Raw genomic sequence first — 144179 nt, 5'->3', positions numbered from 1 at the left:
TGCTTGCAGCAGTTTGATATCCTGTCGAGGGCATTTGACAATGCCATGAAGGTCTTCTTTACAGACAAGGCATGGCAGTTTTGGCTTAGAAATGGAAAGGCTTTCTGATGTCTTGGATGTCTTGAGAGTAAGATCCTTAGCTTGAGCATTAGTACTTAGAGACTTTGCTTTTTTAGAGAATTTATCATCTGATCTGGAACTAAACAAGAAGGGAGATGAAATGGGATTACAGGCTATACGAGCCTCCTTTTGCACAAAGCTTGGATATTCTCCAGATTTATCAAGTTCTTCCACAACAATTCTGCTCCATTTGCGCGCAATCCAATCAGGCAACTTCTTTAACAGCTTATGATTTTCTTCACTGTCATTTTAAATAGTCAATCCTTTAACATGAGACATAGCCTCTGCACAGCTTTTTAAGAAGTCAGAAAAGTCTCTAAGTGCAAGAGAGTCATTTGGACCTATCTTAGGCCATTTCATCAGCTTATCTCGAAAGGCTTTTTGGACAACAAAAGGATTGCCATACCTGTCCTTCAGGACAGACCATGCACCTTCATAAGCATCTTCAGAGCTCCGGTAGAAGAATCCATCTACAGCCTTATGTGCCTCACCAGCAAGGTAGCTTTTCAGATACAGCATTTTCTCACTAGCAGGAATAGGTTTACGGTCAATCAAAGTTGTGAATGACATCTTAAAGTCCACAAACTTCAATGGATCACCAGCAAACGTGGTAGGCTCAGGACCTGGAAGGCGGTTTAAGGTAAGTGAGCTTACAATTGCTTCGGCAAAGATGGCTGCTGTAGCTGTTGAGCCCTGGGAAGTGTCATGGCCTTGGGAGGTGGCTGCTGTATCTAGCTGTCTGTTTAAATTCATGGCAGGAGCCATTCTGCCAACAAGGACTGGATTGTCACACTCGCCAACAGCATCACCTTCAATCTGATTGTATGTTCAAACACGAGCTGCAGCCACTTTAACATCCATTTCTGCTTGCATCAGTTTTAGCCTTGTTTTTTTCTTCCTCTAATTTCATGTCAACGTCTGCTTGCTTTTGTTTTAATTCTACCATCATTTGTGACTCATGAAGTTTCCATTCACTTTCCAGTTTGCTAAGCTTGACTTGCTGAGCTTGTATCTCCTGCATAGACTTTGCTTGCTCCAATTTGGCTGCGAGTTCTGCTTTTGCATCTGTTCGCTTACTTGAGGTTTTAGAAATGGCTGACAAGTTATCCAAATCGTCAGCAAGAAGACTCTCTGTGTTTGTGCCGCCAAAGACAGATTCATATTCATCACGATTCAAATCCCAGAATTTCCCTGGTTGGGATCAATAAAGTATATCTATCTATCTATCTATTTGCACTCTTTCCTTCTCAGTTTCAGGTTTAAAGGACTTTTGATATAGACCTGCTTCCAGCCGTCTTGTCACAAGGTCACAGATTTCCGTAGTCAGTGTGTTACAAGAATCAGTTTTCTGTACATCAGCAGTGTTAAGAAAATTTCGTCGGAGTGGTTCATAATTTTGATTTACATGATCATATCGTCTTTGAATTTGCTTGTTTATATTATCCAAATCCTCCCTCCGACAGAATTTCTTAAGTTTTGTCCTGGCTTCTTTAGCTATCTTCTTCCAGGATTCATAAGCTTTCATAAATGTCTTCAAGTGCCTTTTAGCTTCCTCTTCACGCATTTGTCTGCCCTTTTCTGTGAGCTGCCGCTCACGAGAGCCAGAGACTGTTTCTTGCACATCCGTAGGGCTTTCATTCTCTCTATCTGGTGAAGATTCTTCTACAGGACTAAGGCCCAAGTCTTTCTCTGTGGAGTCTCCCTTTCCTACTGGCATTGTTTAATAGAATCAATTACTTGATTGTATTTGACTGAATGTGAAATATAAAATAGCTGTAATTTAAGAGTACTGTATGCTATAATAGGCTACACTCAAACACTGAACACTGAACCCCTAAAGTATGATAGGGTAAAATATTTTAAATTGACATATCAAAAACGGACTTTGCAGAACCATATAAAATTTAGTTTGATTGTTTAACCTTCAAATAAAACCTTTACCATATGCAACAATTTCAGGTTAAACCTTTCAGTATTTGAAACATTGCAATAACCATTCAATTTTATGTAGGCTATAACCCCATCAGCATTTACAGTTTTTCTCGATTGCTAAGACACATTTCTTGAAAGTTGCTCTCCTTTTCTCCAACCTGTGAACACAAAACCCAATTTTCAAGCTACATTCACAAAACCTCAGACTCCTCTTGCAAAACCAAACTTTCACCTCAAAACAGTTCAATCTGTGCTCAAAACTGAACTATGTTGTCAAATTGTGCCCCGAGTCAATCAAAATTAAAAACACTACTGAGCAGTCACTAAACACTACATAGAAAAATAGAAAACAACGCTCAGGACATGAAGCTGTAGAAATAAATGTTTATTGTTCACTCTAGGCTAAATGCATGCTGCAAAACAAAAAACCTGTGCATTTAGCACTTGTACATAGTAAAAAAAAAAAAAAAAAGTACAAAACACAGAAATCTTGTGCATTTAACACTTGTATACAGTAAGCCTACGTAAAAATAAAGTACAAAAATATACATGGAATACTAGGCCTACAAACAGTTAGCCTAACCCTCCATTACAATACTACAGTACATTGGCACAGTGATGTACTGAAACATATATTTACTTACAGTATACTGTGGTACAGTATATAGTATAGTCATACAGTAATTGCTGTCAACATTTACATACTATAATGTCAAAACAGGTAATTACCTGTTCTCTTCTCTACATCTTTGGATTATAGTGGACACAGTGAGTCTACTGATGTTTGGTTGTACCCTTTGTCCGGCCTCCCTCATGCTCATACCATGGACAAGCACATGGTCAATCACAGTAGCTCTGATTTCATCAGATATTACTGTTCTTTGTCTTCACTGACCACCTCGACCACCTCGACCTCCTCGACCTCCTCGACCTCCTCTCACACAAACTCCTCCTCTCAGATTTCTATCCATTGTAGGGCCTCACACAGCAGTGCTCTCTGAACTGGCTTATATATGTTCCCTCACATCATGAGCCACAGGTGTGATCAATTTTGAGTTGTTGTGTTCAACCAGTGACACCAGTGCTTTACTTGTGTTTGACTTTTGCCACCAGTGCTCACCATTATGCAACACAGGAGCATCACAATGAAAATGTGTTGGTAAGTTGTGTCTAAACAGGTGAAACGTGCTTATGGTTTTGCCAAAAGAGTGACTGATTCAATCAGTGGGTTCAGGCAATGGAGCATTTGGTTCAGACAATAGGGTTTAGTGTTTTAGCAATTGAGAAAAACTGTAAACACAAGTTTCAAACACAAACATTTAATCATTTTCACATGGCAAACTCAACGTCCACTGGATGTTCATTTTTTAATTCAAGCCGAGCTCTCCAAAGAAAACAAATGTCATGCTGGATCACAGGAAGATGATGCACAAGATACCAACATTTTTTCTATTTGACATGATGTGTGTGTGGCTTTTTTTTTTCTCTATGAAACACCAGAGGGCTGGTCATCGTCCTCAGTCAGAGAGAGAGAGAGAGAGAGAGAGAGAGAGAGAGAGAGAGAGAGATAGAGAGACAGAGAGAGGGAGAGAGGGAGAGAGAGATAGAGAGATAGAGAGAGAGAGAGAGACAGAGAGAGGGAGAGAGGGAGAGAGAGAGAGAGAGTGACAGACAGAAAGAGAGAGGGGAAGAGAGGGAGAGAGAGAGAGTTATGTGGATATCTCTTATTGGTGCTGAGCAGCTTTGGCTGAAAGGGGAGTGAAAACTCTGACAGATTTTTTATTTCTATTTTTGATGGTATGTCTGTGTTTTTTCCCCACACCTCAGTTCCAGTAAGTTTCCAGTGGCTTGTCATGATTTCATTTTCCTGTTTTGTGTGTGTGTGTGTGTGTGTGTGTAAGTGTGTGTGCAGCTTGTCTTGCCGGGACTTTTCCCCTCTGTGTTGCTGTGTTAGTTCATTCACAGCTGCTGTGTGTTTTTCAGCCATGACTCCGACACTGGGACTCCTCTTGTTCTTCCTCGGGCTGTTTGGAGGCTCGTCGGCGGTGCAGGGTGAGTGTCCCGCTGGCTTTCTCACTTTAAACAAGCGCTTTATGTTCTTGGCACAATCATTGACAATCATTGACTGTGTTCAAAAAGGGAAACCAGCGTTTGTATTGTTTGAGGAAATTGTCTTCCTTTCATGTTGATAGAACCCTACTGACTCTTTTTTATCGTGCTTTTATCGAAGCCATACTATCATTCTGCCTGCTGTGCTGGTATGGCAATCTGTCTCTTAAAAATAAGAACTCCCTCAGTCAGATAGTAAGGTGGTCCAGTAGGCTGACTGGTGAGCCACAGCTTTACCCTGAATCCCTCTACACTAGGCAGCTACAGAGGAAGGCTGCTTCCATTCTGCTAGATGGCTCCCACTCTCTGCACAATGAATTTCAGCCCCTTCCATCAGGGCGCAGATATAAACTGCCAGCCTGTAAGACAAAGAGATATAGAGAGAGTTTTGTCCCCTCAGCAATTAGAATTTAATATGTAGTTTTTCATTTTTATTATTTTGGTGTATCAAATTTTTGGAGGTATTTAATTTTTTAGATATTTATTTTTGGGTGTATTCATTTTATTTTATTTTATTTTATTTTATTATGTAACATTGGCCTCATATAACATGTTTTTGCCAAGTTTGAGTTTCTTTTGGCTGAACTGTAAAATGTAAAACAGCTCCATGCTGCCATCTTGTGTTCACTTGGTGTAACTGCAGCTGTGTGTCTGCTGGCTGTTGACATCTTGAAAAACCGCCTTAATTTCTTAAAAATATATATATATAGTTTTCAAAAAATGCCTACGTTTGATTTTTATAAACTATTTGTTACATTACAACATAAAAAAAGTACTATGCTTATTTAACATAACTGATGTGGTAAAAAAAAAAAATCATATTGAGATTCATTGTATAAATATTGCCATTGCAATATGACTCACGATTTTAGTATCACTTTTGAATTGTAAATGATCATTTTCACTGATAAAGCTATGAAGATGATAATGTGCGATGGTGTCTGCAGCACCATAAAACTTTATTTGTAATGTTTTGTCACGTATTGTAGCTGTATCTAAAACCACAGCTCCTGCGATCTGGATGCTGCACTCAGTCCATATTGTGATTTTGATGATGTATCAGTTAGTAGTTCAGCCCTAAACTGAAATCCTTCTTTGATTTGCTGTTGAAGTTGTGATGAGAAACTTGCTGAGGTCATATCAGATCCAGCAGCGGCAAAATTCAAATCAATGATGGTGATGTGCAAAAACTGAAAGACTGCTCTGTTTTCAGTTTCAAATTTCAAAGAGAATTAATGTCAAGCACAGCTTTTCAATCTGCACACACACATGCATCAATATCACCAAATATCTTCATCTATATGATCTCTGTGTTGCTGCACAATTGTTGCTGAAAATTTACCATAAAACCATCTAAAACATTTTACAGAACAGTATTTCAGGTTGTGCATCTTTTGGACCTGAATCCATCATATGCATTGGTTCACATTCTGTTGATGGACTGATCAGCTGAAAGATGATGATGATGATGCTCTGCTCTGTGTGCTGCTGCAGAGAACTGTAAGGACTATGGGCTGGAGTTTGAGAGGGTTTTCTCCGTTCCTGGCGAGGCCGCCATGCTAAACACCACCTTGGTGGCTATGGACGTCTTCAGCTTCACCACCGAGCCCTACAACGTGACCTGGTACGACCCACGGACGGGCCAGGAGCTCAGCAACCAGACGGGACGGGTGGTGGTGTGGGGCGAGACGCTCTGGCTGCTCAGTGTGCAGCTGGAGGATGCTGGGAAATATGAGAGCATTGTGAGGTAAGGTGGCGGGAGTGTACTGTGTGTGTGTTTGTGTGTGTGTAGGAAGAGTTTAGATCCTGCTGCGTGAAGAAGTGCACCAAGCTTGAAATGAATTGCAGCTTTGTGAACCAGGCCTGTTTGTATCCATTCATTTGGATTTGCCTGCACTGTTGATAGCAAATAAAGTGCAAAATCTCCATCTTATCAAGTCATTTAGTCTCATATTCATGTAAAAATCTTGTTCATCTTAGTATGAGTGAAAAAAAAAATCTTCTAGTGGGAGGAGAGAGGAGATAATCCCACTTATTTCCAGTGCAATTTCACTTGTTTCATGAATTGTTTCTGGGATTAAATGCTGTGTGTGTGCTCTCTTTACTTGAATTGAGTTTCAGCTTCAGATGGTAAGGATTAGAGTTGAAATAATAAATCGACTGCCTTTTCTTTTTATTTTGGGCAGGACTCCCTCCCGGTGCTACAGACAGCAGACCCACCTGGTGGTGGAGAAGCCACCGGCGGGACAGTGCGGGCGGCCGAGACAAGCTGGACAGTCGCTGTCCATCTCATTGAACGGCTTTCTGAGCTGTCCTCTGAAGGATTACATCAGAAAACTGAAAGACTATAATGCCAGTTATTCCATGAAGTGGTACAAGGTGAGGGATCACCAAAAATCAAGAGGAATGTGCTCGCCAAATTTCATAGCACTAACACCAAATACATTTTGGAGTGCAGTGTTGAACAGACCTAAGGACAATACGTTGAGTCATCCTGAAGTTTTCCTCCAGCTTGTACCACGACAGAAACCTGGATCTCCATTTGAACTTTGATCCTATGTTCACTTGCAGGGCTGTGAGCTCATTGAGGACAGAAGAGGAAGGTTCACCTACATGAGCATGGCGCAGCTGAAGGTTGAGAAAGTGGAGCTTCAGGACAGTGGCAACTACACGTGCACGCTCACCTTTGACCTGGGCGGGGTCACGGCCTCCGTCTCAGAGACCATCAGTACAACGATCAAAGGTCAGAACGCAGTCCCTCGCCTGAATGTAGTTCAAGATGGGCTGAGCCTTCTGGCATGGTTAGATTCAGAAGAAGACACTGAAAAAATACACGTATGAGTATGTTTACCCAGTAGCGGTTTTAAATATGCCCGGGGCGGCATATTTTCATGTCACGTGGGGGGCGGCATGAGCGCAAAAAAAAAAAAAAAAATCATCCTCGCTGCAAAGCAGTTTTCTATTACCGTATTCATCTGAATATAAGACAATATTTTTTCCACTGAAAATGCCCTGAAAAAACGCCCTCGTCTAATATTGGGATCTAAGCAAATACACATGTATTGTGCTTGCATATAAACCAGTGGGTAGGCTCGCCTGATGCCGCAATTACCGGCGAATGGCCGCATTGCGCAGTCAATAATCAACCATGTTGTCTGTGTCATTGTCCGTTGTGCTGCTGCAGCCGCGTATGAACAAAAGTTGATTTATAATGAGAGGATGGCAGTATGTGCGCCGCTCACCTGTCAGATCCGGCAGACCTGACTGGGTGGGCGCGGCACCTGTAAACATCAAGCTGGTGCCGCGGCCGGCCCGCCTGATGCTGACCGGTGGCTTTTTTTTATGCAAACAAGATTTTGTCCATATAAAAAGTATTTTTCCAAAAAAGGTATTTGTGCAGGTGTTGGCGCCCCTGCTCTGGGAGGGGCGCGTCTAGCCGCCAGAGGGGCACCGGTAGCGGCCGTTATCGCTTGGAAGTTCTTGCTAGAACGGAAGGGCGCAAGGCAGTAATTTCGCCCAGGGCGGCAACATGCGCAGAACCGCCACTGTGTTTACCTAAAGGTGTAGGATTGAATACAGGAAATAATTTGGTGAAGCAAGACGGCAAAGCTGCCAGCAAAACCTGCCGTGAACGTGCCGTCGCTGACTTCCAAGGGTTGTACCATCAAAGTAGAAAACAGTTTGCTTCAACCCGGGCATCATTAGATTCAGCAGAAAATGTTGAATAGTTTGATGTATAAAATATCTGTATTTGTGTAAAAATATAGAGTCATTTAAAATAAGATTTTGCTGGAAAAGCCTTTGTTGACATGGCAGAGGTGCTGATATGATGCTTGTCACAAGAAAAGTAGAGGAGCAATTGCTTCGACCCTGGTATCACTAGATTCAGCAGAAGATTCCAGAAAAAACAGATGTATACACCTGTACATCATTTGTGTATTTCTTCAAAAATGTGCAAATGAACACAAAATGTTTGTAGAGCAAGATGTTCGGCCCTCACAACCAATCATGAAAACTTCATTAAGTAGAGAGTTATTGGGAACTATTTCCTGCCAACGTGTTGTGGCGTTCTTTGGCAGGATATAGTCTCCCAAAGCCTCTTTGTCCCTCAGGGCTGTGGATTATGTCATGTATGCATGTCCTTGTTTTTGGAAAAAGCTGTGCTGTTAAGTTTTCCGCATGCAAATTTTCGATGGCTTAAGCTCCACAAAATTTTTAATTAATTTTATCTAACAGCTGCGCAAATCTTTTTTTAATTTTAATCTAACATCTGAAGTGTCTTTTAGTCTTTGGTATATCTTTTATGGTTTCTGCTGTGCTTGGTATTGCAGCCTGCCTGTTGTTGTAAGTGGGATTCTGTTCTCAGTTGACTCATCTGTCTAAAAATGGTTGAATACAAATAATAAAACAAAATAATGCCCATCCAGCCACACTGTATAGGGCTGAAGGGTTTGGAAACCCCACCAAATCACACAAAAACTGTGGTGACATGTTATAATTAGAATGATATGAGTAAAACCTGTGTTATTATCTTAACCACAATGTGTTGCCTTTCATGTGTTTTTCAGAGAACTACTACATGCGTCCCATAGTGCACAAGCCGGAAAATATAATCATCAAGGTCGAGAAAGGTGAGTCTCGTCTTTAACATTATTTGTAAAAATGTGGTATTTTGGCTTTATTGTTGGGGTGGTGAACTCTTCACTTGGGGCTGATGGGACTTTTTTTTCAAGTGTCATTGAGCAAGATAGTTTGAAAAAAGAAATTTCATTATTTAGTTTTTGATCTTCTTGTCTTTTCTTGGACTTTTTTAGTTTTATAAGTAAGAAATGCAAGGAGTCTGATTTGTAGGATGTACAAAACATTCAAAGTGTATGCAGTGTAAACAGCTTTGGTAGTAACACACCTGCACATCTGGCAAAAATGGATGGTAATCAAATGTTACGTGGTTTAAATATCCTGTAAGTTTTATGACACATGGTGAGAAGGATAATTTGGGTGGGAGAAGCAAAACTGGATGTTAGTATTTATATTAGAAATGCATTTTAGCACCAGGTGTAAATGTCACCCAACTGCATCTCTACATCTTTTCTTCTCTTTATTAGTTTATTTGTCAGGGACAGTGCCTCAGTTGTGCAATAACAAGATACAGATCTGTTGTGTGTAAGATTTCTAGTCTAGACTAATTTGTAACCCCCGTCCCTGCTGAGGCTTTTCCACTTAAAAATGGTCATAACATCATCCTTGTCATCATCATCATCATCATCATCACCAGAAGTGCATTAGTTAAACTGAGCAAACCCTAAAGTGCATCTACACACTGTCCAAACAGGAGGAGCATGAGTTTGTATGCTGCTTTATTTATTGTTTATTTGTGTGTGTGTGTGTGTGTGTGTGCGTGTGTGTGTGCGTGTGTGTGTGTGTGTGTGTGTGTGTGTGTGTGTGTAGGCTCCAGATTCAATCAGTCATGCCTGGTGTTTGTGCCGTGCGTGGGGGCGCCATTGATTTCTATCTCTTGGGTGGACAAAAACGATTTCATCGACAGTGAACCTGAAAACCGAGTTTACACTGTGGACGGAAGGTGAGCACCGCCGCCCCCTTGTGGTCTGATTCTAGATTTACTGTATGAAGCCCCATACCTGTCAACATTATGCTGTGGGAAGAAAGAGAGAAAAAGACACTAAATTGTGAGTGTGCACCAAAATATTTTTATTGGAGCTTCTTGCAGAGATTCATTGTTTACCACTACAGCGGCGCAGAGTGATCACGTACGCTGATGACACTTTCTTGTGTAATGATTTTGTCATAGGCAGTAAGATTCATTCGGTGTGATCATCGTACCATCAACATACATCAAACTTGATGTCAGGTTTATTAGATCTTTGTTGCACAGTGTGGCTTGAGGGGGCACTGGACTAATCCAGCTGATTATATCTGAAATAAATGACAAACCATCCTGCTGGACAATAATATTACTACTAACTACTAATAAATTTGATAAAAAACAATAATACTACAAGTAAACTGTTTCTCTTGCTCTTCAGATCGTGGAGACAGGAGAGTCCCAGCAGAGGTTTGTGGAAAGAGGTTCTGCTGGTATTTTCTGAGGTGCGGGAAGAGGATTTCTACAAAAACTACACTTGTATGGTGTTCTCGGCGCGAGGCATCCCCCAAGGCTTTTTCACTCTCCTGCCTGCAGGTACAAACAAAGAGGGCGGGTTTACAAAAAGTTTTCTCACCGCTTTGTACTGACCCCACGCAAACATCATAGCAAAGACATTAGCATCCCAAATCAATAAACAACACAAATATGAAAAACGTGTTGTCCTTGTAATAAAAATAACTGTAAAGAGAAAAAATAGAGTAGCTCGTGTTTTTCATTCAAAATCGACAGATATGACAGGTCTCTTGTTAGACATTGTGCCAGAACCGGGCTAAACATATTATTTCTCTTACCAGTAAAAGTACATGAAGCTTATTTGTTTGACAAAAATATTTGAAATATATATGATTTTGTTTAACTCTTAATATGATGTGTTTAACTCAGAATTCCTTTTTGTGAATCTTCTTAACCACTCTGGATGCTGAACACATGCTAAACTCTGCACTGCCAGGAACATACTTTCTAATCAAAGTAAGAACTCTTACTGTGAAAGGAGAACCATAGGTAGAGACACAACTGTAAACCGTGTGGGTATGTTTGATTTTTATCCCAACAGATCCACAAATTGCACTTCCCATTGGCTTAGTGCTGGGCAGCGCGACTGTTCTGTTTATCACCAGCATTTTCCTCTGCTACCTGTTCAAGGTGGACATTGTGCTGTGCTTCAGGAGAACATTTCCTGTCTTGTACACAAACACAGGTACACAGCTGACAAGTAATCAGTGAAGTTCTATTTACTGTGCGCAGATTGCAATGTAATAATAATATCCTGCACACATACAAACGCACCGCTGCAAACTCTCTCAGTGAGAAAAACCCTACAGTGATGAGTTTACCGTGCATAGCTCAGCACACACAGTCTCTCAGCTATACACATACACAAATACGCCTATATAGAAAGCATGCACACAAACACACACACACACACACACTCAGTGGCTCATCACATCTTATCTGACCACATATGTGAGAGCAAATAGAGGAAGCAATCCAACCACACGGCTGCCTGCTCAACATCCGCGTTTCTTAGGAAGCAGGTTTACACTTTCCATCATGTTTATCAGCTAATTACAGCTTAAACTCCCCCTGCAGTCATTTATTAAGCCCCTAAAATAACCTCTGTTCATCAGTATTAACTAGAGCTCTGTTCACGCAACCAGGAATCGATCATGGCAAAAAATCTAACCATGAAAAAAGTTATTTTTATCAGCAAATCTTTCTTTCCCAATAATATTGTTGATGCACTGTAATAAATTACCAGCATTTCACAATAACAGTATTATTTTACAGTAACTTGTTGTAATTAAGTTCCCCTGTAATATCCCAATGAATACCTGTAAAAACTACAGTATCCTTGGATTTTACAGCATTTAACTGTTATTTTACAGTAAAATCCTGCAATCAAAACACTCCTGATATATCACAACAAGGTCTGTAATATCACAGCAACACTGTACAAAAATGCAAGGATTTCACAGCATTCAACAGTATTATTACAGTATAATTTTGTATTCAAATATTCCCTGGTAAGTCACATGACATAACCAAACTCAGCACTGAACCTGAAGAGGCCATTTCCCTCTTCTCTTCTGGGCTGAATGGAGAAGGTGAGCTGCATGCAGAACGTCTGTTTGCAGTACACCCATGCTATTTTAATTGATATTAGCACTAATAGATAAATAGCTAACGTTGCTAGCTGTAGCATTTGCCCATGTGGTCTGATATAGGCTCGCTACCCTAGCTAACTAACATTAGCGTGTGCTATTTACCACAGCCGATCTTATTATTTAAATTTGAATACCTAAATACTGTACACTATGCTTTTACTGAACTGTTGAGTGTGCATATGATAAGATTGTGTACATGTGTCATTAACTTTATTTGCTGTTTTCCTGTGAGTGTGTAAGATTATGAAGGATGATGACTCAACTTGATAAATGCTGCCTGCAATCAGGGCCGGGTCTACGCAGGGGCAAGAGGGGGCCTGGCCCCCTCAAATAAATGTTGTGCCCCCTCAAACTAAATCCCCCAAAATATATTCAGTTAGACATGGTAAAAGGTGCTGGAGCACAATGCCCCCTCGACATTTGTGGCCGCCCCCTCATACATGCCTGGCTAGACCCGGCCCTGCCTGCAATACATAAGTCTATTTAAAACTGAAACTGTCTTTGCTTATTAACAGGTGCTTCTTGGGCATCAATCCCGAAAGAGGCTCAAAGACCAGGAAGCGAACAACTATGAACCCTCATATGAGCACCTTTTGAGGAAACTAACTGACTTTGAGTGGGCATCAGAGTTTTTTTTTTTTTTTTTTTTTTTTTTTTTTTTTGCTGCAGGAGTTGTCAGGCTCAGTTTTGAGTTGTTCTTTTTGTACTTTTTTTGAAGACAACTTTGCACTACAAGATTTTTGTACAACGCTGTTACGTGTGGATTATAGAATGTTTGAGAGTGAGAGGAGCGCCTGACCCCTTCACCACATCCCTTCATCGCTCTCTCCCTTCCTCTCTTACCTTGCCATATAGGCCTCATTCCCATCCTCTTACTGTTATTGGGACACAGCTGGGTAGTTGAATGGCAAGTTTCTGCACAGTTTCTCTTCATTTTAAGATGCTTTGAAAAGTTTGACTAGGACTAGGAAGTTGAATTTCTTGAATTCTTGAATTTCTTGGCATTTATGTTGAATAACCCTTTATTTGTAAATAAATATGCCATTGGGCTAACATTGACTTTACCTCAGAGTTGTGTGTTGGTGTGTTAATTGTACAATGATTGTAAATTCACAGTAAATGGAAACTTCATCTGCATTACTTTCACAGTAAATTATTGGGCAATTTTTGCATGATTTCCACAGTATACATAGTAAATTCACAGTAAATTACTGTCAACTTGTGCATTACTTTCACAGTACACACTGCAAAAGTACAGGGCCTTGTTGTAATGATGTACAGCAAAAGGTTGTAATTCCCCAGTAATGTACTGTAATATCACAGTAATTGCTTTGTCATTGAAGCTGTGAAGTTACAGTACACAGTTGTGCTTTTACGACAATACATTGTAATATCACAGATGTGAAATTACAGTAAATTGCTGAGTACATTTCACAGTATATTGCTGTAATCCTTACTGTGAACGTCATGCAAAACTTATCCAATAATTTATTGTGAATTCACAGCAAAAAAATTTTGCAGTGCACTTTCTGACAAAAGCCAAAGTATTTTTATTATTATGTCACTTTTCAGTGTGGTGATGTCTTGCCTCTTCACTTTCTGTTGCATCTGTGCAGGGACGGATCTGGAGAAACACTCATGAGGGTGGCATGGAAATTTTACAGGATAGCATGAAGTTAGACAAACAGATAGATGGCCAGATAAGTGATAACACCACAAAGTGTTTGAATCCAGAGCCTCCAGCTTGACTTGTTTGTGATTCTTCTCATTTCTTCAGAGCTGAAAAGTCACAGTGATTTTCTTCTGGTTGTATCAGTGGTTTTCTTTCTATCTCTGCCGAAGTGGAGACAGAAAAAAGAGAGGAGCAGGCCTGGGCCACCCTGGTAGATCCGCCCCTGTGTCTGTGCTCTAATGAGTCTATAGTTACTTTTCTAGAAACTTCAGTCTTGGTTTTTATGTCCCTTATGGGCCTCTGTAAGTCAGCAGCTGTGTGGAGTTTGCAGTTCTCATGTCTGTCAGCAGAGGGCGCTAAAGGCCATGGGTCACTGAGTCTCCCTTTAATGTCTGCTGTTATGTGTTTGTAGATACGTTATGAAGATAGAACATTTCAGTGCACCATGGAGGATTTATCACAAGAATCAAACCCTCAACCCTGCCGTTCCGCTGCCTTGCTCTGCACACCAAGTCACTCAGTGGGTCTGTCTCAATTGAAGGGCTAGATGACTACTAGGTCGCAGCCTACGGTGCCCACGTAGGAGGCGTCCGACATGGGTGCCGATATCAAGTTTACCGGAACTAAAAGTTCAGTGAATTGGGACGGTGTAGCCTGCAGAGGATTCCTACGTCATTATTATCGAGGCTTCCCGAGGCGCATTCGAGTGATGCAGCGTAAAATGCCGAAGTAGGTTTGGGAGGTGTGTCAGTGAACACCTGTGCATGAAACAAAACGATAAGCAGCTTCAACGCTCTCAAGATGGACAACACTGATTCTGTAGTTTGATGTATTTTATTTTATTTTGTCTTTGTGAAGATGCAGAAAATTAAGATAATTGTTACACCTCACAAATTGCAACAGACTATCCCAATTAAAGTAATTGTACACATGGCTACATTGTAACGTACCTGATGCGCTGATGGTTGCTATGGAAACATCATGCAAAATGCCTATCTAACTCATCTAACTAAACTTGCATTTACAGGCGAATCTATGGTGGTGATTATAGGCACGAAAACTTATCCAAACGCCATGATATAAACATTAAGACGGTCTAAAACATGCTTAATAATTCCAGCAATGGTGGCTGATCCAGAAATTCAGCTGGACCACAAGGTACCCTGGGAAGTAGGCTGTGATGTCGGCCGCGAAGCATTGTGGAGGTGTATCCTACAAATTAGTCAAAAATAGGCTGGATCTGTGTCCCTGCAGGATCCCAGTCCGGCGGCGGCCGGCTCCACCTACAGGGGCGGAGTCATGCCGCTGGTCATCCCCAGTGGCCTGTACACGCAACAAAAAAAATTAAGAGAGTTCTTTGTGGACTGAACTGGTTTGGAAAAGAACCTTTTTTTTTTTTTTTTTTTTTTTTACACATGGCTCTTTACTGATTGTGGCTGTTTTAGTCTGTCCCTCTGTTGCCAGGGTAACCAGGGTGCAGGATGGCTGCCAGGTGGAGCTGAGGCTGGTTGTCATAGCGATAAGAGAGGAGGACACGGAGACGGAGCTGAAGTGTGTCAGTCAGAACCGAGCCGGGCGCCGGGAGAGCGTCACACGGCTGCGGCTGGAGGGTGAGCACCGTGTGTGTGTGTGTGTGTGTGTGTCTGTGTGTGTGCAGAGACAGACACTCCATCATGTAACTGAGACAAACACAGACTTGTAAAGCTGATCATGCATTATTTTAGTATTTTGAAAGTCAGATCCTGGGGCATTTTTCACATATTTTGGGGTGAATTTTGTGTGGTATTTTCCATGTATTTTAATTATAAAATGTATTTAAATATATTTAACAAATATATTTCAATATTTATTTGAATATAAATACTTTCATAAGAGAAATGCTAAATTTAACTACTTTTTAAAAAAAAAATTCTGCCATTTTCTAAACATTTTTTTGGTGGGATTTTTTTTAGTTAATTTTCTTGCATATTTGCACTGATTTCTGGCTCAATTTTGCAACATATCTTCCTGTTCTGTCTGCTAATTATCTGTTATTTTTCTTGTAAAAATAAATATATATATATTTTAATTAATTTTAAAAAATCTGTTTTTTCTGCAAATTTTCTGTATTTTTTAAACTAATATTCAAATAATTTTTTTTATAATTTGTTAACTTTGTTTTTTTTTTTTTCCATTTTTTTAGAGAAATCAGATTTGAAGGTTTTAAAAAGATGTTAAACTGTCGTCGGCAGGATGAGAGAGTCTCTGAAACAGAACAGGGGTTTGGTTTCAGGCCGGCCGGGCGTCACGGGGCGTCTGTCTGCAGCCTGGTGGGACGTCCCGCTGTGCAGTAAACTGACCCGTCTCTCTCTCCCTGTCTCTCTCCCTGTCTGTTGTCAGACTCCAGCTTCACGTGGCTGGTGGTGGGCCTGGTGGCCGTCTCCTGCGTCCTGGCCGTGCTCTCCATCTTCCTGTGGTCGCTCCTCAGACCCAGAGCCAAGCCGGACTACATGCTGGCCCGGCAGAGCAGCAGCTGCTGAGCACACACACTCCTCCGCAGCGTACACCCAACGCCAACAACAAACACTGAGTTTTCTCTCTGTAATAATATGTATTTTTGTTCGAGTTTTTCTTTTTGTGAAATGTGAACATGTGAAGCGGCTCTGTGTGCAGTGACGAATCAGACGAAACAAAGTGAGCAGGGAACCTGATTGGCTGAAGTTTGGAGCTCCGCAGTCAGACGAGAGCGAGGCTCTGCAGGCTGGCAGATACATGGATGTTGGTGTGTTTCTGTGTTTTAGTCTCTGCACATCACCCGTCTGTCCTGCATGACGACTCCAGATCATTATTAGTTTTCATGAATGTTTTTCTGTTGGAATAAACTGAACTCACTGATTTTAACCGTCCAACATCTGCAAGAGGAGCCAGTTCTCCAGAATTTTTGTCTCGGGGACAGTGAGTGAAAATGTACAAATAGTTCAGGGAAATGCACACAATCCACCAGATGTAGGTTGTATATAGAGATAAATGTAGATCTATATGTATATTTTTTTCCCCAATGCAATAAATTTTCTCAGGGGTAAAAGCATTTTGTCAAATTTTTTTCAGTTCTTTGAAAAAAGTTTGGAGATCAGCTCAGCTGCATTATATCACTAATCGATGGTATTTATGTACTAAAGCCGTCAGATAAACAGCACACTCACACTCAAGGTCGAGGTCAAGATCGAGGTCATCATCGTTTGTTGTCCAACCAGCAGAAAAACACACACCAATACACACAGTTCACACACACAACAAACACAGAGCTGCAAAATATTATTCAAAAGGCCAACAGCAGCAGAGACAAACAAGCCTTTAAATCTAGTGGCTCTGCTTCTGGACAGAAGAAATGAAAAACCCTGCAGAAGAGCATCACGTTCAAAACAAACGTCTAAAGCTTCTTTTTAACCCTCAAAGACACAAACTAAATGCGCACTGCACCAGAACACATGCACTTCTCTCCAGGAACTGGATATCATGGGGTTTCCAATGATTTCTGCTGTATGTTTTACTAATAACAGAGCCTCAAATCTTTAAAACAGATTTATTTGACACTTTAAAACTTTTTAAAACAAGTTTACAGTTCTAAAAAAAGACAACACAAACTCCACCAACAGTTAACTACTTGAACGTTTTACTTCATCTTTAATTATCCCAGTCTCATAAAAAAAAAAAAAAATCATGTTTGTGTGTTCAGGATGTCAGATTATTTCATATTAACATAGGATTATTTCATGAAACTGATTAGATAAATAAACCTGTGACGTCTCTTTGCACCAAAACCTCAGAGAGTCTTACTTTCTTGCTGTTATGCCCAGTCGAGGGGTGCTGAGACACAACATGAATAAGGTCTCATCTTTCCCAAGTCCCAAGTAGCCAGGAGGACAGCTTCTCAAAGGCCCGGTCTGGAATGTCTTGCCGACCGGTACCGGGCTGCGCTTCCAGAGCCTGGCCGTCATGGCTCTGCGGGAGGCCAGCGAGGCTTACCTGGTTGGCCTCTTCGAGGACACCAACCTGTGCGGACCAGGGGTTGGGGAGTTCAGGTGTCAGCGGAGGACGCATGGAGAAAAATCATTAAAACTCAACATATCTCTATTGTTTGACATCGGATGAAGACATGCCTCCGGTTTGGAGATGTGTATAACTCTCTGAAGTGTGTTGTTTTATTTTCTGGAGGTATTTATTCATCCGGTGTCAAACAACTGAGATGTGTTGAATTGTAATGAGTTTCTTCATACACCCTCCATTGACTCCAATACAGCTGGCTCCAAAGTGAGATTCAGTGATTCAGTGACCTCTCCATCGTTTTCCTCTCCTTGGGTCCTGCAGGGGAATGTGCACACATGAGGATGATGAGGCGACCACGCAGGGACGCATTGCCACAGGGGCGCCATGGTTTTGTTGGCATGGCATGCGCCCGGTGTTGTGTCTCGGCGTGATTGTCCCTCTGCAGGCGTATTACATGTTTTTCGTTTTCCTTGCATTAGGTGCAGTGGATTAATAGGGGAGACTGGGGTAAGATGAGCCATTTTTCATATTTAGGATCACTACATCAAGGCAATCATAGTTTTGTCGCTAACTAATATATCTGCATATATTTCAGGATGTTGTGCATCTCTTCAAACAAACAGAATGAGTGTAAACATAACTGTTTCCATAATATAGCATTTCCAAAAAAAGTGGTCTCGTGGCACAACTTACCCCGTGTATGGGGTAAGTTGAGCATAGGAGTGGGGTAAGTTGAGCCGTATCCCTACTCACCCCCCACCTTCCTCCCCACCTCCATCCCACCCCTCCCTCACCTTCTCCCTCCCTAAATAACAGTCACTTCTTCACATTCATGTGTATTTTTTTTTATTAAACACAATTCAGCAGGTACAATAAACAGCTGTTTTAACATGCCTTAAAATGCGCTTCGGAAGAGAAAATTAACAGCTGTGTTTTTGGAAAGAAAACACTAGAACACTAGTTTCTTGGTGTTCTTGCTGACAGTAAGGTCAGTTATGAGCATATGAACGTAACACATTTGGTGGCAACGGCCACACTGGCCGTGGCCCCATGCCCCCATGCCCACCGGGGGCATGGGGGCATGGGGGAGGGTTAATATTTATTTAATATTTTAGACATATAGGCTACAGCCAAAATACACTTACCCCATACACTTAATAAGTAATTGATATTTATTATTTTATTTATTATTTAATATTTAAGACATTTAGGCTACAGCCAAAATACACTTATTAAGTGTATGGGCCTCCGGCTCAACTTACCCCTGGCCAAATGGCTCAACTTACCCCAGAGCTACCATTTTGACTTTTTTAGGCCCCACAGCTAAAATGGTGCACTTTTATGCTAGGTTTATAACCTCATGTTGTAGCTCATAGATACCACAACTGATGTATAAAACAAATTTAAAATTATCTATTTTGGTCTTAACACAATTCTCATGAAACTGATGATAGACTAAATTCACTTTTAAGAGTAAAAAATGTTTTTTTGGAAATAAATGTCTAACCACTTTACCCATGTGGTTCTTACCTTCACAGACTCCATGAAATGATGCCTTCCTCCTAAACATTTGGTCACATGATCAATATTTTTTATCGTTTCCTAGCAACAGGGGTTGGCTCAACTTACCCTTTGGCTCAACTTACCCCAGTCTCCCCTACATGTTTTACTTTCTCCCCCTGTCCACACCCTAAGTGACAGCCACAATCAAGTCATTTTCAAAAGAAAATGACTTTGAAATATGGTAAAATTAATTGACATTTATTCCACCCCTCCTCAGCAGGGGGTGCTGCAGCACCCTCAGCACCACCCTTCCCGCGCCCTTGGTCACAGCACACTTGCTAAATCAAAGATAGGGCAAAAGAACAGAGCACACACTCCAACAAAAAAAGTGAACACGACAACAGTCGTAACAGTGTCAGATTACAGAAAAATCCTAAAAACAATAAAATGAAAAAAAAAAAAAAACAAATCTTCATGATTTACGCCACAGACTCTGCAAACTCACAGCTGAATATTATAGGAATATTATAGGAATACTATAGGGGTGGTTGTTTTCGATTTGGCCAGCAGAGGGCGCCACAGGCCGGTGTGTTAAGCAGAATGTGCTGAGAGCAGCTCCACTCAACAAACTGGAGTGACTTTGTCAGCTGTGAAGGTGTTTTGGGCGGTGAGAGGGTGAGGGAGTGAGGGAGTGAGTCATGTGATCAGCAGATCCCGGCCGCTCTCCTCCTCCCAGCTGTTGCTCAACACGTTGGGACACTCGGCCGCCTTTCAACAGATCCCTGCCAGGGAAGTTGCAACACGTCCTGCCGACTCCACACAAGAGGAAGTCCCAGCTGAGAAGAGCCTGTCTGCTCTATGAAAACCAGCAGGCTGATAGATCAATCAATAAATCAATCACAGAATCAATAAATGACAGGATGTTGTTCTGTAAGCTGGAAGAGTTCACACTGAGCTTTTATTTTAGTAACTAAGAGCCCAAACACCAGCCGTCACTCACTCACAGTGTGTGTTAGTGTGTGTTAGTGTGTGTTAGAGTGTGTTAGTGTGTGTTAGAGTGTGTTAGTGTGTGTTAGAGGGTCTCACAGTGTGTGTTAGTGTGTGTTAGAGGGTCTCACAGTGTGTGTTAGTGTGTGTTAGAGGGTCTCACAGTGTGTGTTAGTGTGTGTTAGTGTGTGTTAGAGGGTCTCACAGTGTGTGTTGGTGTGTGTTAGAGGGTCTCACAGTGTGTGTTAGTGTGTGTTAGAGTGTGTTAGAGGGTCTCACAGTGTGTGTTAGTGTGTGTTAGAGGGTCTCACAGTGTGTGTTAGTGTGTGTTAGTGTGTGTTAGAGGGTCTCACAGTGTGTGTTAGTGTGTGTTAGAGGGTCTCACAGTGTGTGTTAGTGTGTGTTAGAGTGTGTTAGAGGGTCTCACAGTGTGTGTTAGTGTGTGTTAGAGGGTCTCACAGTGTGTGTTAGAAGGTCTCACAGTGTGTGTTAGTGTGTGTTAGAGTGTGTTAGAAGGTCTCACAGTGTGTGTTAGTGTGTGTTAGAGGGTCTCACAGTGTGTGTTGGTGTGTGTTAGAGGGTCTCACAGTGTGTGTTAGAGTGTGTTAGAGGGTCTCACAGTGTGTGTTAGTGTGTGTTTGTGTGTGTTAGTGTGTGTTAGAGGGTCTCACAGTGTGTGTTAGTGTGTGTGAGTGTGTGTTAGTGTGTGTTAGAGGGTCTCACAGTGTGTGTTGGTGTGTGTTAGAGGGTCTCACAGTGTGTGTTAGTGTGTGTTAGAGGGTCTCACAGTGTGTGTTAGTGTGTGTTAGAGGGTCTCACAGTGTGTGTTAGTGTGTGTTAGAGTGTGTTAGAAGGTCTCACAGTGTGTGTTAGTGTGTGTTAGAGGGTCTCACAGTGTGTGTTAGAGTGTGTTAGAGGGTCTCACAGTGTGTGTTGGTGTGTGTTAGAGGGTCTCACAGTGTGTGTTAGTGTGTGTTAAAGGGTCTCACAGTGTGTGTTGGTGTGTGTTGGTGTGTGTTAGAGGGTCTCACAGTGTGTGTTAGTGTGTGTTAAAGGGTCTCACAGTGTGTGTTGGTGTGTGTTGGTGTGTGTTAGAGGGTCTCACAGTGTGTGTTGGTGTGTGTTAGAGTGTGTTAGTGTGTGTTAGAGGGTCTCACAGTGTGTGTTAGTGTGTGTTAGAGGGTCTCACAGTGTGTGTTAGTGTGTGTTAGTGTGTGTTAGAGGGTCTCACAGTGTGTGTTAGTGTGTGTTAGAGGGTCTCACAGTGTGTGTTAGTGTGTGTTAGAGGGTCTCACAGTGTGTGTTAGTGTGTGTTAGTGTGTGTTAGAGGGTCTCACAGTGTGTGTTGGTGTGTGTTAGAGGGTCTCACAGTGTGTGTTAGTGTGTGTTAGTGTGTGTTAGAGTGTGTTAGAGGGTCTCACAGTGTGTGTTAGAGGGTCTCACAGTGTGTGTTAGTGTGTGTTAGAGGGTCTCACAGTGTGTGTTAGTGTGTGTTAGAGGGTCTCACAGTGTGTGTTGGTGTGTGTTAGAGGGTCTCACAGTGTGTGTTAGTGTGTGTTAGTGTGTGTTAGAGTGTGTTAGAGGGTCTCACAGTGTGTGTTAGTGTGTGTTAGTGTGTGTTAGAGGGTCTCACAGTGTGTGTTAGTGTGTGTTAGTGTGTGTTAGAGTGTGTTAGAGGGTCTCACAGTGTGTGTTAGAGGGTCTCACAGTGTGTGTTAGTGTGTGTTAGAGAGTCTCACAGTGTGTGTTAGTGTGTGTTAGAGGGTCTCACAGTGTGTGTTGGTGTGTGTTAGAGGGTCTCACAGTGTGTGTTAGTGTGTGTTAGAGTGTGTTAGAGGGTCTCACAGTGTGTGTTGGTGTGTGTTAGAGGGTCTCACAGTGTGTGTTGGTGTGTGTTAGAGTGTGTTAGAGGGTCTCACAGTGTGTGTTGGTGTGTGTTAGAGGGTCTCACAGTGTGTGTTGGTGTGTGTTAGAGTGTGTTAGAGGGTCTCACAGTGTGTGTTGGTGTGTGTTAGAGGGTCTCACAGTGTGTGTTGGTGTGTGTTAGAGGGTCTCACAGTGTGTGTTGGTGTGTGTTAGTGTGTGTTAGAGGGTCTCACAGTGTGTGTTGGTGTGTGTTAGAGGGTCTCACAGTGTGTGTTAGTGTGTGTTAGAGGGTCTCACAGTGTGTGTTAGTGTGTGTTAGAAGGTCTCACAGTGTGTGTTGGTGTGTGTTTGTGTGTGTTAGTGTGTGTTAGAGGGTCTCACAGTGTGTGTTAGTGTGTGTGAGTGTGTGTTAGTGTGTGTTAGAGGGTCTCACAGTGTGTGTTGGTGTGTGTTAGAGGGTCTCACAGTGTGTTGGTGTGTGTTAGAGGGTCTCACAGTGTGTGTTAGTGTGTGTTAGAGGGTCTCACAGTGTGTGTTAGTGTGTGTTAGAGGGTCTCACAGTGTGTGTTAGTGTGTGTTAGAAGGTCTCACAGTGTGTGTTGGTGTGTGTTAGTGTGTGTTAGAGGGTCTCACAGTGTGTGTTAGTGTGTGTGGGAGGGTCTCACAGTGTGTGTTAGTGTGTGTTAGAGTGTGTTGGTGTGTGTTAGTGTGTGTTAGTGTGTGTTGGTGTGTGTTAGTGTGTGTTCTCTGACCTCTGGGCCCAAACATCTCAAACCCGGTTGCTTTTTATTTCCAAGCTCCTTCTTTCCATCTGTCTGGACCGTTCTTTAACTTTGAAATTTGAACTTTTTTTTTGAACTTTTAAAATCGTCACAGAGAGGCAGAGAGGTGACTCCCTGTGTAAAGTTATTACAAACATTAGCAATGTGCGGGCAAACAAAACACATTTTCTTCCCACCATGTGCCTGTTTTTTTCCATGCTGGCTTGTATCCCTGACCTCTGACACACACTCACACACGCTCACACACACTCACACTCACACACACTCCCAGTTTTAGAGCCAGGCCTGCAGCTTACAATCTAATGTCCCCCTACAGAGTGAATCACTGGACCTCAAGGTGATTATGTGAAGCTTTTTTTTTTCCCAAACAGGAGAAAGTCCCAATATTTTCACTATTTCCTCTAAAGGTGAAGGTCCAACATTAGGAATGAATGAATGAATGAATGAATGGAGGAATAAATGAATGAATACTTAATTGAATATGTAAATGAGGTTAGATTTGAACTTGTAGGCTGTGGTTGAAATACATTTAGCTGATTTGAGAATATGAAAAATAGATAATACAATGATCCGGTCAGTGTTGTAGTTATAACACAGGAACTGGACCGCTCTCTATGAGCTACAGTGTGAGTGTAAGGTGATTTGCAATAGAAATAATGGAAATAATCACAATTCCTCATTCATTATCCTCGCATCGATCCTCTTCTTCTACATTGTCCTCATCATTTCTGTGGTTTGATTGGGGAGCAGCATCATAACAAACCTAGAAGTTACAACAGTTACTTGCCCACTGGTTTGTCATCGCCGTGCGGCTGAACTTTCCTCAAACCCACAGGATTTAATTTTAAATCCCAGCTGAGATCTTGAGGTTTCCAGAGATCCCAAACGTGAGCTGCTGAATTCCACGGAAATGTGTCTAAAATGATGCACGAGACATGGAGATCTTCCTCATAAACACTCCAAAAGACTCTATTTTAATATCCACATGTTTATTTTGACCAGCATGTTTTCTGATGCATCATGTCCTCCCTAAACCACAACACACCCTGAGAAAACCTCTGGTTAATTGTATTTTCTTTGCACAATTTATTTATTCATGTAGTTGTCCGGTAAGATTCTTTGGCAATAAGCTCTTCATTTAAAACAGGCAGTAAGTTTTCCTAATAATGTCATCATGGTTTCAGTGGGGAGTTTTAGTGTCTCTCCACTCTCATTAGATTCAGATTCTGTCAAAACCTGAAGGCGTTACATTTTTTGCCATCAAAATAGTCATAATTTATGTTCCAGTGATTAGCCTAGTCGATATAAATATACTGGTGAAAACAAAAATAAACCACCGCACACTGAAATAACTTTACTGTAACTTTAATGTAATGCTGTGCAATGATGTCATGTTGCAACACCGTGATGGTGAGTCATGTGACTGATATGTGTTTATCACACCTGTGAGCTGAGTGAACCTGAGGAAGGAAAGCTCCCAGTGAGGTGGCAGTAAAGCAACGCCTGACTGCAAACCCCGTCCACAAATCCATCAGGATCAGGCTTTCAAACACACATAAATGCATTTGCTTGGATGAAACTGTGGTTTCTATATGGTCACCGGTGGGAAATCTTTCCACACAGGAAGCGATGAATCAAACTTACAGGGAACACCCAAAAGTGTCTGAAAAAACAACAAAGAGCTGGGCTGCTGTCACCTCACAGGGTTTCTGGGTCATGAGGCCAGAAACCTGAGACATGAGAAACACGACGCATCGCAATATACAGTATATTATCAATTATTATTATTATGATTTTCATTGTCATGATATATTGGAATTTTTTCTTTTTTCTTTTTTCTCTTTTGTTTTTTTAATTTATATTTTTACTTTATTTATTTATTTATTTATTTATTTTCATTATATTATCTATACCAGTGGTTCTCAACCTTTTTGGGGTCATGGACCCCCTGCATATTTTTGATCGACCCTGAGGACCCCCCCACCTGATCTGGGGGGTTAGGGGTGCAATTTGTTAGAAACAGCAGAAACTGCATTTTAAATTGCATTATGGCATTTAATTAGCTACGCTTTGAGGCAAATAAGAGCTTTCAGTTGTAACTTCCAGAACAAAACAACTTATGCAGTACTTGTGCAGTGTTTCCAGTTTTCTTTTCCCACAAACACTTTCCTGCAGATGTTTCACAATAAAAGCATTATTAAGAAATGAATGGTGTATGCCCACTGAAACGCTGGGGAGCTCATAATTTGAAAAGGATGCAGATCATGTTAAGTTTGTATTAACAGCGTCATGCAGTTACTTTAACAATGCAAATGGGAGCGAGATCTCTTATTAAATTACAATGAATTAGGGCCTGCTCACATTAGGGCTGTTTGCTCTGTGTCGTGCTAAAGCAAAAATGCCCCCCTCCCCAGTCCCCGCCTGGCCTGCTCTCACATTAGGCTACCTAAAGCCCGCGCCCAAGTGCGATTACCCCCGGTCGCACGTCATCACGTTGAAATACGACTAGAGGCATGTTCCGACATCATCGTAAATCAGTATAGTTCAGATACATTCATCATGTCTTCCTTTTAACTAAAAGACGTTTTTGTTCTTTTTAATCAGACATGGGATGTTTATTTACCTTGACAGTTTCGGAGGTAACGTCCTCCTTCTTCAGAAAGGTCCAACTGACAGCCGGAGCGGCACCTGGCAGATCCGGCAGACCTGACCTGACTGGGTGCCGCGGCCGGCGCGGTGCCGGCCAGCAACAGGTCTGCCGGATCTGACAAGTGTACTGCGCACACAGACTGCCCTACTTTCATGATAAACCGACTTTATACGCTGTTGCAGCAGCACAACAGACAATGACACAGACAATATGGTTGATTATTGATTGCGCAATGCGTCCATTCACCGGTAACCACGCTGTGCGCATTAAACAATTTTGCAGAGGCAGGAGGAAAGTTGCATGATTTACGTCGTATCCACATTCGCGTGCTGCGTGCATGACGGTGCATGTGCTCGTGTATGCGCCCGTACTGTGACCCCTTCCAACCATGCCAGAGTGGCGAAGGTGTACTGTACTTCAAGCACAGAACGGAGCGATCACACTTGTCTAATCCGGATTTTAGGGGCAAACGTGCCTGGGCGCTCCTTGTGAAACAGATGGAATTAGAGAAAAAAAGTCCTGTTACCCTCAATTTGGTTTCACACAGAGCTCACGGTTCTCTAGGAGGAAGAGATGAAACACTTCTGAGAGATATTTTCTGATTTTCTTCCTCCTGATTTTTGACAAATCAGCAAAGCTCCTCCGACACTGAATGCATCATCATGCATCATCACTTCAAATTTAAGTTAGATAAAGGTCTCAGTCACATTTTAGTAAAATAATCTTATTTCTATAAATGTCATAAAATCTTTTTAAAAAGATATTTTATTTTCACGGACCCCTTGCAATTACACCACGGACCACTAGGGGTCCGCGGACCCCCGGTTGAGAAACACTGATCTATACCATATTGGACATAATAATACCATACCCTCTGTCTTTTCATCCACACACACACGCAAACACACACACACACACACACACACACACACCTATATACATACCATTGCAACTTTACGTTGTTGTCCGTTGTGGTTTGTACTGTATGTCCACCATCTGTACTTTATGTTCACTTGGTGTAATATATTTGTCCTCTATGTCACCTTGCCTATGTCATCTTGTCTGTTGTCACTTAATTTCACCAATAAAAAAAAGAAAAAAAGAAACACTACTCACAAAAGCAAAAAATCAACAAAAAAATCAACATAAACTTTCCTCAACCACAAAACCACAAAAACATAAAAAACAGTGATGGAGAAAGTGCTTAAATGCTTTACTTAAGTTAAAAGTGTCAGTATCATTATAGAAAAACCATTAAAAGTTAATTTCCTTCATTCGTTCCTGTTCCCTCAGTGAAAGCACAGCAGTATTTTATTCTCAGTGAAGTGTGGTTGAGTGTGAAAAAGTAAAAGTAGAGCATTTTCTCTCAGAGTTGAATGATTGATGCCCTGAACTGTACAAAGTGTTTTAGTGTTGCAGCTGCTCCACATCCTGTTGCAGCTCATCTGATGTTCTGCATGGAAAAGCTTCTTCTTGCACACAAACTCCAGCCGTCAGATGAATGTAGGGCGAGGAAGAAGTGCAGGATTTCCCTCTAAGATGCAGAAAGTCTCACTGCATGGAAATGAGTAATACGTGAACTTCAGCTCCACATTGCAGTGTGCGGTCAGAGCTGACCGAGGAGCTCGTGTGCGCTGAGTTGAGTTTCCAGGAGCTGAGGTGTGAAAACCTTCAGTTGAAATGTTCTCAAAACAGCATGAGAACGAGCTTCCTGTGGCTGAGTGGCTTTTGTGTTCGGCACGCCGAGCCTCTGCTGCTCAGCTCAGCGGCCGCTCACGTTTTCCACCGTGAGTTCTACGTGAGTGCAGGCTGCAGGTGCTCCCGTCCCCCCCAGACACCCGCTCAAAAAGATCATGAGAAATTATGAAGCCCGGGGAGCTGGGGTAATACTCTGAGAAAAAAAATAAGATTAAAGTCGTAAATTTACGAGAAAAAACTCGTAAATTTATGAGAACAAAATTCTGAGATGATTAAGTCACAAATTTACGGAAAAAAAAAACCCTCAGAAGAATCATCGCTTCACTTTGCAGGGTTAGATCAACCACACACTGCAGGCGTGTAGCTCCTTGTAAATCCGATAGTTTCCCCCCAGCGAGGGGCAAACATGAGCAGGAAGATCAGATTTATTCCAACCAGAGAGAAACGAGCAGATTAACAGTTTACATGATTATTGGACGCTGATATTTACAGCAGCCCTCTGAGCCCGATCGAGCCGGTCTCTTCAGACTGAGGAGTTTACATGAGGCATTTTTATTCTGATTATTAGTGGAATTTTAACAAAATTAAAAATAGTGCCTTTTTCCATTGAGACTGATTGTATAACCTCGCCTGCAAACATAAGTCATGTCTTGGATTTGTTTCACCCATGATTCAGTTTTCACAATAGCCAGGTGAGCTGCAGGTTCAGACTAACATGGAACTGAATGACACTTTCGTTGTCCATTTAAGGTGCTTAAGGTATTTAATTTTAATACCGAGCTTTAATAGCAACATGTTTAAGTGACGGGAATCCCTGGATGGGTTGAATTATATCTGGGTGGTGCTTAATATCTTGGGCGCTGTGGAAAACACTGGGCTGCTTCCCGCTCTGTTTGTTGTTGTGGTGAGTCGCTGGAGGCTGGAGGCTCTGCATCATCAAATGACACTTTCATTTCCTACACCAATTTATACTGGTATTATTGTTATACCGACATGATTTGGCACATGGTGACAGATTTCCATGCGCTCTGGATGCGTCCCGCCTTAAGACAGCGGACTGTGATGGAGAAAAGAGGCTGTCTGTTAGTTTAAAGTAAAAAAAAAAAAAAAAAAAAACCTTCCTCTTCCCACGCTTCCTTTGCTTTGGTGTGTTAACAGGACATTGTTTTTGCCTCGGTGCTGCGTGCTCATTGGCTGAGCAGCGTGGCCGGCGCTGTGCAGGGGTCAGGGGTCAGGCCTCCTCCCCTCACCGGGCTCTGTAAACACCCTCATCCTGCCTCAGTGTCTGCTAGCTGCTGCTGCTGCTCTCCTCAGGTGGGTCCCTCCTCTCTCTGCTTGCACTGATTTCACAACCAACATGTGAATAATCTAAATAATCTGTCAGATAATCTAATCACGCTATCTGTAATACGGGCTGACGCCGGCTTCAAGGAATGTGCCGTTGACTGTCAGGGTGTTGTTTTTTTTTTTCCCTCTTTAGAGAAGCGTGCTGTCATGCTCACCACAAACGGACACACTTCCTGTTGCAGTGTATTGTTTTCCCTGCGAGGCATTGATTTCACACTTTGGAGATGCTCCATGTGCAGTAAACTGTGACTGGTTTTAAAAGTATGTATGTTGCAACGTTGCTGCCACTCAGATCAGAAAAGAAAGATCAGGAGAGAAAGAGATGAGAGCTTGAAGAAACGTGGTGCTCATATAACATTATTAAAACGTCTTACTGGTGTGTTTTTACCTCTTGACTGCTGGGTTTCCCTTAAAATTCCCCTTATGTAGCTACAAAGTAAGAAAATTCTCATGCATATTGTGTCTCTGCTGGTTGCAGCGCTTTATTTAAGCTACATCATGCTTATATTTTTATGTAATATACCAAACATATATCACTTGGTGGCTTCTTTAATCTAAATTTGGATTTGAGAAATGAGTTTTTCAGGGCTGTTACGGATATTTTAGCTGATATTTTGTGCCAACATCCACTCGCCTTAACCTCTTGAACTCTTGGACTTTAATTTGCTCAAAGCCAGAATGTCGTTGTTTTATGGCTGCAGAATCACATCAAACAGGAAAGATTTACATGTCTTGTGCATTCTTTTAGTTTAAGGCGTGAATAATAATAATTAAGTGCATTTAAAAAAATGAAAGACAAGGTGCACAGAGATGCAGAGCTGAATATTTCATAAGACACAAAAGGTTTACATAAAACAGCCTCTGTTCCTGTGATGTAATCCGTTTGTAACACATCAAACTGCAGACTTTTGGCTCTCTTTCTGGTGGCTCTTCCAACATGGTACCATGTCCACATGTCTGCTGCACAGCCCGTTACAGTATTTCTTTTCAGCTCAGACTTTTGTTGCACTTTGACTGAGCAAAACCAGCAAACCGAGGAAGTTAGTTTTCTGTCTGTCTGAAGAAGAGAGAGATTTATTTAGGTATGACTATGAAACTGCTGCAGATGGAGACTTGGTTATAAATCCTGCTGAGATTTTTGCAAGGTTGAAAAAAAAAAACAGTGAAACTTAAATTTGAAGTGATGATGCATGATGATGCATTCAGTGTCGGAGGAGCTTTGCTGATTTGTCAAAAATCAGGAGGAAGAAAATCTGAAAATATCTCTCAGAAGTGTTTCATCTCTTCCTCCTAGAGAACCGTGAGCTCTGTGTGAAACCAAAATGAGGCTGTAGATTATTTCTCCTGTTTCTCTCTTTTTTTCCTTCAGAGCAACAAGACGCACAAAATCTCTAATTCGCCTCCTTTTCAGTTTCAAAAGAGATCTCACCAAGCTCTACAATAATTCTCAGATTTTCTGCACCTCCTTTTGATCTCAGGCAGAGAAATCGGAGAGCTCAATGAAACTGTGACATGACAGTAAAACTCCAGCTGTGTGTTGTTCACACACTCGGGGTGATGGAGTGTGAGTAATGTGTCACACACCTGACGCCACGGTGAGCGTCCTGCACACCTGGGGGGTTTACAGCCGACCAAACTTCAGCTGTGAACCAAAGTCAGTAAAATATGAGTCTAATAGCGACGTGTTCACTGCTCAGTTTACTGGTACAAAAAAAAAAAAAAAAAAAATCTACATCTCAACCTCAGTCTCATCCTTACAGTTCAAATTTTGTTTTTCTTCAAACAAGGTTAAAAAAAAAAAAACAAAAAAAACAAAAAAAAAACTTGTTTGTTATTCTACTGGATCCTGGTGGCTGATCTGCCTCTTTCTGCATCGTTTCAACACATTTCTTCTGTTTCCCAGGAAAAAAAAGTGTAACTGCACTGGAAACAGGTGGGATTATAGTCCAGTCATTTTATGAAAAAACCTAGGACAAATTGCAAGAGAAGAAAACTCAACTGATTTTGTATCCTCAGTTTGTCCTGAGTGAGGGAAAAAAAGTCCCAAGAAATCCCATTGGTGGAAAGTTTTGAAAATCACCTATTTATGACCACATATGACCAAAAAACACTGTTTTTAACACACAGGAAAGGGGTTCCAAATTTTACTTTCAGATATCACTATAAAAATTCACAAGTTGATTACACACTCAAAGACAAGAAAAAAAGTCAATTACAAGTTCTTTGAATTATTCTGTTTACACATGCATATCACACATTATCTGATTGGATATGCTCTAATAAGGAATATAAGGAATAAATGCCAGAAGAGACATTTAAACAGTGAATTAAAAGGTTACTATATATATAGTAACCTTTTAATTCACTGTTTAAATGTCTCTTCCTGCATTTATTCCTTATATTCCTTATTAGCGCATATCAAATCAGATAATGTGTGATATGCATGTGTAAACAGAATAATTCAAAGAACTTGTAATTGACTTTTTTTCTTGTCTTTATGTGTGTAATCAACTTGTGAATTTTTATAGTGATATCTGAAATGAAAATTTTGAACCCTTTCCCCTGTGTGTTAAAAACAGTGTTTTTTGGTAATATGTGGTCATATAGAGGTGATTTTCAAAACTTTCCACCAATAGGATTTCTTGGGACTTTTTTCCCCTCACTCAGGACAAACTGAGGATACAGAATCAGTTGAGTTTGCTTCTCTTGCAATTTGTCCTAGGTTGACCCCAATTTTGGCCTAAAATTACTGGACTATTATCTAATCCCACAAAACTGAAAAGCCTCTCTGCTGTAGCACGAGCTGCCAGAGGAGATCAGGGAAGATAACATCTTGCCTTTTTTAAAAACTCACTATTTTAGACTCATTTTTAATGAAATTTTACTGTTGTTTACTGATTTTAAGGCTTGTAACACTTTCGTTGCATTTTATCTTGCAATTTATCCAGTATTGTTTTACTGATTTAAATCAATTTTAAAAGGTATCTTTATTATGCAATAATTATAATATTTTTTGTATTTTATTTTATTTTTATTAATTAATTAATTAATTTATTTTTTCCATTGGCATATTTCCACTGACATTTTTTTCTTTTTTCTTTCTTTTTTTTTAAAATTTTGTTTACCTTGTCTAAACTCTTTTCTTTAAAAAAGAAAAAAATCCATCAGTGGGATTATCTCATCCCATTGGTGGATTTTTTTTTTTTTACCTTGTTGGAAGAAAAACAAGATCTGAACGCTTCTGATGTTGAGGCCGACTGATTTGAGATGGATTGTTTTTTTTGCCGTGCAGAAGCAAAGTGGAAAACGCTGAGGTGAAAATAGATCGACTGTCTTTACCAGACGTTGCACACTGAGACAAAACAGAAAAAGCGCTCAGGTCGGTCAGGAGCCGTGTTTGTCATCCCTGTGGTCGTTCATCGCCTCCACAGTGAAGCATCACGCTTGGTCACGTGAGCCACGCGCGGCAGGAAGGGGAAGCCCCGCCGCTCTCTCGCCCGCTGGACTAACGTCCCACGCTTCTCCCCGTCCGTCTCACTTCACGATCTGCTGGCGCTCACTTCCCTCAGCGAGCTGTCACTGAAATCTGACCTCCATCATCTTTATTCAAACGTTCCCACTGTGTGTATGTGTGTGTGTTTCCCATGTAAACTTCAAGTGCAGGCTGCATGTCTATTTTCCCATGTTCTCATCATTTTATCGGAATCATATTGATGGGAAGAGGAACAGGAGGCCCGGATATATTTCTCAAAATAAATCAACATTCAGCAGATTTCCGCTCCCGTTTCCCTTCGTGAAAAGAGAATCGAAAGCTGCTCGCTCATTCCCTGAGTCGGCAGCTTTCTCTTCTGTTTTTCGGAGTGGCTCAGATGTGGATTCAGAGCTGCTGGATTGGTTGGCCATGTGGCTGCCACGGTGTCAGCGCTGTCTGTGGACAAAACCGAGAAAACCCACGTGCTCTCAAGGTGACATGTGTGAAGAGCATCAGGTGAACATCAAGTGTGATTTATGTCTGGCACACAGTTGGACCTGTTCACCCACAGGGTGTGTGTCAGGAGCGCCGGCAAGCTGCAGCACGAAGGACCTGGGTGTCATTCAGTACAACATACCATCATACCATTCCCCCAGATTTCCCTTAAAAAAAAAAAAAAAACAGCTTCCTTTTCTCCAAGTCAGAACAAACTCGAGTCGAGACCAGATCCAAAAGTCAGCGAGTTAAGTAGCTGAAGTTCATGTCAGCAGCACCTTTCTCAAAGAATACAAAGCCATTAGAAAATGATTGAATTAATTAAACTGAAGTAGTGCAGCCTACAACAGAGAGAGGTGCCGCTCTCGCTCACAGGAGAATTATTTTATTTTATTACACACACGACTCTATGACATTTGGGTTAGAGGCAAGGGCAATTTAGCTTCTCCAATTCACCTAACCTGCATGTCTTTGGACAGTGGGAGGAAACCGGAGTGCCCGGAGGAAACCCACGCAGACACGGGGAGAACATGCAAACTCCACACAGAAAGGACCTTGGGTGGGAATGGAACCCAGGACCTTCTCACTGTGAGGTGACAGTGGTAACCACTGCACCACCGTGCCGCACACACACACACACATATATATATATATATATATATATATATATATATATATATATATATATATATATATATATATATATATATATATATATATATATATATATATATATATATATATACACACTACTCACAAAAAGTTAGGGATATTTGGCTTTTGGGTGAAATTAATGGAAAATGTAAAAAGTTCACGCTACAGTGATATTATATCATGAAAGTAGGGCATTTAAGTAGAAGCATACACTGGTGATTTCCTCATCTCAAACAATTTCTTGAAACAAAAGCCAACAACAGTGGTGGGTATACCACAACAAAAAATGTCAATGTCTCAATAACTTGTCATGTGCCCTTGAGCATCAATTACAGCTTGACAGCGACGTCTCATGCTGTTCACAAGTCGACTTATTGTCTGCTGAGGCATGGCATCCCACTCTTCTTGAAGGGCGGCCCTCAGGACATTGAGGTTCTGGGGTTCAGAGCTCCGAGCCTCTACACGGCCACTCAGCTGATCCCATAGGTTTTCTATGGGATTCAGGTCTGGAGAAAGTGCAGGCCACTCCATCTGAGGTACCCCAGTCTCCAGCAGCCGTTCCCTAATGATACGACCTCGATGAGCTGGAGCATCAAACACCTGATGTGAATTTTGCCGTTAAACTCCTTGTTAGAGAACAGCAACTTGTGCAAAAAGTACTGAAACACTGAACAGTTGGACATGTGCATTCAAAAGTTTACAGAAGGTCACATTAAGTTCACCTGTAAAGGTTAGAATGCATTTTAGGTTCATCCTGAAATTTCACCCGAAAGCCGAATATCCCTAACTTTTTGTGAGTAGTGTATATATATATACAGTACAGGCCAAAAGTTTGGACTCATTCAATGCGTTTTCTTTATTTTCATGACTATTTACATTGTAGATTCTAAGTGAAGGAATCAAAACTATGAATGAACACATGTGGAGTTATGTACTTAACAAAAAAAGGTGAAATAACTGAAAACATGTTTTATATTGTAGTTTGTTCAAAATAGCCACCCTTTGCTCTGATTGGCCTGTACTGTACATATATATATATATACACTATATTACTAAAAGTATTCGCTCACCCATTCAAATGATCAGAATCAGGTGTCCTAATCACTTGGCCTGGCCACAGGTGTATAAAATCAAGCACTCAGGCATGCAGACTGTGAAACAAGACATTTGTGAAAGAATGGGCCGCTCTCAGGAGCTCAGTGAATTCCAGCGTGGAACTGTCATAGGATGCCACCTGTGCAACAAATCCAGTCGTGAAATTTCCTCGCTCCTAAATATTCCACAGTCAACTGTCAGCTCTATTATAACAAAATGGAAGCGTTTGGGAACAACAGCAACTCAGCCACGAAGTGGTAGGCCACGTAAAGTGACGGAGAGGGGTCAGCGGATGCTGAAGCGCATAGTGCAAAGAGGTCGCCGACTTTCTGCACAGTCAATTGCTACAGAGCTACAAACTTCATGTGACCTTCAGATTAGCCCAAGTACAGTACGCAGAGAGCTTCATGGAATGGGTTTCCATGGCCGAGCAGCTGCAGCCAAGCCACACATCACCAAGTGCAATGCAAAGCGTCGGATGCAATGGTGTAAAGCACGCCGCCACTGGCCTCTAGAGCAGTGGAGACGCGTTCTCTGGAGTGATGAATCACGCTTTTCCATCTGGCAATCTGATGGACGAGTCTGGGTTTGGAGGTTGCCAGGAGAACGGTACATTTCAGACTGCATTGTGCCGACTGTGAAGTTTGGTGGAGGAGGAATTATGGTGTGGGGTTGTTTTTCAGGAGCTGGGCTTGGCCCCTTAGTTCCAGTGAAAGGAACTTTGAATGCTTCAGGATACCAAAACATTTTGGACAATTCCATGCTCCCAACCTTGTGGGAACAGTTTGGAGCGGGCCCCTTCCTCTTCCAACATGACTGTGCACCAGTGCACAAAGCAAGGTCCATAAAGACATGGATGACAGAGTCTGGTGTGGATGAACTTGACTGGCCTGCACAGAGTCCTGACCTGAACCCGATAGAACACCTTTGGGATGAATTAGAGCGGAGACTGAGAGCCAGGCCTTCTCGACCAACATCAGTGTGTGACCTCACCAATGCGCTTTTGGAAGAATGGTCAAAAATTCCTATAAACACTCTCCTCAACCTTGTGACAGTCTTCCCAGAAGAGCTGAAGCTGTAATAGCTGCAAAAGGTGGACCGACATCATATTGAACTCTATGGGTTAGGAATGGGATGGCACTTCAGTTCATAGTATGAGTAAAGGCAGGTGAGCGAATACTTTTGGTAATATAGTGTATATCGTCATTTACAAGCAGGACAGGATTCTTGTGTTCTCGAGGTAAAAACTCCTCTCAGGGGACGGTCCCCTGGAAACGGGGACTGTCCGGATACCCTGAGTTAGAAATAAGTGACAGAAAGAGACTAAAAAGCAAAACAACAACAGTAACAGTGAGCGGGTTTGGATAAAGGGGAGAAAGTTGAGTCATCTGAGACAAGAGGAGAAGTCCGACCGGTCTGTGACGTCAGCAAAGTGTCTGAGGCGGCGGCGTGACGGCCCTGCCGGGTGAAGATCATTCTCCTGGTGCGAGTGCTGTACGTTTATCTGGATGAAAACATCAGCATCACCACCCAAAGTGTCAGAGAAATATTTGGAAGCAGCCCAGGTCCAAGTGTGTTTGTCTGCTGGATGTTTTGTTCCCCTATACTCAGCAGCTTCTGCCATGTGGCGCTGATTCATGATGTGCAGCTTCTTGTTGAAAATGACTCAGAACAGGACGTGAAGTTGGCGAGCTGTGGTGAACCAGTGTGGAGCCTCACACCTTCACACCAAATCAAAAATCAAAAGCTTTGTTTGATCAGATATTTGAGGCCTGCAAAGTCAGAGTTTCCTACCGTGGGTAACTTGTCTCTCCCTGCCCTCTGGCCTTTGAATTTTGCGTCTTTGCTCTTAATCAGCTTTTTTTTTTTTATGCTGAGGATTTTTCTTCAGCATTTCACAATCATACTGCTTTATATTGAAACTGCAAGGATTATTATCTGTGTATTTATATTGTCCTCTATCTGATATCCTCATCTAGAGCAACATATGAGGGGAAAAAAAATCAGCCCTATTTCCCATTTCAACATGGTACCTCATGGTAGTGATGTTGTTGCTTTTTTATGCTGTTTTATGGTAACAGAGCTCTTCTGTGAATCGGTGAAGTGCAATTTTACTGACTGATGTTTTTAGTGGTGCATTTTTATCCTAGTGGAGAACAAATGTACTTTATTTATTTATTTATTTGTTATTGTTGCCTCAGTACTTTCACCTTCATAACTGCTTGTATTATGTATTATGTCATTTGTTCTTATGACTTGTCTTTTGTTTTGTCTTCTGTTTTTATGACTTGCTGCAATACCAATTGCCCAACCGGGACAATAATAAAGATCTAATCTAATCTAATCGTTTCACCAATGTGACATGGAGGGACGTGATAATACAAATATTTACAAGGTGTGATTTATATGCCCTCATTCTGTTGTGTAGTTTTTGCACTTGCTGTCCTTGGACTTATGATCTCTTGCCTTTGCTCTATTTGGTAATGGCACTCTCAGAAACAGATGGACAAGGTTCATGTGGCTGAGCATGAGTTTTAGGCCAGCCCACCCAGTTACCGTAAACTGAACGCAAACAAAACTGAACAGAAACAAATGGACACCGGCAGTTTGTTGTAGTGAAACCAAACATTGCACAAATTTGTTCTGCCTGTTTCACAACGGTCACTGTGTGTTTTGTGGCATGCAAGCAGTTTCCAGCACACTGCCTGGACGTCAGTTTACGACCCCAGTGTTCAGTCAAACTTGGTGTAATGACAGTAAACCAATCAGATAGCGGTGCACACAACTGCCAGCCTGTTGTTACTGCTCATGTTTCTCCACATTAAAAGCACCGAGAGACTTCAGACTTCAGACAGAAAGCAGCAGCACTGTTTTGTTTTCAGCACTTTTTCAAACCGAAACGCTACCTTCTCCTCCTCCGCCAGGGAAAATAGTCCCTGGGGAAACATTTGCTTTCCACAGCAAATTTTCAGCTGTGTGGTTTCTGAATGTTGAGGACTTTGTTAGCTGCAGAGTCAGAGCATTATATTATGTTATTATGTTATCCATGCAGACTGTAATATAGATCAGTGGTAAAATTACAGATGATTTCACTGTGGTTTAGCATGTCTCTTGGAAACATTAATGGATCCAGAACAGAGCCTTGTGGTACACCAAAGTCTACATTACAATACTCTGGCTTCATATTCTTGTGTGAGATGCAGTGTGTTCTTTTTTGTTAATGAGGAAAATAATTTACGGGAAACGTTTTGCTTTCCACAGCCAGTTATCAGCTGTGTGGTTTCTGAATGTTGAGGAGTTTGTTCGCTGCAGAAGTAGAACATTATAAGGCGGCTGCTTCAATCACAAACTCATATTTTGGTTTGATTTGAAAAATGGTTTGCTGACATCTAAAATGTGAGGAAATTGTAGTTAACGGGTAAAACATCCAAAATGACTGGAAAGGCCCTTTAGGACCACATTTCCCATCAGCCCCGTTGCTTCTTGTCTGCGCTCCACCTCCCTGAAGTGGGTCAACAAGTTGGAAGTGATTTTTCCATCGGCCATTCCTTCATTCTGTTTAGACTTAGCTGTGGGGAAAAGCATGCAGAAAGCAAGTGGAAAACACATGTAATGTGATGGATGAGTCTACATGGTTCTCGTCGTTGGCCCAACTCAGTCTGACTCACTGTATACTAATTTAATCGGCCGTCAGCAATTTTGTGTAGTCCAGCTTTAACAACTCTTACATGTCTTTTATTATATCTTTTGAATTTGAAGCCTTAAATACAAACTGTCTTAAAGTTGCAGTAAGTGATTTCTGATAACTAGAGGGAGGTGAGAGACGGTGGGCCCTATCTTGTGCCACCCGCTATCCGCTGCCACTACCCGCTACCCGCAAATTGCGGATTTAGGAGCTTCCGCTATCCCTAAACGGTATCTTGCGCCACCCGCTACCCGCTATCCTTATGCCGACTGCATCATTTGCGCCTGGAGGTGCGTCATGGGCGTGTTTCATGCGCTATCCCTAAAGTTGCTATCTTGCGCACACACTTTAGGGATAGCGGATAGCGGGTGGTCCTGACCACCCGCTATCCGCTATCCCTAAAGTTTGGGCTGAGCGCGCCCAGGCGGCTTCAATGCACGCCCCGACAGAGCCTCGCCACACACACGGTCGGACTGATACCGGGACGCCGCCGGAATGGACTGAGTATATTACTCATATAGACTGTTTAGAGGAAAGACTGTTTTAATTGGACACTTACCCCAGCACGTTTTATTGTTTTATCATAAGCCAGCAGCTGTGCTATATTTTTATTATTATTTTAATATTGTATTTGCCCAATCTACCTTGTCAATAAATTAGTTTACACATAGTTCCCCCTCTGCCTCTTGTGTGTGGTGTGTGACCCGGGGATTTTACTCAATCAGTACAACCTTGTGACACGTCCACTTGGACACATGTGGCTCCACCTCCCGAATTAACTCGCCTATAATATAATATATAATATGTATATAAAGCCAACTTGCTTTAGCCTCAGTAGAAGCCCTGAGAAAATCTACCTCCCTCTCTCCATCGCGGGTTTAGGATTTAGGATTTAGGATAGGGCATCCTGCCCTTAAAGGCAATGGCACCTGGCACACTGATTGGTTTAACTGGCGTAACGCCCAAAACACGCCTATACATAATATAGCGGGTAGCACAGGTGTTTTGCGGATAGCGGGAGGTGCACAAGATAGCAATTTTACGGGGGAACGCCTCTTCCTAAATCCTAAATCCGCAGATAGCGGGTTTAGGGAGTCTGGCGCAAGATAGGGCCCAAAGTCTGTTTGTTAAGAAATACAGTCAGTCCTGTTTATCCTGGGTTTGCGGCACAAAACCAAAAAGTTAAAACCAAAAAAACAAGTTTTGGGGAAAGAAATGAGAACATCATTTGACTCTCATACAGCTCCAGGTTGGATTAACTGGGATTATTTTGTCTGAGCTCCAATTTGAAGATGCGGTGAAGCTGCAGACTTTTGGCTACAAGGTGGCGCTGCTTTGAATGGACTTTTTCTGTGAGATAAAGAAGTGAGGGCGGTGTGAAGAAGGGGGGAGAGGATGAGTTTATTCACACTGATACAGAAATTTAGAAAGATCAGACTAAGATAATAACAGACTGGCAGTAAATTGTGATGATTGTGCTGTAATATCACTTGCAGCTTTAAATGAATATATTTCAGTTTTAAATTCTGTCTTAGAGGTCTTAAATATGGTTATGGTTTTATAGTTGGTTGCTCTTCCTGTGAGAAAGAGCAAAGTCTAAATCTGGCTTGATGGAAGCTGCAGATAACATGAGGTAACATGAGGGATTAAAGAGGCACATGTGAGAGAAAAGGGGAAAAAAAACAAAACAAAACGTTATCACTTCAGACTAACTGGGAAAAACCTGACAGGGGAAAAACCCTCCTCTCTCCCTTCAGTGAATTGCCCTTGAGCCAGGCACTTGTGTCTGTGGCGTGTTACCAGTCATCTGCAGGCGTGAAATTAGCATATCTGTGATGAGAGGTTAGCAGTGAAGAGCTTCTTCTCTGGTAGTCACTCATTCATGTAGGTGTGAAAATGTGTAAATGAGTGAACCCAGCGTAAACAAACAAAATAAAAAAATAATAATAAAAAAAAAAAAAAACTATTTGAACCGACGCCAACCCTTTTCAGAAGCTCCTCTCGGTCTGAAGAGGCTCCGTCAATGGGGGGAAACACTTTAAAAATATTTCTGTGCTGCTGTGACTCAGTTCTCCTCGTCCTCCCACATCCTGGTCCTCCCACGGCTCTGCTCGCACCGCTGCAGCCTCTTCCCACGCTCCTCCGTGCCCGGGCATGTCCCAGGGAAAAACGACGCTGCCAAAATGCTTTTTAAACTCCAGCCCACTCGGCAACATCCAGACACACGGGGCCTCGAAATCTCCTGCATGCATGAAGCATCTGAAGGGATTTTTTTTTTTTTTATTTAATTTTCATCATCTTGAACATATTTTTCTTCTTTTTTATCAGAACAGCCACCAATCATATTGTTTTCCAACTTACAAAATGTGTTAGTAAATAAACATATGTCATCTGCATTAGTAACTGACAGTGTTCAACAAAACCACACAAAACCCTTATGGGAATATGCCAACATTTTGGGCAAATTATCCTTCTCCCAGCTTCCCCAGACTGAGGCCATATGTCGGACACCATTTTCACCTCTGTACATCCAGTTAACCAACCAGTTAAGTAGAATTAAGGTAGAATCAATGCAATCATGCAATGCCATCAAACAGCGACATTAGCGAGGAAGTAGGGATGCACCTGGGCCAGAACCCATATTCAGCACGTAACGAATTATGGCTTTCTGATTAATAAATTACCCTTCCGAACATTTTTTTCTAAAAGTTCTCCTTTACACCAGTCAGCCATAGCATTATGTACAATCTGTACAATCTAATCCAATCTAATTCAATCTAACTGTTGTGCCATACAGTTTCCTCTCCTGCTGCCTGTAATGCTCAGCTTGTCTTGTTGTCACGGTAACAGAGGTGTTCATTCACTTCTAGTTTGGCACTGAGCTCATAGTTAGCGCTGCTGTTGGACTGGACTGCTCTTTACTGACAGCTGTTTCCAATATTCTGTCCGCCCTCATGTATATATAAACAGGGAGGACAAAAAATTAGAAACACCTCTCAGTATAATGTAGACCTCTGCAGCCGACTGGAGGTCGCTTGCAGACACACGAGGCTCGTCCAACACATTTTCTTACAGCGAGATTTCTTTTGATTTGCAGAATGGATCGTGGTCAGCTCTTGTCAAGCTTGTCAGCTCCGTATGAAACATGTTGTTATATTTTGAAATGTGGCCCGATGTCCCTCCGGATTTTTACCCTCCATCGGTCTCTTGTTTGCTGATCAGTTGGGAAGCGATGAAGTGTCAATGTTTTATCAGATTCACTTCATTTATAAAAGATGCAGCCTGGAACTCAGCAGTACCACCCTGAGCGGGACGTCCGAGGAAAATAGCCGGTTTATTGGAATTAAATGGGGAGGGGAGTTATTCTCTGGCAGTGGCACAACGCCGTCCATGTCTGATATCATAACGTGAGATTTGACAAAACTTCATGCTTTGTTTCCGTGGTTCACTGACAGTAGCAGGGAGAAAGTGACCACACCGCCTCCAGCACGCTTGGGGAGTTTCAGGGTGTTGAACCGCCGTCCCGTTGCTCGTGTTTATCATTCTTTCCATCTGAGTGTGAGCAGCAGCTCAGTCTTCCTGTTGTGGGCTGCAGAGGCACCGACTCTGCGGCTCACAGCACCTTCCTGTTGTAGAAACTCGAGGCTCCCGAGCTGCTGCTGCTGCTGCTGCTGCTGTGAAGCCGCTGTGCTTCCCACATTCGGCTGCTGCTGCTCTCTGGTGACGCCTCCTGCTGCACTCACGCTTCAGCTTTTCACGTTTTCCCCTCGCAGTGTGATTCCTGTGAGAGTGGGAAAGCCTCTGAAACAGCATTTCAGATGCGTTTCCACCGCAGGTACTTTCCCCTGGGACCGGGAACCTTTTCAGGATCTCACTGTGTTCCCACCGAACTGAACACCGTTTACCTGTTTAACCATTACCTGTGCAATAACTTACACCTGTTGGACTTGACAACTATTCAACACTGCAATATCCCTGTGAATGTAAGGTGTTTATCAGTTTATCAGTTTATCATTTTGCTACTTGCCAACGCCAACTACTAATGGTATAGATTTGTGGCATTTGAAAGGCAAGGGTTGGCGAAATTGATCGTGTGAAATGATACTGTGTTGGTGCAGTGATACAAACCTTTAAAAAGGTTATTTTTTTCCAGATGAAACAGGTGGGCGAACTAAACTGCAGGCTGCAGAGACTCATGTTCACCTGTTCGCCTTCGTATGTCAGCAGACAAATTTGCCAAATCTCTGTGGGTCTTTAGACCGCGGTGGAAATGCAGCGAGGTGGAGGAACCTTTTAATCCCCTGAAAAGAGACTAGAAGCTCCGGGTACTTTGGGTGGAAACGTGGCTTCAGTCTATCTCTGTTTTTTATGGGCCTTTCCGCCCGGCCTCACATTGCCTCACCACATGTCAGCACTGCTGTGTGATAACCTCGCATTTCTAGAATGTCAGCTTATCGAGAAACAAGAAAAACAGAAAAAAAATATCTTGGTGGCAATACTTTTTTTTAACAACTCATGTAAATCTTCCATGTCCGCAGCTGAAGGTCTAATGTTACGCTGCAAAAAATCTCAATCTTACAAGTCTTTCGGTCTAAAATCTTGTTTTTCTTGTCAAAAATCTGCCAGTGAGATGGGATTATCCCACATTTTTCCAGCGCTGATCAACTTGTTTTCAGACTTTTCTTGAACCAAGTGTCATTTTCTTGATCTGCCTCATTCTGCCTTGTCTCAACACATTTTTACATCCTGAAACCAGTGAAAGTGCACTGGAAACAAGTGGGATTATCTCATCCCACTATCTTGTGTGAAGAAAAACAAGATTGAGGGTGACTGCTTTGAGATGGAGATTTTTTCGCAGTGCAGAGGCAAAGCGGCAGACGCTGAGATGAAAACAGATGGACCAGCTTAATCACACAGCGAGAAACAAATTCACGCGTCGGTTATCACCAAGGAGCTGTTTTTGTCACACCTGCGGTGGCTGTTGCTTTCAGATTGAAACATAATCCTCATATTTTTGCTTGCTAAGGTGGGGATTTTTTGCTGTGCAATCAAAACGTTGTGGAAGGCCAGATGTATTTTCCACAGAGCCTTGAGTCGGGGTTATTTGTGTGACCTTTGGTCCGTGTTCTGCTCTCACGGCGGGGACATTATGAAAACAGCAAATGAAAACTAACCTTGCTGACCAAAGACCTTCAGATTGAGGACAAGAGAAACTCCCATGAGTTGGGATGGAAAATCCTCTAAAACCTCACTGCATGATACCAAAGTGCATCTGAAAGCCAGCTAAAAACAAGCCTGCTCCTCTTATTTCTTGATGAGATGTCAAGATTTTAAGACTGAATCTGAGATTAAACATCTTAAAGTGGAAAGTTTCTGCAGCGCCTCCCCAGCAGCCCGCTGTAACCCAGATATGCACAAGATTACAGAGGCAAGATAATATCAAAACTCCACTTCCTGCTGACTTAGATTTTTTAAACGAAACTTTGATTATTTAAACAAAGCTGCATTAAAGACTTCACGTTTTACTCCTCACACATCCTGTTGCAGCGCTGTTGTGGAATGTTGTGGAATTTATTTTGTGTGAGGAACAGCGCATCATCAGGACTGCAGGGCTCACTGTGTGTGTGCGTGTGTGTGTGTGTGTGTGTGTGTGTGTGTGTGAGTGAAAGCACAAGTGATGCGGTCAGATTAAATCTGTCGCTGTCTGCTTGTCACTCCACTATCAGATTGTGGCGAAACACAAGATGCAAACTTTATATAACCACCTCTTTTTGGAGTGATCGTGACTGTCGCTGTTGATTTTGAATTTAATTATAAATGTCACAAGATATATTTACACGGCATGGAAAAAGAGGCATGGAAAAAAATGGCATTTTGCAAATTAAATATTTCGGGTTTGACCTATTTGACTCCTGTTTCGTGATTCTGTTTCCAGCGGTCGTTTTTTTGTGTCAGTATCTTTTAAATTTGACCATTCCCATGCCAAAGTATTCAGTGTTTCCCCATGGTTTTCTTCTTGGAAAAGCCTCTGAAACATCATTTAAACACTAAAACTCCACTGAAACCTGACTGATGAAACGGTTTCAGTGTTAGCAGGATGTTTTTATGAGGAGAGGAACCTCATGACTCACTTACATCTGATCAAAAAAAAAAAAAAAAAAAAAATCACAACATAGACAGTATCAGTCTGTCTATCCCTCATTATTGAGCTCTTCAACACTGTTGTGGTTTTATTATTCTAGCTAACTGGCCAGAAGTGAACCCAGTCACTTCACTGAGAAATATTATCAGGTGTTTTATTCAGTGAATCATTTGCGGCTTTATTTTAACAATTGTACAGTCTGCAGAGCACGGTGCAGCTCATTCAGCGTTCAAGTCACTTTTTACTGTTTTAACAGTGGAAAAAAAGCTGGTTGCTGCAGGCTCCTGGTTCTCAAAGCTTGTACTGAGTCTCTTCATTAATCCTGGCTGTGTTTTGGGTGTAACATGCAGTAAACCAATCAGAGCGCTGTCTCCTGTCCCCTTTAAAAGCCAGGTGTGTCACACCTTGGTGGGCTGCTGTTATAATGGAGGATTCTCCAGGTAAGAATGAAGGAGACAGATCTCCTCGTGCACCGAGTGAAAGCTCACGAGCAGATCATCTACGGCGACAGCAGGACTCCATCTGAGCTCCCTGAGGTGAAGCAGCGTCCCTGTGTGTGGGACAAGTAGAGCGGACGCTCGCCGGCGCCCCCTATGGAGGCCACCATTACTGTCTGATAATGAGCTTCAGACAGCAGAGAAACCTGCAGCACTGACCTCAGAGCTGCTGTTTGCTGCTCAGTCACTTTCAACTGCCTCCAGACAGCAAGGCTTGGAAGGGCACAAGGCAGTAATTTTGCCTAGAGCACCAACATAGGTAGAGCCGGCACTGCTGTTAAAGATGGGACTTGTTGAGTATTGAGTATGAGAAATAAAGCCAAAGTCTCATGGGAAGTGATCAGAGCCCAGAGTGATCTCTTCAAATGTCTTCAACATCTGACCAGCAGCCAAAAACCCAAAGGATTAATTTGATAAAGACATGAGCAGAGAAAATGAGGACGCTCTCAGCATTTCAGTGGATTGAATGAAGCTGCAATGAGACAAGAGTTGTTTTTTTTTCATTGTTTATCAAAAGGATGATAATTGTCTGTTGGTTGACTTTGATAAGAGCACAGCTGTTTGTGCAGCTGCAGGGACTGCCGAGCTGTCCGGGGTTTTGTGATCCAGTCTCACTGCAGTGACTCACACACAGATCAGATCCGGTCAACCTCGGCGTGTTCGTTATGGTGTGTGTTGCATCAGGAGGAGTCCGGTTGTTGACTGCAGCCGCTCTGACTCAGCTCCACCGGACGTTCATTTTTTAATTCCAGCCGAACTCTCCAAATAAAACAAATGTCATGCTGGATCACAGGAAGATGATGCACAAGATACCAACATTTTTTCTATTTGATATGATGCTGCAGCCATAAAAAAAAAAAAAAAAAAAAATTCATTGTGTTTGAATATTTGGAAATTCTGGAAACAGGTAGATTAGTGTTGTTTTTCTTCATACAAGATCAAAAATCTGCCAGTAGGATGAGATAATCCCACTTGTTTCCAACGCAAAATCAACTTGTTTCCAGAATTGTCTTGAATCAAGTGTTGTTTTTGTGATCCCAGTGGCTGATTTGCTTCAGTCTGCCTCGTTTCTGCAGATTTCTGCCTTCAGCTGCCTTGTTTCCAGTGCAGTTTCACTTTTTTTCAGTGTAAATGTGTTGAAACAGGCAGATCAGCCACTGGGATCAAATAAATGACTCTTGATTCTGGACATCAGTGAGATATCCCAACACAATGAAGAGGTGTGTTTTTTAATAGCTGCACCATCACGTCAAATGGAAAAAATGCTAGTGTCTTGTGCATCATTTTGTACGCACCTCCCTGTGAGCCAGCCTGACATTTGTTATCTTTGGAAAGCTCGGCATGTTGGGTTAAAATAAAACCACGGTCCAGCTGAGTCAGAGAATCTGGTTCAAGAAATTTCTTGAATCAAGAGCCATTTCCTTGATCCTGGTGGCTGATCCGCTTTATTCTTCCTTTGTTTTAACACATTTACACTGAAACAAGTGAAACTGCAGTGGAAACAAGGCAGATGAATGAGGCAAAAATGGGATGAAACAAGACGGAATAAAAAAATGAGAATAAAAAAGTGGGATTATGTCGTCCCACTGGTAGCATTTTAATCTTGTTTGAAGAAAAATAAGATTTGAACGCTGAAGATCAGACTGAATGATCTGCTAACATGGAGATGTTTCCTGTTTTCTGTTTGTGTGTGTGTGTGTGTGTGTGTGTGTGTGTGTGACTTGTTTCCTGATATTGTGTGAAATATGCCACTGGAAATGATGCTTCCAGTGGAGCTGAGCTGACACACCGCTGTCATGCTCACTGGATGTACTGTACCGTGCTCCTTCATTCACTGATTTCCTGGCAGGCTGAGCGGGAGTATGTGTGTGTGTGTGTGTGTGTGTGTGTGTCTGTGTGTCTGTGTGTCTGTGTGTGAGTGTGTGAGTCAGGCAGCGTTCAGGAATGCCGGGCCTCGCTCCAGTTCTGCAGTGTTACGTAGAGCTTTGTGTGTGGCTTTTTTTTTTTTTTTCTATGAAACACCAGAGGGCTGGTCATTGTCTCCTCAGTCAGAGAGAGAAAGAGAGAGAGAGAGAGAGAGAGAGAGAGGGAGAGAAAGAGTGACAGACAGAGAAAGAGAGAGAGAGAGGGAGAGAGAGAGAGAGAGAGAGAGAGAGAGAGAGAGAGAGAGAGAGAGAGAGAGAGAGAGAGAGAGTTATGTGGATATCTCTTATTGGTGCTGAGCAGCTTTGGCTGAAAGGGGAGTGAAAACTCTCTGACAAATTTCTTTTTTCTTTTTTCTTTTAATTTTTGATGGTATGTCTGTGTTTTTTTTCCACACCTCAGTTCCAGTAAGTTTCCAGTGGCTTGTCATGATTTCATTTGCTGTTTTGTGTGTGTGTGTGTGTGTGTAAGTGTGTGTGCAGCTTGTCTTGCCGGGACTTTTCCCCTCTGTGTTGCTGTATTAGTTCATTCACAGCTGCTGTGTTTTTCAGCCATGACTCCGACACTGGGACTCCTCTTGTTCTTCCTCGGGCTGTTTGGAGGCTCGTCGGCAGTGCAGGGTGAGTGTCCCGCTGGCTTTCTCACTTTAAATCAGCGCTTTATGTCTACAGCAGCAAGACCTCTGGTGCATGAGGTCTTCATACTAAACAAACTTCTGACAGTGCAAGTTTTCTAATTTAATTTAATTTAATTTAATATGTAGTTTTTCATTTTTATTATTTTTGTGTATCTAATTTTTGGAGGTATTTAAATTTTTAGATATTTATTTTTGGGTGTATTCATTTTATTTTATTTTATTTTATTATGTAGCATTGGCCTCATATAACATGTTTTTGCCAAGTTTGAGTTTCTTTTGACTGAACTGTAAAATGTAAAACAGCTCCATGCTGCCATCTTGTGTTCATTTGGTGTAACTGCAGATGGGTGTCTGCTGGCTGTTGACAGCTTGAAAAACCGCCTTTATTTCTTGATGATAACGCTATGAAGATGATGATGTGTGATGGTGTCTGCAGCACCATAAAACTTTATTTGTAATGTTTTGTCACGTATAGTAGCTGTATCTAAAACCACAGCTCCTGCGATCTGGATGCTGCACTCGGTCCATATTGTGATTTTGATGATGTATCAGTTAATAGTTCAGCCCTAAACTGAAATCCTTCTTTGATTTGCTGTTGAAGTTGTGATGAGAAACTTGCTGAGGTCATATCAGATCCAGCAGCGGCAAAATTCAAATCAATGATGGTGATGTGCAAAAACTGAAAGACTGCTCTGTTTTCAGTTTCAAATTTCAAAGAGAATTAATGTCAAGCACAGCTTTTCAATCTGCACACACACATGCATCAATATCACCAAATATCTTCATCTATATGATCTCTGTGTTGCTGCACAATTGTTGCTGAAAATTTACCATAAAATCATCTAAAACATTTTACAGAACAGTATTTCAGGTTGTGCATCTTTTGGACCTGAATCCATCATATGCATTGGCTCACATTCTGTTGATGGACTGATCAGCTGAAAGATGATGATGATGCTCTGCTCTGTGTGCTGCTGCAGAGAACTGTAAGGACTACAAGCTTCAGTTTGAGAGGGTTTTTTCCGTTCCTGGCGAGGCCGCCATGCTAAACACCACCTTGGTGGCTATGGATGTTTTCAACTTCACCACCGAGCCCTACAACGTGACCTGGTACGACCCACGGACGGGCCAGGAGCTCAGCAACCAGACGGGACGGGTGGTGGTGCGGGGCGAGACGCTCTGGCTGCTCAGTGTGCAGCTGGAGGATGCTGGGGAATATGAGAGCATTGTGAGGTAAGGTGGCGGGAGTGTACTGTGTGTGTGTTTGTGTGTGTGTGTGTAGGAAGAGTTTAGATCCTGCTGCGTGAAGAAGTGCGCCAAGCTTGAAATGAATTGCAGCTTTGTGAGCCAGGCCTGCTTGTATCCATTCATTTGGATTTGCCTGCACTGTTGATAGCAAATAAAGTGCAAAATCTCCATCTTACCAAGTCATTTAGTTTCATATTCATGTAAAAATTTTGTTCATCTTAGTATGAGTGAAAAAAAAAATCTTCTAGTGGGAGGAGAGAGGAGATAATCCCATTTATTTCCAGTGCAGTTTCACTTGTTTCATGAATTGTTTCTGGGATTAAATGCTGTGTGTGTGCTCTCTTTACTTGAATTGAGTTTCAGCTTCAGATGGTAAGGATTAGAGTTGAAATAATAAATCATTGACTGCCTTTTTCTTTTTATTTTGGGCAGGACTCCCTCCCGGTGCTACAGACAGCAGACCAAGCTGGTGGTGGAGAAGCCGCCGGCGGGACAGTGCGGGCGGCCGAGACAAGCCGGACAGGTGGTGACCATCTCAGTGAACGGCTTTCTGAGCTGTCCTCTGAAGGATTACATCAGCAAACTGAAAGACTATAATGCCAGTTATTCCATGAAGTGGTACAAGGTGAGGGATCACCAAAAATCAAGAGGAATGTGCTCGCCAAATTTCATAGCACTAACACCAAATACATTTTGGAGTGAAGTGTTCAACAGACATAAGGACAACACGTTGAGTCATCCTGAAATTTTCCTCCAGCTCGTACCATGACAGAAACCTGGATCTCCATTTGAACTTTGACCCTATGTTCACTTGCAGGGCTGTGAGCTCATTGAGGACAGAAGAGGAAGGTTCACCTACCTGAGCATGGCGCAGCTGAAGGTTGAGAAAGTGGAGCTTGAGGACAGCGGCAACTACACGTGCACGCTCACCTTCGACCTGGGCGGGGTCACGGCCTCTGTCTCAGAGACCATCAATACAACGATCAAAGGTCAGAACGCAGTCCCTCTCCTGAATGTAGTTCAAGATGGGCGGAGCCTTCTGGCATGGTTAGATTCAGAAGAAGACACTGAAAAAATACACATAGAAAATGAGTATGTTTACTTAAAGGTGTAGGATTGAATACAGGAAATAATTTGGTGAAGCAAGACGGCAAAGCTGCCAGCAAAACCTGCCGTGAATGTGCCGTCGCTGACTTCCAAGGGTTGTACCATCAAAGTAGAAAACAGTTTGCTTCAACCAGGGCATCATTAGATTCAGCAGAAAATGTTGAATAGTTTTGATGTATAAAATATCTGTATTTGTGTAAAAATATAGAGCCATTTAAATTAAGATTTTGCTGGAAAAGCCTTTTTTGACATGGCAGAGCTGTTGATATGATGCTTGTCACAAGAAAAGTAGAGGAGCAATTGCTTCAACCCTGGTATGACTACATTCAGCAGAAGATGCCAGAAAAAACAGATGTATACACCTGTACATCATTTGTGTATTTCTTCAAAAATGTGCAAATGAACACAAAGTGTTTGTAGAGCAAGATGTTCGGCCCCCGCAACCAATCATGAAAACTTATTGGAGTGTTATTGGAAACTATTTCCTGCCAACGTGTTGTGGCGTTCTTCGCCAGGATATAGTCCCCCAAAGCCTCTTTGTCCCTCAGGGCTGTGGATTATGTCATGTATCCGTGTCCTTGTTTTTGTAAAAAGCTGTGCTGTTAAGTTTTCCGCATGCAAATTTTCGATGGCTTAAGCTCCATAAAATTTGTAATTAATTTTATCTAACAGCTGCACAAATCTTTTTGTTAATTTTAATCTAACATCTGCAGTGTCTTTTAGTCTTTGGTATAAGTAAGTAAGTAAGTAAATAAAATTTTATTTATATAGCGCCCTTCACAGTATGAATACACAGAGTGCTTTACAATAAAAAAAAACAAACAAAAAAAACAGATAAAACAGAACCGTCAGGTGACCGTCAACATCATTATCAATATTGACATCATCACCAACAACAACAACAACAAAACATCATCAATAACAAAGCCATCGCAGTATATCTTTTATGGTTTCTGCTGTGCTTGGTATTGCAGCCTGCCTGTTGTTGTAAGTGGGATTCTGTTCTCAGTTGACTCATGTGGCTAATAATGGTTGAATACAAATAATGAAACTAAATAATGCCCATCCAGCCACACTGTATTGGGCTGAAGGGTTTGGAAACCCCACCAAATCACACAAAAACTATGGTGACATATTATAATTAGAATGATATGAGTAAAACCTGTGTTATTATCTTAACCACAATGTGTTGCCTTTCATGTGTTTTTCAGAGACGTACTACATGCGTCCCATAGTGCACAAGCCGGAAAATATAACCATCAAGGTCGAGAAAGGTGAGTCTCCATCTTTAACATTATTTGTAAAAATGTGGTATTTTGGCTTTATTGTTGGGGTGGTGAGCTCTTCACTTGGGGCTGATGGGACTTTTTTTTTCAAGTGTCATTGAGCAAGATAGTTTGAAAAAAGAAATTTCAATATTTAGTTTTTGATCTTTTTCTTTGGTCTTTTCTTTGACTTTTTTAGTTTATAAGTAAGAAATGCAAGGAGTCTCTGATTTGTAGGATGTACAAAACATTCCAAGTGTATGCAGTGTAAACAGCTTTGGTAGTAACACACCTGCACATCTGGCAAAAATGGATGGTGATCAAATGTTACGTGGTTTAAATATCCTGTAAGTTTTATTACACATGGTGAGAAGGATAATTAGGGTGGGAGAAGCAAAACTGGATGGTAGTATTTATATTAGAAATGCATTTTAGCACCAGGTGTAAATGTCATCCAGCTGCATCTTTTCTTCTCTTTATTAGTTTATTTATCAGGGACAGTGCCTCAGTTGTGCAATAACAAGATACAGATCTGTTGTGTGTAAGATTTCTAGTCTAGGCTAATTTGTAGCCCCTGTCCCTGCTGAGGCTTTTCCACTTAAAAAATGGTCATAACATCATCATCATCATCATCATCATCGTCATCATCACCAGAAGTGCATTAGTTAAACTGAGCAAACCCTAAAGTGCATCTACATACTGTCCAAACAGGAGGAGCATGAGTTTGTATGCTGCTTTATTTATTGTTTATTTATTTGTGTGTGTGTGTGTGTGTGTGTGTGTGTGTGTGTGTTTGTGTGTAGGCTCCAGATTCAATCAGTCGTGCCTGATGTTTGTGCCATGCGTGGGGGAGCCATCGATTTCTATCTCTTGGGCGGACAAAAATGATTTCATCGAAAGTGTACCTGAAAACCGAGTTTACACTGTGGACGGAAGGTGAGCACCGCCGCCCCCTTGTGGTCTGATTCTAGATTTACTGTATGAAGCCCCATACCTGTCAACATTATGCTGTGGGAAGAAAGAGAGAAAAAGACACTAAATTGTGAGTGTGCACCAAAATATTTTTATTGGAGCTTCTTGCAGAGATTCATTGTTTACCACTACAGCGGCGCAGAGTGATCATGTACGCTGATGACACTTTCTTGTATAATGATTTTGTCATAGCCAGTAAGATTCATTCGGTGTGATCATAGTACCATCAACATACATCAAACTTGATGTCAGGTTTATTAGATCTTTGTTGCACAGTGTGGCTTGAGGGGGCACTGGACTAGTCCAGCTGATTATATCTGAAATAAATGACAAACCATCCTGCTGGACAATAATATTACTACTAACTACTAATAAATTTGATAAAAAAAAAAAAAAAACAAACAATAATACTACAAGTAAACTGTTTCTCTTGCTCTTCAGATCGTGGAGACAGGAGAGTCCCAGCAGAGGTTTGTGGAAAGAGGTTCTGCTGGTATTTTCTGAGGTGCGGGAAGAGGATTTCTACAAAAACTACACTTGTATGGTGTTCTCGGCGCGAGGCACCCCCCAATGCTTTTTCACTCTCCTGCCTCCAGGTACAAACAAAGAGGGCGGGTTTACAAAAAGTTTTCTCACCTGTTTATGTATAACGCTTTGTACTGACGCCACGCAAACGTCATAGCAAAGACATTAGCACCCCAAATCAATAAATAACACAAATATGAAAAACGTGTTGTCCTTGTAATAAAAATAACTGTAAAGAGGAAAAATAGAGTAGCTTGTGTTTTTCATTCAAAATCGACAGATATGTCAGGTCTCTTGTTAGACATTGTGCCAGAACCGGGCTAAACATATTATTTCTCTTACCAGTAAAAGTACATGAAGCTTATTTGTTTGACAAAAATATTTGAAATATATATGATTTTGTTTAACTCTTAATATGATGTGTTTAACTCAGAATTCCTTTTTGTGAATCTTCTTAACCACTCTGGATGCTGAACACATGCTAAACTCTGCACTGCCAGGAACATACTTTCTAATCAAAGTAAGAACTCTTACTGTGAAAGGAGAACCATAGGTAGAGACACAACTGTAAACCGTGTGGGTATGTTTGATTTTTATCCCAACAGATCCACAAATTGCACTTACCATTGGCTTAGTGCTGGGCAGCGCGACTGTTCTGTTTATCACCAGCGTTGTCCTCTTCTACCTGTTCAAGGTGGACATTGTGCTGTGCTTCAGGAGAACGTTTCCTGTCTTCTACACAAACACAGGTACACAGCCGGCATGCAATCAGTGAAGTTCTGTTTACTGTGCGCAGATTGCAATGTAATGATAATATCCTGCACAGGCACAAATGCACCGCTGCAAGCTCTCTCAGTGAGAAAAACCCTACAGTGATGAGTTTACCGTGCACACCTCAGATACGCCTATATAGAAAGCATGCACACACACACACACACACACACACACTCAGTGGCTCAGGCCTCATCACGTCTTATCTGACCACATATGTGAGAGCAAATAGAGGAAGCAATCCAACCACACGGCTGCCTGCTCAACATCCGCGTTTCTTAGGAAGCAGGTTTACACTTTCCATCATGTTTATCAGCTTCATGCAAACAAGAATTGATCATGGCAAAAAATCTAACCATGAAAAAAGTTATCTTTATCAGCGAATCTTTTTTTCCCAACAATATTGTTGATGTGAAGCAGCCGTTTCCAGTTGGTCGCAGCAGGTTTTTTTCTTGTAAATTTATGACTTTACTTTAGTTCTTTTCTCTGAATACTATCCCTCCCTCCCCCAGCTCTGTATTTTTTTTCCTTCTTACAATGGCACTAATACATAAGTAAGTTAATACATAAGTAAGTGGTGATCATGCTTTTGCAAATTTAGTTCAATTTCATTTCAAAATATATCTCAGAATGAGAAGTTGGAGCTGGTGATGCAGAAAACCCAGAATGTAAATCCTGTGATCTGGATCTACTTTTTTCCCACTGTTTTCCTTCAGCTGATTGGATTACGCTCTCACCGCAGCTCTCATGTTGGACGACTGACGTTTTCAGAGTTTCGGTGACACTGTTCTCAGCAGCTGAGTTGGAATAAAGTGATGTAAACACGCCGGCCATGAACACACCCTGACTGGCCTCTCCTGTGTCTCCTCTGCCAGATTCAGATGGGAAGCTGTACGATGCCTATGTGGCGTATCCACGGCAGTTTGGGGTCGGATCCGGTGTCGAGACAGAGACTTTTGTCTTCCACATGCTGCCTCAAGTGCTGGAGAAGACGTGTGGCTACAAACTCTTCATCACAGGCCGGGACTGCCTGCCTGGACAGGGTGAGTATTTGTGTGAGTGTGTGAGAGTCATTTGTGGCTCTAAATAAACTTCAGCGAAATTAGTCAAATACTTCTGCATCAAGAGTTAAAATAGTTGATTTTATGAAACTCTCAGCCTCCTGAAGCTATTACTGCCTTCATACTGACCTTGTCACAAAGGCAGACTTCACATTGCACTTATCTGTTGTACATTGACATCACATCAAGAGAAGTCCAAGAAAATGCTTGTGCTTACCCGCCCCACGTTCTGCGATAGTGATGTCACGTTTGCAAATGATCTGATTCTTTTGAATGGCTCTTCGGTGCGAATGATGGGAGCGAGTCATAGGTGAAAGCTGTTTTTTTTTTTTTTAATCAATGTGCCCGAATTTCACCGCCTGCTCTGGTCCAATCCCCTTTACAAGAGGTGAGAACTGGCCAAAACACTCTGACGAAATGTTGAAAAAAAAAGGAGCAACTAAAACGGCTTGCATGGACTGAAAGATGAAAAATTTCAAACCACTGTTGTGTGATTTTCCGTCTTGCATAAGTTACCATTTTGTTCTAAACTGGACCAAAACCAACCCAAACCCTAATTTTAACCATTTCATAATAAGATTAAAACATTATAACAGACTGTAACCACAACCTGGGACCAAACTTAGACTCTAAATTACTCTTAAACTAGGAACAAACCAGCCCAAACCCTAACCTTAACCATTTCAGAATAGGATTAAAACAACACATTCTCAACATGACCTGACTGTAACCTTAACCAAACTCCAACTTTAAGAATAACCACAGCTCTATACACATTTTTAGAAACAACATTTTAGCTCCTGCCACCCAGCACCGGGCCTCAGGAGCTGCCACGTGGTTTCAGTCAGGAGGTCAGAGGTACAGATGATGTGTTTGGAGAAAAAAGCAAAACAGAAAGAAAATGAGCCAAACTCAAAAACGCAGACGGATTTGGATGCATTTCAGCAATAAAGGTAATGATAAAGGAAAGTGCAATATTTGTGAATCAAAATCAGCAAACAGCTCTTTGAAAGAAACAGAGCCATAAGGGCCGATTCCCAACAAAGAACTGGAATATTCTCTTTACTATTCTGTGGAAAAATTCCTGGTTACGTTAATTTTTTCCCCTAAAAGAAACTGTCACAGTTCATAGAATCATCTAATCCTACCTGAAACTACACTCACCTTGAGCAATTGAGCAGTCTTTAGTTGAGTTTAAACTTGTCTTAAAAGTTTTGAAAATTAAACTTTCTGATGCCTGTCGTGGTCTAACCTCCTGTCTCCCCTCCGTTTCCCCCTCCAGCCATCGTCAACGCCGTGGAGGAAAACATGCAGGCGAGCCGCCGTCTCCTCCTGATCTACACTGCCTCTACCTTCACCTGCAGGCGGCAGAACAGCAGCTTCAGCAACAACAACAACAACAACATCACCAAGAGCGATGGTGACGGCGGCAACAGCGACGGCAGCGACAGTGTGGACGGCGGCGACGGAGGCTGTGTGAACGCCGGCCAGCAGTTTGAATGTGAGATGGCCATGTACCGCATGCTGCTGGAGGGCTCTCTGAAGGTAACACGAAATCTCATTGGTCGATTTAAGCCTCAGTTAAGGAATTCAGGTGACCAGATTTTTCGAGAGCAAATCCAAGGACATTTGTGATTTATTGATGAATATTAAAACACAGCAGACATATTCCAGAATCTGACAGAAGCTATATGCATCCCCTGAAACAAGCAAGATGCTGAGGTCAATCCAGCATCACCAACCTGACCTTTAAAAATATTGCTTTATTAATTATAAATAGAGTGTCCTTGTACATTAAAAAAAAAACCTGATTTTTGTGGATTTTTTTTTTCTTTTTCTTTTTCTTTTTTTTTTTTTTTTTTTTTTTGCTATTTTTCTGGTTATCTTTTGGTAATTTTTGCATGATTTTTTTTTTTTTTTTTTTTTTGTTAAATTGCTAAGCACCATTCTCACCATGACAGGATTTAAATGCAATGCAGCTGGACTCATTTCAGTTCAGTTTGTGTTTGACTTCATAGGATTTGCAGTATTTCTCACATGCAGTTTGTGTTTGACTTCATAGGATTTGCAGTATTTCTCACATGCAGTTTGTGTTTGACTTCATAGGATTTGCAGTATTGCTCAAATGCAGTTTGTGTTTTCTCCTGCAGGTGGTGCTGGTGGAGCTGGAGCCCATCAGCCCGGCTCAGCTGGCGCTCTTCCCAGAGTCGGTGCGTCATCTGAGGAAGAGGCATGGCGCCGTGTGCTGGTGGAAGAGCCAGGACCGCAGGACACCGAGGAGGAAGAGCGAGGATGAGGAGAAAAGAGGAACACGGGACGCCGAGTTGCCGCCGCCGCCATCTCTCTCCCCCTCCTCCAGGTTTTGGAAGGAGATGAGGTACCACATGCCTGTGAGAGGCAAGAGGGCGATGTACCCAGAGAAAACCGCCCTGCTCACCCTGTCACATGGAAGTCGGATTTCCTGATAGGAATGTGACGGACGGACAGACAGGCAGGCAGCTGCAGGAGGAGGACATGAAGTGAGACAGGTGTCACAAACTGGGGCACTTTGTGTACCCAGAAGTACGCTTGGGATAAATTAAGCCTTAAAAAAGGTGTGTTATCGCTGTATATGGCACAAAGGAGGTACACAAACAGCAAAAGGTCATGGATTCACACACTTTCTTTACTCCACTCTCCTGTGGCAATGAATTAATTTTATTGTCTCAAGAACTCTGTTATCACAAGATGGGTAGCCGATGTTGTTTTCCAGAGGCGATTGGATAATTTTCACCTGATCTCAGGATAATAAAACATTATTTTCCCCCAAAATTCCTGACATTCCCTGGTGAAACGCACATCCCTGCTCCTTCTAGAAGTTTCCACGTTGCAAAAAAAACTCCATCTCAAGTCATTCAGTCTCATCTTCAGTGTTAAGATCCTGTTTTTCTTCAAACAAGGTGAAAGAAACCTGCCAGTGGGACGAGATAATCCAACTTGTTTCCAGTGCTAATCAAGTTCTTTCCAAATTTTTTTAATCAAGTGTCATTTTCAAGGGCCCTACATTCTGAGGGACCTAGGTTCTCCCGTTCTACGTTATGTGCTCTCCCAGGGTCTTATGTTCACATGGTCCTACGTTCCAAGGGTCCTAAAAGAAATCTGCCATTGGGATGAGATAATCCCATTTGTTTCCAAAGCTAATCCACTCATACCCAGAAATGTCTTCAATCAAGTGTCATTTTCTTGGTCCTAGTGGCCTTGTTTCTGCCTCATTTCAACAAACCTACAGCAAAACAAGTTTGTATAGGAAAGTCATAATTGTGTTTGAATGAATCATTTGAATTATTTCATGGTCTTGGGAAAAAATAGTTTCATGAAGTCAGGAACATTATCCCGTTACCAGAAAAAAAAACAACATTTGTTATCAAGAGATAATGACATAAACAGCTCAAGATTTTGAGAAAACTCAAAGCTCAAAAACTCAAAAAAGGTGAACTCATTATCACAGAAGGACAGTAAGTAAGGAGACAGTGTGGATTTATGGCCTTTTAGGGCTCCCGTACCATTTCACCAGCGCTGTGAGTTATAATTCTCCCATCACTGAGGGCAGAGGACTGAGCAAAGGAGGGAGACCTCAGCAGCTCACACCGCACCTGAACTGCCTGATTTTGTTTGCTGTGGGATTTGAACCATCAACCTTCCCGGGTTTGTGGAGACTGAAGAATACTGCCTGCACAACGGAAGAACTGTGAGATGTAAATATGTAAAGTTAAACATGTAAATATGTAAAATAAATTTGTTATGAAAGCTTGAAAAGTCTAAAACCTGTCGGGTTTGTATTCATTACACACTACCCAGCTTAAAGACCAAAACTATGACATTCACTTGTTCATTCATTCATTTATTTTACGCTCTCAGAGCTAAGGGCAAAAAATAGTAATATACAGGGAGCACATCATACATAAATCTTCATTTTCATCCTAAAAAAAAAAATCACTATAATATTATATAATATTCCTATAATCCAATAGCTTTCCTGTGATATTTGACCAGTGGCCTTCTAAAATACACTACTCACAAAAAGTTAGGGATATTCGGCTTTCGGGTGAAATTTCAGGATGAACCTATAATGCATTATAACCTTTACAGGTGAACTTAATGTGACCTTCTGTAAACTTTTGAATGCACATGTCCAACTGTTCAGTGTTTCAGTACTTTTTGCACAAGTTGCTGATCTCTAACAAGGAGCTTAACGGCAAAATTCACATCAGGTGTTTGATCCATGAATCGACCAATAAATTTCCTGGTTCAATTAGAATTGGTATTTAAACAGTCCTCCTCATCATGCTGTTCACATTTTGACATCATGAGACCAAGACGACACCTAACAACTGATCGGCAGCACCTCGCCATTGCGAGGCTTCAAACAGGATGTTCTCAGACGGAAGTGGCCACTGAGCTTAGAGTGTCACAGAGTGTCATCAGCAGGTTGTAACAGAGATACAGAGAGACTGGAAGAGTCACAGAAAGGCATAGAAGTGGACGTCCTTTGGCCACATCCCACACTGATGACCGCTTCATTGTGAACAGTGCCCTGTGGAACCGGATGATGAATGCCACTCAACTCCAGGCACGATTAAGGGAGGTGAGAGGCACCCAAGTGTCACGTCAGACCATTCAAAACCGTTTACATCAGCATGGTCTGCGTGCTAGACCACCTGCAAGGGTACCTGACCACACCACCAGGCACAGGTGTCATTGTCTTGCATGGGCCAGGCAGCATTTACGCTGGACGAGGGACCAGTGGGCCTCAGTGCTGTTCTCTGATGAAAGCCGATTCATGTTGAGCAGAAATGATGGCCGCCAACGATGTTGGAGACGTCAAGGAGAGCACTATGGATCAGCCACTGTTGTCACCAGATGAGCCTTTGGTGGTGGTGGTGTTACTGTGTGGGCAGGTGTGTCTGGTCAGTACAGAACTGCCCTAATGGTACAGTGACAAGCCCATACTACCTGAATAACATCATTAATCCAGTCATTGTACCCCTGCATGAACAACACAGGCCTAATTTCATCTTCATGGACGACAATGCTCCAGCTCATCGAGGTCGCATCATTAGGGAACGGCTGCTGGAGACTGGGGTACCTCAAATGGAGTGGCCTGCACTTTCTCCAGACCTGAATCCCATAGAAAACCTATGGGATCAGCTGAGTCACCGTGTAGAGGCTCGGAGCTCTGTACCCCAGAACCTCAATGTCCTGAGGGCCGCCCTTCAAGAAGAGTGGGATGCCATGCCTCAGCAGACAATAAGTCGACTTGTGAACAGCATGAGACGTCGCTGTCAAGCTGTAATTGATGCTCAAGGGCACATGACAAGTTATTGAGACATTGACATTTTTTGTTGTGGTATACCCACCACTGTTGTTGGCTTTTGTTTCAAGAAATTGTTTGAGATGAGGAAATCACCAGTGCATGCTTCTACTTAAATGCCCTACTTTCATGATATAATATCACTGTAGTGTGAACTTTTTACATTTTCCGTAAATTTCACCCGTAAGCCAAATATCCCTAACTTTTTGTGAGTAGTGTATATTATAGGATAAAAGGCTCTTTTTTATAAGGTTAGTGGAGGAAGACGAGTGAGTTTCCACAAACACTGATTTTGTATTCTGGATGTTTTTTTTTTTTTTTTTTCATTTGGAGAAATTTTGGGTAAAATCCGATCACACGCAAAATCAAAAACTCAAGCTTCAAAAACACATTGAAATGTTTGAGAGGAGCTGCTTGAACAGTCTTGGCCTTTGAAGTTGGACACGGATGTTTTGAGGCTGAAGTCGTCAGTCTGAAATTTTGCTAGTATTCGATATCATTAAATTTGACCCCGGGTTTTTCTGGAACTGGCAAATATCTGCTTCCCCTCCAGCACCACTGCAAGTAAATAAGTGTGCGGTACTTTAATTAACCTTGTGTAAAACACTAAAACATTGACCTTTGATCTGCAAAATTGGCCCTAAAACAAAGAAAAAAAAAACAATCTCAGGGATTATTGCTTTAAAGTCACAATCAAATAGTATTTTTAGAACATATTGCCTCCATATTGCCACGTATTTCCTGGACGTAACATGACGACTGACTGACAGTTTAAAGTGCAAACTAAATGAAGATCAGAGAGGCGGCTGTATTTAATAGATACATAATATGTTTTTATTGGTTTATCAGTTTTATGGACATGGACATGTGGTTTTATTGAGTTTTACTGGTACAGTCTGAGGTCACAGTTTTCCAATAAGTGAAAGTAATGAAATAAAACAAACATTGGGATTATTTTTTTCTTTTCCAATTAAGTGACAGTGAACATAGAGTCAACAAAAACCATCCTAGTGTGTCAGGGCAATGCAACAGCATATCATACAGTAAGAAATAATGATCATAATAAAGACAGCCTGGGAGGTTGTAGAAATTATTATCATAAAAAAGGCAAACAGATAACTTAGAAATTTGTAATAGGGAGATGGGATTGAACTCAGTCCTGTGTTCCAGCCATCCTATGTGCCCCCTATGTGCATATATGTGCTCTCCCAGCATCCTCAGTTCCAAGGGTCCTTTGTTCCCAGGGTCTTAAATTCCTGGGATCCTATGTTCTGCAGCTCTACATATGAGCTCTTCCAGGGACCAGCGTTCCCATGGTCCTGTGTTCCCTAGTTCTATATGTGTGCTTTCCCTGGGTCCTACATTCCAAGGGTTCAATGCTCCGAGTGTCTTACATTCCCAGGATCCTATGCTCCTCAGTTCCACATATGTGCCCTTCCAGGGTCCCATGTTCCCTGCGTCCTACGTTCCCAGGTCCCTATGGTCCCTGGGTCTTATGTTCCCAAAGACTTACATTCCCAGCACCCTATGTTCACAGGGTCTTATATTCCTAAAGTCTTATGTTCCCTAGTTCTACATACTGTATGTACTCTCTCAGGGTCCTATGTCAATAGGACCCTGAGAGATACAGTATAGGATCAGTATAGTATAGGATCCCAGGGTTCCCAAGGTCTTTTGTTCCCAGGGTCTTACATTCCCAGAGCCCTAGGTTCCCAAGGTCTCATGTTTTCAGTTCTACATACTGTAGGTGCTCTCCCAGGGTCCTATGTTAATAGGGCCCTATGTTCCCAGGGTCCTACTTTCCAAGGGTCTCATGTTCCAAGGGTCCTATGTTTCTCAGTTCTACATATGTGCTCTGCCAGGGTCCTACATTCACTGGGTCATACATTCCCCAGTTCTGTATATGTGCTCTTCCTGGATCCTATTTTTCAGGGTCCTATGTCCCCAGGGTTCTACATTCCCAGAGTCTTTCATTCCTAGGGTCCAATACTTTCCCAGGGTCCTACATTCTCAGGGTCCTACGTTCCCAGGATCTTATTTTCCCCAGTTCTATATATGTGCTCTCCCAGGGTCCTACGCTCCAGGGTCCTATGTTCTCAGGGTCTTAGCGTTCTACATTCCCTAGTTCTACATATGTGCTCTCTCAGTGTGCTACGTTCTTAGGGTCATCTGTTCCCCAGTTATATATAACACATAATGGGAAACAGTAAAAGATGTTCCCTAGCTCTTGGGGGTTAGGGTTAGGGTTAAAATGTGTGTTAACAGAATATTGAACTGGAGGAACACAGGATCCTGAGAACATGGGGCTAGGGTAAAACAGAGATACATTCCCATGGGGTTTGGGCTCATACTTTGCTCACTGCAGAAAACTGTGGGGGGAAATTTTGAAATGTTGTTTAATAGGTGTACAACATGGAAAATTTAACCAGCAAGCTGAAAAAGAAGGTTTTTATGCCTTTGGGGCTTTAAAACAACTTATTCCCAACAGATCGGCTGAGCACACTCACATCGGCAAAAAAAAACAAAAAAAACAGTCATAAACTCATAAAACCAGTCAGAGCAGTAGAGGGAGGGTGTTAAGCAATGCAAATGTTGGTGCGTGTTTTGTTTTGTGTTGTGCTCTGTGGAAATTTCATATGTGGGTTAGTGGAACAGTATAAAAGGCTGAAGGCGGGAGGTGATGTGTTAGAGGGGAAACCCACACACAGAGCAGGACAGGTAACACTGAGCACACGGCACGGTAAGTATCGCTCCAAAATCACAACTCACACCTCTGAAGTGTCTAAACTGTAAGTCAGTCTCTCCGCAAATATGTGGAAAATCTGTTTTACTTTACACAAGGCCTTATTCCTGTGTATGAACTGTGTAATTAATACTGTAACTATGTAAGTACACTGCGTAGGTACTTCATGAAAGACTATGTTACAGCTATTCTTATATAGTAGCAGTAGTAGTATTCATATTATTGTTGTTGTTGTTGTTATTGTTGTTATTTTGACAGTGTAACAACACTGTTTTAATGAAGTTATTTACATGGTCTGTTTTTCATCATGTACATGCTAATATTATGTAATACATATTGTTAATACACTGGAATAAGTCCAACTGGAGCTTAAAGTGTATCTTTGATCCTCAGTAGTGAGTTTATAGATGCTCACTTTATGGTATAAAATCACTTATTTAATCTTTGCACTATCTCTAAAATATTGTATTATTACAAGAGGAACTTATTGTGCTAAATATTGAAATAATAATGGTAAAAATACTGAGAAGAAGGAGAAGAATGCTACCTTTATTTGTGCACTACCTTTCACAACAAAGTTACAAAGCGCTTTGCAATGAAACAGTTAATACAAGTAATGATATAATAATACTAAGTAATAATGACAACAAAACCATTGGAAATACAGATAACAACAGCTAAAACCAACAAAATATTAAAACAGAGAAAAAAAATAATAGTTACAGCAAATACCATCAGTTAAGAAAAGGCTGATACAATAACAGTGAGTTTTAAGGAGACTGAAATGATATTATTTTATTGTATTGTAGTATTGTTGTATCGATAGTATCACTGCAACATTTCCAACAATATTCAGTGTGGGAACACCTGACAACAGTTTGCACCATAATACGTGCCACATTTCATGTTTCATAATGATGATTGTAGTGACACGAGTCCCTTTTCGACATGATAGAAATCACTGTGGACTCATCACTGGAAACCACATGTGTGTTGTTGGGATATGATTGCGATACTGCAATGATCATATGGTAGATATGAAATGCCGCAAGGTGCAACGCGGCCATGCCTGCACCACAGACACACTGAGACACACTGAGAGTCACTGTGGGAATATCTCAGGGATTTACAGAGCTTCCAAACACTCTCCAGATTAAAAAAACAGTGGAACTTCCTGGGGTTTTACTGCCCTGCCTCTCGCCTGTCAGTTGTGTAACTTGCATCTCTCACTTCCCCTCTTAAGCTCTGAGGAAACGTGTGAGGACGCCTTCCTTGTTGCCTGTGGACTCGAACAAGCCATGCCAGTGAAATCACACCACAGTTTCGTGAGCCTCTGTCTATCCTGTCTAATCCCACAGAGCAGGAGCATGGCAGCGGCAGGATGGCTTAGCCGCCTCACCGCCTTCCTCTCCCTGGCATACGCCCTCGGACACGGTGAGTGATAAACCTGTCACCAATAATCTGAGTGAGGAGGAGGAGGAGTGTGTAAGACGAGTCTGTCCACACTGAGGACAGGGACCCGTTTGAAACAAGAGACTCTCTAGATGGAGAAAAAAAGATATTCAGTCTTATCTTCAGTGTTAAAATCTTATCTTTCTTCAAAGGTAAAGAAATCTTCCAGTGGAATGAGATAATCCCACTGGCTGGTAATCCCAAGTGTCAGTTTCTTGATCCTAGAGGTCTGGGTGCCTATTCACAAAACATTTGGGGACTAAAAGTAGGGGACTAAGTTGCCGATTTAGGAGAAACTCTTAAAAATAATGGGCGTGTCAGTCCTATCTTTAGGACTCCTTAATTCCTCTGCTAAAAGAATTTCACAAAGTGTCCCGGCACGAAAAGCAGCTCCTAACTCTGTGACAAGTTAAGGGTCAAGAGACTCCTACGTCACTAGGACCAGCTCAGACCATCGAGGCAACAGGTGATAAAGATTTGGGTGCAGAGCCTCCTAATAAATGCAGTAAAGATTTAAAATAAAAAGTTCACAAATTAATATAATTTGATGTTGTGTATCAAAGTTCAGTGCAGCATTTGTTAATTTTTCCGTATGCTAAATAGAGAGTAATACATTGTAATCTCGAGTATTTACAGAGAAGTGGCTCATATGTTACTTGTTGCAGCTGTTTGGTGCTTGAACTCTGCAGTCTCTGTCCTCGCCTTGCGGCTGATGAGTGGGAAAGCTGCACTGATCTGAACACAGATCTGTTCCCATGCTTCTTTTCTGCATCTTGTTGTCAGCCCATCTCAAATCTCCCTTTAATGAGATCCTTCCTTTCATGCACAAGTTGTGTAAGAAGGAGGAGACGTTCCTGCATCCAGTTTGGCCTTCGCTTCCGTTTGGAGTCAAAACTTAAGATGTTTTATCAACCATGGTAACGGTAGTATCTATCTAATACTTGAAAGGCTGCTTATATCCATATTTTCTAATGGTTTAACGAGATACAGATGCATAAGAGGCTGCTGACACTCAGCTAAACATGTGCTTGATTGGTCTTTACATTGTTTTTTGTTTCATGTTTAATCAGAAGAAGGCCACATGTTTTATTTTTAGGTCTCCATTTAAATATTCCAAGAGCATCATAACACCTCTTTCTGCAGTATTTCTCAGATTAGATCACTCACAAAGACCCATTCCCCAACAACCAATCACTGTCACCCATAGCAACGGGGTCGGCCCCACCCCTTTCTCTTAGCTTCAGAGTTTTCTAAGTTACTCAGTAAAAGTTGGTCTCCGTAGCTTCGTGAATTGTTTTTCAGAGTTCTTAGTCAGGAAGTTTTAGTGACATTTAAGAGAACTCTTAGTGGTAAGATAAGAAGTTTTGGGAATACGGGCCCTGATCTGTCTTATTCTTTCCGCCTTGGTCCAACATATTTATACTTGTTCATAGGAATAAAAAAAAAAAAACCCTGAAACAAGTGGGATTTTAAGACTGAACGAGACTATATTGATTAACTAACATTAACTAAGTGGTTGCACATATTTTTTTCAGTGGATTTGACACACAGTGACTGTAAGAGGAGAGATTTGAGCATTTTTCCTGACAGCAGTATAACACTGATGGTATATTTAGTGATATCTATAGATGTTAACTGAGGTTTAAACATTTTCCTGTGAAGGGATTTTAACCTTTGATGACTGGTGGTAAATTATGAGATTGGAATTTAAAAAGATTTGACAAATTACCCATTTGAACTGCTTTATGCTTTATTGTTTTTTCATATTTAACTTAAAGGGGGTGGTTATTTTTTGCAAAATAACACAGCACAAGTGCAGAATAACATCCAAAGTTTGTGAAAATGTAGAAAACACATCGTAAGTCCAGTATGTACAATGTCTCTGTTTCTGTTGCTTGGTTAGTAGCTTGATACACATCCTGCCTCCCGCGGGCATTAACCGGGTCAGAGTCCACATTTATGCACACACTTTAATGTTTTAGAGTTACGAAAGCCGCTCATCTGAGAGACATAAACATCGTATCTGAGAGCAGCCCTTTCATTCTCACCGTGAAACAGTGACAAGACGACAGAATAAAACCTTAAAACGAGCAGAAACTAGGCGAACGCAGCTGTAATGACGGGGTACAAGTCTGGTCCAACTTGATCTTGGCTGTATTGTAACTGCTGTACCTGCGAAGCCTTTATGACACTAAAGAAATAGCAGAAATAGGAAAAATTCAATAAAGATAATACAAGGCGAAGCTGCCAACGCGGCATGAAATGTCCATTTAGTCTCATATTCACTCTTAACAATCTTCTTTTTCTCTTTTTAAACAATGGAGGGAGGTAATACCACTTATTTATTTCCAGTTTGGTTTTATTTTTCCACAAAGTAGATGCATTGAAGAACATGAAGAACTTAGCATGAAGGAAAGTTGATGACATGAAGAAACTTCCTGATCCGAGTTGCCTGGCAATGTCAAAAACATAAGACGCTTCCTCACACCTTTCACAATAATCCAAACACAGTTCTGGATTAGAAACCTGTTAGAATGGGCTGTTTTTCGCTGTGTTAGAGTGAATGTGTGACTCATGTGTTTTCAGCTCTCAGCTTTGCTCTGAATGTTATTTGACAGTGGCGTGCACAGCGGTCGCTTGGCCTTTAGGCGCGACTGGATTTTCCACTTTTATGATGTTCAGGCAGCAAACACTCAGGTCGAGAGCGTCTCTGCGGTTTTCTTTCATTTCCTGCTCTGACTGTCTTGGCTGAATTACATCATGCTGCTTTCTGTTACCTTGCAACTTCCCTTCCCTTTCGCTTGCTGTAATCACATGCACTGTAGGTGCAACCCAGTAAAAAACCCAGCTCAACCCAGAATAATATGTCGCTATTCATGTTTCTGCAAACCAACACATTCACTGAAATGTCAACGATTCTGGGCCAAAAATATGTGGCATGCCAAGATTCATGCCAAATGCAAAGTGAGTTTCTGCTGGTTTGTGTCTTTCACCACATGGAAATTCACATCACGCAAGTCGCCGGGCACAAACCGGTGCCCATCCGCTCCTTTGCATTGACTTTATATAATTGTGCCGCGTTAAAAACTTAAGAACCCTAACCCCATCGACCTCACGTGACCGCTAATGTTCGAGTATGTGCAAACACTAGCCAATGTTAGCTCGCTAGCTCTGTTCTTCCAGCACGTCACAAACACGGAGGTGATGTGTGATGCACGCCGATGTCAACAGGTAAAACCTTCAGATTCCTCCAAAATAAAGCTTTTTGAATGTGTTCATAAGAGGAGGAATATTCCAATGAAAAAAAGAATTTGAGAATAAAGTTGTAAATTTAGGAGCAAAAAAACTCAGATGTTCTCGTAGATTAAGGTGGCAGGTTTATTAGACCTGAGGGACACACCCAGAGTGTTTGGGTTCTGGATGCAAACCCAAGTGTGTTACCAGGAAAAGTACACCGTGAACATTTACATTCGTTTCCCTGCAGTGAAGCTGCCACGCTGACTGTGAGGCGGTTGTTGTTGTCACGGTTACCAGGTTACGTGTGTCACTTTGTACCGAGAAATGTGAGAAGCCAAATGCCATGAAATACGTCAGCGCAAGAAGGTTGGATTTCTGCTGTGGTGAAGTCGCCACGTTCAGCCTGTCAGTTCTTAGAATCAATGTCTTGGATGGAAGCCGTCGCCCGTCAGAGTGTGATCTGCAGCTTCTGTGCAGCCAACACCCCGAAAACAACAAAGAACTTCAGAGACGAGTTTCTGCATTTTAAATCTCTGATGAACAGCAGACTTGGCAGCAGAAGGCACATCATGATCATCATGTTTGTGAAGTGACACCAAATCACCCAAACAAGTTACTTTGTTACGGGTGTGGTTAGGACCCAATAGCAGCACAGCAGACCACAGGTATCGTTGCAAGTTACTTTTAATGAGTTGTAGTTCTGACAGATAAATGCAAATGCAGAGGCAATGTAAACAGTTCAGCACACAAATGTCTCTGATGCGGCAGTGGGCCCAGAGCCAGGTGAGGGAATCACAAAACCAGCTGGTAAAAGGTCCACACGATGCACACTCCAAGATAAGTGTGGCAACACAATCAAAGTCACAGTCCAGGTAACAGGCAAGTCAAACAGAAAAATCACACTGTTGTAATGAGGCAGAAACCTGCCAAACAGCCACAGGGACACGCAGACAGAGACCAGGAGGGTGCAGGCAGAACTCGTGGTCAGGGACGGAAGGCTGAGGCAATTTCCAGGGTTCAGGCAGGGTAGGCTGGTCAAAGGCAGGCAAGGTCGGCAACAGATAATCAGTCCGGGAAAAAGTGCTGGAGAGTCTTGCATCGAGAGAGCGAAGAACAATCTGGCAGTGAGTGTGTGGAGAGCAGGAGTCTTTATACTGAGCCAGTCAGTGATTGAAAGCAGGTGAGCGGAGTTGGGCTGACGAGGTGGCAGGCTGGGTGGAGCAGGTGAGCGGAGTTGGGCTGACGAGGTGGCAGGCTGGGTGGAGCAGGTGAGCGGAGTTGCCTTGATGAGATGGGTGTGGCTGGCAGTCAGAGTGGAGCAGAGGTGGGGTGAGTGGAAAAGTACTGCATGAGGTGAGCAGAGGAGCAGAACTACAGCATACTTTTAATTATGAGTACCATTGTTTGTACCATTTTTAAAATTATTTTTAGTATTTTTATCATTCTGATTTTATTTTTTTTAGTTTTGTATGAGTTGAGGATTTGGCAGCTGGTGGTGTGTTTTCAACTTTAGGTTCAACACTTGTTTCTCAAACAAACTGTAAGATTTTTTTTCTATTATTCTGCTGACAGATAACGGATCAGAGGCCTTCTCTGAGTTTGATTTTGCTCTGTGAGGGTGTTACTGTCTTATGCTGCTGTGAACATCTTGCAAGCAGAATTAGAAATAAAGTTGAGGCTGATTTAGAGTATTTTGGAGCAGACAGTGTAAACGCCACAGAGCTGTCCCAGCAGAGGAGAATTTTGCATGAAAAGTTCGGATCAGATTTTTCTGCCTGCTGGACTGCGGTGTGAAACGTTTGGTGTAAACCTATTCCCTTTTCCTGTGATAACCAGCTAATTCTCAAGTTATGTTAGTTGTGATTTTCATGAGAGAAAAAAATATTGTTCTCCTGAGATAACTGGATTGATCTTAACATAGTGAGCCATCATCATCATCTTCATCATCATCATCACCATCATCATCATCATCATCGTCATCATCGTCATTTTATTTATGTAAAACCTCAGGAGACACACTGAGGGAAAAATCTCATAGATAACTAAAATCAGTAATGAAGGAGGAATTCATCAATGTCAATTAAGATGGCAATGCTAAAAATGTATGAATTGACATTGAAATAAATAAATAAAACAATTGGGAGCAATAAGTTTCTCTTTCTTTTTTCTTTTTTCTTATAAATAACAGGTGTGAATCCATGGCCTTTGCTTTTTTTCTCACCTTCACTCTGACTCTTATAATAAATGTCCATAACAGACTTAGAAGCCCATTCAGTGAGCGACAGGTGACTTTTTCTGTTCAAGACAAAGTCAAACTAGCAATGCTAAAAAGTAAAAGTGTAGGAATTGACAGTGAGATAAATAAATCAAACAAAGGAAATAAGAGGAATTAAAAAATAAAATAAAAAAAAAAGAACAGCAATGTGTAAATTGCTGTCTGAGGGAAATCAAATCAAATCAAATCAAATTTTATTTATATAGCACCTTTCATACATAAAACAAATGCAACACAAAGTGCTTTACATTAAAATACATACAACCCTAATCCCCCACCCCCTCATACTCCCCCACACACGCACACACACACAAGTACAACATATTTCACACATGCATACACTCCAGGCATACACCTCACCACAACCCAGCCCACCCCAACCCAACCCAAAGATAAAATAAAATATGGCTGAGCACTGAGGGACCAGATGAGGAAACACCATTCATTCTTTGGGAGCCATCCACACCGGGAGGCGTCCCAGCCCACGACTACAGGGGGCACCACCACAGAGACCACCCCGACCCAGACAGATAGGAGCCCACACCACGGCCATAAGGCCCTGGAGCGGGGCCCCCAACCATCCAGGCCAGGACAACCCCCAGGACGGCACCCCCCGCAGGCAGGCCAGATACAGCTCCCGGTGTGGAGGGCCCCCATGAGGAAAACACTGGAGCTAAAAACTAAAAGATAACAGAGCAAAATACAATCAATACTAAACGGAATAGAGAAGAAATAAGTAAATAAATAATATATATATATATAAGCATATAAAAAATGAAGTGTAATAAATGATAATAAATTAAAAACAATAAAATTAAAACAATAAAACAATGCAGGCAACATAAATATGTATTAAAAAGTAAAAATAAATAAATAAATAAATAAATTATTAATCAGCAACTAAAAGCAGTAAAAACAATAGAAGCAGCAGAAAAGAGTGGAAATAGAATCAGATAAAAGCCAGATTAAAAAGGTGGGTCTTGAGCCTGCGTTTAAAAACATCAACAGTCTGAGCAGCCCTGAGGTTCTCCGGCAGGCTGTTCCATAGACGTGGGCCATAATAATAAAATGAAGATTCACCATGGGTTTTTGTTCTAACGTTGGGAACAGTTAAAAGACCGGTACCGGAGGACCTCAGAGTGCGCGAGGGCTGGTAGGGTAAAAGCAGGTCAGACAGATAAGAAGGCCCAAGGCCGTTAAGACACTTAAAAACTAATAAAAGAACCTTAAAATCAATCCTGAAACGCACAGGGAGCCAATGCAGTGACTTTAAAACTGGTGTAATATGAGCCCGCTTTCTGGTCCTCGTCAGAACACGTGCAGCTGAGTTCTGGAGTAACTGAAGGTGTGAAATACTCTTTTTGGGGAGACCAGAAAGCAGGGCATTACAATAATCTAAACGACTAGAGATAAAAGCATGCATTAGCACCTCTGTGCTGGCCAGAGAGAGAAACGGGCGCACTCTGGCTATGTTCTTAAGATGATAAAATCCTATCTTTGTTATACTTCTAATATGTGGAATAAAATCAAGCTCAGAGTCGAAAAGGACGCCCAGATTTTTGACACATTTTGCGGGTTTAAAATCCTTTAATTTTGGTAAAAGTTTCTCTCTCTTGCCTTCAGGGCCAATAACTAAAACCTCTGTTTTGTCCTGGTTGAGCTGTAGGAAGTTCTCTGCCATCCATGACTTTATATCTAAAATACAATTTAAAAGGGTATCAATAGGCCCTGTGTCATCAGGGGACACAGCAATGTAGAGCTGTGTATCGTCAGCGTAGCTGTGAAAATTGATGCCGTGTCTCCTGATGATGTCCCCAAGGGGAAGCATATAGAGATTAAAAAGTATTGGACCTAAAATTGAACCTTGGGGCACCCCACACTTCATTTCATGGGTTCTAGAGGAACATGTATCCAAACTTACGAAAAACCGGCGATCTGTGAGATAGGAATAAAACCAGTTAAAAACAGTACCAGAGAGGCCCACCAGGTTTCTGAGTCTGTTTAATAAAATGTGGTGATCTACTGTATCAAAAGCAGCGCTTAGATCCAGTAGCACCAGGACTGAGAGCTTCTGTGAGTCCATGTTACACCTGAGATCATTAACAATCTTCAGGAGGGCTGTCTCGGTACTGTGGTTCATCCTAAAACCAGATTGATATTGATCTAAAATATTATTTCTGTTTAAAAAATCATTTAATTGGATAAAAACCAGTTTTTCTAAAATTTTACTTAAAAAGGGTAAGTTGGATACAGGTCGGTAGTTATTAAGAATGTTAGGGTCCAAATTGCTCTTCTTCAGAAGGGGCTTCACCACTGCCGTTTTAAAGGCAGCGGGGAAGACACCTGTCTGGAGGGAGCAATTTACAATATTTAAAAGTTCAAACTCAAAGAATCCATAAAACGTCTTTAAGAGTGATGTGGGAATTGGATCTAAAAGGCAGGTTGTTGGGTTAACTCGGGAGAAAACTCGACCAAGCATCTGTGCATCAACCAGGACAAAATGTTCCAGTGTTTCCTCTGGTAAAAGCAATGGCTCAGGACTATTAAAAGCAACACTGTTTTGTGATAAAAAAGTAGATCTAATGACATCAATCTTACTTCTGAAGTGGTCTGCAAAGTCCTCACATAGAGCATCAGTTGGTACCATGGAGGACTTTTTAAAATCGGTGTTTATTAAAAGATCAATTGTGGAGAAGAGGAATTTATGGTCATTCTTTTTAACTGAGATAAGTTTTGAAAAGTGGGAAGTTCTTGCCTGTTTAACTGCGTTATTATAAATTTTGAGTTTTTCACGGAGTATTTCATGGTGTACTGTCAGTTTTGTTTTCCTCCACTTCCTTTCAGCACTCCTGCACTTTCTTTTCAGACTCTTAATTTCAGAATTTATCCAGGGGGATGTAGATTTAGTTTTTATCGTTTTAGTTAAAAGTGGAGCCACTGAGTCGAGGGCTAACCTCAGTTTAGTGTTAAAATTATCGACAATAAAATCACAGGGTGCAGGTAAAATTTCAGCGGGGGTATTATATAAAATCTCAATAAAATTTGCAGCCACTCCAGGAGTAAGATGGCGTTTCCTCACTGTTCTCACCGGGGCCTCCTGTTGAATAAAACTGGCAACTTTAAAAAACACACAATAGTGATCTGACACAGCCAGGTCGACAACAGAGGACACACCAGTGGACAGGCCATAGGTTATGACCAAATCCAGGGTGTGTCCTCTGTTGTGAGTGGGCTGTGTGACATGTTGCGTAAAATCCATACAGTTTAATATATTTAAAAATTCAATAGTAATGGGATCTGAAATGTTATCTATGTGTAAGTTAAAATCACCAGTTATTATCACTCTGTTATATGAGGAGTGTATAATTGATAAAAGTTCAGAGAATTCACTGATAAAAGAGGAGGCATGCTTAGGTGGTCTATAAATTGTCATACATAAAATAGGGGGACTGCTAAAAACAAATGCATGATATTCAAATGTAGTGTAATTATTTTGTGGAATTTCCTTCGTTAAAATAGAGTTAGAGAAAATTGTTGCAGTCCCACCACCTCTTTTACCACTCCTGTTGGAAAATAAAAAATTAAAATTTGGTGGGGAGGCCTCAGTGAGAACAGCTGGTGCATCAGCGCCAAAATGGGCATCCTTTTAAATCCTGACTGTCTCTTCGTCCCCTCCAGACCAAGGCGTGGCGACGGACACGTACCACGTGGGCGCCGGCCACCTCTTCCTGCTGAGCTGTGAGGGTCAAACCAACGTGACCTGGAGCCGAGGGGGGGCCACCAATCAGAGCCTGCCCTCCGGGGTGGAGGTCAGAGAGGGGGCGCTGTGGTTTTTACCTGTCCAGGCTTCTCACGGCGGAACCTACATCTGTGAATTCGGGTAGGAAAAACACCAGCATGGCTTATTAAGTATCATTATTAAAAAATCATTATTGAACCATTCCTCCCTACAAAAATGGCGCTCTATTAAACCCAGCTGATTAGAGAGTGGAAAATAGCTTGAAAAGAGTCTGAACTGCATCATCACTTTTTTAAGGCATGAGTTATTGTATCTACAAGGCAAATGACTGATAGTTTGATCACATGGAAACAAAATTAATCAGTTAACTGAGGTTTTTTCAAGTGTAGATATCGTCAGGCTGACTTGTGGGGACAAAAACCCTTTTGCTTTTGTGCTGGGTTGCTAACGAACAAGCTGGCTAATAGCTGTCTTGATGGGTGTCTTGAGAGTCGTCATGTGGGCAGCTGCAGTGCATGCTGGAGTTTGTAGTATTCATGTTGTGGGTGATATGAAACCAGGGCAGTATTAACTGAAAATCAAGAAATCATTTTGCAGGCCGGATATCAGAAAAAAAAATGTAGTCTTGAACATTGGCACTAATAAGAGTAGTCTCAGTGTTACAATTGACTTCACAATGACACATGAATTTAAAAATGAGAAACATTTTAAATGAACAACCGTACTGCTTCCACATCGTTTTTGGTGCGTGTTTGAGGGTCTTCCATGCCTAAAACATAACCCACTGACCATATGTGTCTGCAGTGAGGAGGGGGTGTGGTTGGAGATCGAGGTGTCGGTGTCCAGCGGCCGGTGTCCCCCCCCAGACGAGAGCAGGTCTATCATCCAGGGGACCAGCGACATCGTGCCCTGCAAACAGCCCGACGTGCTCAAGCTGAACAGCACAGCGCCCGTACGGTGGCTGAAGGTATGTCAGCCTCAGCAGTGCACTCGTATGGTTTCTCCACTGCACTACCACGACTTTAATTAGATTTAATTTACCAGCGGTGGACAGAGTACTACAAACTGCTGCTCCAGTAGAAGTACTGTTCCTCTGCTGGTATGTGACTGCAGTAGAAGTAGAAGTACTGTTCCTCTGCTGGTATGTGACTGCAGTAGAAGTAGAAGTACTGTTCCTCTGCTGGTATGTGACTGCAGTAGAAGTAGAAGTACTGTTCCTCTGCTGGTATGTGACTGCAGTAGAAGTAGAAGTAGTGCAGTAAAAATGTCCTGCAGTAAAAGTCCAAAGTGTCTCATGTCAAATGTCCTGGCAGTAAAAGTGACTGAGCTCCTTTTTCCAAACAGTAACTGTGTTAGCTGGGATCTTTTCCATGCAGTTAGAAAAGGAGGAGAGAACACGCTGCACACTGCATGCTTTTAAAGGGGCATTACACTCAACTGAAGTGAGGACCCTGTAGACTCAACTGACACATGTGGGATAAACGCATCATGTGATGGTGGAGTCTACATGGTTCTCACTATCCACTCTTATTCCAGATTTTTTTGCCAGTTGAGTCTGAATGGTCCTTGTTGTAGTTTTTCATGGTGCAGCTTTTATTGTAAAATTTGGAAACGACAAAAAGTAGAAGCAGGTTCCTCTTCTCATCTTTGCTGACTGAGCTTTTATTGTGAAAGGTTCCACAGACTGTCACTGATTATTTGTTCCCTGTAATGGATCCGATTTAAAATGTAGTGAATGACAAAACTCAAGTAAAAATGAACTGAAATCAAAATAAAATTACTGGCTTTAAAAAATACTCCACTGCTACACTTATGGAGTAGTAAAACCAACATTTTCTCCTCCAATATGAGCGTAATAGATCCTCTGAGAAAGACTTCTTCCACCAGACTGTTCTTCTTCTTCTTCTTCTTCTTCAAAGTTAATGAAGAGCATCTGGTCCAGCAAACAAACCCATTTCCAAAAGAGTGGAAAATGTTTTGATACTGAATCCCAAACAAACTTTTCGCTGTGCATCCCTCAAAACATTTTCTCAGCTTTGCATTGCTGCTCAAAATCCACACTTGCCAGGAAGGTAAACTTGTCAATTTTCACCATCACCTGTCCTCTAGCACCACCCTCAGGCTAAAATGTCAAACCTGACAGTAGGTCAGCAGCATTGACGGTCCCATGCTGGTCTGATTTGTTTCTGTCTACATGGTCTGGATATTGTGCTACTTAAAATGAAAGCATTCTCTAAAAAAAAAATCCCTGAAATCAAGTGAATAATGTGATTAAATGAAATAATAACATGTGAAAAAAAATGTGAAAAAGCATAACAGTAAAAGTTGTGCCATGCCTGTTGTTGCTGTTGACTGTGGTCGCCTTGATTCTGATGTTCCTGTTCCAGATTTAGCTCTATACAGGGATTCATATGCAATAATCAACATGCAACTGCAATGAAAAAGTGAAAGTTGCTGATCCAGTGCCAAACCAGACCCAAACCTCAAATATAGGTGCAGCACGGTACTGCAAAAATGAATGAATAAATAAATAAATAAATAAATAAATAAAATATTTTTTAAAATTTTAAATATTTTAATATTTTTAAATAAAGAGGAGGTGTAATGCATGCAGCTCACCAGAAGATGGAGCTAGACTAAAGCTCAGGCATCAGGTCATCAAACACACAGCAGAGAGCAGCACAGTCACAGCCACTGGAAGGAAAAAAGGATTAAAGCACAAAAGGATGAGATTTTTCATCCCGTCAGAACAGATCGGATCTTTTCGGAGATCGGAGTGTGATCCTGCAAAATCTTCACCTCTGACAGAAAAATTACAGGCTCAACCTCTTTTTTTTTTTTTGATGGCATTTCATTTTTATTGCACTGGAGGAAGATTAGAGGTAACATTACAGGTTCAAACTGGCCTGACTCAGTTAAAGTCGGCAGCAGGTTCCAGTTCTGCAGCAAATAAATCCACAGAAATGATAATTATCCAATGAGAATATGATCACATTAAGTCTCATTATTGTTGGTTTTATTGGCTGAAGTAATCATTGGTTTGCGGGCCACAGTGCGCTGTTGTGATTGGCGAATAGTGAGTTTGTCTTAAAACACGTCAACATTACAACACTGGCAGCCTGCATCAGTGAGTGGGTCAAGTGGAAAATGGACGGGGCAGGAACCAAAATCCCGGCCGGGCTTCCAAAAGGAGGGAAAAAAAAGAAAAGGAAGAGAAAGAAGCTGCTGCAATAAAAAAAAAAAAAAAAATGTCCAGTGGATAAATAACATTTAAAAAAAAACCTAAAATGAAGAAGATGGAACAGTTCATGTGTTCTGACAGAGGACAGCGGTTCAATTTGACATGCCGGCTTGACTGGAAGTTCAGTGTGCGTGAGTGTGTGTGTGTGTGTGTGTGTGTGTGTGTGTGTGTGTGTGTGTGTGTGTGTGTGTGTGTGTGTGTGTGTGTGTGTGTGTGTGTGTGTGTGTGAGTGTGTGTGGGGACTAGGATGGTGTGTGTGAGCTGAGATCAGTGGTTACAGGTGTGTCCTTCGTTTGAGCTGTGTAATAAAAGATATTGATCTAATTTAATATGTAATCTCATTCCAGGTTTTAGTGTTTGTTTGAAAAAATGGAAAAAAAAAAAAAAAGATCTGTAGTCTTGTTTTTTTGTTTTTATTTTTGTTTTTAAGTATGTGACTCTGGTCTGGTGATGCGTGTTGTATCTTGGAAGGAGAGCAGTAAGTGTTGGAGGAGACTTACTGTAACACTTTATAATAACCATCATTTACAAATTGCAAATTGGTTAATTCAGCTTCAGTAAATAGTTATTTTCTTCTAACAAACAATGAAATGATGGTTAATAATGCTTACTTAATGCATAGAAATCTAATTATGAACAGTTTGTTATATTTTATATAATATCATAGGTGTCTTTTAATGATTACCTAATAATTTGTAAACTTTTGGCAATCATTTGTTAAACATCTGCAAAAGTCACATAAACAGATATAGCAGATATTTATCACTTTGTTAACGGGTTAATAGACTGTCTATAAACATTATTTGGATGTTATTAGAAAGTTGCAAAGATGAATATAATACCCTGTTAAATGTAAAACATGTATAATTGTTATTTGGATGGCTGCTGTAAAGTTGCAGCTACTGTTTATAATAATTAGTTAATGAATAAAACAGCACAGCCGACACAGAACATTAGATGTTTAAATATAGAAGAAATATAAATATATATGTATAAGAAAAAACAACTTTAGACAGTCTACAAACCAGTTATTATCAAAGTGATATAAAATATATCTGCTGCATCTGTCTGTGTGATGTTTGTAGTATCACAAATGAAGAAATCACTTGATATAATTAATAATTACTCAATAAAGTAAATAAAATGTTATAATGTGTGCAACAATAAACTGTTAATAAGTAGTTTACTGAGACATAAGTAAACATTGTTAATTATGGCTTCATTGTTTAACTGTAAAATAACTATTAACTATAGTTTAATTAACTATTATTAGTAATGGCTATTATAACAAAGTACAGAGAGGGACATTGTTGGGAGAATGGCGGCACGTAGTTATTGTTTACCTCGTTATCAAATACAATTTCTGTTCAAGCTTGTTCGTTAAATTATGAGGTGAGAGATGTTTGTTGGTTTCAGTGTTTCAGTGAGTGAGAGAGAGCGAGAGAGAGAGAGAGAGAGAGAGAGAGAGAGAGAGAGAGAGAGAGAGAGAGAGAGAGAGAGAGAGAGAGAGAGAGAGCTTTCTTGGCTCTCAGTCAAACACCGTAAGAGGAGCACTTTTCTTTTGTCTCTACTTGAGTGACGAGATTTCCAAGTAATGTCTCTTCGTGGTGGAAGTCCCACAAACCAGCTGTAAAATATTCCATTTATCCTCCCTTATTTTCCAGTGTTTTTTTAAAAAAACTAAAACAAAACAAAACAAATAAAGCTATAAATCTTCTTATAATATGTGTGTCCTCTTGGGTCTGGAGGAGCGGTTCACTCATCTTGCAGGGAAAAAAGAGGGATTTCTGTGGTGTGTTTGAAGTCGCTGTCAGATGAATGGATGGGTGGAGATGTGAATGTGGTAAAGAAGGAGAGAAGGAAGGAGAAGATGACAGATGATAAGAGAAGATAAGAGGATGGTGTGCGAAGTCACTATCTGAGAGAGTTCACAGAAATGTTGGCACAAAGCTGTGATGGTATTTCCAGGGAAGGTAGTGATTCTCCCCATTCACACACACACCCACACCCACACACACACACACACACACACAGTAAATTCCTGGAACATTGACATGTGCACTCATTCAACACACCAGAGCTCTGAATGGTGACATCAGTTTTCTGGCTCCATCGCATTTCCAGTCAAAGCCTAAATGAATGGGGACTAAAATATTTACCCTTATTTGTAGTTATCTGACTATTTATTTGAGTAGGAATTACGCATATATACATTTTGCTGGTTTACACAAACACAGGAAGCTGACATTACGCATGTAGAAATGATAGCTAATCGTAGTCTTCAACTCCCAAGCTGGGCTTTTTCAGAATAAATCAAATGGAAAAATTCAGATACACAGGCACACATAGACACATAATATATAACAATGGTGCCATCTAAATTTTTTTATCCATTATTTTTAAAGCTTGTTTATTCAAAGATGCAAAGCTGCATCAGAGGCTTGACTCAACTTGAACTTATCAACTTGAAACAGTTTAAGTTTGTTTTTACTGTCTTTGACCTTTTTTTTTTTTTTTTTGACATATTCATCAAAATTATTATCACTATCCAAGATGATACCAAGAAACAAGGATTTTTAGCCCCATTGATTTATTCGCCCTGTATAATCACTATATGTTTTCTTGGTTGTGGTGGATTTCTAATTATAAAGCACGTAGGCTGTTTTTTTTCGTATAGCGGGATAGCTGTTTTTTTGGTATGCACCAGTTTCATGCGAGATGTTAGGATGTCTGGTGCCTTGTTTAGCTGACCTGCTTGAAGATGTATAAATTATCGTATCATCAGCATAGAGCAGGCAACCAACTGCAGGGCAACTTCCAGGCAGAGCACGATGTAAACACTAAAGAGCAATGGGCCCAAAACTGAACCCTGTGGGATACCTGCATCAGTTTGAATTTGTGAGTTAATTGCACAGATTTCAAAAATACGCAAGTGACATTTTTTTCCAAGATTTTGGGAACATGCTTGACTTTATAGAAAGATTTACCAAATATTACAAGCACTATCACATGCATATTGTTGCATGTGTCCTGATGCGATGTGTCATCACTGTGGCTCTTCTTTCCACCAAACAGTTTACAGCCGGCCTGGTGTTGTTTTTAAACGTCTGTCTCTGTCTGAATAAACTCCTCCTCTTGACCTCATATGTGGTCACCCTTTCTCGTTGATCAGCTTGGACATAAGGATGTCCCGGTCAACGGGGTCAAATGCCTTTTGGCTAAGGAGGACCTAACATTTTCAGGGAAATAACAAGTTGTCATATCTGTGGAATACTCTGGCCGAAATCCAAGCTGCTGTGGCTGTGATAGTTGGTTTGACTTAAGATAATCAACTATTTGTTCTGCAGCTGCTTTTTGCAGAACTTTAGATAGGAGCAGAGGGATAGAGATTGGGCTAGATCAATAATCCCTGTCCCCTTCAACATGGAGGTGACAACCACGATTCTGGGAATATGCTTGATTTTACAGAAAGGTTGACTAAATGAGTTGAAGGTCTTACACTGGAGAAGCTGCACTTCTTTATGAAGTGCTAATGCTACATTAAGCACCATTACATGCTTTTAGTTGCAGTAAAATGTCTTCCTGCAATGTGAGAGTCAGCCCGCCTGCTGTCATTTCACGGTTTGAGCTTTAGAAATTTCTGTATCCGTCTGAATGAACTCCTCCTCTTCCTCCTCTCCTTCACCTCGCCTCTTCAGCTTCATCCAAAGCGTCTCTGAAACGTCACATCCAGCAGAGAAACATTTAAAATTTTCAGATTGGTGGTGTGAAAGGAAAAGGTGGAAAAGTCCATTGAGAGGAGCGCCACCTTGTAGCAGTAATCACTCAGTGCTGCTTTAAATTATGTTCTGTTCTAAATATTGATTTATGTAAAAAAAAAAAAAAAAAATGTTGGCAGAACTAACAGCGCCTGGCAACTTCTCTTTACATTTCAACTCTACATTTTAGCATTTTTTTTTTGTGTGTGTGTGTCTTTTTGATTCTGGAAGATGCATCACACACGTTACAGAACATTCCTGTAAAAACTGTCCTCGCTCCAAAACTGGAAGAATCTTCTGGAATCGCAATTCGGCTGCGGGTCATTTCCAGAATATCCTCGGTCTGACAGGAGATTTAAACTGGTCTTATACTTGTTTATCGATATCGGTCTGTCATTAAATATGAGATAACAGTCTGATACAGCTGCAGAAATGCAATTTAAAAGCTGGAATTAAGTTGTGTTATTTGTGCATATTTTATTTATTATGCTAATTCATTCACTAATGTCTTCTTATAAATTAATCCTTCATTTAACTGAATCTCAGTTTTTTCCTGATGAGAATAAAATCTGGGGGAACACTGAATACGTCCAGTTTTTGTCTTATAAATAATCAGATATTGTGACAAAATATGAGCGATATGAGGCGCTGCTGATTTGTGCACAGATGCTAGAAATAAAATGTGTGTAATCTCTGGCGGTGTGTGTCTATATGTGTGTGTGTGTGTGTGTGTGTGTGTGTGTGTGTGTGTGTGTGTGTGTGCAGGACTGCGGTCCAGTGCAGCGGCGGGGGGCCCCGGCCTCCGTCAACAGGAGGGGCAACATGAGGCTACCCGCTGCCACAGAGGAGGATGCTGGGAAATACACCTGCTTGGTGGAAATCAGCCTGGATGGCAGGAAGTACACAGCAGCCCGCAGCGTCCTGCTGAACATCCACAACGGTGAGAGAAAGAGACAGACAGACAGACGAGACAGACAGACAGACAGACAGACAGACAGACAGACAGACAGAGAGGCTGGGGGAAAGCAAGCTGTCAGTTTCATTTATTTCAATCTGTTGTTTTTACAAGATGCCAATGTTTTCAACCTTCAAAATAAAAGCGTGACACTTTAAACGTGTAAAAGTACAGATTTAAAACCATTTTGTCATTGCAACCTATAAGTGAAGATGCAGATTCATATTTTATCATGACTGTCATGGAGGATGTATTAATATGTACATATCAATAGTATTAATATTTGGCATTTTTTTACCCTCTGAGAGCTGGATGGGTAATCTTCTTAGATTAAAGTCATAAATGAAGATTAAAGTCATACATTTACAAGAAAAAGCTGTTTTTCCAGGTTTATTTTCAATCACCAGCTGTTTATTAGGAGGTTCACGTCAGTAATGTGTGGCTTTTCTGCATAAATGAAAAAGGAGAGGAAACACGGACCTTAACAGGAGCAGCTGAGTTCATGAGTTGTCTATTCACAGAAATGGTAATTTTACATCTGAACACTGTTCCAGCTGGATTCATGGTGACTAAAAACAAAGGCACCTTTAAAATTCCCTATTTATGATCCATCAGCGTGTCTGCAAATTACAGCCACGCATCCACAAAAGATGACATGATGAAACTGTCCAACTATTGTTCGTATTTTATTGTTTTTCCTCTCAGACTCAAATTGGGACAGAGAGCAAACCTGGATTCAGTTACACAGCTGCATGGTGTCATCCTTCCTTTAATCACTCGCCATCTTCATCATCCAAATTATATCCGAAAAATGAGATCTTCTCAGATTCATGGCAGATTCATTTTCTCAGAATTGTGACAAAAGTTCGAAAGCTTCATTTGAAACAAATGTCCTGAGTTATTGTGGACAGAAAACACGAAGAACTTTTTCTTGTTTGCTAATTTCTGCAGAACATGTGCTGGCCTCTCAGCCGTCCAGCCAGTCAAACACTTTGATTGATTCAGGACGCACATAACGATGATGAATCAGCCTCAGGGCATCAGGGGCCTCGCGGGGTCCGCTCCATCGTCTGCAGGCTGTGTGCACTCGCGACGTATCGGCATGTGGTCGGAGGCGGTGGTGATTTTTGGCAGCTTCTGGGGTCAGACTCTACGACGGCATTGTAGGGAGAGAAACCATAATGGAGCCACTGGAGGGGGTTAATATTCAGGGGAAAAAAACACAGAATTTCCAAGAATAAAGTGGTAAATTTACAAGAAAAAAGTCACACATTTATGAGGTAAAAAACTCAAAAATTCCGAGATTATAAAGTCACAAATTTACAAGCAAAAAACGAAAAATAGTTGTGTCTTTCCTCTCTGTCCGTGGCTCCACATGTGCTGCCCCCTGCTGGCCGTGTCTCAGGCCTGCAGCTGATCCCCTCAGCAGATTCTACTGTTTTCTTCTGAATCGGCCCAAGTCACAATAACGTCTCTTCAGAGTCCAGATGCTGAGGAGGAGGTTGGGGTTCTGGACTCAGACCAGCAGGATTTCCTTCTGACTGGATCCCACAGGAGGAGAGCAAATTAGTTTTCACTGTTTTTTCTCATAAATTAGATTTTTTTCTCATTAATTCACCATTTTAATGTTGAAAATAGAGTTGTTTTTTTTTTTTTTTTCCGAAATATTACCCCCTTCTCACGGCTCCTCAGTTTTTTTTTTCTCCCTGCAGTGACCCTAATACCCTGTCAGAGATTTACAACATTAATTCACATAAGAAAAACAACCAGGAATGTGATGATCACATTCTTTCTTGCAAATTTGTGACAAATGTGATCTTAGAATTTTTGTTTTTTTTCCCCCATAAATTTGTGACTTTTTTCTCACAAATTTATCACTTTAATCTTGAAAATTCTGAGTGTTTTTCCTCAGAATATTACTTCCCAAACGTCGTTACCGGCTCCATCATTTTTTTTTTTTTTTTTGCCCTTCATTGGCACTGATATGCCCTTGTATCATTTTGTAGTTTGATCAACAATAATTCTCTTCAAAATATGATAATTTTACATCTCTGGTACGATCATTTAACAATTCCCATGTTTTGCTCATAAATTTATGACTCTAATCTCAGAGAATTTCAAAGTTTTTCCTCACAAATTTGCGACTTTAAAATCTCAGAATTTTTTAGTTTTCTCAGAAATTTAGAATTTAACCTCAGAAAATTTTTCAGAAAGTTTCTCACAAATCTGTGACTTTATAATCAAAGATTTTTTCCAAGTGTTTTTTCTCACAAATTTGTGAGTTTTTTCCATGTAAATTTATGGATTAGATTGTGAAAATCCTCTGTTTTTTTTTCTTTCTCTGAACACTAGCCACCCTCCACCGCCTCTGTATTTTATTTTCTGGCAGCGGCGGCGGCCGCCCTGCATGAGGTGCCTCGTTTCCGTTATTAGGGGTCGTGTCACTCTCTGAGGGTGCAGGAAGAAAACAAAACAAGAAAAAAACCTCAGACGTGTTGCTTCATGTGTCCGATAACCTTTCCAGTGGGACAGCAGAAAGTACACACTCTTCCCCTCTAATTGTCTGTGTTTGTTGTTGACAGATACGGTTTTTTTCCGGCCGTTGGTGATTTCCCCTAAACAGCAAACTGTGCAGGTTGACGTGGGTAAGCAGCATCACAAACCAAACCTCATACCTCATCATGTCTGGTTTTTATCATGTCGGAGACTGTAGACGCAGCTGCTGTGACGTTTTCTGTCAGTCGAGATTCAGCCACCTGCAGCACTGATCACCCTTTTCCCTGCATGTTTTTGAAGGAAATCAAGTGAATTTGCTCCAGTTTCTAAGGGTTCATTCACTAGACATTGCACGACAAACCCTGAGACAATTCTGTAATTAACTGAGGGCAAAGTCAACTTGAAGTCTGAGGGTCCTGGTTTTAAGGAGGGTCAGCCTGCGGGACCAGAAGCTCCTGGTCTAAACGATCTGTACCTGACCTCTGTCCCTGTCTCTCTCCTGTCCCGGTGTGACCGGCTCAGGCTCCCGGGTGGCGCTGCAGTGCCGGGCCATGGTCGGCTTTACCGAGGACGAGGTCCTGATGTTCTGGACGGTGAACGGCAGACACACCGACGACTACGAGCAGCTCAACGCCTCATTCAGTTTGTGAGTTTGGCCCTGTGTGTTTTGGGTGTAACAGGCAATAAACCGATCAGAGTGCCGTCTCCCATTCACCTGTATGAGCCAGGTGTGCTGGAACAGATTTGGAATAAAAAATAACCCACAATTCCAGCCAAACATACACATATTACACATCAAAATGTTCCGCGTCTTCTCCCGAATCGGGTCACATCACCTACTTTGGATGTGGCAACCCTCTGAGGCTGCCGACGTCATGATCAAAACAGGTTCTGCTAGCGCTCACCATCCGAAAAATACCCTCATCTTTCACTTTTCACGGCTGTAACTTCAAATAAGCACACACATCGTACGCCAATCTTTTCAACATCTTCTGCTGAATCTGGCAAAGTGACTCCTACTGTGGACAGGAGAGCCATTTTGAACAGACATACACATGATGCACATCTACTTTATAGTGTCAATGGCTCCTCTACTTTTGAAGTGTCAGGGTGGCTCTGCCATGTCAAAATCAGGTATTCTCCAGCAGAAATTTGATTTGAAAAGACCTTTTGGATGGTGCACCCATGTTGTGTGTCAACAACGTTCACCATTTTAGTGTTTTTCTACAATAAAACACTTTAGGGCAGGGGTGTCAAACTCATGCCATGGAGGGCCAAGAGGCTGCAGGTTTTCATTCCAACCAACAACTCCACCAGGTGATTTCACTGATCACCCTACCTCGAAACAGAGAGGCGGGACTAATCAGTGAAATCACCTGGTGGAGTTGTTGGTTGGAATGAAAACCTGCAGCCTCTTGGCCCTCCATGGCACGAGTTTGACACCCCTGCTTTAGGGTGTCATTACCCTTTTATGGAAGCCCATTTCTGTCACTAAAAAGTCCTAATTAAAGTCATAATTATGAGATAATTATCTCATAATTATGACTTAAGGGAATATTTTTTATTATCAAGGCTATGTTTTCATCTTTTTTTTTTTTTTTTTTTAGAGGCGGAAATGGGCTTCCACACTCTTTAATGTTATGTGAGGTTTTCCTTGATCCATTTATTTGACTAATCATATTCCTGCACTGCATTTCCAACAGCAGTTCTGTCTGTGGAGGATGTCGTGTATAATCACTGTGTGGCTGTGTGAAATGTTCCTTGTTCGCTTGCTTGATTGATTGGCTGTCGGAATGATTGATCAGGTGATTGATTGGTCGTGTCCCTGTCAGTGATGAGGAAGGCGGCAGGCTGGTCGCTGTGTCCACGCTGACCATCTCCGAGGTGCTTCCTGACTTCCTGGATGTTCCCATTCGCTGCCACGTGGAGAACCCGCTCGACCAGGACGACGGTGATGTGTGGCTGCGGAGAGGTACTCTATTCTACTCTATTCTGTTCTATTCTATTCTATTTGTTATTGCTGTGCTTCAACAGGTTTCAGCTTTTACTTGCAGGATTTCAGACATTTAGTCTCCATGTTCAAAACCTGTTTTTTTTTTCTTCCAACAAGGTAAAATAAATAAATAAATAAATAAAAATCTGCCAGTAGACATAATCCTGACATAATCCTGTTCATTTCCAACACTTTCCCAGAATTTTCTTGAAGTATTTGAAGAGGAATTCTTGACGAATTTTTTCCTCATGTCTGATGGTAATGATGAGTCTGTGCTGCTCAGTGTATTTACAGTTACTCATCATGTGTCCCCATCACATCAGAGCGAGCGAGGCCAGGGCGGCTCTCCAGCTCTGCAAAACACAACAACATTAATATTTTGGTTTTACTCTTTTTTTTTCCCCCTGAATATTTTTCTTTCAACAATAGCCGCTCTGATGCAGTTTGGCCGTGCACGATGGATTTACAAAGCTGTACCACCAGAAAAAGGTCACTGAGCAGAGTTACAGAGTGCACTTTCCCTCAGAGGAAGGAAACCACAAATGCAAGAAACTGTGAGCCAAGAGGCAGAAACCATTAGGAAACCCCTTTACTGACATGAATCCTGCATTTGTGCTGCTGTTTCTGCGATTTACACAATTTACAATTGATGCACAGCAAATACAAGGCATCTTGAGAAGTCCTGTGGTCTCATCTCCTGCCAGTGGGATGAGATAATCCCACTCGTTTCCAACGCTGATGAACTTGTTTCCAGGATTTCCTTGTATCAATTGTCATTTCCTTGATCCTAATGGCTGATCTGGCTCATTCTGCTTTGTTTCAACCCATTTAAAAAAAAAAAAAGAAAAAGAATCAAACGAGTGAAACTGCATTGGAAACGTGGGATTATCTCATCCCACTCACAGATTTGTTTACCTTGTGTTGTAGAAGATCAATACAAAGTAAAAGCAAAACAAATGACTTTATGTTAGAAAGGAGATATTTTCTATACTGTAACTTCAAATTCCATCGGTCAATTTGTTAGCATACAAAGTGCCAAGTGGGATTATGACAGATTGTGTACCTTGTTTGCATAAAACAAGCACATAAAACATGCGCTCTTTAAAGGCAGAGTGAGCAGGATTTGTCGTTGCAGTTTGTAAACACAACATTCAAATTTGGCTCCTCCCCCCTGGCTAAATGCTGGCAGCGAGATTTTGTTTCCTAGGATGGCGATGGAATGAAATGACGGCTCAAAATGTAGCATCGATCACGATCAGCATCCGAGATTTTCATGGCTCCCCATTGGATGCGGTGCTATCGATCAGGCACGGCGCTGTGCTGTGATTGGCTGGGAGCTCCACACCTGCTGCCCAAAGGCCGAGGGCGGCGTCTCTGCAGACACACACACACACACCAACACACACTGCTAGTGGCTCACAGGTCAGGATGGAGAGCATAGTTTTTTTTTTTTCATCTTTAAGGAAAATCCTACTCATTCTGCCTTTAAGTTACACAATGTTCCTGCAGGAGTGGAGAAAAGACTCCACCTTCGTCATTCCCACAAGGCTCCGATTCCTCTGTTTTGTTCTGGTATTTGAAGAGTGTTTGGGTGTGTGTCTCTGCCTCTGTTTCCCATGCAGTCGACCGCAGCCGCCTGATCACCAGCGTGGCTCTGTGCCTCGTCTCCTCGCTGGGCCTCCTGGCTGGCCTCGCCCTCTTCCTCCTCTTTAAGGTGGACATGGTGCTGGCATACAGGAAACTGTGCCCACATCTGTCCAAACAGAGTGAGTGTGTTTGTATAACCTTCTGCCAACTGTGCCAGGCATGATACGTCCTTACACAGATAACCAAGGGAAAAACAACAACGACAAAAAAAAAACAAGATGAGACTTGACCTCAGCTGCCCAGTTTCTGGATGATGAGGAGTTACCAGCATTAAAGGAGAAGCTGAGGTCACATCAGGTCATGCCACCACTTTTGCTCATTACCCTCTGACGAATGCTGACGAAAACATCTGGCAGCTATTAAAAAAGGCACGCTCACCTTTAGTTCTCAGTCGAAACACAGGGACGGGCAGGAGATTCAGGTTCGACTTTATTTGTCCGTGAAGGGCAGCTGGTGCAGCAGGATACAGTTTTGTACATAACAACCCCCACCTGGGTGTTTTACAGAGCCACATCCTGGAATTCAAATAGAATTTTATTACACAGCAGGTGAACAGCAGTTTTCAAGTCTCGCCACACATTCCTGTTCTTTAAAGGAAACGTCTCAGGTTCTCAGGTCTCCATCCAGTCTGACTGGGCTTCAGCTGTTTTGCAAGGAGGAACGGGCAAAAACCACAGACTCTAGATGTGCAGAGCTCGCAGAGTTTTTGTTATCATCGTTTCTGTATTTTCCACCTTCAAAGAACGATGCATGCTTTGTTAATCAAACAATCAAAAGCCCTATCGAATCAATTTGAATGTGAATTCCAGGTTGAAACTCGAACTTGAATATTTATTGCAAGGCACAAAGTGCAGCATAAAACGAACGTGAAATCACATTCGTGAGAGCAACATGGCCTCAGCACGCCATCCAAGAGCAGGCGTGACTAAGCTGCGTGAAATATGACACAACATTACGATCAAACTACATCGTCAAAAACAACATAATCAAAAACATCATCCGACATGCAGGCCAAGTTCAGCGAGGTAACTGGGAGCACTGAGACCCATAAAGTGAGCAATAAATCTTTAAAACTGAGACGTTAACCCATGGGTAATATGGCCTCGTTTCGGAGTTCTGGTCACAGGCAGTGCTGTGGTGTTTCTGATTATTAACATAACTAAGTGAACAGAGCGGTACAGTAATCAAATGCATGTATAACCTTCTTTGTATCACTGAAATCTAGAACCAGTCTTATTTTTGCAGTGTTTTTTAAATGGAAAAACAGGGATGGTACATTCTTTTTAGTTTGATAAGAAGGAGAACAGCATGGGGAACGGCTCAGTCGCCAGGGAAAAAATGTCAGTATTTTACATTTCCGCAAGACAAAGACACGTTTTCAAATTTTGTTGCATAAAATGAGCGAAAAACGACGTGTTCGGAGGCAGGTGAGGCAGTGGATGGAGGGATTAGATAGCCATTATTAGTGAATGATAGATTTTGTTTTGTAAGGTTAACCATGACCTTTTCCTAACCTTAACCAAGCAGTTTAACATGAGCTAACATTAGGCAGCTGTCAAAAGTCTAAATGCTCATATACAGTGTATTGTGCTGAAATTTCAGTGTATTTGCTGGTTTGCAGAAATATAAAAAAAGAAAAAAAAAATTAATAATCAGGCGACTTGTTTTGGAACACAGAGATTTTTGAGTGATAATGTGTTTTTTGTTTGTTTGTTTTTATTTTCTTCCTTAATTTTTTTCAAAACATCATTTTATTTACCTCTTTTTTTGACTATCCATCCAGCCAAAGTGAAGCACGCTGCCAAAATAAAAGTCATTACTTATTTTATTGTGTTTCAAAATGCTGTCATACTAAAAAGATATCTATTAATAATAATAATAATAATAATAATAATAATAATAATAATAATAATAAAGAGATTTGTAGACTGTCCGCTTGTTTTAAAAAACTCAATCTGGTCGACCGGCCAGTGAAGCAGTTGGTGTTTTCCTCTTTCCTTATTAGATCTATGTTTGTTTTTATGTCTATGGTTTTTACTGTCTTTTCAGTGATTATTCCTCCCTTAATAATAATAATAAGCATCATAAAGCATCATTTGATAACTCGGATAGATAGATAGATACAGATAACTCATTTATCAGACTAACAATGAACAGTCAGTATTTTGTCAGTGGACAATCAAACAACACAACATACTGAATGGAAACAGCAAAAAATGAAGACATAGGAATGACTAGAGTTTAATTAAAGATTAAAGTTAAATGTAGGCGGTGATGGCTCCAGAGCTCACGGGCCTGATGTCTCCCTCTCAGCGCCGGACGGGAAGCTGTTTGACGCCTTCGTGAGCTGCCTGCAGGCCGACGGGCCCGGCGCCACGCGGGCCGCCAGCTTCGCCCTGCAGGTCCTGCCCGAGGTGCTGGAGGGACGGCACGGCTTCTCGCTGTACATCCGAGGACGGGACGACTGCCCCGGGGAAGGTCAGCAACACCCGCCCCGCCCCACATCGCCACCGTGACAGGGCAGGGCAGCAAGTCAGCCAGAGCCTCTAGTGGCCACCAGTAGGAACTGCAGCAACACCAGACAAAAACTTGCCCAGTCTTTTTTTCCCAGTCAGGTGCAGTTTGGCAGCATTAGGGGGTTGAAAATGACACACACACACACACACACACACACACACACACAGCTGAGCACACTGCAAAGAATCTCCATCTTGGCTCATGGTAATTCTATACAGATGAGAGCGAGTGTCCGGTGTGAGTTAAAAAAGATGTCGACTGGAAGAACGGAGAAGGAGACAATCAAGCAGAGGAGAGAAACAAAAGTCCCAGGAAAATTAACAGGGAGCAAACAAACTGGAAAAACAAAATTCAGTTTAAGAATTACATTTGTCTGTGCTTCGAGAAAATCTTCTGATCGTCTTAAGAAACCTTTAAATATCAAGTCTGAGTCGACCCAAAGCAGCTGTACAGCTGTGGAAGGAGGATTTACAGTACAAATGTTCAAGATTAAAAGAGTCATAAAAGCCAGGGCTAAAATGGAAACACACACACACACACACACACACACACACACACACACACACACACACACACACACACACACAGGTAAAAGCAAGTATCAAGATAAGAAATGAAGAAGTTAAGAGGAAATAAAATAAAAACAGAAAAAAATGAATAAAAATGATCAACAGATGAAAACTCAGGGAGAGGACATTTGAGGTAAATTAAGAGAGAAGAAAAGAGTCAGTGGTGGGATGGGACTCAATCTGAGATTTGACTTAACCCTCCTATTATGTTTGGGGTCAATTTGACCCCAGCCAATGTTTAACGTCTATAAATAAATGATTAACATCATTTATTTTGCTTCATATTTAATGAGTGTTCCTAATGTAATGGGTACTACCGGGTAAACATGAAATTGACATGATGATATGTTTTTAATGTCCTGTACACACTTTGTAACGCATTGGTTATAAATAACAAAAATTTGTACTTAGAAATAATATAAAGCCATTAAAACACCAAAAATGAATATTTCTTTCCAATTTCAGATCAGTCAGTGAGATTTTATGGTGATTTGAATATTTTTCCATTTTCGCGTAATAGGAATACTGGATGTATAAGTGGGGGTGGTGGGGAGTTATGTCTTATTTAAAAGGCTATTTAGGTAATCAACAAAGAAACATCAAGTACTTGACACATAAACTTTGATAACAATTTTAGTTATAATAATTTTGTGAAAGTTTAAACTGCAGGGGTCAAATTGACTCCAACATAAAGGATGTTCAAAAATGTGAACATAACAGGAGGGTTAATCTGGGATGGGTCTTAGCCTGGACGAGGACTAACAGCTGTGCTGCTCTTCACAGCGATGCATGACGCCATCGCTGCGGCGGTGCAGAGGAGCCGCAGGTTCATCATCGTCCTGTCGGCGCAGAGTGACTCATGCAGCGTTGGCGGCCGGGCGGAGGAGGCGTCGCCGCTGCTCTGCTACGAGCACAAAGTGGGCCTGTTCGACGCGCTGACGCGGCGCGAGCCCCGAGTCGTCCTGCTGGAGATAGGTGAGGACACACCTGCCGGAAACACGTCACCTGCCCGCCGCCTTTCTCGCTGCGTCACCGCCCACGGCGGAGGATGACGACATCACTCTCCTCGCCACCCATCTTTTTATTCAATTATCAAACTAAAATACAGCACAAAGTATTGATGATACTTCATTTTCCTTCACTTTTACTAATAACGCACATCAGTACATTCATTCTTATAATTCAGAATTAAAAAACTCACTTTTTTACTTTGTTACTTTCCATGACCTTCCTCTTTTTGGTGTTACAGTATATTTGTAATATAATGTTATAATGTTTATGATGGTTCTGTCCTGTCCTGCCCTGTCCTGTCCTGTCCTGTCCTGCCCTGTCCTGCCCTGTCCTGTCCTGTCCTGTCCTGTCCTGTCCTGTCCTGTCCTGCTCTGTCCTGTCCTGTCCTGTCCTGTCCTGCCCTGTCCTGTCCTGTCCTGTCCTGCTCTGTCCTGTCCTGTCCTGTCCTGCCCTGCACTGCTCTGTCCTGTCCTGTCCTGCCCTGTCCTGTCCTGCCCTGCTCTGTCCTGTCGGAGCAGACGGTCCGGTGGACTACAGCGTCCTGCCCGAGTCGCTGCGTTACATCAAGAGGAAGCAGGGGGCGCTGCGCTGGAGGACGGCCGGCTCGTCCAACAGGCTGTTCTGGAAGCAGCTGAGGTACCACATGCCCCCGGCGCCGCAGGGGGGCGGCAGGCTGCCGTCGGACGCCGAGGCCTCGCCTCACTCTCCTTCCTGAGCACCGCCGGCAGGGATTTTCTATTTTTCCTGGTGGGACAGGACTCCTGGAAGAGTTTTTTTTCTGCTCTCAGCATGTGGGAACAAAGATGTGACCCTCTGTTCATCCTGAGGACCAAAAGGAGGGAAGTTTATTTCATTCATTCATTCATTCATCTTCTAAACCGCTTATCCTCACTAGGGTCGAGGGGGAATGTTTATTTTATTTTATTCTACATTAATTTATTTTATTTTATTTTATTTTATATCATTGCACTGGAAGCAGCAGGCCGGACAGGACTCCTAGATACATTTTTTGTCTGTTCTCAGCATGTGGAAAACAAACAGATGAAAGTCAGTTTTGCATTCTGAGGACCAAAAGGAGGGTGTTTTTCTTTTTTATTTAACTTTATTTATTTTGTTTTTTATTTAATTAAATTGAATTTTATTGTACTAGAGGTGGCAGGCTGCCAAACAGAGGAAAGTCAGCTCTGCATCCTGAACCTGAGCCTGAAACCAACAAACCTCAGTTACAAGGACAACACATAGTTTTGTAAAGGGGCAGTTCGGCCAAAATCTAGTCTACAAAGAGATATTTTCCCACTCAGTTTCTACAGGAATTGAGTCATTCACTGTGTCACTGTGTGATTTGGTGAGTTTCCCAGATTGTCTCACACTGAGAATTACTTCTTTACAAAGAACAGCTCACTGACTGGAAGGGAAGTGATTGAGTTTGCCAGCAGGAAAACTTTCCCAAGAAAAATCTGTGCCTGAAGCCCGGGGTCACGTCAGGTAACCATGTCACTGATTTTGGAAACAGACTGGAAACCTCACCAAATCACACTGAACCCATCTGGATGGTAGAGTTCATTTGGGGCTGCAGGGGAGGAGAAAAAAAAAAAAAGATATATCATGCCTGTTATATTTCTTCTTATTCCTCCTCCTCTGCCATCAATAAATCATTCCAGCATTCGCTGTAAGACATTAGTAACTCGACCACAGTGCAGGGCAGGGCAGGAAGTGTTCTTGCTTTTCAAGTAATCCTCCACTTGGTGCTGGATTCATTCTTACTGCCGTTTCAAAATGACAGGGCAGAAAACGTCAGCTGTTATCAGCCCCTGTCATCAGCTCTTATCTCTCTTTTTGCTCTTCAGAAAAAAACAACAAAAAACAGGAAGGCAGATAGTAAAACAATGTTTTTCAGCATTTCACTTCAAAGTGGAGCTGAGCATCTGTCCGATAGGCCAATAAAACCTCGCTAAATTCAAACAGCAGCGGATTTGATCAGGAGGTGTGTCCTTTATTTCCCTGAGGAGACGTCCATTTATTTATTTATGTATTTATTTATTTACTTTTTTTTTTTTTTTTTTTTTTGCTACGGCTGGCAGCCGACTGACAGGAAAACAGTCAAACCTGAAAGCGAAACATGGAGGAGACAGACGGTTTCTTCATGTTCACAGCAGTGGATTATCTGAGGGAGATGGTTTCCGTCCTTTGCGGCCTGGAGGCAAAACGTGGAGTCCTGCCGCCTGCAGGTACGGACAGCTCGGCCTGAAACGATGTCCCTCGCCATTAAAACTGCAGGAGAGGCAGAGCTGTGCACGAGAAACAGCCCGTCAGACGCTCGGCTGACTCGTAAAATATCCCTCCTCACTTGAAATACCGCATTTTCTTTTCAAAATTCAAAATATTAAAGCACATCTGTCCGTCCGTTACAGCCGCCACTTCTACTGAAATGTCAAACACAGTGTTGGTGCTAAAGATTTAACATAACATCATATTTAACGTTATTTATTTTAAAAGAAATATGTATTATTGACAAAACTGCCACCGTTTTTATTATGTTGGAGCACCACAATATTAGATTTTTTTTTTTATTTAAAGGATTGTGACTGAATTGACTGAGAACTTCATATCAATCAGTGATTTACTCTGTTTACTATATTTCTTTCAACAGATCAATGCAGTTGAATTGGCATTTATAAATGAATTAACTTATAATAAATATACCGATGTGATGAATGAATCGTGATGATTTGTTTTTAGATGTAGTTTTAGCCAGCAAGTGCAACCAACATTGTAGACAGAATGATGATTAATGCATGATGCTAAAAAAAAACCAAAAAAAAAAACACATTTTTTTTTTCCTGAAGTAACAAAGTGGATGTGAAAATACATGGTGACATACGCCGGACAAAGATTTGTCCGCAGTGTTTTAATGGTTTACGGTGTATTTTTAATTTAATTATAACAGTAAATGATGACACAGCAGTGTGTTGGGCTGACATGGTCTAATCAGTATGTCGTTTTCTTGATCCTGATCGGCCTCATTCTGCCTTGCTTCAGCACGTTTATACTTGTTTCCAGAAAAAAAAATCCTGAAACCAGTGACACAGCACTGGAGACAGGAGGGAAGTAGGTTTACCTCGTCCCACCGGCAGGGTTTTTCCGCCCTTGTTTGAAGAAAATCAAGATTTTACCACCGACTTCGAGAGTGTGGGTGTTTTCACCTCCAGGTGTTTTAAAACAAACCAAATCAAGCCTTTTTAAGTGGATATGAACCAGCTCAGTTCCCTGTTATGTTGACAGTAGAAGTGGACTTTAGGAAGGCGTGTTAGGGCCACCGTAGGGAGGAAATTAAATTTGTAAATTTACCAGAAAAAAAAAAAAAAAAACTCCAATACTCTCACAAATTTATAAGAAAAAGTTTTTTTTCCTCTCCTGTGGGATTCAGTCCGAAAAAAATCCTGCTGGTTTGAGTCCAGAATCACAATCTCCTCCTCTGCATCTGGACTCTGAAGATTCAGGTTCAGATTCAGATTCAGAAGAAAACAATCTGCTGATTCTGAACTAAAATCAGCAGGATCTCCTTGTTCCTAAATCCCATGTCAAAGTAGAATCTGCTGAGGGGATCAGCTGCAGGCCTGAGACACGGCACACCATGAAAAACTCTTTTAATCTCAGTTTTTTTCTCTGAATATCAACCCCCCCCCTCCTCCAGCTCCATAATTTTCTCCCCTACATTGGCCCCGATACGCCGTCGTACTTTTTGTTCGCGTCATAACTCCATCAGAACTCCCACTGCACCAGCGTTCCTTCAGTTTTTGGATTATTTTGTAACATCGTTAAGAATCATCGAGACAAACACGTCCAACATGGACATGAAGACCCGAACGCAGCGACCTCTCCGTCCCGTCGCTCGCCATTTGTTCTTCCTTGTTGTGTGGTTGCCGGTTGCCATGGTTACCGTACGCGCTGCATACGCGCGGGTCGACGCGAAACGCAAAAGTGGACCGTGGCCAGTTTGCACAGAATCAAGAGCGGTCTGATTTTGCAGGGTCTGAGTTCATGTGGCGCGTTCACACGTGCAGGGATAAAGATGCTGAGTCATGGTTTGAGTTCACCTGGCGATGGAGATGTTTTTTTTGGCAGTTTATGAAGTTTAAAGGGGAGTAACACTGTGACTCCTGGTACTGCCATGATGTTGTAATACTTTGTGAGTGTTGCTTCATTTTGCCCGATGTGTTTTAGTCTGCAGGCTGAGCGGCTGAAGGGGAAGGCAGGTCGTTCTACAGGTAGGTCCTCCTGAATGTGAGCTTGTGTGTGTTTTGAGGCTGTGCGAGGTTTTCTCGGCCTGCGGTTTCGTGTTGTTTCTCTTGTCGTGCACTGTGATACCATCTTCTGCACGACGGAAAAAAACAACGTGCTCATTGATGATGGGGTTTGATGACAAGATAAGAGGGATTTCTGCTGCGAGTATTACGTAGAAGGTTTTTAAATGTCATCTGACCCACATTAAATGAAAAAGCAGGTTCAGTGTGTGTGTGTGTGTGTGTGTGTGTGTGTGTCTACGCCATTCACTTCATCCCTGTTGTGATGCAGAGCGATTTGATTTGATTCAACACGATATTAGAGGTGTGATGAGGCACCACTGTTTGTATTTGTGTTAGTATTTTGTTTGGGGCAAAATAATTCAGATTCAGATTCTGGAAAAAGAGGCCGTGGCTCAAACCGGAAGTATTTTTTAATTGTTTAACTTTTAATCTTAAAGGAATATTTACACATATATACACACATTTGGTTCTCAAAAAACCCGAACTGTATGAATGTGCAGTTTAAGAGATTTGGTAAAAAGTTCATGAAAATGTTGATGCTGTGACAATTAAATGCATTTCTGATGCAACGGTCATTATATTTTAGGTTAATAATGAACAAATAATAAACAATAAATGAATATAGACACAGAAGCAAGGTATAATGGTCTAATATTGAGGATTTTCAATATTCGTGAGTGGTGAAATAGCCCCATGTTTGGATTAAAAATAAAAATGAAGAACTTGCATGAAGAAAAAAATGTTTTATATCCCAAGAAAGAGCAAGCTTTGAACATTAAATTAAGATTTTTTCATACATTCCCACATGCAATTATGGGCCAATGAAAATCTGACACAAAAACTTTTTTTTGTATTTGGAGAGGCTGCCATCCAGAAACTGATGCATATATCTGACTAACCATTAATGCTTTGAACAGTCCATGTATGTATCTCAAAGCTCTGAAAAAATGAAGAAGCTGGGGCAAATACAAAGTTGTTTTCTGAAGGCCCAAACGTGGTGGACCACGAAACCAGTGTAATTTTTTTTTTCCCCATTTTTGAGGGGCTGGCATGCCTACCAGTTATGATGTATGACAGATGTTTTTGTACATTCTGAGAGAGTAGGTGGAGGTGTATTATTGCATCAAATTTCAGTTTCCTATGTGGTGTAGTTCCTGAGATATTGACACCTGAAAATGGAGGAAAAATAAGGACGCACCAAAATCGCACCAAAATCGACACATAATCCCCTCACTAAATTGGCTGTATCTCAAAAAGGATCCATCTGAGCAAACTACAATTTTACAGTGTGCCTATTGGATAAATAAGGAACAACTGGTGAAAATTCAGAATTTTTTGAGACCCAAGTGTGTGGGATGTCCTGAGAATTTGTTGAAATGACATGAAATGACCCAATGGACTTCTGTCTCTGTCTGAGTGAACGCCAGTCAGGGGAGTTTCCCAGCATGCTTTTGGTCACTGTTGTTTGGCTCATGTTCCCTGTTTAGTTCTTCAGTTCTTTGTCTGTGTGATGTTTATCGTGTGCTCTTTGTGTTGAGTTATTAATTTTCACATTATTTGTGCCCTGTGACTGTTATTGTCTGTTATGTCCTTTTGGTGCATCTCCATCCACTTTGGTGTTTGTTATGTGGTTTGGTGTTTGTGTGTGAGGTTATGCTGCTTCAAAGTAAAAGTCTGGATTTTGAAGACAGTCAAAACAGTGTCAGCCCTCACAAGAAAACCCACATTGCTAAGTTTGTACATGTATTATCTAAAGCTGAATTTTTAGGGAAAAAAAAATGTGTAACTGGACGTGTAATTTATTCATCAGAAAGCTTTGTGTGGATCTGTTCATGTTGTGGCTCATGTTGTGGACAGTCAGCTGACATCTTGTTAGGACTGTTGTTTGTAGAGACGTGCAGTGAGATGTGATGCTTCTCTGCAGCTTCACATCGAGAGGCTGAGCTGTGGCTGCGGTGGTGGAGTCTGACCAGCAGAGGAAGTGGCTGGATCTGTTGCTGTTTGTGTTTCCCTGCTGCAAAAACCAAGCCGCTGGTCGACCGCCAGCCAGTTTGTGGCCGTCGCCGAGCATTGACAGCAGAGACAGTCAGAGAGAGAAATCTGTTCAGTTTAGCGAAACGCAAAGACATTTGAAATTATTTTTGTCTGTCTCTTCCTTTCTTCCTCCACAACCAAAAGAGCCATGGTTCATACGCCAGCTGCCATTTCCATTTTCCTACACTCTACAGTCTTTATTATTAAAGACCAATCTCGGCGTTGTGTTCAAGTGCAACTTCTTGGCCCCGACACAGGCGACACATTAAGCCTGGTGTCTCCAAATACATGGGTGAATCTTTTGTGTGTGTGTGTGTGTGTGTGTGTGTGTGGACATGCATGTCTGTGTGAATACATGATGAACATCGTAAAACTGCTAAACCATCTTTCTGACAGCCACTGAACCATGGTAATTTGATGTTACTACACACTATGCCCAAATAAAAGAATAAACGACAAATAAACACGTTGTTCTACTTAACTTATTAAATCTTTGGCACATACTCTGTCTCTCTCTCTCTCTCACACACACACACACACACACACACACATACACACACACATTTGTGCAGTGTGACCGTTATTGACTGTTCTTTTGATCATCTGCTGCATATTTTGTCACAGGAAAGCTGTTATTCATTCCTTGGATTCGGATCCGGGTGCCTCCCTAGCTGGAGGTGATGTGACATCAGTGGAGCTTATTGGCTTTCTGCGCTTATTAATGACATGTGTAGACAGCCTGTGTTTGGATTCACTAGCCAGCTGTGTTCTAGCCGACCTGCAGTTTGCATTTGGACCATCAGCTCGGGGTGCTGGGCTGGACCAGTGCTTCCACGAGTCTGTTTACACTTCAAATGTGCGGCAGGCGAACGTGTCCCAGGCCTAAAAGTGTGTGGATCACAGTGAGGATGCATTAAAAAATCCCGGGGAAAACTGGAAGCTGTCAAACGGTTGGCAGGAGGAATACAAACTGAGCTGCGTTGTGATTGGATCGCTCCACTCTGGCACAGGCCTCTCTGCAGAGAAAGCACCTCACATTGTCACTTTCATGCTGTTCGTACACTCATTGATCACAGTAAAACATTTCAATGAGGAATTACACATTTCCCCAATTTCATCATCCCTTGAAATTCTGGGAAACCCAGTGGAAAGAAATGTTTAAGCTGAGCTGTAAAGTCAAAGCCACAAAAACAAGTCACCACTATAGTTCAACCAAAGCCCACAGAGAGGGAGAGCTGAAAAAGAGTGCAGTTCAGTCTTTTGTCCATTGGGGGCAGAGCTGAGCACTATGAATGCTAAAAACATATTATACAAAGTATTTAGCAGTAACTGGACTATTACTGTCATTGTTCCACAGCTGCAATATTTATGATGAAAAATTATAAGCTGATGTGAAATCCTTGGTTGCAAAATGTCAGTTTCTGAAGATTTCCACTGAGGCTGTGTGGTGTTTACTGGCTGCAAAATCAGAGTGGGAAAAACTTTTTTTTTTTTTTTTTTTTTTTAATCTAAATGGTTCCAGATTTCATTCATCTGCTCTCATAGAAGTGTTTATCATCATAACCGGTTTCTGTTCATTTTCACCAACAAACAGTAAAAAAAAAATAATTCAGTATTTTATAGAGCTGATTCTGTGGAGAAGTCGCACTGACTGCTGTGTGTGAGGGAATGAATGAGTTAGTCTGCGATGTGGATGACAGGCTGCCTCTCAGTTTTGGGCTGCGTGACATGTCTGTCTCAGCTGTGTGTGTGTGCGTGTGTGTGTGTGTGTGTGTGTGTGTGTGTGTGTTTTAGTGCTTGCACATAACAGGCAGAGGAGATGTATGCAAGCACAAAGGCACAGGATATCAGTCACACGAGAGACAACTTGATAGAAATCTTTTGCTCAGCAGACACACTCACTTCTCACAAGTGACGTCTGTCAGAAGATAACACACTCTTCCTCTGACGGGCCTACGGGTGCACCCCCCTGCTCACACACACACACACACTCACACACACACACATGCACCTGCCAAAGGTCACTGTTGCACGACACCTTAACCACAACTGTGACATTTCGACTTCTACAATTCCATTTTATCCAGTGACCATCCTTTAATTCAGACTAAAGTCCAATTGTCTTTTTATAGCTGTGTATTTAATGACTGTAAGCACTGAATAATGCACCTTCACATTTTTTTATGGAGTTTCAGGATTTTCATATGTTTCTCACGCAATACGTTATAAGCACAAGCAGGGCCATTTAACCGACCTGACCCACATGATCCTTGGGATTTCATTTAAGGAAATTTAACGAACATTGTGCAAAACTGAAAAGTCGACTATAGCCAGTTAAAGTTTGTTAGTAAAAACTGAAATAAACCAGCAAGGGGAGTGGAACCTGTGAATTCACAGGTTTATGAACTGCTAGCTACATATTTTGTTGTCGTTTAACTGCATGTGGACATGAAGCATTTTAATAATTCTTCTTTTTTCAAAACACAACCTTAGGTTTGATGGTATTACTTACTTACTTACCTCAAATGATGTACTGAGCACGGTGCAGGTCAATGCAGGTTCATTTCCTCAGACACGTGACCAAACATCTCTGGTAAAAACTTTATTAGTAGCTATGTCTCCTAAAATGTATTTTGTTATGAGGTGGTTTGCTGTAGGGTGTATTTTCAGCAGCACAGGCGCTACTCAGTGATCATAGAAATATTACAGGAATATTATAGGAATACTACAGGCAGGGCTGTGTCTCTATGATCCTCTTGCTCGTCTGCGACTACATGCAGCCACTTGTCACTTTGTTCATGAAGGTGACACTACTCTGTAAAGTGTATAATAATAATAAGCTTTATTTATAGAGCAAAAAAAAAGAATAAAATGAAACAAGTCATAAACTCATCAGGTTTAAAAAAAAAATTAGCTATAATTACTATTTCAGCACCATGGATTTATCAACACACAGCACAGTGAGGCTGCTGGTGTTTTCAGCTGCACACAAACCTCAGCCAACATGTTCAGCTAAACAACCCCTCTGCCCCGGCACGCTCTCATTCTCATTTTGCATCATTTTGCAAACAAGGGGCATGAACTTCCCCTCATCCGCCCTCAAACTCCCTCCTGGCAGGACAGGAAATACATAGTTTAGGAAGGGAGTCTAAACAGTCTCATGCTGCTCACCAGGAAAGAGACAGTGAAACCAAACATGAAACTCTGCCTCCAGGAGATGCACCTCTGTGTGTGTGTGTGTGTGTGTGTGTGTGTGTGTGTGTGTGTGTGTGTGTGTGCGAGAGACGGGGGTGGGGGGGACTTCTCAGAGCTTCCATTGAATATATTGTGTATTCTGGCTGTACAATGTTATTTGGCTGCAGTGACATAGTGTAGTTTGTGTGTGTGAGTGTGTGTGTGTGTGTGTGAGAGAGAGAGAAAGAGACAGAGAGAGAGAGAGAGAAAGAGATTACAGCGATCGTAAGATTCACCCATGTATTTGGAGTGTTATGACCCTGGCCTAGGGGAACCTGGACCCATAACATGAAAGAGCCCCCGCTCTTCTCATCCCCAAGAATGTCGGACTACCAGGGTGAAGTTTACAGAGCAGCGTATTATTAATCAACTTGAGACAGGAGGCAAATGCCCAAAACAACAAACAAAACAACTAAATGGGCCCTGCTCTTACCTGACAGAGAAAACACTGCAAACAAAAGACATCATCTTACCTACCTCCTAAAATCAAAAACATGAGAAAAAGGTTACAAATAAAAAGGGCTTCTCCTTCCTACAGGGGCTGCTCTGGGTTTCTTCTCACCATCAATATTTACAATATTTACAACAAAAAGGTAGCTAACAATATTCACTCTAAGTGACTGTCAAAGACAGTCAAATCACTGGATCTCAAACAATCACTGCATGGCCTCCATTGTTGGGGATGGAAAAGAGGAAAGGAGGGGCGGGAGACCAACACCGGCAGGAAGATATAGTCGGGCCCATCCAATCAGCTAACATCCTTCAGTCAGCTGACCAATCACCACACACCTGCAACTGAACACACTCTGATTTGCAGGTACCGAGGGAGAAGAGGAAGAGAGAGGGAGAGAGAGCTGTCACAGTTAACACAGCACAAAAACACAATTCCTAACAGGAGACACCGGGCTTAATGTGTCGCCTGTGTCGGGGCCAAAAAGTTGTACTTGAACACAACGCCAAGATTACAGCCAACAGCCAACTAACACGAACGTTCTGCACCTGCATAAGAGTAAATAACTGTCCACACCAGCAGGTGGCGCTAGACTGTATTCATCATTTCAACAAGGGAAACCGGAGGAGGACCCAGGAATTCAGATATCTGACCTGTAACCAAAGCAGTGTGTGCTCAACATTTCCACATGACTCTCGCTCACCTCAGACAGTTACAGCTCTTCCTAATCCAGATTATAGGACGTACATGTGGAATAAAGAATATAGAATACAGGAAACTGGAAATGGCAGCTGGTGTATCAACCATGGGTCTTTTGGTTGTGGAGGAAGAATGCAAGAATTTCTCTTCTCGTGGAGGATGTTAATGATGAATCTTTCATGTGGAGTTCCACAAGGTTCTGTGTCTGGACCTTTACTGTTCATCTTCTATATTATCAGGAAACACTCCATAAATTTTCATTGTTATGCAGATGATACCCAATTATATATTTTAGTGAGGCCAGATGAAATCACTCGGTCAAACTTTGAGCATGTCTTCAGGACATAAAGAACTCTACTACTAAATTCAGACAAAACTTGTGTTATTGTTATTATTGTTGTATTGTTATTGTAATAGGCCCTTAAAATAATGTATTATCTAATCATACAGTAACATTAAATAGTGTCACACTGGCCTCCAGCACCACCGCAAGGACTCTTGGAGTTATTTGTGATCAGGATATGTCTTTTAATTGGCATATTAATCAAACTTCTAAGTCCAGCTTTTTTCACCTACACAACATGGCAAAAATCAGGCACTTCCTTTCTCAAAAAGATGCAGAGAAACTAGTCCATGCGTTTGTTGCTTCTCGGCTGGATTACTGGAGCTCCTTCCTGTCAGGCTACCCCAACACATCTCTCAAGACTCTCCAGCTGATTCATAATGCTGCTGCACGCGTATTGACCGGAACTAAGAAGACAGATCATATTACTCCCTTCTCTGCATTGGCTCCCTGTAACATCCAGAATAGATTTTAAAATCTTCCTCCTCACTTAAAAAGCCCTTAATGGTCAGGCAACATCTTTTCTTAATGATCCCATAGTGCCTTACCACCCCAATGGAGCACTGTGCTCCCAACATGCAGCTAACTTGTGGTTCTTCCTAGAGTCTGTCAAGCTCCTCTTCTGTGAAACCATCTTCCAACTTGTTAGTTTGCATCTGTGATGCAGACTAACAAGTTGGTCCATTTCTAATATCTGCAATATGTATTTTAGTCCATTTCTAATATCTGCAATATGTATTTTAGTTGTATTTTAGTTGTCATTAGTCATGTTATTACTACTCCAATTATTAGCATTACTCAGTCCCAATAGGACCTACAATTATCATTCTAGCTATCATTGTTCCAGTTACTACTACAATTAAATTAAATTAAATTAAATTAAATTAAATTAAATTTATATAGCCCATAATCAAAAATTACAAATTTGTCACAAAGGGCTTTACAGGAAATACAACTCTGTCCTCTGTCCTTGACCGCAGAGAAATGACAACAGGCTGCACCATACCAGTACACATCCTGCAGGGGGCAGTATAAACACTGCCATCAACATAACACTACGCTGCTAGTGTGTATAGTAGTACACCCATTTTTGACATTTAGCTGGCTGTTTAGCCGACTCTGTAGTTCGCTGAGCGCCCACTGCCTTCCCCGAGGGAGCTCGAGCACCGGAGCCCCAACGTGATTGGTGCGTACCAGCCTATTAGCGACTCTTCCTGTGTCGAAGCAGCCAGCTGGATGGTAAATACCACTAATACTACTAATAATAAACAAATAAAAGTTCGACTGAAGCTATTGTCTGTGTATTATTGGATATCACAGATGATATGAAGATCAGTCTTTAAATGGCCAGAAAAATGTGCAATACAAATTGAACTCTGTCCTCTTTATAAATATTTGCCCAGAAATCAAAGTACATTTCAAAGATGCATTAACAAATAAACTGTGGAATGAACACATGAGTCATTCTGGCCGATCATGAGAACTCTGTCAACTCAAATTATGTGCTTACTCCTTTTTTTTCTTTTTTTTTTTTTTTTTTGAAACACTTTAAATGGACAAACATACACAAGCATGGACATGCACATTCACACAGAGGGTTATTTTATATGATGACATGCCAGCAATACTAATGTGTGACTAAGCAGTGACATCATGGAGTTAAACCAGAGTTGCTTTAACAATCAGACATTATCCAGTCACTGCTGCTGACGTGGCTCCCTGTCAGACCGCAGCAACAGGAAAAACAAGCTATGACAACTCACAAAAGTAATTTCATAGGGGCAACCCACTTCAACCCAGTAGCTCACCTGGAAGGGGGCGTCCTACTCATTATGGCTGAGTCCTGACCGCAGCATCCTGGAGTCAAATCTGAATCAAAGCCATGTGCTGCATGTCATTGCCTCTCTCTCCCCTGCCTTTCCTGTCTCTCTCTACCGCCTCCATCAAATAAAACAAAGTAACTTTCCAAGCTCCTTTATTTTACTGCTCGGTAGCCAAAGACGCAGTAGAAGAAAGGACAATAAACAGCCAAATTTCAGAGTAATTCCTGGGGGGGACATGAAAAAATTGCTGTCCGGCACGACTGTACCACCCTCTTTCTCTTCTTTACTCACTGTTCTAATTTCCACTACAGTCCATCAAAGTAGCTTCACAAGAACTAGAAACTCAAAATAAGCTCTAAAACTAGAGGAAATACCTTGAATAATCCAACTACATCAAACTGTTCTTCAAAAAACAGATTTATTGTAGTGTCAACAAAAAACAAAGCAAGATATGGCATCAAATAGTGACATACAGTATATGTTTGAGCTGTACACTGTCCCTTTGAGATCAAAGAAGAAAATGAAATGAAACTATGCCACATAACAATGCAACTTAAAATGCAATAAATAAATAAATAAATAAATAAATAAATAGATAAATAAAAAATAGATATCTATCTAGAGACAAACTCAAAACATCAGTAAAATATGAACTATTTCTGACATTAATATCCTGACAGACTTTTTGAAAGAATAAAAAGCTCAGTATTTGCTCCTCCTGTGGTCTGTCCTCTCTCTCCCTCACTGTCCTGCACTCGCTTCAGCCTGTAAACAATCATTAGCTGTTAGCTTAAACAGAGAGCTGAAAGAGGCAGGTTTTGGACCAAGCAGGGAAAATATCACTTTTCATATTCCAGCCTTGTGCTTGGTGAACAGGTGGTGTGATAAATGACTCACTGGCTTTCACTTGAGGAGGTTTTCTAGCTAGTTCTCATCAGGCTGCTGCCTCTCAGACTGACGGACTGACTGAGGGTCTGTCTCAGTCGAAGGGCTAGATGACTACTAGGTCACAGCCTACGGTGCCCACGCAGGAGGCGTCCGACGTAGGTGCTGGTATCAGGTAACTAAAAGTTCATTGAATTGGGACGGTGTAGCCTGCGGAGGATTCCTACATCATTATTATCGAGGCTTCCCGAAGCGCATTCGAGTGATGCAGCGTAAAATGCCGAAGTAGGTTTGGGAGGTGTGTCGGTGAACACCTGTGCATGAAACAAAACGATAAGCAGCTTCAACGCTCTCAAGATGGACAACATTGATTCTGTAGTTTTATGTATTTTATTTTATTTTGTCTTCGTAAAGATGCAGGAAAGTAAGATAATTGTTACACCTCACAAACTGCAACAGACTATCCCAGTTAAAGTAATTGTACACATGGCTACATTGTAACGTACCTGATGCGCTGATGGTTGCTATGGAAACATCATGCAAAATGCCTATCTAACTCATCTAACTAAACTTGCATTTCCAGGCGTTGTTCGGATACAGTTAACAGCTAAACCGAATCTATGGTGGTGATTATAGGCATGAAAACTTATCAAAATGTCATGATATAAACATGAAGACGGTCTGAAACAGGCTTCATAATTCCAGCAATGGTGGCTGATCCAGAAATTCAACTGGACCACAAGGTACCCTGGGAAGTAGGCTGTGATGTCGGCCGTGAAGCATCGTGGAGGTGTTTCCTGCAAATTAGTCAAAAATAGTCTGGATCTGTCGGCTGCATTTGCAGGACCCCGCGCGGTAAAACAAATACGACCTAGGTAGTAGGGACGTACCCGAACCCGAATACGATATTCGGAAGTACACAAATAATGCTTTGATCCTGAATAGTTTTTTCTGTCCGAAGTTTCTCCTCATTATTCGGGAGCTTTTCTCTAAAGAAAAAAAAACGTTTGGATGCGTGTTTTGAGCAGGATTTTGAGCCAATTAAAAGAGATTAAAACAAAACGTAACAAAAAACATGTTGGTGCGTGTTTTCAGTCAATCACATCCATCTGAGACACTGCCACACTTTGGTTTTGGTGAGAGCCCTCAGGCTCAGTCCCGTACGTCAACACGAGCAGGCAGCACTGCAGCAACACCGGAAGCAACCAGAAGTTAGGCGGCTACCTGGGTGGAAGTCTCTAGAGCGCCCACTTCCGGTTTCTTCCCGAATCCGAAGTTTATGGATGGAGGGGTCTTGTCCCACCCGACCCCCCCGGGATTTCCGCCTATGTCGTCCACCTCCACCTTCCACTTGCAGGAGCTTCTCTGAGCTCCTATTCTAAACCCAGAGGTGTTAATCTGGAGTTGGTCCCTTTGCAGCAAGAACAGAAGAGCATTTGTGATGTGTCGTTGAGCTGAAGCATTAAGATTTCCCTTCACTTGAACTGAGGGGCGGAGGCCGAGGCCAGAAACACCAGCCCACAGCGTCATCCCTCCTCCAGCAAACTGCACAGTCGGCACAATGCGCTCAGGCAGGGAACGTTCCCCTGGCGTTCCCCAAACCCAGACTCGTCCATCAGACCGACACATAGAGACGCCTGATTAGTCGCTCCACAGAACATGTTTCCGCCGCTCCACAGAACATGTTTCCGCCGCTCCAGAGTCCGGCGGCGGCGTGCTTTACGCTGCTCTGTCCGCCGCTCGGTGTCGTGCTTTACGCCGCTCTGTCCGCCGCTCGGTGACGTGAGGCTGGCGTGCGGCCGCTCGGCGTCGTGCTCGGTGATGTGAGGCTGGCGTGCGGCCGCTCGGCGTCGTGCTCGGTGATGTGAGGCTGGCGTGCGGCCGCTCGGCCATGAAGCTCCCGGCTCAGTTTCTGTGCTGATGTTGATGCCAGAGGAGGTTTGGAGCTCTGCAGGTCCTGAGGCGGCAGAGCGTCGGACTCTTTTACGCACTATGAGCCTCGGCGCTCGGCGACCCCGCTCTGTAACTTTACGTGGTGCCGCCCCCTGGTGGCCGAGTCGCTGTGGTTCCTAAACACTTCCACTTTGCAATAATCCCACTTCCAGCTGATGGTGGAATATCTAGGAGGGAAGAAAGTTGAGCAGCTGACTTGTTGCAGCGGTGGCTTCCTGTTCCATCACTATTCCAGCAGCACCTGAACTCAGTGAGCTCTTTAGAACCAGATGCTCTTTCACTAACGTTTGTAAAGGCAGACTGCATGGCTGCTGCTGATTCATACTCAACAGAGTATGAATTGTGACTAATTTCTTATTTTCATATTTTGGTCACTGCCATTAGTCATGATTGTTCGTTTGTCAACATGCTTTCCTGAACAATCACCACCTTGTCTTCACTATGACAAAAAATATGTACGCATGTGGAAAGAAAATACTTTTGCCGTGTTAGTGCTTGTTCACTCTCTCTCTCTCACACACACACACACACACACACACTCATTCTTACTCTCTCTCACACACATACACACACTGTCCCAGTCAATTCAGCAAGCAGATTTTCCTCACTGCTGTCCTCCAGAAACTTTTTTTCAAGCTTGTTACTATTAGCAAGTAAGATTTATTCACTCAGCATCTTTTAAAACTGAGGGTTAGAAAGTGCTGCATGCCAATTAAAAGGTGGCCAAAGAGACACCAATAAATCACAATATATAAAAGCAAATAAAAGAAAAAAACGACAAGGAAACAAAGACAATAAACACGAGAAAAGAAGTGAAATAACTGGAATTCCAGGGTAGAAAGAGGAGTTTTAAGACACTGTTTGAAGCCGAGTTATTCAAGAGTTTGAGTCTGCCGCTGATGGAGGGGCACACACACACACACACACACACACACACACACACACAGGGAGAGAGAGAGAGAGAGAGAGAGAGAGAGAGAGAGAGAGAGAGAGAGAGAGAGAGAGAGAGAGAGGACTTCTCAGAGGTTCCATGGAATATATTGTGTATTCTGGCTGTACAATGTTATTTTGGCTGCAGTGACATAGTGTAGTTTGTGTGTGTGTGTGTGTGTGTGTGTGTGTGACAGAGAGAGAGAGAGAGAGAGAGAGAGAGAGAGAGAGAGAGAGAGAGAGAGAGAGAGAGAGAGATAACACTGCTTCTGTCTCTCTCTATCTGTGCGTGTGTGTGTGTGTGTGTATATAATAAGATAGCAAGCTTCCTTTTTCCTTAATGTGCGCTGCATGTGTGTGTCGAGCTGCTGCTGCTCTGCTGAGCTCAGTGATTGAATAGGACGTCCCGACAGAGGGAACACACTCACAGCATCAGTTTGGTCCGGGCTGCCAACAAGGTAAGCGAGGTCTCTCCTTGTTCTCCCTGAAAGTACAGTCTGTTCATTCATAAAATTCTTAACTTTGTAATTTTTCTCTGTACAGCTGATACTTATTTCTAAAATGCCAAACCACATTATCATTTGTCAAATATTTTAATTAATAAAGCCACTAAGATTGCGTGTTACTGTTTCTATTTCTGTTGCTGATGTTAATATTCTTTGTTTTACTGCCTCTACTCTATTTCAAGTGTGTTACATAGAGATTAATAACTCACATTTAAAGTGCATATTTATATCCACAGGCTACATCATCAAAGTTGCTCGATTAAGACTTTGTTAAAATTTGATTTTGTTTTAGAGGGTGATTTTTTTTTTTCTCTCCCATAGTTTCTGAGTGGTTTTAGATGAACACATCACAGCTAGTCACCCTGATTGGCTCGCTAAATAATCTCTGAGCTCTGTCCAGTCACGCAGGTCTGAATCTGACTTAAGGAGCTGTCGTGGGAAGACGTTCAGCTTGTCAAGAATGTGATTTTGTTTCCTGGCTGCATCAGGGTTGTTTTATACGATGGCTTATTAAAGCCATTGTAGGGGTGAAAACAAATTATGGAGCCAGGGGAGGAGGGGGTAACTTTAACTCAGTTAAAGTTGTAAATGTAGGAGAAAAAAAAACCCCACAGATTTATGAGAAAAAGTTTTTCTTTTCCTTTTTGTCCAAGGCTCATCAAATCACTTCATCAAATTCCACTTTGCAATGGGATTCAGGAACAAGGACATCCTGCTGATTTGAGCAAAGAATCAGCAGATTGTTTTCTTCTGAATCGACCCAAGTCGCAGCAACGTCTCTTCAGAGTCCAGATGCTGAGGAGGAGGTTGTGATTCTGGACTCAAACCAGCAGGATTTCCTTCTGACTGAATCCCACAGGAGGAGAACAAACTAGATTTCATAGGTTGTTTCTCATGAAGTGTTTTGTCTCGTGGTGTCAGTGTCTGCTGTGTTTTATCCGGCTGAATCGAGCTCTGCTGGGCTTACCTGAGCGGTGCAGTTTGGTTGAGTTGGGTCGGTGAGAAGCGCCTGCGGTAAACTCTGATGTGAACCAGATCTTCAAACCACAAACCACTGGGCTGCGAGGTGGTGGTCTTTGATTGGCTCCAGGTTAGCGCTGGTTTGGTTCATTTGAACAGAGTGTGAGATAACAACAGCAGTGCATCACCGAGAAGAGCCTGCTGTCAAGGCTTTACAGGAAATTGTACAACTTGTACAAATTGTACAATTGTGGTGGAGGGATTTGATTGGCTTTCCACACGTGCTGATACACAGCAATGACAGCCATAGAAGTTAAACCGAGTAGAATCACCATGGCCTTTTGTGCGCGGCAAAGTACAGTATTTCCAGGTGGTTTCCACTGCCAAGGCAACAGATGTGGCATTCACTGATGTCACCACAGGTTTTTTGGTCTGGTCATAGATTGATAGATCTACAGATAGATAGAGAGATTTAGGCGAGGGTCAAGATCCTGCTATCAGAAGTGAAATGGTTTCCTTTTACTTTTCCATTGTAGTTCGAGTGGTTTGATGAGGGCAATGTTCTACCTCATGCAGAAATTTCATACCTTTACAACTTCAGGCGCACTCACATCGAGTCAAGGATGCGCGCACATCGAAGTTAAAATCATACAAAGAAGGTCAGGAGAACGCCAACCCGTTTCGACTGGCACCAGCTCTTCCTCAGGCCAAGTCAAACCTTTGACCTTTGGCCTGAGGAAGACCCTGAGCAGGTCGGATCAGGTCGGCGTTCTCCTGACCTTCTTTGTGTGATGTTTCCTTATTCTGAGGAAAACAATATTTCATAATGCTGCACAGTGACCTTATTCTAGTGTTCCAGCTTTTTAAATCCATCATGGCAAATGTAACACACAAAAAAATAAAGGTGCTACCTGGAACCAAAAATGGTTCTTTGGAGTGATGCAATAGAGGAACCATTTCTGGTTCCAGAAATAAGCTTTTAACAAGAGGTTCTTCAAAGAACCATGAAAAAATGGTTCCTTTGGTTCTTTAAAGAACTTTAGCAAAAATAAGTTCTTCAAAAAACAGTTTCAAGAAAGTTCTTTGTGGACTCAATTGGTTCAGTAAAGAACCTTTTTTTTAAACAATTCTTTCATAATTTTTCAGAATAAAAGGTTCTCTGAGTGTTTTAAATCAGATGATTGTGTGCGGGTTGAAAACCAACATGAACATGTTGTTGGCCAGTTCTCCGTGTTCCTTGTTCTTTCATTGGGTTCCAGATGAGCTATTAAAAATGTCAGCTGTGATGCTGTGGCATTTCTCCCTGTTCTCTGATGGTTTATAGAGCGAGACATTAATCCATTCACTGAGGAAATAATCTGCACATTAATCCACAAGGAAAAGAATTGTTAGCTCCAATCACTCCAATAAACATGAAGAACCTTTAGGACTTTAAAGAACCACATAGAGTGTGTGGTGAACCAGCCTCTAAATAAAGAGGCTCTTCAGCTGCTGATGGTTCTCTGTAGAACCATAGAGCATTTTGAAGAACCATTTAAGAACCAGTGTTTTTCTGAGAGTATGAAAGTATAATAAACAGCCACTTGTCTCCAGCCAGTTCTGAACTGTTCTGCCAGGTGAGGAACATCACAGCAAACAGAACCATCGGTGGTGAGGCACAATATTTAACTTATGTTTTGCTAAAAGGCCTTGGATGGACACACACACAGGAAACAGCCTATTTGTTGCCTTCAGTGTGGTCACGTAAACTCCAGCACTGTACAGGAAATTGCTCAGAGCAGACAGTAGATCCTTTCACTAGATTTTTCACTAAAATCCTGACGGGTCATGACAGGTATACTCTGACACACACACACACCTCCTCGCCTCTCCTCCTCATCTGCGCCGGCAGCATGCAGTAAATATAATCTCCTCTTTTTCTTTGGCCCATTGGAATGTTCAATGGGCCATTCAACTGTTGCAATCTCTATCCCCTGATATTGTTTCTATAAACGAAACTCACCTGCCTGGTAACGACTGTATTGACTTTCCTGGTTATTCTTGGTTCGGTAGCAATAGGGTATTGCATGTTAGAGCCAAGAAGGCCTCTGGGGGAGTCGGTATTTTGATTAAAAATGTTTTGTTTGATCAATTCAAAGTGAAAGTGATCGATAAAATTATTGACGGTGTGATTGGACTAAAACTATGCCACCGTGAACTTGAGTTCAGTTTAGTTGTGTTCTCATGTTACCTTCCACCGGAAGGTTCCTTGCGAGGACGAGACTCTGTGGCTTTCTTTAATCATTTGTTGGCGCAGATATATTCTATGGACGCAGATATTATTTTTCTATGTGGGGACTTGAACGCTCGTATTTCGAACAAGGCTGATTGCCTGGATGATATTGATAATGTTTTACCCCGTGTAGCGTTAGACTCGACTTTAAATAACCATGGGGAATCCTTGCTTGAATTTTTGAAGGACTGTAAATGCTGCGTTCTGAATGGGAGAATAAATCAGTCTAATGATAATTATACATCTATTTCACCAAAAGGAAAAGCTGTTGTTGATTATATAATAACACCACATGAATGTTTATCTTCCTGTATTGATTTCAATGTGATTACAATATCGGAGCTGTTAGACAATACTCCCCTGTGTGCTGATCTTATCGGGGAGAGATGTAGGCCACCCGATCACTCTCTTTTATTGCTTAAGTTCAAAGTTGATTATGTGGAACCTATGATCCATGGTGATCCTACAGAGTGCTCCCCGGCTAGACACCGTCCTAGGATATCACAAGAGAATTTTCTGTCTTCTAGTGCATGTCAACTTGCATTATTAGAGCTCATAAGTAACCTTGATAGCCAAGAGAAAACACAAATAAATATGGATTGTTGGTATAATTCATTTTGTGAAGTGCTCTATAATGAATTAAAAAAGAACTTATATGTAAAATTTAATGGGCGCACTGATGCAAATAAGAGGCAGGCATCCCATAGAAGAAGTCAACCTAAACCGTACTGGAATGCTGATCTTCAGCAGCTGTGGAATATCAAAGTACGGGCGGAAAGAGACTTCCTGAAATGCTCTGATCCAGTGTCTAGAAGGTCCCTTCTAGAACAGTATAGACTAACCCAAGCTAGCTTCGACAAGTGCTTGAGGAAGTATAAGAGGCAGTTTATGCGAGGGCAGGCCCTACGCCTAGACCATCTGCAAAGCAATAATCCACAACAATTCTGGCGAGAAATTAATAAATTAGGCCCCCCCAGAATTAAGAAAATACCTATGGAAATTATACTCGACAGTGGGGAAACAGAAAACAAAAAAGAAGTTGTTTTAGGTAAATGGGAAAAAGACTTTGGGGATCTCTTCTCAGGAAGTCATATTCCTCCAGGTTTTGATGATGTGTTTCTGAAGGAGGCCTGTGCTATGAAGTGTAGCTGTGAGATAGCCATGAATCATCCTGGTTATTGTTCAAATGAGTTTTTGATTTCTTTGGATGAAGTCAAGCTTACTATAAGTAAAGCTAAATTAAATAAGGCGATGGGAATTGAAGGCATTCCAAATGAGGCGCTGAAATCTCCTCACCTTTTGAATACTCTATATCACCTTTTCAAAACCTGCTTCAATCATAGCATAATTCCCTCAATGTGGCACAAGGCTATTATTAAACCTATTGAAAAATCATCAAAAAATGACCCCAGGATTCCCCTTAATTATAGAGGGATTAGTCTTCTTAGTACTGTGTACAAACTGTACTCTAACATACTGAATCATAGACTAACACAATTTCTGGAAGGAGGTGCATACTTAGTGGATGAACAAAATGGCTTTAGAAAAAACAGAGCATGCATTGATCATATCCATTCTGTTTCATCTATCATCAGCACCAGGATTACTCTAGGTAAACCCACATTCACATGTTTTATTGATTTTCAAAAAGCCTTTGACTGGGTGAATAGAGATTTACTAGCTTTTAAATTATTGGAAGCTGGTGTGGATGGTCGATTCTATAAAGCCTTGCAGAGTATCTACAGGTCATCTGTGGCCTGTATCGAAATTAATGATATGCTTACAGATTGGTTTGCCACACCTTTTGGGGTGAAACAAGGAGATATCCTTAGTCCAACGTTGTTTGCCCTGTTTCTGAATGACCTAGCATTACAGATTAAGGTATCCCAGTTAGGCATCTGCTTAGATGATATTAATCTGGGTATCCTATTATTTGCTGATGATATAATTCTGCTAGCTGAGTCTGAACCTGAGTTGCAGAAAATGTTGAATATAGTGAGCCAATGGTGCCATAAGTGGAGGATGGCTGTTAACCAGAAGAAAACTCTAATTATGCACTTCAGAACTAAAGGCACAGAAAGAAGTTCTACAATGTTTAATTTTGATTCAGCCACTCTGGATTATGTATCTGAATACAAATACTTGGGTTTTGTTTTTGACGAATTTTTGTCTTATGAAGCTGGCATTCAATCCCTTGCAAACTCAGCTGGGAGAGCACTTGGCTCGATCATCAATAAGTTGAAAGTATGCAGCCAGCTTGGTTACACAACCTATACTCAACTCTACAATGCATGTGTTTTACCAATACTGAACTATGCTGCGGGGGTGTGGGGTGGTAAAGATGCTAAGGCTATTGATAATATAGAGAATAGAGCAATAAGGTGTTTTTTGGGAGTGCATCGTTTTGCACCTCTTCTGGCCATTCAGGGGGATATGGGATGGACTTCTGGTTCTGTCCATAGAAAATGTGAGATGATAAGGTTGTGGAACCGCTTCATCAGGATGGCAGATAACAGAGTTAATAAAAAAGTGTTTTTATGGAGCAAATCACACAATTCCCCTTGGACAGCTGAATTACATTAAATTTTTGAGGAGCTGGATCTGGTTTACATATAGGGGAGCGGCGGGGCGGATGACGCAGTTTTCAGTCTGATCCCATTTTCTCCAAAAATTATTGAGACAGAGCTCCCAAAAATTCACACACCCAACTTACACATGTCCTTTACAAATAACAACTGGATTTTTCGTTGAACGATACTTGAGTCTAACACAAACAGGCTGAGAAGAGACTGAGCGCCAATCCGTCATTCGTCCCTCCCGGCGGGACAATTGACGTACACAAGAGGGACAATTGATGCACAGCACAAAGTGTGCCATATTTCAGGTTTTTGTGCTTGTTATTCTGTTTAGACTTTAAACACTTGTATTTCTAGACCTTATTCCATATTTGTACCAAAGCATTACACGCTGTACGTTCAGAATCCGTTAAAAAGAACCACAGCAATGTTGCCTGTTTGGCGATATGGCCTTAATCAACAGGAAAATGCATTTAAAATACACTAGTCATAATTTCCTTGTCTCATTTTCATTGGAATATAACAGCCCATGAGCTGTCTTTCTCACAGGAACTCAACCAGAGATAGGTTTCATAACCTAATTAAATCCGAGTTTGACACTGCGCGAGCTCTATGACTTATAATAATAATAACAATAATAATTTGTCTTGACTGCGTTTCAGGTTAAAATTTGGCAAATAACTAATAGCTTTAGAGAGATATCTTTGTAAGACATCTTCGGAAGCCTTCATAGCCTATTATGCCACTCATTCTGCCCATAATCGTCTCGTGCACCCCTCTGGTTCCAGCCAATCTCAATGCATCAACCGTCCCACCGCGCTGTGCGTCAACTGCCCCGCCGGTGTCTTCTGTCATTACAGCCTGGATAGCGTGCACGGCGTGCGTGCACGAAACTTGAAACCTATGCTGTTGTGTAGCCAGGAGATGTGGTAAGAGACTGATATATGTTTGCTAACTGGGGCAGGTGAACACAGTTTCTTATTCAAATTATGGAGGACTGAAAATAATTAACTTACATGGCTGAAAAAAGGATTTCCTCGCTAGCTTGTCGAAAAATGCATCAATCCCGCTCAAATTTTGAATGAAGCTCGTTCACTCTCATGTGCACGAGCATGTGTAATCACGTGACTGCAGGTCAATCAGTTTTCAAGAAATCGTGAACACGTCAATCGTCCCGCACGTCATCCGCCCCGCCGCTCCCCTACAGAAATAACCTCTACTGTAGTGTGAACCTTGTAAAGGCGAAACTCCAACAAATTTTTGAGGCAAAATGGTCTGAAAATGTTATCTCAAAACCTAAACTAAGAACTTACCTGCAAATCAAACATAACTTTGGTACTGAACACTGTCACCTGTCGATTATCCAGAAGCAAAAGATCATTGATGGCTCAGGTGAGAACTGGCATCCTCCCTCTGTCTATAGAGGTGGGGTGCTTCCAGGGCATCCCCGAGGAAGGTCGACTGTGTGAAATGTGTGATCTTAATGAAATTGAGAATGAATCTCATTTTTTGCTATATTGCTCCTGTTATGATGATTTAAGAGCACCATGGTTCCATCGTATTCTATTAAAAAACCCTGAAGTATTCTGGTATTCGGACTACATTAAACTAGAGTGGCTGTTCACCTATGACCCTTTTGGCTGTGCTACCTATGTGTCAAGGGCTTGGAGGAGAAGACAGGATGCTTTGTTTAATCGATAATCTTCTGTTTATCCTAAGTATATTGTCTTGATGGTCTTGATTGTTTGACCTCCTTTTAGTTATTCTTTTCCTTTTTTTTTGTTGTGTGTTCATCACCTGACCGGGAAAATTTGAATAACACCAGTTATGGTGTCCTGTAAGCCCATGCAGCTGGGCTATGTTCATTAGCATGACACCAAAATAAAAATAAATTCATTCATTCATTCATTCATTGTCAACCTCTGCCAGCTCCACATCTTAAAAGTTAATCACAGCCTCCATCACACACTCCGTTGGCCAGTCAGGGTGAAAAATTTCATGCCGTTGCATGAAACCACTGAAAGGTTACGTGCTTTTATTGTGAAGCCACACCCATTGCCATGCCCCACTTTGGCCAATCAGTGTGAAAAATTAACCAAATCTTCATTGGCCCATAATCAACCTTTCTACCAAGTTTCATGCAAATTTGTTCATAAATTTTCGAGATAACCTGCTAACAATCAAGCAAACAAACGGGGCACAAATAAACTCCTGATCAAAATCTTAAGACCAGTTGAAAAATTGCAAGAATTTACATTTTGCACTGTTGGATCTTAAGAAGGTTCTAAGTAGAGCTTCAAAATGCAAAAAGAAGCAATGGGAGTGAGACAAAAAAAAAAAAAAAATGAGTAAGCAATTTATTGCAAACAACCATTAAACTGAAATAGGCTGTTCATCAGCTGATTAAAAGTTTAAGACCACAGCCTTTAAAAGTCCAAATCTTGGCAAAAATGTGGATTCAGTGTCATTTTCTGTCAGGTATCCAAAAAACGTCTTCAAAGGCTTCGTCTCCTTCAACGGCACAAAATTGCCCATTTGGAGTTTGCACGAGAGCACCAAACATGGGACACTGAAAGGAGGCGACAATAATAGATCTAAGTTTTACGGACAAAGAAAAAAATCACGCCGACAAACAGTAAAGAAGTGAAAATTAATCATTTACAGCTTTAACGTGAATCATTACTAACAGACAAAACATAACGTAGCATTTAACGTGTACATCTTCATTTTAAAAAAAGGCCTCATTTTGTTATTATTTTACTTACTTTTTCTTTACTATGAATCTCTCCATAGAATTTATAATTTTACTCATTACTCGACATGGGAAATACATAAATTAGACATGACAAATTACAGATGCTTCAGCTCTGCACTGGCTGTGTATGTTGTGTCCAAAGATGACATTTTTTTCATCAGCAGCATCTTGCTCAGTGGAAACTTTTTTTTTTTTTCAGTCTTTCTTGTCATCTGCAGCTTCCTCTTTCAAAGATAAGATCCTTCTGCTCTGTACAGACACGACAGTAGAAATACCATTATCACACGTCTTCTTGGCATTCCTGCCTCATCCTCAAGATGATTTGAACGGTGGTTTAACAAATTAGTCGGTGTCGTTTGATGATAGTTGGATGATTTGCTGTGTGTTAACCATGTTCTGCAAAGCCCAGAAACAGCAGCACAAATGCAGGATACATGTCAGTGAAGTTGCTTTCTAGTGTTTCTGCCTCTTGGCTTACGGTATCTTGCATTTGTGGTTTCCTTCCTCTGAGGAAAGGTGCACTCTGTAGTGTAGTGACTCTGCAGTGACCTTATTCTGGTGTTGCAGCTTTGTCAATACATCGTGCACGGTCAAACATGCATCAGAGCAGCAAGAGTTTAATAATTGCCCAGGTATTTCCCAGAGTTGCAGAGCAACTCTGTGTCCTCCTCCGCCTGTGAATAATGTTGGGTCAACACACTGGAAACGTATTTTTGTAAAGAGAAGAATTGCTTGGAAACGGAATGAACCACAGATGATAATACAAGTTAAACTGAATTTTGTGTACTTGCCTGTGGATTTGGATCTGACATCAGGGTTATTCTGGTGCCGCAAACCCCACCCGTCTGGCCTCCACACAAACATGACATCACTGACACCCACAAGCCGGACCCCCAAACCAAACACACTGAGTTGTTATTTTTCTGTCTCACTTCCCTCAAAATGATGTTCTCAGACAGCTAAACTCGCATGATGTGGTTATATTTTCCTTTGACAACACACATCAGCTCATATTTAAATGTGGCTCATTGAGTCTCAGCTTTCCAGTCGAAGCCAGCTGATGCAGCTCCAAGACTGTTTAGGCCCCAGTCTGCACAAACACACCATTTTACAACAGGCCACAAGAACACATGTGGACTGCAGGGTTTGTGGCCCAAACTGCATGGGATTAGCAGAAGGTGGCCATGTCTGCAAAGGGGAGAGCTGTGGCTGCCCAGAGAACCCATTTTCATTCAGACATCTGGACGTCAGAGGTCAAGGGACCCCGCTGGAAATGACCATGTCAGTGTTTCCTCGCTAAAATGTAGCCGAACTTTGGAGCGATGTTTTGCCCAATTGACGATTTCTTAGCTGTCTAGTTTCAAGTTCACGAGGCCATAGGGATGCTCGCTGACTTAAAGCCAGAGGTTTTACAAAATATTTTACAAAGGAGGAAAACTCCCAGGGGAGATACTGATCCTGCCAGATGGAGCTGATGAGTCGGGCTGCTGCCCAGGCTCAACAGTAATCAGTCATGTCTTTGACGCAATTGTAACGTAAACAAGCATCGCTGACTCACTGAAAAAAAAAACTTCAAAAATCAAAAATCGCAGAGCTGTAGGACGCAGGAAAGTCAAAGTCAGATCCAAGGTGTTTGTGTTGCGGAGGTTCTGACTCTGCTGGTTCGAGCTGGTCCTGATGGTGAATCATAAGTGAGTGTTGCACCGAGGGACAGAGCCATGAGCTGTCTCTGCGCACGATCTGAATTTTCTTAACGTGCATTTTCCGATTTGGAAATTTCCAGCAAGTGACAGCGCTGTGTTCACGGAGTCAACAAAATGGATTTCAACGAGAAGAACGAACTGTGTGTCTGCTCCTGGAGCGAAACGAATAGTTTAAAAAAAAAAAAAAACCTTGGAATTGTAAGTTGGATATTTGGGTATAATCAATATTCATTTCAAATCTTGTACTTTTAAATGCACTGCATTTATCTCGGCAGAGGCTTTTCCCTGCAAAACACCAAACGTGCTGGATTGTGAGTGTTAAGCTAGCCGACAGTAAATGAAGCAATTAGAGTCAAGAAACAACAGCTGCAACGCATTTTCTGCAGAATCCTGATACAGAGCCCTGTCAGGGCATGGCATCGCTAAACTTATATAATTTCCAGGTGGTTCCCGCTGTGAGTTGTGAGTTTGTTCACGTTTGGAGAACTGATGCACAGCTACCTGTTTGGTTCCTGTGTCTTTCTTTGAGGTTCTTATTCAACACGAGGTAAAACAGCAGCAACCTGATGTACAGTCTGAGCTGAGTGGGTTTTCTGTCTCTGTGTCCCCCAGCTCTGTGATGGATACTCTTCGGCTTCTGCTCCTCAGCTCAGCGGTGGCATCTGTGTGTGGAGGCCAATACTCAGGTGTGTATCTCCGTCTGCACTGCGTCCAGGTGAATCTGCTGCAGAACTCAGCAGCTGCTCAGGAGCCGGGGCCCCAGCAGAGTCTTCAGTTAGATGTCCTAAAACGAATATTCAAACATTTTGGGCAAAATCACTTTTTCTGGGGCACCCCCGTAGTTCACTGTATAGGGATGTGTACCATGTGCTGGGGCTGGGTCCTGTGTCCTGTCTCTTTCTACTGTGACTGTCAAATAATACAGAAATGCGACCAAGAAATCGCCTTTTCCCAACCCCCGAGACAGACAGGCTTAACATAAACACTTGAAGTTTATGGGAGCCATTAGCCTGGCTCTGTCAGAGTGAAAAATAAACCTCACAGCAGCTCTGAGGATCTCTTGTTTACTCAGTAAATCATGTAGATTTACATCACACGTCTTATTTATTTGCACAAATGATTCAACCGGGTGAGTTTCATGTCTGTCCAAGAGTTGAAATGTATGTAAATGTATCTACAAATGGACCATCGCACTGTGATTCCCCTCAGGAATGTTTTCTGCCCAAAATAATCCCCCGAGCTTCACGACTCTGTTCCAACATGCTCGATAAATGGTTGCGCTGCTATGGCAAATTAATGCATTTAAATTCTGTTCTCAAGATATGCCATTTCCATGTCACCAAATTGAACTTTAGTCAGTTCTTACTTTTCACGCTTTGAAGTGAAGGAATTTTTTACAATTTTTATTTATTCATGTATTTTTTGTTTAATCAACTTTCACATTCAACAGTTGGGTGTGTGGTTGATTCAGGGAGTATTTATATTTTTCTGGAGTTCTGCACCAGTTTTCTGTAACAGGCCATGCCCACCAAAGTTAATCAGCTCTTTCTCAAAGTTTAAGGTAATTTTATTTTCCCCCAGTTTGGTTCACAGCCAGCAGTAGAAAAATAGACATCAAACAAAGCAATAAATACAACAACAAATACCGACACAAATTACATATTACAGGGCGGCATTTACAAGGCTGATGACAGCAGGAGTAAATGACTTTTTGAACCTTTTAGTTCTGCATGGCGATTTTTCTGTACACCTTCATAACACCTTGCAGACGATTTTTCTACTGTGCCAGAGAAAAGAAAAGACAAGAGAAAAACACGCCCTGGGACCATAACTAATCTTTCCATAATGTTGTATGCAAATCTAAGTGTAACTTTTTGAGATAACCTGCTAAGAAACAAACAAACAAACAAACAAACAAATGTAACCCTCATCCTCCTCTGTTGGAGAGAGGCATACAAAACATGGCTACATATTAACAACTATATTAACAGATCTACAAATAAATCATTTGTTGCATGGTATTCTTCTTCATCATCATCATCATCATCATGTTCCGTATAGTTAGAGGAGTCAAAGCCTGAATACCAGGATGTTTGTATGTGAAGATCTAGTTGTCACTGTGGGATTTGTCCTGCGTCCGTTCTGTAGCGGGTTAGTAAACATGTAAGAATCTGGGTTTCTTTGACGGCTTTAAACCGATCCAGGAAAGATCATCATCATCATCATCACCATCATAATCTTCATCATCTTGCCCCACATATTCAGAGATGTCAGAGCCTAAATGTGAGGAGTTTGATGTCGACGTCATTGACGCAACGGAAGGTGAGGCGCTGCGGATCGTGCCGTCCGTTCTGACCGAGTTCTGGAGGAATTTCACGGTGGAGGACTTCACCTGGTACCGGCATGGCTCCCAGGACGAGTACTTCTCCTCTGACCAGGAGGAGAGGATCCACCACCGAGGAGCCGAGCTCTTCCTCCTCGACCTCCACACCAGCGACTCCGGCCTCTACGTCACCAGGTGAAACCTACATTAAGCAATATTACGTGCCTTTGTTGCAGTAAAATTTCCTCTTGCAGTTTGAGACTCGTTTTCTGATCAGCCTGTTTTAATTTGCTGGTTTCAGCTTTTAAAATTTCTGTATCAGCCCCATGGTAAACTCCTCCTTTGCCCTCCTCACCGCTGCCTCACTGCTTCAACTTCATTCAATTTGTATATTCTGCACATAAACAAATCAAAATTTCATATCAACCATGAAAGAGCTTAATAATTCAGCAATGCAGTGACAGGAAAAACTTCATTCAAAGCTTACCTTGTAGCTGAAGCTGCAGCTTTTTTTTTTTTTTTTTTTTTTTTTTTTTTTTTTGCATTTTTGCTTTGCTGGAGCTCAAAATAAATCCAGCAGGAGCCTCGCAGAGCAAAATTGTGAACCTCACTACGATGAAAAGCCCACATTTTTTCCCTTAAGGTATTTTCTACAAGGAACCTACTGTTAAGGAGGAGTGGCTTTGTGAGTTTACAAAGGGAGTTTGCGCTCTCAACACCCTCGAGAGCGCAAACTTGTTACATATTGCTCGTAACTCATGTTTTGTGTTTCTCCACATTCAGGCCCCATTACCCATCAGCCCCTTTGCCCACCGTGAGGAGAATTAGGATTAGAATTACGATTTGGATAACAAATTGATAAGGCAGATATAAATGCGTCTGTTTACACTGCAAAAAAATAAGATGCAGTTCCTTTCACACTGCTTTAAGTATCTTCCAACCAGAGGTCGCGTTAACCGAATATTTTCCGTCATTGACGTTTTTTTTTAAACGGTGACGGAAAAATCTGAAGGCCATCTGTCATTTTGACAGATTGCAGTTCACACCCCTGACCACTTGGTGGCAATGACAGAGCTGATAGCAGTCCGGTGCGGTGCCAGTTCTCCGGCTTACCGGTGTGACTGCGAAAAAAAAATCTGGGTTCTCCCAGCTTTATCTAACAGACATATCTCTGGATCCAATAGAAGTGCAGCTTTCGTTCTCAACCACACTAACAATAGGCCTCCTAGCCAATCAGAAGTAGGGCGGGGGCGGGACTTGGGTGTTGACAGTGAGGCGCTCCATGTACCGTCCAAAGTGAGCCTCGTCAGCCTTCAGTGACGCACTGCAGCCCACAGGATGGACCGCAGGTTAATGAAGCCCGGGGAAGACAGCAAAGATGTCTCTTAAACCGATGATGTCGGCGCCGACAGGATTCGGCATGCCTACTCTACATAGCTTTATCTCCTAGACCGTTTATGACACACAGAAACTTAAAAAAAAACCGTCTAAAACCGGAGAAACGGAGCTTTGCGCCTATATACAGTGCCATTATGGTAACTCCTTAGGACTACTGACACTTCAACCGTCCAATCACAGAAGAGTCCTGAACCAATGGTGCGACCGAAAAAAAATGAGACGGTTTCTGAGAGCAGAGAACCGGAGCTTTCCGATGGTGTGCGAAATCACTCAGTCATTGCACAATTCTGACAATTCTACAACCATAGAAAGCAAAATAAATCAAGGCGGATTTAGTTTAATTGCAGGGTTAATAAGAATAAATGGCGATGGACTTGGCATGGCAATAGATAGTTACAAGATAGTTAATATTTCAAATAATGTAGGATGTTATATGATTAAATTTGCCGCATTCAAAACGTCGCGGCAGTTGAGTGGCAGAAGTTTCTTTAAAAAGATATGGTTTGGATTTTCTGTTCAGCTAACTTTGGACTGAATATTAATTAAAAATGAATGAAAATGAAATGCTATTGAATATGTCCTTATCATTTAAAAAATTAGTGACTGGTAAAAATAGATTATGACGGGATTTTTACGACCCTGTCAGTCAAAATGACAGACAACGAAAAAGTGTAGCGCGACCTCTGCTTCCAACAGAGTTTACTGAAAAGTGTTATTTTATTGTTTCTGTGTAACTTCAAATTGAACCAACAGAATTACTAATGGACATTTTTCTAATTGTTGGGTTGTTTTGATACCTGATCGTGCTGAGCAAGGCAGATGTGCAGTGAGCAGAGAGAAATCTTACCCAGAAGGCTAAGAACATACAACATCCTGAACATTTAAAACTGATCACTCAAAACTTCCCTTTGTCTTTGTTAAATAAAAAACATGTCGCAAAACCCACCCAAGAACTGAAAAACAGCACAAAATCTTTATATTTTTTAAATATATAAAAATGTATGTTTTTTTGTATTTTTATGTATTTGTAGCTGTATTTTGATCAATGCTTTACACTGTTAACTAACTTTTCTGTCCTAGGCATAACTTATCCTCAGAAGAAACAAACTGCTATTACACAGAGGTCACCGTCCACCCTGCAAGAAACAGAAAGCTCCAGTTTACGGTCCGAGTCCCTGACCGAAACCCCTGGATCCCCTGCTTACAGCGCATCGAGAGCTTATGCATGGACGAGGGTGGAAATCTCACCTGGTACAGGGTAAGGAGACACTTCAGACTCAGATCTGATGCTCAGTGGGTTAGGCTGAGTGTGTTTGACAGAGACACATAGATGAGGCAGGAATATGAGATTAAAAAAACAAAAACAAATGCAGAGCTTATTAAGTTTTATTTTATTTCCATTTCTTTGTGGATTTTTTTTTTTTTTTTTTTTTTTTTTTTGCAGTGCACGTGCGGTTCGTGCTCTTGCCAGGCAGGTGTGTTTGTGCCCTGATCTTTAAAGATGCTTTAAGTAATCTCTGACTTTTATTGACCTTTTATTGATCCTTTTTTTTGCCCCCAAAACAGACAAATTAGTTTTGTAATCTCCAAGGAATAACGCCGGTTTTGGTTTTGATTGACAGCGCCCTGCAGATTTCTGTTTTCATTTTCTGCTATGGGACAGTAAAAACTTTGCTTATTATCCCTTTAATCTTCAGCATTGTATATATTGTTTTGCTCTGAGCGTCATTTATGTTAAGACATATCACATATGTCAGGCTTTTCAACAAGTGACTCAGACTCATGCAAATATTGGTGACAGTTCATATGCTGATTCTATAGATATTTTAGTGTGAGCAGGTTTAAGTCTTATTTACAGTTAAAGTTTAGGCATTCAGCTGATGCTCTTATTCTGAAACGTGCACAAAATAAACGTAACACTGAGTTGAAAAACAATGAGTGCATTGAGGAGAGTCACAATGCACAGACCACAGCTGTCTACGGAGATATAGATGGAAAAAATGTGGAAAGGATTGGATTAGTCTCACTTCATGTCAGCATTTTAGCACAGGATAGGAGCATGTGTTTCTGGCGTGGGAATTTAAAGGAATATTATCTCGCTTGTTGGATGAGAACAGTTTTCCTGTCTTCTGTTTGACTTGTCCTTTTTCTGACCCTGCTCATTATTCCCGTCCCGTCTCCGTTCCGCCTCAGAACTTCACTCTCCTTCACGGCAAACATGACAAAATCCTGCGGCTGAACAACGTCACCAAGGCTGACGAGGGCATGTACACATGCGTCTGCACCTTCACGTACAACCACAGAGTGTACAACTCCACAGCCTCCAGAATGTTCCAGATAGAAGGTGAGAGAGCATTCAAAGCTTTAAAAAAAAAAAAAAAAAAAACAGACTGTGTTGGACTGAGTCAGCACATACACCGCCGTCTGCTGTCTTGGGTTCCTTAGCTGTAGGCTTAAAGGAAAATTCCACTGTTTTTGGCCAAATCTCCTTTTTCCAACATCCCCAGACTGAGACCAGATGTAAGACACCATTTTCCCCTCTGGACATCCAGTGGTTTGGTTCATGTGGGTAGCATTTTGTGTTAGCTTAGCATAAAGACTTGAAGCCTATGGGAGTTAGCCTGGATCCATCAAAGTGAAGAAATAAACCTTACGGCAGCTCTGAAGCTGTCTGAGTTACACAAAACACATCTTTGGATTTTAAGAAAAGAGAGGATGGTGTTTTCAGGAAAAGTTAATTAGTGGTAGATCTTCCTCTACCTAGATGGAAAAATGTGTTCAACGGTCGCAGCTCCACCATCTACCTTCTCCTCAAACCACTCTCATTTTCCAAAAAAAAAAAAAAAAAAGTAAGTAGTAGCCTGCTTGTTTACCTGTATTCACACTCTCAGAAGTCTTGTATTACACTTTGGATTGAACACCGTTCTGTTGCTTCTACACATTCAGCTCTACACATCAGCACACGCTGTGTTGACTGACAGCAGGCCACAGGCATTATTCAAAAGAAGAAGAAAGCCCATTTAGTAATACAAAGGTGTTTGATTTGAACTGCACATATTCACACACCGCTCAGTGACTGTAATCGTCTTATCTTCTGTCACCGACCACAGTGATGTCCTGGAAAACTGGGAAAGTAGTCCATGGCTGTTCAAGAAATAACCCTCACATGTGGCCACTGAAGCATCATGGGAAGGCTCAAAAAGAGCAGACCAATCAGAGGAGCTGTAGGCATGGTTTAGGTTAGGATTAAAGCGAGAGGCTACACTGCAGTGGACTTGGAAACAGGAAGAGCACAACATCAACGTAGATTTTCCTTACAAAAATTGTGATAATTGCATAGTAATGGCTCACTTTCACCGTCCCAGCTGCTGGCTTTGGTTTATCTTCAGCGATCTCATGACTCACATGGTTTGTTTATGTGACTGAACAATGAGCTTATGATACCACCAGCTGTGTGTTTGTGTAAAAGGCCATCGCAGCCCGCACTTCTCCAGAGCGGTTTGAACCCAGCAGCCCAGGCTTTGTTGCATGAGCTGAAACTTAAAGATTTCTTATGTTAACAGGCCTTATGTCAGACTTAGGCATGGATAATTTAGGATTATGTTTAGAATCTAGTGGTGCAACATGAGCTCATTTTCAACACGGTGTTTGCTAAAGTGGGTGCATGTACAGTCGCACCACAGCCAGTTATCTATTATCTATCATTAAACACACCATGAAGTGCTATGCAGAATAGAACTGAGCACGATGTAAGGCTCATCCTTGTGTTTTCTTTTGCTAACCTGCAGAGCCCTCTGTCCGCCATACACCACAAATCATCACTCCAACCTCCGACGTGCAGATTGTTGATGCAGGTAAGCTTTCAGTTATTTGGGAAGACAAGTGTTCTGGAGTATACCCGCTGATAATGTACATATGATGCAGCTTGTGTTGTTCTGCTGTGAGATGTCCTGGCAGTCTTACACTTGTGAATTCAACAGCACCAATGTGAATTCGAGGGGATGCATTTCATAAATACTGATGATGCATCACCCGCAGTTTGTTCCTGAGTTTACCTGTTAAACCAGTGTACCAAGCAGAACATGCACAATTGGGATGACACAAGAAGTCTGAAGTCAGACAACCTTGTGCTGCAAAACAAGAACTTGAGTTTGATCTCTTACTCACGTCCTGTGCACACAATAGGTATGTATCCGAGCCCGAATACGATATTCGGAAGTACACAAATAATGCTTTGATCCTGAATAGTTTTTCTATCCGAAGTTTCTCCTCATAATTCGGGAGCTTTTTTCTAAAGTGCTCACCGCCTAATACTTCCAGGTTCACCATTCAACAACTTATTCAGTAGACCCAAGCCCCCAGGAACAGCGCCGCACATTGAAGCCAGTTTTGCATACTGGCCAAATGTGGAATTGCAGCATCACGTGATGCGCTGTGGCCCAAAACGCATTTTTCTCAGACAATAACGGGATAGGAAGTGGCTAGAAAAATGGTGAATACATTTATTTGAGTGTCATAAACCCCCCGAAACGACTTGTTTCACTAGCAGAATTTAATCCATTCAGTCCGATTACGTTTGGAAAGTCTAGAAGAGCATGAGTAAATTACCGTATTTCACCAATTAATCGCCTGGGCGTTTAATACGCAAAATCAACTTGGACCCCGGGCGTTTAAAAGAACCAGGCGGCTATTCGCTGCAGGCCTTTATTTATTTTTGCACAGACCTGCACCAGGCCATTATTGTGATGACAGTTACTGTCCAACATATTTACAGTCGGGCAATTTAAGATTACGGTGCACCCTTTTTTTCTAACGTTAGCTAGCGCTCTTATTTTGACAGAAAACGGAAGTGCCACACAGTTATTGTGCGGTTAACTGTTTACTTCTGCAAAAATAAGGTGAGTAGCCTTATTTTGGGTTACCTCATTATGATGCAAATAATCACCCCGGCGGTTATTCGGGTGGGCATTTAATACGCAAAATGGGTGCAGACCCCAGGCGTTTATAAGAACCCGGCGGCTATTTGCGGCCGGGCGATTAATTGGTGAAATACGGTATTCTAGTTATTCTAGTTAAATTATCCTAGCTAAACTGGAAGTTAGGGTTAGGGTTAGGGTTAGCTCTCTCATTATATCTCACATGAAGTCCTCATTTCGGCAAACAGTGCCGATTTGACGTTGGACATTGTCCTCTGCCCAGAGAGTGAGCAGAGCCCTAATGTCCTCGTTTGACCAGGACTGCCGCTTGTTCTCCATTTTTGACCACTGATGCTGACATCTGTACTCATCAGCTGCCCCGTCTCCCCACCCAAAGCCAGGTAAGCCCCACCCACGAGCCTTAACTCCACCTCAGAGCTTGGTTAGCCCTGTCTGGCCCATAGGGATTCTCTGGGCCATCAGCAGGTTGAAACTGGCCCCGACAGCCCCACTGAGGAGCCAACAGAGACCGGAAGAGACAATGGAAATGCAACTAGCATGCTCACATTTGGTGACACAGTGGAAAGCCGGCTAATGTGACACCGTCTCCCACCTCCGGTTTGTTTTCTCTGGTCTGAACCAATGGTGGAAAAACTGACTTTGTTGCATTTTACTTTGTTGTCAGGCACCAGTGTGACACTGAACTGCACGGCTTACTGTGGAAGGAATTTGCTATATGGGTGTAGTGTTGGATGGTTCATTGATGGGGAGTCTGCCCGTGACGAAGTCGGATACACAATGAATGTTGACAGGTGAGAAGAAAAAGAATTTACACAGCATACCAATCAGTATACCAATCGATATACCAATCTGATCACTGCGAAGAAAGGACTTTAATTATTCACACAGTAGACTATGTACTGAGAATTTTTTTCCATAAGTTGATACACAGGTTAATGTGCTAGAATCAACCTGCGTATCACCACCACCACTGTGTAGTGATACGTAGAACAGAATAGAATAGAAGAGCATAGGAATGCAATTCCACAATATTTTCACATTTGCACACTTCTTTAGACTCACTTCCATTCATGCAAGGAGAATCTATTTAAATCTGTTTGTTAAAATGAGCCTGTTTATCTATATTAATGCTGTCTGTCTATAACAAATGTCTACATGTTGGGGTACAAGTGCAACTCGACATTTTTAGATGGAGAGAATATGTGCCGTTGTTTGGCTAAAGACTGTAAGTGAAATTTTGCTGACTAATTTTCACTAGACCAGAGACATACTATAGGTATACATGGATGCACCAAATAAAGCTTAAAGTGAAAGTTAATCATGCTGCTAGGTGTACGGAAACCTGTGAAGACTGAACTAAAACCAACCGTCTAAAATTTATTTGAATGTAAGCTAACTTTTACAATGCAGGAATTTTAATGAAAGATTATCTTCAAGTTAAAAAAGCTCAAGAACAAATTTGAGAAGGTTAATCTCAGGAATACATTTTATTTGAGACTGTCTTCGGGCAAAAAAAACAAGCCTATAGGTCGTTTGTACAGCCGCTTATTATAACCTATAGTTACATTTTAAAGTTTAGCGACCTCTAGTGGTCGTGTAAAGAATGACACTGTGGTGTGGTGTTAAGGCACAGACAAACGCGGCCAGGTGGGCGGACAGGTGGGTTCAGTCAACAGCCTTTCACTCAGCTGGCCAATCCAAATCATTCAAAAATTCAAATCCTAGCTCAGGCACTGTTCGTTTTTAGGAAGATAACATTAGCTAACAAATATTAGCTAATGTATACTAACATAACCTTCATAAGCTTCATAACCTTAACCCTAACTTTTTCCTGATCATTATGCAAAACCATATTCTAACCTGAACAATAACCATTTCCAAACCTAAACCAAGTGTTTTTAGTGGCTTGAAAAATGTTAACTCACTTATGAAATGCTCATGTGGGTTGTATCAGAGGCTTGGAACAAACAACCTATGTGGTCAGATGGATTGGAGGACTTTTATTATTACATTTTTTGTGTGGGAAGAACAATAAGACAGTTAATAATATCAGTGTGTTCAGACCAAACGCAAATAGAGATTTTAAAACAGTGCAGTTATATCCAAAGTCAATGCGAAGACTCAAATGACCAGAATTTCCAGTAATGCAGAAACGCAAACATTGTGTCATTTGCATATTTGTGTGAGTTTCAATTTTTAAGCAAAATTCGCACGCGTATTCACGTGCAAACAGGCTTCGTGTCTGGTCTGAACACACAGTGACAACTTTTTGAGAGTACAACTTTTTTCTTTTCACTTGGATTATAATTTTTTTCTTGGCTTTCATGCTGAACCAAACTCTGTCTTTTTGCTTCAGTGCCATTGTGCAGCCCTCACAGCACAGCTCGGTCACTGCGGTGCTGACCATCCACAGGGTGTCGGCTCGCGACTTCCAGGCCAAGTTTCAGTGCCGCGCCACCAACAGCTACAAGTCAGTGAACCAAACCCTAACTCTGAAGCCGAGAGGTGAGTGGAGAGGATGCACGAGCACACAGACGCCGAGACATTCAGGGCCATTAAAGGGAAAGTCCACCCTCAAACTCTTACGCCGTCGGGTCGCACCAGCCTGGCACTCGGTGCACCTCAGGAGTTATTTTGTCATGAAGTGTTGCAGTTTAATTTCTGGCAAACCCTTTTCCCCTCAACCTGCCTTGTCCACTTCTGCTTCATTCAGTGTTTTCCTACATTTTCAACCCCCAGAAAACAGGCGTGAAACTCTCTGCTGCGAGTCAAAGGTGGACGAAGAGGCATACAAACATTCAGTCAGCCGTTCAGTTTTTCCGGTCAAGAATGAGCGATAATGCCGTGAGAATAACGTCACGGTCTTCTTTAGATCGCTGAAATATTTTCTGATAACAAGCTGCATTTTAGCCACTGGAAATATCTGGATGTGAAGACTCCACGTCCACGGTTGACCAGTGATCCAACAATGCACCAAACAGTTAAACGGGGGCGGAGCTAGAGAAATAATCGGGAGGAACGGTAGCTGTCGCTGTTTCATTTCATGCCACATTCACTTGCACTCAGACAGCAGATTTTCAGTCATGTATAATTTCTGAACGGCTGCAACATTTAATCTTTTTCTATTAAATTGCCCAAACTGGGGTGGAAAAGCCTGTTTTTAGGGTGGCAGCTGCCAGCCCATGCCACCCTGGTAGCTCCGCCCCTGCAGCTAAACCCAACACACAGTGCCAACAGGCTGTGTTTTTTGTGTGTGTGTGTGTGTGGTTTAGGGTGGATTTTCCTTCCAGGCGACACAAACATGAGAAAATAAACCTCAGTCACATTCAAAACACCTGCATTATCAGATGCACACACACACACACACACACACACACACACACACAAACATCTGTGACCACGTGCTCCAAACTCCAACACGCTGACTTACGCCTCTTCATTCCACTTGTTTCCCCCCAGAGTCGCTGACTCCGCTCATCACGGCAGCAGTGTGTGTGGTGTTCCTGTGTGTGTTGGCGGCCGTGATGGTCAAGTGCTTCGCCATCGAGCTCGCCCTCCTCTTCAGACGCTGCTTCGTGCACAGCAGGAAGGAAGGTGTGCCGTGGCTGCACGTGTGTCTGAGCTGACCTGACTCTCCTCCAGCACGTTTCGTGACACTGACTCTGTTTTAAAGGCAGAATGAGTAGGATTCTCCCAGAAACGCAAAACTAATCCTCTCCATCGTGACCTGTGAGCCACTAGCAGTGTGTGTTGGTGTGTGTGTGTCCTCAGAGACGCTGTCCTCTGAGCTCGGGACTCCTCTGGGTGTCGGCCTTTGGGCGGTGGGTGTGTTGCTCCCAGCCAATCACAGTGCAGCGCGGTGCCAGATCAATAGCACCGCATCCAATAGGGAGCTATGAAAATCACACAAATGGCAGAAAACTGGAGATCTAGAAGCGCGAAACACCAAGCGAATGAGGGTGAATCTGGGCTTGGCCTCCTCCTGCTGGCAAGAACTGAGGGAGGGGAGGACGAGGATGAAGAGCGACACGCTACTGGCCTTGTTCTAGGACAGCGACGTTACATTTTGGGCGTTTCATTCCATCGCCACCCTAGGAAACAAAAACTGGTTGCTGACAGTTACCCTCGCCAGCTTTGAGGCCAAATTTGAATGTTGCATTTACAAGCCACAGCTGACAAATCCTACTCATTCTGCCTTTCACTTGCATATGACTGATAAAACTGAAACTACAAAAAAAATGTCAGTTAATGTCAGAAGCACATGACAGCGTGTTTCAGGGCATCTCACGTTTGCAGAGCCACTAAAGTCAAAATCAAATCAAATCATCCTCATCATACAGTCACACTGTAGTTTGCTGCAGTCGGCCAGCCTCAAACAGAGCTGATGAGACGTTCAGGTGCCGTCGGTAAAGACAGCGAGTGTGGACGAACTGACTGCAGTTTTCATTCCCAAATGCATACATGCAGATGGAAAAAAGGACGTATACTAATGCGTGGGAGCATCCAGGGTCAGGAAGCTCAGTTTCACACAGAGAGCTGGAGGTCGGACACTTTGACAATGAAAGGTGCAGTCGTGTCCGCTGTGTGTGTCAGCTGCAGAATGCACAGAGTGATGACCCCATGGAAACTGAATGGGCTGAACCGCGTGGACCTCTGTGGGCAAAGCGGAAGTCCAGGTGGTTCCTGTCGCCAAGGCAACAGCTGTAAACACCCAGCTGATGTCACCGCGTTGGCAGAAGAGTTTGTTCAAATAAATTTAATGAAACGTCCATGGTGACAAAACAAGCCCCTGGCTGTCAGGTGGACCTGTGTCACAGTGCTGCAGCAAAAACAAACAGGGGAGTTAAAGTTAATAAGTTAATGAATGAGATTAAAATCATCAGCGTGCTGCTGCAGGTATTTAAAAATGACTGGAGGCAAATTCATAGCCCCTCAGGTTAATGTTAATATTAGCTAATTAGATGTGAGCTAAATTAATCTGTAGCTGCAGTGCTGTTAATGAAGTAGGTGAGACTCGACTTTACCCAAAACCAGTGCTTTTTTTATTTGAATCAAAATCAAACATAAAGTCATTTTCACAATTATTTTATTCACTTCCTTGTGAAGACAGAACATGTTTCCGTTAGCTGTGCGTCTGTTCTCCTGACATAAACGAATTCTTGTGCCGATGCCGTGACATCAGCTGAATGTTTACAGCTGTTGCTATGACAACTGTAACTACTCTGATTTCCAGCCGTTCAGTCTATATGAACGACACAGGTGTCCTGCTGTGATCTGATTGGCCAGTGTGACAAATCAAGGCTCAAGATAAGAGCAGCGAAAAAGAAAAAAGTCAAACATGTTGGAAAATGATCGGGACGTCCCAGATGGAAGAGAAGGACGTGGCGTGCTGAGCCTCTCGCGCTCCGAGAGCAGAGACGCCGTTTTCTCCCCCATCTCTTCCGCCTAAACAGGCCGTGACACCGCGTGCTGCCCGGGCGGCCTGAGGAAGGAAGGAAGGCACTGAACCAAAGCCCAAAGCCCCAAAGCCCCAAAGCCCCAAAGCCCAGTCTGTGTGAAGCCTGACCTCTACAGGGGAGAAGGAGGATGCCTGGTTTGTGTGGCAACTGATCACCTGTTTTTTCTCTGTGGGTGGTTAAAGCAGTGGTTCTCTGACTTTTTTCAGTATTGCACCCCCCTTGAAATATTTTTTTGACCCCGACTCGTGCTCTACCAGATCGTGAAACAGCAACCTGACGCTGAAGAGATTTCCTTGTTTCTGTTTCTGCTTCTTTTTTTCTCTTCTTCCTCCTTGTTTTCAGCTGTATCGCTGCGAATTTTCAACCACTGATCCATTTACTGGATTATTTTTTTCGTCTTGCCTTCCTGGTCTTAGTGAACAAATGTCCTCACTTGAGGACCACCGCAGCAGATTTAAACCACAAACACACACATCTGACACCTTCAGGAAACCCAGAGGGAGAACTGAAGATAAAATGAATATGAAATAAAACCTAAAAATGAAATATAAAGGGTATGCAGACCCCCATTTGAGGATCATTCAAATGGAGGTGGAGGCACAATGAGAAGATTTTTTTCTGCTGTCATTTTGTTCTTGTGCTTCCAGCTCTGCTTCTGTCCAGACAAGCCAGAGGAGACCAGCCAGATGGGCGTCCTCAGTGAGACACTGAAAGTGAATTTATGTAATCTGGGTGACGTCTGACCTCGCTCTGTGGAAGAAGGATTCATGTCATCACCTCAGACAGATCCCTGTGATTTATTTGCCACATGCGATTCCTTTTCCCACCACATGGGGGCGCCAAGCCGGCTGTAACTGCTCCCACAGCTGTGGTGCATTTAGACGGGGGACAGGATGAGTCTTGAGTAATCAGAGGGCTGAGGGATTGTATGGTGGCTTCGGGGGTCTGATGGTCCCTGGGCGTGTTGGATTTTTATGTCATGACTCACGACTGCATCGCCGTCAGCGCTCTTTGTCGTAATTTTTGGGGGAGTTGTTTACTCCAAATCAAAAGCTGTGATTCTGACTTAAACCAGGTTTCGTTTTTTGTCTTCTACACAAATGCAGTTGAAGGGTTTCGTTCCATTCTGAGGAAAAAAAGACAGTCCTGCTTCACAGTCAGACTGGGAGCTTCTCCTTTTTGGGGTTCAGTGCCTTGCTCAAGAGCAGACTGACGTCCCAGGGGTTCAAACTGCCCCTCACTAACCTCCACCGCTTCAAAAAAGAAACATAATAATACATTAGTAGTAGACAATAATACATTAGTAGTAGAATATTTTAAAAATATAAGAATATATAAAAATAAGGATAAATAAGAATTTATAAAAAAATATATATATAATGAGCAACTGTAATTATCCTCCGAATGCCGTTCTGACGAGCACTGTGACTGAAAAGACGACCTCTGACTTGACTGAGGATGATTTCTCGATGAAAAACTTCTTCTTTTCAGCGGATTTGAAATTTAAGACGGTGTGTGAGGGCCGGTGTAGGCAGGAAAGACTCTGAGAAAAGATATTCTTTGAAATCAAAGAAAAACATTTTTTCTGAGTTGTTTTCTCATAATTTTGTGACTTAATAATCTCAGAATTTTCAAGTTTTTTTTTCCTCATGAATTTTTGAATTTTTCCTGTAAATTTACGACTGCAATCTTGAATTTCACCCCCTCCCCTGGCTCCATAATTTTTTTATTCCCTTCTTTTAAATTATTTATTTAAAAAAAAAAGAGAGAGAAAAAAGAAAAAAGTTACTGATGGAAATGAGTGACACTGACTGTGGTGCTGTTGCTGTGCTGCAGATGGGAAGCAGTACGACGCCTACGTGGTTTACCAGACGCAGAGCGCCGACAAGGCGACGGAGCAGACGCTCTGTAACTTTGTCACCAACGTGCTGCCGTCTGTTCTGGAGAAAAAGTGCAACTACCGACTCTTCATCCACAGCAGGGACGACATACCCGGGGAAGGTCAGAGCTGGCTGTTATTTCATTTTATTTATTTTATTTTTTAAAATTTTATTTTCTTTAATTCTATTTGAAATTTATTTATTCTATTTCTAATTTAAATTTTATCTTATGTTATTTTAAATTTATTTTCATTATTTTTTAATGTAATTTTGTATTTTATTTATTTGCTATTTACAGATTTATTTACTCCAACATCCACTAGTCATTAGTCATATATTGGATATCCACAAAGCTGGAAAGGATGATGGATGATGACAGTGGCTCTCAACCTGGGGCCTGGGGAGCCTCTGGGGTCCTTGAGGAGGGTCCAGGGGTCCCCAGAGAAATGGCCAATATTTTAATTTCGCTGTTATTTCACTGACTCGAAGTTAGCCCAATGAGAGAATGTTTAAGAACTATTTTGTTCATATGTGTCACACTTTTTACAATATAGACAATTATGGAATAACAGATCTTACCAGAAGGGGCCCCTGAGATTAAATCTGATCAACTACATACAGGGTCCTAGACACCTAACAGGTCAAGAAACACTAAATTATGATGGACAATGGGGATCAAAGAGGGTCGAAAAACATTTTTAAAAAGTTTTTTGAGTTAAAAAAAAATGAAGAGGTGCCCTTTGGACACACAGGCATGATAACAGACCTGCAGGAGTCATACTTTTTACTTTTTACTGCACACTTGCTGCTCAACACAAGGGCTGTTGATTTGATAATGTGGCACAGTGCTAAGCTGAAATAACACTTTACTCCACTAGGTGGCAGCAAAACGACATTAGACCAAGAGAACAGAAACCCTGCCAAACACCATCTCACTCAGGATTTACATTTTTTTACGGTTGTTTACCCACTAAAATGAAAAATTTCACACAATTAACAAATCTTTACACGCAACAAGCAAAACACCTGTTCAGAGTTGCACAACAATAAGCACAGACTCAGCCTCACACTTTTTGCAAAACAATACACACAGTGATTTGCAAAACCTCAGACACAGATAAGGATTGTGAGGCTGTTTCCTTCTCATTACAAAGCCCTGGCTTGTCAGTGAGCACACTAATGAACAAACTGGATAAGCACATCGACCTGGTGTGGAAACACACAGGTGCTGACCTGAAAACACAGCACTCAGGTAGGTATAAAAGCCAGCAGGTAAATTCACCTGTCTTCAACAAAAATGGAAGGAGTTAGAAGAAGAAGAGTGAGAATGAGAGGAGGAGCTCAAAGAGGAGAAGAAGGAGGTAGAGGAAGAGGCCGAGCTAGAGGAAGAGGTAGAGAGGGACATGAAGAAGTGATAGCATCTGAACAAAGAAGAAGAATGACTGTCGCTGCTGTATTTCTGCTGAGATTTGGCAGAACTCTCAGTCCTGTTTGTCTACAGATAAGAAAACTACTATTTTGTTCTGATTTTCCTTGTTGATTGACATGTTACTATAACTGAGAATATGGTAAGAAATAAATATTTTCAGTCTGCAGCATCAGTGTTGTGCAGTACTTGGTACGTTTATAGTACTTGTGTACTTTCTCTGTATACCTCAAAGTAATCATGAAGAATGTATTGGGTTTGTCAATATATTTTTGTCATCTAAATTATCCCATAACCATGCTCTCAAACAATATTTCTGAATAAATTCCATCACTATTTCTTAAAAAAGAGTTTTTACAAATGTGTTTTGAATTTATTATGGTAGTATGTAATAGACTGAAACAATGTACGATCATTGAAAGACTGTTAGTGACGTGAGAACAAAATAAGATTTTTATCAATGTGTTTATGGTTTTGGCTGATATGTTTCATTCTGCAAACAAACAGGGGTGTTCTGCAAATTGGGTGTGGTGTTTGGTTAATTTTGTGAGTTGTTTAGAAAAAAAGGAGCCCTGTTTTCAAAATTGTGTGTAAACAGTTGAAAAAAACTGTAATATGAGAACATAACATTTACCAAAGTTTTATGAAGCAGCCAAAACCTACATGCCTGAAGCCAGTTAGAGACACTTAACTCAACATGTTTTTTGTTATTTTCCCCCTTAAATTGTCTTGGATAGAGACGTTGTTTTTGCTGGGAAAAATCAGTTTCAGATGTTACCCTAACCCTAACCCTAAATGACTCATGAACTGATCATATAACTGTTAATCCTTAAATGACTATAAGACATTAAGAATCCAAGAATACAATATATATTTAATATAATTCCCCTTCCTCTCTTCTCTTCCTTCTCTCCTGATGTAGTTGTAGGAAAAAGTCCTCTGCTGATTTGGTATGTTTCTTCTTACCTTCCTAGATGGTTCTTTAAAGCACCATGGAGGGTTTTTTTTTTTTTTTTTTTCATCTAGAGTCATTTTCTGGCATTATGTGAGACAGTTTTTGTTAAGCGTGTGCGTCTCCATCTGTCTGCCCCCTCCCAGACCGTCTGGAGCTGGTGGAGTCCCGCATTCGACTGAGCAGGAGGCTGATAGTCATCCTCACCCCGGGGCCAGACTCCGGGTCCGAGGTCCTGGGCCAGAAGAACGCCTCCTCTGAAAACCTCGGGGTCAGCGGGTATGACTGGCAGGTGAGGGTTTGAAAGTCTCGTTAACTTTTTTTTTCTTTTCTTTCTTAAGAAGGCAGTTATACTGTGATGCTTGTGATGCTTATTTATTCTCACAAGTCGGGTTTCCATCCAAATCTATCACAAATTTTAACCGAATTTTCAGAAAATCGGCAAAACAAAATGCGAATTTATGCACGTTTCCGTCCACCTCTGTGGACGAGGTGAGCATTTTCCTTTTATTGATACGCCAACTTTTCCGCTTCCCCCACGTGTAAAAATTTGTTTGCGATATTTGGAGATTTTTTTTAAATTTTCAGTGTTTCCATTTGGGTTTTTTAATGCGGAAATTGAAAATGTGAGTAAAAACAGGTGGATGGAAACCCACCTACACCCTGTCGACGCACAGCCACGCTCAAAAAACTGTACACCTCCCCACACTGGCAACACACCTGTGACTCAGTTACACTTCCTATATACAGTATATATAGACAAGTTTATGAGCCGTTTCCGCTCTACATCCTAAACTCCTCCCATCGATGCAATCCATTTCCGTTTTGGCGTGCTGGTTTGTTTTTAACCACAGACATACATAGGTTTTTAGCTAGCTAGCTCTGTCCTGCCGACGAAAGGAAATTAAAGATGGATACTTAAAAAAAAAAAAATGGTTCGGGAACGACGTGTGCGGTAGTGTGCTGGCCTAGTTAACCTGAAGAGTCCACTGATCAGAGCCTCGTGAGGTTTAGAATCTTGCCTTGTGTCCCTGTCTATCAGCACCCAGCCATGTTGTTCATTAAATACAAATAAACACAACAAATACTGTGTGCATTGTAGTTTTTAATATTATATATGAATATTTTATAGTGATGTAATTATGTGGGCTGCTTCTGTATTTTGCGGTTTAATACCTGTTAGGATTAAACACGTTCTCTTTCTTGTTGAAGCCACTTGTTTAGTTTCCTCAAAGCAATTCATTCATCCAGAGTTATTAATGTACAGCATGAGCTTACTATGAATGATGAACTGTGTTAAAAGAAACTGTTACACTAAGGAACATAAGGCCTAGCATTCATGATCGTAGTTCAGTGCAATAATGAAATGAAATTACATTTTTACATTTACATAAACTTTTATTTTCACACAAACAGTCAAGGTGGTTGAACCGTGTTCCCACTGTAAGGACATAATTATTAAAATTGAAACCTCACGAGCAGCGAGCTACATGTCCAGACGAAGCTGCGTTAGCATGGAAGTTTGTGTACACCGGCATACGCTGCGCAAACCACTTCCGGCGGAAATAAAGTGCATTTTTGTAGGGTAATGGCGTCCCCCGGGATTTGGCGCGTAAACTTGTCTATTCACACACACACACACACACACTCCCAATTACACACCACTGCCACCCAGTGTTCAGAATGTGTCATACAACATCCAACAATAAATACCAAGGAAAACAAATGAATAAACGGCTCTTACAGGCGCCTTCAAGAACCATCAAAAATGGTTCACTTAAGAGCCATAAATGGTCCATTAAAGAACTTTAGCAAAAAACAAACAAACAAAAAAACAACTAACATATCAATACACTAAATAGGATCATTTTTTAGCAGATTTAACACCATTGAAAGAAACTACACACATAACACATCTTAATATCTGATATCTGGATGCATGTATGTGTTTGGGAGTGAGGGGACGCCTGTAGCTTCACTGTTTTCTGACGGCTCTTTGACTATCAGAAAATCACTGAAATAGTCTGCACATTAATCCATGATGTAAGGGTCTTAAAACTGCTGAGTCATGCTGTGCTTCCACATTCTGTCATGTGTCTCGTATTAGTTACCACAGAACAAAAAAAAAAAAAAAACTTATGAGAAAGTCTCTAAAATAAAACCAAAGTTCTTTTGACAATTTCTTTCTTCCTCAAATCGCTCTTAGCTCAATATAGAATTAATAACAGGAATTTCCATAGTATCTGTATTTTATAGCCACTAGTGTGAGCTTGCTATTGGCATAAGCATGTGGCATATTTCAACACCTCAAGACTACACAGGAATTTTCGCTTCCAGTTGTGAGCGTCTGTAACTGTGACCGTCACGTCGATAACGCTGCGCTAAGTCATGCATGAAAATAAATAACGTCATGCATTAATACCTCATGAATCATCAGGAATTAGCACGAGTTCATAGTTGCTCAACAGCGTATTGGGGAAACACATCATCTTGAATTACGTTTTTTTTTTTTTTTTTTTTTTTAATTTTATTAAACACATTCATGATTCTTTGTTTGCAAAAAAAAAAAATATATGGACCACAGAACTGAATCCAAGCCATGACAATATAGAGCTCAGCATGAAACAATAATTAATTAAACATCAGTTCCTGAGTTTATTGTGTTTGTGGCCTCTCAAAAATAAATAATTTGAATCATTTGATCTTTATTATCTGTTATATTGTCAGGGATGTTAGAAACACATTGCCTGATGAACTGTGTCAAAATGTTTGTATTTCCTGTTTTCACAAAAGACAGGAGTCATTTAGGAGCACAGTGTGCGAGTAGAGATTACAGATTATAATCTACTGTAATCTTTTGTTACAAACGAATCGGCTGAAAATACAACATCCGTGATTTTTAAAAGACAGCAGAACGTGAGGAGGTGACACCGGTCCAGCCCAAATCGACCCGTTTAGATCTCCTGTAGCACCTTAACAATAAAAGCCTCCCGCTGGTTTGCGAATGGAGGGCTTTTAATGTGATATGACAGCCTTTGCCTCTAGTCGGCATGGGCCAGTGTGTGATTTAAATAAAAACCCGTATCTTTTGTCATAAACATGAACATATTGGCCAAAAAAAAAAAAAAAGTCATTGTTAAACACAGAATGTGTTTTTACTCGCATGCAAACACACAGGATTTCCTGTGCTTGCTTCACAATAAAAGCCTCCCACTGGTTTGCCATGAGAAAGCTTTTAATGTGAAATGGCAGCTTTGGCATCAAGTAGGCATGGGCCAGTGTGTGATGTTGGTGGTATGAGCTATTGCACAGATGTGAGTTCCTTAGTACACACAACATAGCAAAAACGTTTAAAAAAGTTTACGTAAAGCTGTGTTGCCGTGTCTTTCCCTGTCCGGCGTCTGCTGGGCAGCAGCTACAACACTAACAGGTTTCAAACTGCCTGAGTTTAAGACATCTTCAACTGCAGGAAAACAAAACAGAACATAACTAGATTTTTCTGGTAGTTATGGTATAGTGGTGTATTAGGGCCATTGTAGGGGTGGGAAAAAATTACAGAGCCAAAGCAGGGAGGGCAATATTCTGAGAAAAAATAAATACAAATTTTCGAAATTAAAATCATATGTTTATGAGACAAAAAAAACTTGAATATTCTGGGATTATAAAGTCACAAATTTGTGAGGAAAAAATATCCAGTGAGAACTAGTTTGTTCTCCTCCTGTGGGATCCAGTCTGGAGGAAATCCTGCTGGTTTGAGCCCAGAATCACAATCTTCTCCTCAGCATCTGCACTCTGAAGCTGTACTTGTGATTTGGGCCGATTCAGAAGAAAACAATCTGGTGATTCTGGGCTCAAATCAGCAGGATCTCCTTGTTCCTAAATCCCATGTCAAAATAGAATTGGTTGAGAATCAGAGTTTTTACCCCCTCCCCCTCCCTTGGCTCCATAATGTTTTTTCCTAAACTGGCCTGAATGCACCGCCGTAGCATCGAGTCTCTGTCATAAAGGAGTTTGTTGAAGTTCATTGGCTAACACTGGGTGTCCCCCGTCCCGCTGCAGGTGGGGCTGCACGAGGCGCTGGTCCAGAGGGAAATGAGTGTGATCATGATCCAGCTGGGACACATGCAGAGCTACACGCACCTCCCCCCCGGCCTGCAGCACTTGGTCCGCAAGAGCGCCCCCATCAGGTGGCGCGAGGGCTCCCGCGGCGCCGCCAAGTGGAACTCCAGATTCTGGAAGAGAGTGCGCTACATGATGCCCGCGGCGCCGGCCGGGAGCCCCACGCCGTCTGTCGTGGTTTGAAACCCTCGCCGGATTTCATTTGCATGTTTGTTTCTGCCGATGGAAAGACTGACTGATGGCGGCCCTGAGGAGACACTTTTATTCTTATTTATTAGCATTGTGCCAATTTTAGAAATTGGTATTACAGTTGTAATTATTAATTTGTTACTGTAATGTTACAACTTTTTTTCTGATTTGAATGTTTTTTTGTGAAAGCTCAGTCACATGGAATACTATATTTATTAGACAAACACTGACCCCAGCTGGTGTCTTCTGGAGCTGGGCTTTAACTCAGAAAAGAAATTAGAAATACATTAGTCTTCCCTGTTCTGCAGTGCCCTTATTAATATGTCAGGATGCATTTTTTCCCATATTTCTTCTTTAATGTATTGGTCCTCTGCACTGTTTCATGCCTCGTCTCTGTCATGCACTGTTTAAATGATGTGGCTGTTTCTGTATGGATTCACTGATGAAGTGGCACTCATGCTCTAAATGCTCTGTGGGGACCGAGACCGAAACTTTGGTGAAGCGATCTGACGCCATCTCAATTTAAATATCATCCAAACAAAGGAATTACTCACTGGTTTCATCACGAAAGGTCAGCTGACAGTTTGTACAGTCAAACAAATGTTCAGCTTCATGCTGACGAGAAACTTAACTGGAAAGTTGATGGTGTTTTAATTAGCATTTACAGTAAATGAATACATTGATTGATTATTGACACTGATCATTTACATATATCAATAAATAATATCTGCATTTGTCCAGAGGATGAAACACATTAAAGCCTGAGAGTTTGTTTGCATTGTGCTCATTTGAAAGGCGGCATAAAGTCAGTCAAATAATCCACCAGTTTTTATTTATTCATTCATTCAAGCGAGGGGAAGGTCCTGACTGACAGGGACTGAGGCTGATCAGAGGGAGATCAGTGAGAATGACGTCATCAGTGTCTTCGCTGTTTAGCCAAACTTAAGTTAAAATAAACAGAAAGTGGAGCCATGTGTTTGACAGCGGGTACGGGTTTGGGTCAGGTGCAGAACTGATTTAGAGGGAACTAGTAAAACTGGACTCAACCTTCTATGAAAGACGTCCCACGTCCCATTAGGAGGGGGTTCAATTCAGATGAATCACTGAGCCGCAGCTGCAGCTGCAAGTGACTGAGCAGCAAACAGCAGATCTGAGGTCAGTGCTGCAGGTCTCTCTGCTGTCTGAAGCTCATTATCAGACAGTGATGGTGGCCTCCATAGGGGGCGCCGGCGAGCGTCCGCTCTGCTTGTCCCACACACAGGGCAGGGACGCTGCTTCACCTCAGGGAGCTCAGATGGAGTCCTGATCTGCTCGGGAGCTTTCACTCCGTCTCCTTCCTTCTTACCTGGAGAATCCTCCATTAGAACAGCAGCCCACCAAGGTGAGACACACCTGGCTGTTAAAGGGGACGGGAGACGGCCTCTGATTGGTTCACTGCATGTTACGCCCAAAACACAGCCAGGATTCATGAAGAGACTCAGGACAAGCCTTTAGGAGCAGCTCAGCCTTTTTTACTCTGTTAAAACAGTAAAAGTGACTTGGACACAGAATGAGCTGCACCGTGCTCTGCAGAAACTTGATCATTTTGTGTGAACAGATAACATGCATGTTTTATTTTTACGTTTCTGTACCTGACGTGTTCTTTACTATGCTGTACTCTCAGGCTTGCCTTTCTCATGTCTTGTCCTGTGTAAAACCTGATTTGTTTCAGGTCACAGTTCAGAAGCACTGGCTCTGTGTTTGCAGTCCATCAACCACTGCAGCACATATAATGTACATATTCATGTCCATGGATAAGGATTTTCTCTGAATATGGGCAGCTTTAGCCAACAAAACAGCTTGGTTAAGGTTAGGAAAAAGACATGGTTAACTTTAGGAAATGTTAATGTTATGTCAGGTAACAGGAAATGAAGTAAAACTTACTTCCAACTGCGAGACATTACTTTGAAAGGAAAAAATGGACAATTTGTTTCCAGTGATTTATTTTACTTGACTAATTAAAAATATGGTACACACATGTGCAGATACAGTACAATAAATTTAGTTCGTTTATCACAGTAAAGGAAAATAACTTATTTCCATTGTGGACCTTGAAATTCATGGCTGGCAGGCAGGCAAGAATAGCAGGAAACTGCAGCTGATAACTCATATTTTACCCTAATCCACAGGTAAATAAATGAAGAGAAACTGGGGGAAAAAACAGCACAAAATAAAAATGAATGAGAAACCTGACCTGATTGTTTCTTCAAAACTATTCAAAGTATGCGCAGATTTAATTTAGTTTGGGATTTTGTTCCATTCCTCCGGCCCAGTATAGAGGCACACAGTATAGAGGAATTAGCCTATACAATTACCTTTAAATTTGGGTTGCTTCAGGTTACACACACACAATCCCAAACACACACACACACACACACACACACACGCAACAAGACTGTGATGCATCAGCTGGCTGTAAACCCTGCAGCAGCACAGGCAGAGGATGTCTGCACACTTCCTGGTTTCCTGAATGAACTTGTGCGGCGCTCAGAAATTCCCGTGATGACTTTGGTGGCTCGTCGCCTCGTTTTGGTTTTCTTCTGAATCAGAGGAGAGCAGAGGAGCGTCCCATCTGCACCGCGGGACCCGTCCCATGTGAGCAGGTGGATGCACCCAGCCCGGTCACACCACAGCAGCACAGTGTAATCTACAGACCTGTGTGTGTGTGTGTGTGTGTGTGTGTGTGTGTGTGTGTGTGTTTTGTGTCATTGTAACTGCTGCTTGTGCTGTTGTGCTGTTTCCTTCATGAGGGTTAATAAAGTCAATCAAAGAATTTTTTTCCCCAGGCAACAATTAACAGGCACTGGGAGGTTGAAAATAAATAAATATAAATAAATAAAAAAATAAAAACACACCGCTGTGTTGAAGCATTTTAAATACTGTATCATTAAATATTTATGGCTCATTTCTAGAAATTTGAGTACTGATACAGTAAAATGACAAAAAAAAAAGTGTTAATTATTGTCATACAA

General features: G+C 41.8%; 4 protein-coding genes across 5 annotated transcripts; all 4 read left to right on the top strand.

Moving 5' to 3' along the window:
- Positions 1 to 3756: 3756 nt before the first annotated feature.
- Positions 3757 to 12565, top strand: LOC115379553 (interleukin-1 receptor type 2-like). Its single transcript, XM_030080260.1, has 10 exons — positions 3757 to 3884; positions 4036 to 4104; positions 5656 to 5908; positions 6348 to 6540; positions 6733 to 6904; positions 8730 to 8792; positions 9610 to 9742; positions 10206 to 10360; positions 10881 to 11024; positions 12507 to 12565. Exons 2-10 carry the CDS (start codon positions 4038 to 4040, stop codon positions 12563 to 12565), a joined length of 1239 nt encoding a protein of 412 aa, XP_029936120.1. The 5' UTR covers positions 3757 to 3884; positions 4036 to 4037.
- Positions 12566 to 46705: 34140 nt separating this feature from the next.
- On the top strand, positions 46706 to 57798 carry LOC115380418 (interleukin-1 receptor type 1-like). Its single transcript, XM_030081608.1, has 12 exons — positions 46706 to 46892; positions 47037 to 47105; positions 48103 to 48355; positions 48803 to 48995; positions 49188 to 49359; positions 50689 to 50751; positions 51546 to 51678; positions 52156 to 52310; positions 52845 to 52988; positions 53886 to 54053; positions 55354 to 55616; positions 56222 to 57798. The coding sequence occupies exons 2-12, from the start codon at positions 47039 to 47041 to the stop codon at positions 56534 to 56536; spliced, it is 1926 nt and encodes a 641-aa protein (XP_029937468.1). The 5' UTR covers positions 46706 to 46892; positions 47037 to 47038; the 3' UTR covers positions 56537 to 57798.
- A 5710-nt stretch (positions 57799 to 63508) lies between these two features.
- il1rl2 (interleukin 1 receptor-like 2) lies at positions 63509 to 91769 on the top strand. The gene is made up of 11 exons (XM_030080259.1): positions 63509 to 63598; positions 72807 to 73008; positions 73672 to 73834; positions 80632 to 80806; positions 83404 to 83466; positions 83840 to 83963; positions 85150 to 85289; positions 86933 to 87076; positions 89271 to 89435; positions 90827 to 91018; positions 91573 to 91769. The coding sequence occupies exons 1-11, from the start codon at positions 63532 to 63534 to the stop codon at positions 91767 to 91769; spliced, it is 1632 nt and encodes a 543-aa protein (XP_029936119.1). The 5' UTR covers positions 63509 to 63531.
- Positions 91770 to 108065: 16296 nt separating this feature from the next.
- il1rl1 (interleukin 1 receptor-like 1) lies at positions 108066 to 141951 on the top strand. Of its 2 annotated transcripts, XM_030080097.1 has the most exons (12): positions 108066 to 108171; positions 119098 to 119171; positions 120751 to 121003; positions 123287 to 123464; positions 124400 to 124550; positions 125995 to 126060; positions 127808 to 127934; positions 129500 to 129648; positions 130603 to 130737; positions 134439 to 134603; positions 137007 to 137152; positions 140920 to 141951. In XM_030080097.1, the coding sequence occupies exons 2-12, from the start codon at positions 119105 to 119107 to the stop codon at positions 141160 to 141162; spliced, it is 1680 nt and encodes a 559-aa protein (XP_029935957.1). In that variant the 5' UTR covers positions 108066 to 108171; positions 119098 to 119104; the 3' UTR covers positions 141163 to 141951. The 2 variants fall into 2 exon arrangements, with proteins under 2 accessions (XP_029935957.1, XP_029935958.1); XM_030080098.1 differs by lacking the exons at positions 108066 to 108171; positions 119098 to 119171; positions 120751 to 121003 and adding an exon at positions 123081 to 123205.
- The last annotated feature ends 2228 nt before the right edge of the window (positions 141952 to 144179 follow it).

The sequence above is a fragment of the Myripristis murdjan genome, chromosome 21, assembly GCF_902150065.1.
Source record: "Myripristis murdjan chromosome 21, fMyrMur1.1, whole genome shotgun sequence".
NCBI classification, from domain to species: domain Eukaryota; kingdom Metazoa; phylum Chordata; class Actinopteri; order Holocentriformes; family Holocentridae; genus Myripristis; species Myripristis murdjan.
This window is presented reverse-complemented; position numbering and strand designations above follow the sequence as displayed.

Excerpts from the sequence above, each read along its gene's own strand:
- LOC115380418 (XM_030081608.1), top strand. The coding sequence starts at position 47,039 with ATGACTCCGACACTGGGACTCCTCTTGTTCTTCCTCGGGCTGTTTGGA. Across the intron at positions 50,752-51,545 it reads AACCATCAAGGTCGAGAAAG|GCTCCAGATTCAATCAGTCG; the intron begins GTGAGTCTCCAT and ends GTTTGTGTGTAG. Across the intron at positions 55,617-56,221 it reads TGCTGGAGGGCTCTCTGAAG|GTGGTGCTGGTGGAGCTGGA; the intron begins GTAACACGAAAT and ends TTTCTCCTGCAG.
- il1rl2 (XM_030080259.1), top strand. The coding sequence starts at position 63,532 with ATGGCAGCGGCAGGATGGCTTAGCCGCCTCACCGCCTTCCTCTCCCTG. Across the intron at positions 83,467-83,839 it reads AACTGTGCAGGTTGACGTGG|GCTCCCGGGTGGCGCTGCAG; the intron begins GTAAGCAGCATC and ends TGACCGGCTCAG. Across the intron at positions 83,964-85,149 it reads CTCAACGCCTCATTCAGTTT|TGATGAGGAAGGCGGCAGGC; the intron begins GTGAGTTTGGCC and ends TGTCCCTGTCAG.
- il1rl1 (XM_030080097.1), top strand. The coding sequence starts at position 119,105 with ATGGATACTCTTCGGCTTCTGCTCCTCAGCTCAGCGGTGGCATCTGTG. Across the intron at positions 121,004-123,286 it reads TCCGGCCTCTACGTCACCAG|GCATAACTTATCCTCAGAAG; the intron begins GTGAAACCTACA and ends TTTCTGTCCTAG. Across the intron at positions 137,153-140,919 it reads TCAGCGGGTATGACTGGCAG|GTGGGGCTGCACGAGGCGCT; the intron begins GTGAGGGTTTGA and ends GTCCCGCTGCAG.
- LOC115379553 (XM_030080260.1), top strand. The coding sequence starts at position 4,038 with ATGACTCCGACACTGGGACTCCTCTTGTTCTTCCTCGGGCTGTTTGGA. Across the intron at positions 4,105-5,655 it reads AGGCTCGTCGGCGGTGCAGG|AGAACTGTAAGGACTATGGG; the intron begins GTGAGTGTCCCG and ends GTGCTGCTGCAG. Across the intron at positions 6,905-8,729 it reads CATCAGTACAACGATCAAAG|AGAACTACTACATGCGTCCC; the intron begins GTCAGAACGCAG and ends TGTGTTTTTCAG.